The 144,179-nt window shown below is 35.0% G+C and overlaps 5 protein-coding genes across 6 annotated transcripts; 2 read left to right on the forward strand and 3 right to left on the reverse strand.

Moving 5' to 3' along the window:
* Positions 1-11,556: 11,556 nt before the first annotated feature.
* On the reverse strand, positions 11,557-13,742 carry MESR3 (misexpression suppressor of ras 3; the record flags this gene model as incomplete). Its single annotated transcript, XM_018537560.1, has 3 exons — positions 11,557-12,766; positions 13,270-13,482; positions 13,653-13,742. Coding segments are annotated over 3 exons (642 nt in total), but the record flags the coding sequence as incomplete, so codon positions are not given.
* Positions 13,743-66,273: 52,531 nt separating this feature from the next.
* LOC108772166 (mucin-2) lies at positions 66,274-68,830 on the reverse strand. Of its 2 annotated transcripts, XM_018537655.1 has the most exons (3): positions 68,763-68,830; positions 66,534-67,587; positions 66,274-66,488 (listed from the first exon to the last, which is right to left on the reverse strand). In XM_018537655.1, the coding sequence occupies exons 1-3, from the start codon at positions 68,827-68,829 to the stop codon at positions 66,383-66,385; spliced, it is 1,227 nt and encodes a 408-aa protein (XP_018393157.1). In that variant the 5' UTR covers position 68,830; the 3' UTR covers positions 66,274-66,382. The 2 variants fall into 2 exon arrangements, with proteins under 2 accessions (XP_018393157.1, XP_018393156.1); XM_018537654.1 differs by having other exon boundaries at positions 66,274-67,587.
* Positions 68,831-80,113: 11,283 nt separating this feature from the next.
* LOC108772193 (uncharacterized) lies at positions 80,114-82,044 on the forward strand. The gene is made up of 3 exons (XM_018537683.1): positions 80,114-80,343; positions 81,209-81,312; positions 81,953-82,044. Exons 1-3 carry the CDS (start codon positions 80,146-80,148, stop codon positions 81,972-81,974), a joined length of 324 nt encoding a protein of 107 aa, XP_018393185.1. The 5' UTR covers positions 80,114-80,145; the 3' UTR covers positions 81,975-82,044.
* Positions 82,045-84,234: 2,190 nt separating this feature from the next.
* On the reverse strand, positions 84,235-102,574 carry LOC108772151 (coiled-coil domain-containing protein 170). Its single transcript, XM_018537621.1, has 15 exons — positions 102,427-102,574; positions 91,946-92,041; positions 91,752-91,883; positions 91,385-91,573; positions 90,952-91,221; positions 90,624-90,768; positions 90,396-90,568; positions 89,977-90,177; positions 89,524-89,667; positions 89,321-89,398; positions 88,275-88,438; positions 87,552-87,660; positions 86,652-86,888; positions 84,803-84,972; positions 84,235-84,376 (listed from the first exon to the last, which is right to left on the reverse strand). Exons 1-15 carry the CDS (start codon positions 102,529-102,531, stop codon positions 84,235-84,237), a joined length of 2,355 nt encoding a protein of 784 aa, XP_018393123.1. The 5' UTR covers positions 102,532-102,574.
* A 1,411-nt stretch (positions 102,575-103,985) lies between these two features.
* Dbp21E2 (putative ATP-dependent RNA helicase Dbp21E2) lies at positions 103,986-106,315 on the forward strand. The gene is made up of 7 exons (XM_018537622.1): positions 103,986-104,237; positions 104,316-104,525; positions 104,615-104,977; positions 105,040-105,297; positions 105,369-105,482; positions 105,559-105,950; positions 106,093-106,315. The coding sequence occupies exons 1-7, from the start codon at positions 104,166-104,168 to the stop codon at positions 106,313-106,315; spliced, it is 1,632 nt and encodes a 543-aa protein (XP_018393124.1). The 5' UTR covers positions 103,986-104,165.
* The last annotated feature ends 37,864 nt before the right edge of the window (positions 106,316-144,179 follow it).

Raw genomic sequence — 144,179 nt, forward strand, 5'->3', positions numbered from 1 at the left:
TATATTTTTCTTTAACTGTGCTATTAAAAAAGTGTGGCAATATTAAAAAAATAAGTGACTAGCAAATATTTGAAAGTATTTAAAAATATATTGTTTCTAGTCTCTCGCGTCGCTTTTATCTCGAATCTGAATAATAACGTATTTTTCGCGAGGTAAATTATAATTTAACGAATGCGTCTTTTAACGAGAAATGTGTGCACGCATGCATGCATGCGTGCGTACGCAAGTAACGCATTACTGAATGCAGCTAACTGCCGGTCGACAACAGTCGGAACGCGAGTGGCCGGTCTTTCGCGGAGTGAAATTCTAGAGAGTGTCTGTATGTGTATATGCTGTTGCATGTATAATTAAGTCCAAGGAACGACCGTGAAAGCATCGAAATGTCCGTAAGAAAAGCGGACTATTATACTATAGTACGAGCAGATGACGTGCGGTAATGAATCCGATTAGACTATCTCTAGAATTTACCTTCGTCGACAACTTTCTTCTTCCTGTAATGCATTTGCCAACGAATTACATTTGTACATCCGGAATTCTCTGTTGATGGGAAATTCACGAAGAACGTTCTGGTAATCGCGCGCCTTTTACGAATTAAATTATTTAATTAAATTAATTAATTAAATATTGGTATATTAATATCTTTTGGTTATTCAACAATTAAAAAGGAATGCAGCGGACTGTCAAGCTTTATGAATTAATATACATATGTATCATATACCATATGTATATAATTTTATTATTAAATTGATTCAGAATTTTGTATTATAGGTACAAAGATGTAATAATAAATATTATTATTGTTAATAGAGCTATACTTTTGCTTTAAGTAATTTAATTTTTATAGAGATAAAACCGTTGTGTACGCGTAATATCACGATAAGGTGTCAGACCTAGTAAAGTGGTCTTCAGTGAAAATCTCTTAACGATGAACACTTACATCTATACACAGTTGTTTAAGCTCATCATCCAGACGATTAAACTAATTTCCCCGTCGCGCCAAAGCAAGCGGCAGTCAAGTAATGCGCTTAACTCGCGTTTAAATACACTACGGGATGCATTACGGGTGAGCGAGCACGTCCGATGCTTGCTTAGACCAGCGATCTCTCGACGATGGAAAGAAGAAACGAAGGCCGTGTCGCTGTCTGAATGGTACGTGAGTTCCAGAAACACACTGACAGCTTACCGATTCCTCATAGCGATATCGATGGCAAGCAGGTTGATTCTTGTGTCGTCTCCTTTGCGGCACTCGCTCGGGCTTGTGCCCGGCACGTCGGCTGCTTCCTGTCGTCGACGAATACCGCCGGATTCCTTCTTTTACCACGGCATCCCGTGAAAATGCCATTGACCCTATAAACCTGACGAGAAACTCGGCAACGACGTGAACACTTCGGGGAAAGAATATTTCCTCGAATTCCGTCTCTAAAAAGAGAAGAAAATAACGAGAAGAAATTTCGTTTCGTGTACATCTTGCAATTAAATAAAAGTGAAATAACGGTTTTAATAAATTGATCGTGATAAAGTATTAAGTCCGCGAAAGTTCATCTCGGCATGTATTTGCAGTTGTCAGATTTATGGTCAACTAAGTGAGATCTAGATGCGCTTGCTTTAGTCCGGTTAAGCCTGCCTGCAAATCCGTCGAGATTACGTACGTTTCGTAGACCCCTTGTGCTGTCAGTTTGTCCCGTGTGTAGGATACTTTAGACGGGTTATCCAATTATAACGCAACCCAGTTTTGCAACACGTTTCACAGTAAATTATGAAGTTATACAATCTAAACCATGACGTGTGTCACGAGGATACCGTGTACATTTACGTACATCGTTGCTTTCTCGTTACTTTCTCAGTCATGTGGATCACTTTCGAATTAAAATACGAGGATGTGTCAAATACAATGACGTCATCGATTTATCCATTTCGTTCAAAACTATCTAATAATGTGTCATGAAATATTTCCTCCAAAATATTATCTTAAATTGGTTGGTAATTATAAGATAAGGTATAGCTTGTCTGTAAATTAATTTTGAAAAATTAAATAATAAAATCATTTTTTAAAAATGAAAAAAGGGTTAAAAACTTAATTACTATAATAATTGTGAGACTCGTTTTTCTTTTTGAACATCACTGTGCCTCTTTCCTTATATTTGTACATAATATACTTTTCCTTGAAAAAGTACTTAAAAATATCAAAGATTTATTTCTTATAAGAACACATACACACACACACATCACTACTTTCTCTCTTAATACATGACATGCATACGATATTAATTGTATTGACGTTGTTCAAACGATGAATCATTCATTATTAATTAATTTATCCAATGAAACATATCGAGTATAATGCGTTATATTTTATGTGAATATATTGCAGTACAAAATTGTCAATGTTAAATAATTAATGTTGTGTAAAGACCGAAGTAAAGAATTTTATTCCTTATTGGACATGCTTACACTTTAAAATTTGATTTATTATATCGGATTCTCAGTTATCTTAGTAAGAGTAGAAATATGTAGACTAAAAAGGAGTCAGCGCGGTAAAAAGCGCAAATTTGTAGAAAAAAATTATTTAATAAAACTACTTATCTTGTGTTTTATTAAATAATTTTTTCAGCCAAAATAAATTTTCTTCATTTTTATTTAAATCACTTTACAAATCAAATTTTTATCGTTTTGTTTTTATCTATTTTTATTTGTTTATTTATTATTTAAAATGATTTAATTTCTTTGAAATTGAAAATGGGCTTCACAATTTTTCTTTGTATTTCTGTATACATTTCAACTCTGTCTGAGATATAACAAGGAGAATACGATGATATACTATTTATTCCCAGACGCCAGACAACATAATATTCATTGTTACAAGATATGAACTTGCGAGGAGTTATTAGCTCGACTGCCTACGAAATCGAATAAAAAGAAACAGGACAATCCGGTAGATATCAATATCCGAAGACTATACGATACAACCTATTGATTTGAAAAATGAATTCACGCTCTCAAGCAAAGAAAGAAAAAGAGAGATGAAGAAAAAAAACACGAACAATCATAGAGCGCGGTTAAATATCTGCCTCAAATTGAGGTTTCAATCATATCTCATGTTTATCGACGAAAAGAAAAGAAAAACTTTTTAACTCTTTTTTTTCTCTCTCTCTCTCTTATCCTCTTTTATTCTTTATATAATAAGATTATTAACTAGACTAAAATTCTATTTCCCACTCTTAACCCAATAAAGTTATTAATTAAGTTAAAATTCGTAGTCGATCTATCTCGCGTGCTAATACAGTTTTCCGACAATTATAATATGCAATTGATAGTTGATTTGTCACGTTAATTGATTAAACGCGTAGATTGTTCGTATCTAATCAAAATGAATGGATGAATAAATTCGCGCGCATTTGATGACATTTCTGAACGTTCTAGCAATCTGAATCTTTTAAAACCTTCCCTCTTTCTGCCGATTATTCATGAGCAGTCCGAAGAAACGAGATGTCGCGTTGCTATCTAAATATAGATAGTAACGAAACGGCTCTGTCGCATCATCAGTCTATATCTTTACATCTCTCCACATCTAATATATCAATTTTCATTAATCTCAAAATATAGGAGATGTTTCCGACTAATGAATTATTCCAGTCTGACGTGAAATATTTTAGCTATGTATCTTCCAATTTAGCGTTATGAGCAACTGACTTCGTTATATTACACGTTATATCAACGTAATTATAGGATTTAGACGTGATTACGCGCCGCTACAAGAATCTGCTTCACCGGAGGTGCTTAATATTAGGTTTGCTAAGAGTTAGTGATGCGCATTTGGTTTAGCAGGATTATAAGACCGCACTGCATTGATGTTGCATCGGTTTGCTCATTTGCAGTATTTAAGCTACACGATGAAAAGTTGATTTAGAAATAATCGCCGTTAGTCTCCAGAGAATGTCATATATTCGGAAAATGCTTCAAAACGTATGCATATTCCTCAAATGCAAAATTAATTAAGGTAGATGCTGTTTTTAATTATGTTTCTTTTTAATTTTGTATCCATTCTCTCTCTCTCTCTCTCTCTCTCTCTCTCAAAACTTTCAAATAAATTGGCATTTTTGGTTTTTGTAGATTTTTGTATTTTTTAGAGTTTCGTATTTTTACTGTTACATTTTAAATAAATTTAATTTTTAATAATAATATTGAACAAAAGCACAATTGTGTAGAAATATTGTTTAAATCGTTTTTTAAAAAAACTTTCAAACGTTTCGGGTCATCCTCGATGAAAAGTGCTACAATTTACAAATCAGATTATTTCTCGAGCTTCAAGTGTAAATTAAATTAATCTAAAAGAATGAGAATATATCGCTCATTATTTGTAACCACAGTGTAAGTGATATATTCATTTTTTAGAATTAATTTTAACTTACACTTATAGAAATATTTATAAAGAAATAAACTGATTTGTGGAGTGTGACATTTTTCATTGAGGATAGCTCGAAGAGAAGCTGAAACGTTTGCAAGTTGTATGATATTTCTAATACAATATAACTTCATTAATTATTATGCTTGATTCTTATAGTATTTGCCTTTTCATACGATTTAAAAAACTTGAATATAACATTGACTATCTAATTATATCATTCCATTTAATAATTTAAAAATGCAATACTTTTTTTAAATGCTAAAATGTTAAAATAAAAATTAATATAAATTATTGGACATTGCAATTCATGCTTAATTTATCATCCACTTTTCGGCGATGCGTCAGAGATGCGTGACGAGAATATGAAATATAAAAACGATCATCGCGTCATCATGTTTCCATGCGAGTTACATGACTCGCATGCATCGCCATACGTCATTTACACGCTCTCGTCATTCACGCTATTCGTCGAGTGGCACGCACGACACGACGAAGTTCACAAAATGCCGCGATCACACGAGAAACAGATCTTTTCTCGGTGGCGAAGAGATCGAGAAACGCGCGGATCGTAAATTCAAGTGAGATCTACGACGGAGCTTAGCGCGCAAGTCGATCGTGATCACCGGCGCGGATCGAGCCGCGAGATTAATCTTGCGAACGATTTACGACGGTCCCGCCGCGCGAGATCGATCTCGGCGGTCTCCTGACGAATTAGGAATCCAGGATTGATCTAGCGCTGTGAAACGCGGCTTTCAAGGCTGCCGTTGAAAATGACGAATGTTCCGCTTTGCAGCAGAAACCCCGTGTGTCGACACTACAATCTCGAATCTCGATATATTTTACTCACGTTATTCGCAGTGAACTCGAAACGTTTATCAAGAGTGTGTAAATAATTTGCAATAGTATAAAATGCACATAATAAACTGAAATAAGAATACTTTCAATTTTGCAAATATTGAATGGAAAATGAAGTTTCTCCTCTTTCGCCGGCTTACAATGTGTTTTAGGATTTGCATAAATTGCGTGTAATGCGCTCCTCAGTTTTTCTAACACTTTAGAACGAGAATATTCAATACTGCACTCGTCCTTACTTTCGCTGTACATTGCAGGATGATGACAACAAAGCTGGTTGTTGCATATACTATACGACGTAATAAGAATATTAATGTGGTTTCACGTGGTGCGATCTCGCTTAGGAATGTAGGTTTTGAGCTTCTCGGCAAAAGAATCGAACGACGCCAACCGAATATATGCGTCCGTTTGCAATTCCGGGTGCGACGACCCAGTCGGTTTTTGCATACAATCCGTACTTTGTCGACGAATAATTAGCCACTTGTTCATCAGCGAGGTACGAAGTGCTAATCGATCGCACCGCATGATCGGAACAACTCAAACTCATCTCGCGCCAATGAACCGTGATTGGAAACTTCGACGAGGTTGACGAAGCGTGAGCTTTAGAATTGCAAATTGCACGTAAACGAACCGCGTGATTTTTTTTTTTGCGGCCATATAAAACAAATATCTTATTTAGCGCGAGAAAATTGATTCACATTACTTAATTGCGAATTTATTTTCAGTGCACAATTACAATAAATTCTTCAACCTGAGGAAATATTCAATTTTCAGGTTTTTCACTTTTTCTCTTTCTTTTTATTTATATCTCGCATAAAATAATTAAAGATCAATTGCGATTCAATTTTAGAACACTAGTTAAAGAATTATTTATTTATTTATTAAAAAATAGTATATAAAAACAATCACTTCTATACTACAAGTGTTAGATAAACCATTAACCACGTATATAAGTTACTAGTTATATATATATGTATATACGCATGGATTATAATGCCTATGAAAGCATATCTCATCTAACGTTGATTGGAGCTTATATTAAGAATAATTTGCTGCAAAGCACGATTAACGTAAACATCATGTAAATGTCAGGCATGCATATGTAACGATTGTGCGCTTCGATGTAGAACCATACACATATTCTCAAAATTACCCGAGTTAATAACATTAAATATCCCAACGTTCATTTTACGGGCACTTAAAATCTAAATAAAGAATTAAGGGTTTCGAATTCCTTACTCAATCGTTTTTTTAACCGCGACATTGATTTGTTAGCTTGTGGAGGATGAGAACCAAAACATTGGTTGATCGTTAACTTTATGAGGATGCTGCTGATGGTATCCACCTTCTCAAATAATCGCTGTGGGATATCAGTATTCAGTTTTTGAACATGGCCGGAGACACTATCGCGTCTCCTGATGTTAACTAGCATACTAATTTTATAATACACAAAACAGTTTCTTTTTTAAAAATCTTTTTTTATAAAATAATATATAAATTATGTACACATCTGGTTAGTGTATTATACCGCTTTTTGAGATTACACGATATATAAAACCTAATGCGCTTGTCCATATAATGATAAGACATTCTTGAATGTGAATAATTAAAAAAACATGATAATTAATAAGCTCAGATGAATAAGTCCAAAAAGATCAATAATATGCCAATATGAGCCGACACAAGTTATTAGTGTGTAATTAGTTTTTCACATTCAAGAATGCCTTATCATTATATCTACTTGAGTAAATGGAAAAAAAACTTGAGTTTGTCACTTTTGTTTTATATCGCCTTTAAATACATATATAATTCCATTTATGTAGCGTTTGCCAAATGTTAACAAACATACCCCGAATAAATTTCCAAATTAAATTTCCAGAACAGTTAAATTTAATGTAACTACAACAAACCTAAAAAATTATATTAACGGATTTTTTTTTATAAATGAATTATTGTTTGTGAATATATATTGCTATATATGTTTTGAGGTTTTTATTTGATAAATTTAGCAAAATGAAATTTAGCGAAATGAAATTTTTATATTAACTGGAAAATACATTTCTATTTGTGTGGATCTATATAACTATACATTAATATCTTTTAAACATGTTACATCTGCTGGAAATCTTATTATGTGGATACTATATACTTTACTTATTTATTTTATACGAAGAACGATCTTAAATTTCTCTCTTTCAGTTTTTATTAATTTAATAATTTACAGTTTTTTGTAACTTAATAAGGGTAAACTTTACGTTTTTTTAAAGACCATTGTACTAAGAACTTTCCCATATATCTAACAGTCGAAAGCAAGTGTATTGTATCCACCCACTCTTTCGCGTTCGCTCCTTCGAGATCCACCCACATGATCACGATCGCTCTGATGTAAATCCGACGATTCTCATAAACAAGGGAGGACGAGATACATGGGAGGCGGCACTGGGTCTCTCATTACTCGGTTCAGGACCTGGCTCGACAACCGACCGATTTCATATCAGACGCATCTATCTGGAGCACCCAGATACATAGACGGCCTCTTCCTATACGTGATGAGCACAAAGTACAAGCGCGTCAAAACGTGAGATACATATCGCGATTTTGGCAGTGAGGTGGTGCGTGGTAATATATTTGCGGACCATTATGATTTATTCGTCGTAGATCGATACGGAGAAAATATCTTTAATATGTATTATCGTGATATTTATCGATTCTTTTTGCAACTACAGGCGTTCAATGATCAGTTTTCATAACGTATAACACAAATCATAATTATTAGTTTATAGAAATATTAGTCTTTTTCTCATTTCTGATTTTGAAACAAAAAAAAATTAAAAATTATTAATAAAATTTTACGATTAGTCAATAATACAATTTACAACCATAAATTTGAAAAGGACTTAGTAATGTTCCATTTTTGCTTTACGTTTAATTATATTAAAAGAGTGGAACGCGAAATACAGTAAAATTAGTCATTATTATAAACGATTTTGTAATATTTATTACTCAAAATATTAATTTTTTACTGATGATGTTTAAATTGTTAATCAACTGTATCATTATAGGTGGAATATTGGATAAGGAGAGAAATATTCGGATAAGAGATTTTCGTGGTGAACGCTAACGCCATTCGATAAAGTTGGTTTCTGTAAAATCTCTGGAACTGATTATTCAACGAACTGTGCTTTCCTCTTATAGCAAGTGTATGATACCGAATAATGGTACATTCACCGATGAAATAGGAAATGAAAGATCTTTTATGATTAAACATTAAATCCTTGAGAAAAAATGGAGAACAAAGATAGAAAACAAGATGCAACATAATTTCAAACTAACAAGAAAAATAAGAATGAGAACAAATTATACACATATGTAGATGAAGTAAAAGCGAAATTTAAAATTCAATATAAATTTAAGGAAAATCAGTTTTATGTTTTATTATTTATATTGATTTACATTATTTTATATTTATATAATAAATATATGTTCTCATTTTTTCCAATCTTCTTATGAATGTTCTTATATACATATATATAAACATTCACAAGAAGACTTGAAAAAAAAATATATATATGGAAGATTGTGAAAATTCGTGTAAATATAATGCGAAAAAATAAGAACATACATTTATCATATAAAAGAAAATATATCTTTTTTTAATTATAAAATGATAAGAGAAAATAAAGATTGTTTAAGTATACGTTAAATTTAAAAAGTACAGAAAAATTATATTTTTATTTAATTTATAAACTGTTATTATAGTAATGATAATTTCAGAGCTACATTTATACGAAAAAATTAAAAATTTTTAGTTAATAATTTAAAAAGTAGTAAGTAAACCTGGACAAACATTTTTTGTTTCATGAAGTTATTATTTATTAGCACAATAATTATCGTTACATAGAATATTCATAAACTTATGTTTCCAAGTGATTGATTAATGCGAATACATGTTACGAAACGTAACGATACAAATACATATATTTATATCACAGTCGTAGATAATGAAATTAGTATTAATTCGAAGTTACGATGTTTATTTAAATGCCTAGAATAATCGCCCAGATTTTCTCCTGAAAAGAACTTACGACTCACGTGACACAAATGTGCGTATAAATCCTGCAAAAAGCATTATGTAGATCTCGGATACAATATGATAAAAAATTCTTCCGGGCGAGCCTAACTTAAATGTAGTGACACGCTAATTAATCTTAGTCGCTAAAAGTTTGATTCGCAATGGATATAAAGCGAAACACGCATGCGCGTTTCTCCGCCCAGCGAAATGGAAGTTTTGAAGCGATAAATGAGAATGATGTTGAAGGGACGTTCACGTACATAATCCCAAGGATAAAATCAATTTTTAATGACCACTATTACTACTAGGTACCTATTATTAACTGTGCCTACATTCGCGGGATGGTAAAACCAGTCTTGTTGCGAATGTCGTAAAAACAACATTCTCGAACGCGACTTTCTCGGGAAGAATACTTATCTTTATTTTCATTTATGGACCAAGTACGTCTAAGTGAAATAATACGAAAGAAAGATTGAAAAGAGATTTTAATTAATATCTATGAAATTGAAAAGATATAACCGATTGTATTAAAAGAATATTTCTGAAGCACTATAAGTTCGAGATATAAAATTAAATTGTCTTTGCAAGGATAACATTTATATTAGGATATGAAACGTCCCAGTTTGATCCAAGAACGTTTAATTAAAAATCAGTTCTTTAATATTATTTCACTTGGATAGAATTGATGATTGTAGATCTTCATTGTTTAACATTTTATCGAGCGTACACGTTGTCGACATCAAGATCGAAAAATTCTACCGAAATCTACAGACACATTGCAACGACTCGAGGGGTAGGAAGTAGGATTTGCTATAAATGGACACGTTAATCCAACTAGTTCTACCTAATTAGTAATCTAATTAACATCGTAATGTGTTAAACGAGCGTTACAAGCCTGGAAACACGCTGGTCAATTTGTTGTAATTGCCTTAATTACGATATGGACTGGCTTTTTCAACTCTTGTGTTAAGTGGAAGCGCATGATACTCGAGTCTTCGAATATGAATTAATTAAAACCTGTTATTTTATTGATTCAATTACTGTTTTGGCACAATAATTGTTTCCAGTACTTGTCGCTTTTAATCTTAGTTTATTTTGCATTTCAATATTCGGCAGTATTTCGTTCTTTGATTTATCGACTCCTATGTCGCTTACTGAAATCGTGCATCAATCTTACGTACTTATAATTCACGAATCCACAACATACAGACGTTAATGACTTGGTTTATGTTAACATTCTACATCACGAAGATCTGGCTCTTTGTTTCGATTGTGTCGGTTTCTTTTTTGACGTCTTGTCTAACAGTATTACAATTATTATATCATAATATTTCGAAACGCCCCAACTCTTCGCTGATCTAAAGCCATGTTGTTGCAACATACAGTGAATGAGCGACAGGCCTTGTCTTTCTGCGATCAATAGTAAAGGAAATACATTTTTTCTGCAATTAATGAAGATAATTGCCATTTCATCTTTAAGTCTTTTTTTCTGAAGCTATTGGCATTTTACGGTGAATGCAATCGGGAAAGCATTAAACTTAATTTCGTAACGACATAATTATTCACATCTTGCTTTGAAAGTTCTTTAAATGTCGTTTTCACCACGACAGCGCGCGTCTTTAATTACAAACCGTACAATTCCTCCACTCCTCAACGAGAAAGTTTTCTTTTCTCAGTAAATAGCAACAACGTGTATACAACCGATACGATGCTCCCGGAAATATATTTTGCATATATTTGCATGATTCTTTCTAATCGCAATGCTTCGCTGTTTGGTTTTCGTGTCAAGGTTTCGCGTCTTTGACATTCCATTACGAAAGCGCTTGTTCTTCCCCTCGCATTACATCGCCGCATTCGAATTGCAGAGTGCGACAAGACGATCGGTCGTCCTGCTTTCATGAATCTCTAAAGATCCTTTAAAATAGGTACGTAGAACCATCGTACACGCGAAATAAAAATATAAACAAAAATTTCTCTACTTTACACGAAGTAAAAAGGCCGTAAATGTATATATAATACGTAATTAAAATGAATCTATTTCTATCATTTACATATTATTACCTTCAATTTTTATTTTGATTAATTTTCTTTTTCTATTTTACTGAAAAATTAAAAGTTTAACACCAGATAGTCATGTGGTGTATTAATAATAATAAAATAATCTATCAAAAGTGTGTGTTCTCCGAGATGCGAGAACGTTTATCACGAATAGATCATTTATCGCCGTAACGTTCGATAGAGAAGACTTTCTTTGAGTCTACAATAAATCTCACGACATCGATAGTTACAACTCGAAGGACTCTTCGAAGACAAAGAGAGTGGGATGAGATTGGAGAGTCTCTCACTAGAAAGCCTCGAGGATACTTTCTGTTTCGCTCGGGGCTGCAGTCAGGATTCGCAGTCGCGAACATCAATCGTAGTCACTTTCAAGAGTACTTAGAAGGATTGATGAATGTTCCGCCTCAGTCTGCGGACAATCTCGTAGTTTGCGCGCGTGACATTAACGGATTAGTCTATTTCGGAGAAGACACAAATCTCCTTCCTCCTGCCGCACTTTGTCTCTTCAAAGTTCTTCGAGTTTGGTTTTTTGAATCCTCATATCGGAAAATTGATCCGCCGAGAACAAGAGATAATGCGGAATCGAAATTCAGCGTCTTACTTAATTCTTACTAACTATAGTTGGCTGATTATATCGGGAGAGACACGAGAGAAGTTAAAGATGAATCCAAGTAAAACTACAAGAGCCGCGAGGGCTCTTCGAGAAAAGAGTATCCGCCTTCTCTTTTTGTCGTTAAAGCTTCGTCGATATATCTCCTCCCCGTCTTAGGTCTTAGACCTTCTACAACTAGTTCGGAGGAAGAGCAAGAAGATAAAAGAAATTCCAATGGAATCCGCGGTGTCGCCTTCCTTTATTCGACAGCTCTCAAAGTTCGCAATCCGAGACGCCTGTGCGCGAGTTTCTTGGATTTCATCGGTTCTCTCGCACGCGACATTAACCGGATCCTTCTTCCTCGGTGTGATCACTTCCGAAGAAGAAGGCGGGAGTCAGGCGTCGCGCTGCGTCGACCCTATGAGAGCTTGGAGGCTTCAGGCTTTTCTCAGAAGTTTGCCTCCAGCGAGCTCTCCAACTCGCTCAGCGCTGGTACCAGCGTCTGCAGCGAGAAGTAACGCGAACGATCGGCCGCGTCCACGCTGGTCACATGCTGGAACTGGCACGGTTGACTGATGTTGCTCTTGGCCGGTAGCACTACCTTCTTCTGCACTGGTTTCTTTTTCTTCTTACCCGGAGCCGATAGGCTGATATTTTCCGGGCAGGACACGAGGCGCTCTATGTGCTGCCATAGATCATTCGCCGCTTTTGAGTTGTCGAAGCTGAGTCCAGCTAGGCGAGTGTGATCTGACGAGAGACACATCGTGTGAAAAGCTGGTCCCGATACCTGAAAATATTTCGAATGCTTTTATCTCGTAGAACGCGAAAAATCGAAGGTGTACCTAATGTAATATATAAATAGTATTTTTCCACTATACGAGGAAAATTTCTTTGACGTCGCTTTAAAGATTTAAAAAATACTTGTGCGATTCATACTATGCCGTACCACTTGTGTTTTATTTCGTCTGGCAAGCACGTAAGAAATTTGAAACGGTATTAAATGTCCAATGCTGAAATTTAATCCGCTTTGTAATATAGCACTCCGTAATCTATCTGACGAGCATGAACACGTAAATAAATTATTTAGGTTGCAGTCTGTCATTAACATTGCATCTCGAGTATTACGTTGTAATCTGAGTATTGAATACTAATTACTTGTCACTACTAATTTATAAATTGGATATTACATATACTATATTTTATATATAATAATACACTTATGTAATAATCCAAGTTTTGAAAACATATATTGTTAGAGACAAGCATGTTATGAATGATCAACGATGGTACCTTGTACGATGAGAGGTTGTCGATAGTTTCACGCCAGAGAGTGAAGCAAGTACCGCGTTCTGCCAATAAAATTTGGATTCGTCTCTTGGATCTTGATCGTGTCTCCCCAAGATCAAGAACCACCACGGGAATTCCGGTGAAACGGAGCTCCCACCTCTCTGTTTGAGAGGCGCTCCCGAGATACAGATTCGCCAGTGACTCACAGACGAATACCTGCGTATCACAAAACACAAGATATTATCTTATTCAGGCTCGCTCGTAGCTACATTTCATAGCACTTACCCATACGATTTATATCATAAATTCGTTTAATTTATTATTTCTTTTATCAACGCATTCATTTGTGTACGTGTAGTTTATTACATATTTAATGCAAAGCTCACCTGTGATTTTAATCCTCGAAAAAAAGTCTCGAGCTGTTCTCGTTCCACTTGGCTAACTGGATCGAGACGAGACTCGTCGCTGTTCTCGGAGCTGTCACTACCCTCATAACTCGACGTTGCGGAAGTATCCGCCTCGCCCGTCGAGGATAGTCGTCTTCGCGTGGTGCCGCTATATTCGCTGTAATAGGATGAGCTGTGTAGCGACAGATTTGACTGCAATGCGGGACAAGATGACGCATAAACTGGTCCGTTCATTGTTTTCTGCAAAGAAACGAAAGAGAAAAACGACATAAATAAAAAGTTGACTGTATTGTGAGAGCGAATCTTATTAAAAGAGATTGACCTTGTTTTATTATATCAATTTTGTAATGACCATAAAGTACATATTATCTATAAAAAATAGTTTACACACGAAACTCGCCAACACATAGAACTGAAAAATTATGAGAGTAGTTTCCTCTTTTTTCTTATACACTTTTTTTATTACGCGATTTTCTTCTATAGGCGAAGATAAAACTTCTACGGAATTTATTGTGCAACTTAATATTCATTATGCAATATTGAAATACATTGGATACAGAGAGGGTTTATTATTTTGTGGAGGGAGGGAAACTGCTTGCCTTCTGCGAGCGCGCACGAATGCTCATCGATTTCTGGTACACCCTGGATTGTGCGAGCACCCTGGTACCATCCTATAAATATCCGCGACCTCTTTTATTAAGCACAACAATTTTGAAGTTGTCATTGAAAAATGGATTTGTTGAAACAAGGGTATCGAAACGAATCTACAATCAAGGCGTAATTTGATCCTTTTAATCGTTACTCTAAGAATCTAGGAGAGAGAGAGAGTCTACACAAAAATATATAATACACCACCATAACTATATTAATATAAACTCAATGAAGTTCCTAAAATCTTAAAATTCAATAAAATGTTCAAAATGTTTTGTCACGCTATTGAATAATATAAAATATAGCACTGCAAATTGTTTGTTATACGTGTCACTTTATATACAAAATTTGCAAAATAATAAAGTCCGGTCGGTAAAATTTTACGTGAAACGTGAGTACGATATAAACGGACGAAAGCATTCGCAGGGGTGGAGGACCCCTTTATGCTCCTCCGACTCCTGACCTCAGAGGTGAGAAAAACTAGGTCGTCGACTTCGATACTATGATGACGCAAGAGCGAAAGAGATGTATATATGTACAGATAGAGAGAGGGAGAGAGATGTCGGCAACCGGCTCTGTGAGAGAGCTAATCAGCCAGCAGCATCCAGGGTCGACCTACTTAATGCACGCGAGAAAAGCCCGGCCTTAATTCGATTGGCATAGCATTAATGAATCAGCCGGATGACTAATATCGCTATATATATGTCATTGGTTCGATTCTAGGAAGCAATTCTACTACAGGTTGACGATGACGACGACGACCTCGTATCCCTTCTCGTTCATTGATGGTGACGCTTTGATACACGATCGTGTCAACGATTCCCTGGCACTTGACGAGCGCATTCCTCTGTTACTCACGATCGTTACTGACACATTGCCACTGATCTAGTCAAATCTAGTCTTATTAACTCTTAAACGGACAAGTAGACAAATGCTAATAAAAATATATTTTTTTAATGAAACGTAAAACGATGCAATTATTTATGTGTGATGTGTGTTTTACAGAGAATAAAATTCTTTCTCTTTGTTCTTATTTATGTCATATACTGTTAGGATATACATATTTTAACAGCGCATGTTATAATACATTTATTTTACTAAATAACATAAAATTTGAAGAAGGACCTGTGAGTTTCAAAACGTACGACACTTTTTGTTAGTTTCCAAGTTATGTTTCTCTTTTATATCATAAAATTTAAGAACAATTATTATTATTAAATCCATTTAGCTCGATTTAAACCATTTACTTATTTAATTTGCATTGCACAAAACGAGCGAAATTTATTAATACAATTTTCAATTTTGATCAATAAGATAGAGAAAAAATGTCACATTGAACATTTACTATTATAAATTGTATATGATCAATAGAAACTTTTTTGAAAAATAATTGTAGGACATATAAATCAGTCAAATTGAATCTTCTCAATAATTAAATTAAATATTAATAAAAAAATTCGAGATGCTTTTATTTTTTTAAATGTATGTGATTGGAATAATATTTAAATAATGATAAATTGATAAGTAACAATAAAACATTTTCTAAAACTTGTTTTTTATATAAGCCAGAAATAAATATATATTTCTTTTAAATTAATCGATACGATGTCAACAAACCTATCACAACAAACCCGCATGTTTAACTAATTATTAATTGTAACTGTCAGTACAACGTATAATTTATCAGGTATTATCTTAATTATGTAAATCAAACAGGAAAGTTCCCGTTGAAATAATACATCTATGACATCGCGTTAGACAAAATTCCGTATTGCAGGTAGCAGATTAATACATTAATATTGATTTATGTAAATTTAATATGCTTGTATTATGTTCGTGGAAGGAACATACAAATACTGGGAATACCGGTAGAAGAGCGACTCTCCCTTTCACAATCGACCCGCATCTATTGGTCCCGCTACTAGGTATCGGTATCATGCGTGTGATGAGATATCACGGTAGCGCAACATAACGATACAAATTGAAATACGAACCGATTCATATCGTGCGTGTGAGGAATACACACCGGAAGTGCATTGTCCATGTTGCCATGGGGGATGTGCTATTGTGATAAGAGCCCAGCTTCGTTTCACGTCTAGATAAACTACAGATAATTACGATCGCACACCGTCGCTCTGTATTCTCACGAAGCAGGCACGCTCTCGCTTGGGAGGCAGAAAATAATTATCAGGTGGATTAATTGGATCGCAATGCAGCGGTAGACGTGGTTATCAGACTTCCCTTTTTCTTCGAATATAAAAGTATTTCAGAATTCCATAATTGTCCCATCATTTTTAATGGATTCCTTACATTAAATTCTTAATTGACATTAATAAGAAATTGCAAAAAATAAAATCGCGAATAATAATGTCATACAAATTATAATTAATTTAATGGAAAAAATATTGTATAATTATAATTTTTATTTATTTAAAATAATCTTAAACGACCTTGTCTATTAGTAACTAGATAAAAAGTATTTAAAATGTATAAAAAATTGTATATTCTTTAAATCATTTAAAAATACTAAATTTTGTATCACCGAGATTACGTGTTATAATGTGTTTAAATTTATTATAACTATTAATTTAATGAATTAATTAATTTTATAAATCTGGTATAAATTATAAATTCTTAGATTTTATTTATGAAAAGAAATCTTTTTCCTGAAATATAATTAACATTTATTAAATGGAATGTATAAATGTAAAAGCATATCCATTTTCACTTATGAAATTTAAACTGTATCAACGTATTATTTTTATTCTGATTTTTCAATGTGCTGACGCGGAAGAAATTCGCTCAATTTAACAAACATGTCCAAGCTTTTTGTTCCAGATATGGGAGATTACATAAACGTTCATAGTGCGATTGCGAAAAACATTAGAAAGTGGAACAACATATCTTATCACGCTGTGTCAATTAAGAAGTGATAAACAACGCGAAATGCACTTATGGGAAATTCGAGGATACGATGCGACGGGTGTCAGGTTAATTGCGAGTAAAATTTCACACATGTAGGATGCAACCAGACGACGAATCGTCATGGGCAATCCGGTGGAAATCGACGCAGTCGTAATTGTGCATCATTAGAGACACGAGACGAATTCACCCGTGAGTAAAAACCTGTTTATGCTAAATGAACCTTAAAATAGGGTGTGGTTTTAATATGGTTGAATTAGAACAACTTTTGTCTCTCAGACCATATTGTACTTTTTAATAATTTCATTCAACGTAATGTATATTGCAATTATATTCACATATAGAATTTATTAAAAAGAGCTATAGCTGAGTATTCTGAATAATCGTTTTACATATTTTACATTTTTCTCAATTTTATGTACTTTAATATATATTTCTACACTGAGAAAAAAAGTAGTTGATTTAAAAAAATATTAGTTGACTCAACTAAATATGGCAGTCACAGGCTGTCAAAGAAATATCTGTTAATTCAAAGATATGTCATGTCGAAATATAAGTGAAAGAAATGTGTATTTGACTCAAATACATTAATATTTCGACTAAATAAATCATATATAACCAACTAAACACATTTAATTTAGTTAACAACTATTTTTTTCAGTGTATATATTCCATATATATTTTAAAGATTAATTCTAAATTATATATATTGATGATATCGATCTCTCGAGAAAAATCAAATAGAACACACATGTGTAATACTCGATAACGAATGTGTTAAAGTCTTGTTTATATAGAGATTATATCACAGTAATTAAAATATTATTGATATCAGATGTTGTGCTCCGCCTAAGTGGTTCTTAAAAAACACAATATCGAGAAATAGAGTGTCAGGATTTTACAATATCTCGAGAAACTGTTCTAAGTAAATTCCGAGTGATCGTTTGGTCAAAGAGATACAAAATCGCGTGGCGATTGTTTCGTTCGTGAGACAATAGACAAGTGCGTCGTCTCTGATTGTGGATGAAAGATTAATTACTGCCGGACTAATTAGTTTTGTGGTTGCAGCGGGGATAAACGCTCGGGCTGGAAATTTATAGCTCGTCCGGTACCGCGCGCGCTCCGTCGAGCGTAAAACGTGCTCGCAATTAAAAGTAGGTAACCCAGAGGCCTTGTCTGCTCTATTGTCGGCTTGTCCGGGTTAGAGCGCCACTCTTCCGCGGGTCATTCGTTTTGATTAGCCGTACGTTTAATTGCTTTCTTTCGTAAGTCACGCGGAAATTCGGCGAACCTTTGTTTCGCCAAAACACCATAAATATTGGTTAACGCTAACCACAGTTTAACTGATTCTGGTTTTTCTTTTGTTTTTTTTTTTGGAGAAAGGTGAACATGACGTAGGATTATCAAGTCACTCGGTTGCGACTTTAAGTAAAATTTATGAAACCATAACTCTTATAAATGTAGAAGCGTATTGCAAGCAATCAAACCTTTTTATTTTCATAAAATTTATTTAATATTGTATGATTAAAATATGACTCGATGTAAAAATATTCTTCGATAATTTTCTCGTTCTTTAGTCGAAGTTTGATTTCGATACTGGAACTTTTTTAGACTGCTATTTTAGGTGAGACAGTGTATCTCGCAAAGCCGTCCCTACCATGACGAGAGATGTTCAGACGCCTCTCTCTGCTCGTGACACCCTTCTCGGATATTTCTCATGCCTGTTGCGTGAAATTCTCCTGTACTTTCGTCTCTTGGCAACAGCCTCTTCTTCACGCCGTCTCTCAGAACGGAGAGTCGTAACGGCACAATAAATGCGAGTACAAACGACAACGGGATCCATCGACACGACTTTAGCAGACACGTCTTTCGTCTATTTCTCACTCTCTTCGTATTTCAGCTTTATCAGCCATCTCGGCTGCTGTCTCCTTCCTTTTCTCTCTGCCTTGTCTCTCACTTTCTGTCATTCTGCGCTATCTATACCACATTGTCTTCTCCACCTCGATGCTCCATTGCATTCCCTGCATTATATCCCTCTGTTAGACACCGTAACGTACCCCTTAGCTACCGGTGCATGTGCACGCGGGATGCATTCGCGCCGCGGAAATGCGGTTGAGCGGTGCAACGACCGGCGAGAATTCCGCGCGTGACGCACCGGGAAACTTCGGAGTTCCCAATGGTTAACGTGTCTATGAACTCGTGAAAGTCCTTCATGTTACAGGGAAGCGTGTAATAAGGACAAAGGAAAGGAGAAAAAGAGGGAGACAGAGAGAGTGAGACAAATGCAGTAGACGAGTTAAGTTCGTTAATAGAACGCTGGAAGGTGGTGTTGTGCATTAATTTAATGTGCAAAATGCATCCTCACGATAACATCGCGTTGTCACAGTTGGATCACAAGCAGTTTGTTCGGATGATTAGATAATTAGATTATAATATTCCTTGTATCATTTTGTTTGTCCTCGTATCACGGCCGTTCTCTGTATTTGTCCTAAACTACCACTGTTGTGCATTATTTTAAGAATATTCAGTCGAGAAATGAAATGCATTTTATGTAAATTTATTAATTAAACCGCTGAAAAAAAATTAGAATGTATCTCGTAACATCAACCTTTTTACATTATCCTGCTTGCGCATACTCCCTATTTGTATCTCTGTGCTCTATTTTTTCAAACTTTAATTTAAAAGTATGCTGGAAAATCTAAGAGGAGCAGTGCTCTGTCTCACATTCCTTGTTATACGTAGCGTCGCGAGATATTCGAGATATTTCGCGTCTTAATATTTTACGTGACAAGAAGGTAATATCGGGAAGACGGGCGAATTAAGGCTAACATCATCCGAGTACGACAGCGACGTCGGCTTGAAAAGCATCGCTGGTACAGCAATTGCTACGCGGCTGACGCGACGTGATGCGTACCGAGATTAATGCAACTTTGTGACAATGTGAGTTCGCGTTAATTACACGCTACTTAATATACATTACTGAAACAACGCGTGAATACTCATCCTAGTCTTTATTTACATTTGTCATTTTCAGTTTCACGTTACAATCGTCAATCTGCATTGTTATATGATTTTCACGCATAATTCAACGAATTATTATGGATTAGTCGAATAATTATGGATTTAAAAAAATCGTACGGAACACCGGCAGTTTTATTACAATTAGTATGTAAATTCGTACGTTCACGCCACGTAATTTAAAGTTAATGAAAATTTTGTTTTAGTTATATCACTAAATATTTATTAATTATATATTGATGATTTGGGTTTAAGATTTTTCCATCAATTTATTGAATTCACACGAATGTATCTTACTCATTAAAAGAGACGAAGTATTAACGAATCATAATCTTTGAATAAATTAATTGATAAATTGCTTTAATTATGTCAGGGAGAGAGCTAATAGAAAAGGCAGGGGCTTGTTCTAACATGTCCGAAACTCACTCGGCAGTAATTATCTCTCCAATTAAGCGTGTGACGTTATCCACGAAAACAAGTGTCGGCCGGCTGCATGTGGGATACAGAAATGCCAGACGCGTGACTACTCACGTAGTAGCGTAATTATTACGAGGGACATGAATGGCTGTAATGAGAGATGGCGTCATTTCCATCAGCAAGCGGCCAGCACTTGTGGAGAAATCGAGAGGACGAACACTCACGAACGGATTCACTCACTTTCTCGCAGTCGTCTCTGTTTCGCGGATATTCAATCATTCATGAATCACAGCGCATGATTAATGGTGAGCGAACACGAGCGGATCGGATTTGACCCAACGCGATCTGTAAACTTGCTAGTCTGATTCCTCGGGTCGAATATCGGATTATTACATTTCTTGTTAAAGATTAATGTGTTATAAGTATTATACTTTAATAGCACATTTTAATATAAAATTGTAAAAAAAGTCTTTTTATTTTATGATAAAATCAAAAAATATATATAAATTATAATTTATTATTTTATAATTGTTTTTGTTTTTCACATTTTTACGTTTGTAAACTTTAATTGCAGAAAACTAAACGTAGGGGAAGGAAGGGCAAAATGGAAAGAGAAGGCAAAGCGGAAAATATCGTGTATCTATCTGAGGGACCTTACAAATCGCTATCTTACAAAATAAAATAGCGACACGTCCGCAAGTTCCGACCGCGGCACGTTCAGATATTGGAATAGGTATTTAAAAAATTTACTGCCATATATCTTCCGCTTTGCTTTCTCCTTCCGCTTTGCCCTCCCTTCCCCTATATGATCTTAATAAATTAAGGAAGAAAAAGTAGTACTTTCATGTACTAGTAATATTTTAATACGACTCTGTTGTCTTATGTTATAACATCTTAAAGTTGTACTTAAAAGATGATTTTAAATATAAAAACTTAGAATCTACAAACGCAAGCTCAATTTTTCTCAATTTATTAAACTTTATATAACTTTATTTCTTTCAAAATATTAAAGTATGTCAAAAATTTGACACAAGGTAATATAATTAATTTATATAATATAAGTATATATTTTCATTCCAAATAATGTAAAATTTATTCGTTATATAAATGTTAAATTTAATATGCCATAACAACTCATTCATTAAAATTAATTTAAAATATACTAAAATGTATAAATATAATATTCAGCGTAAATATATTGTATGAAGCAATTAAATTTCAAAAATGTTAATAAATCAATTGTTGGTGCTCAACATACGTTCTTTTTGAAATAATACTCATACGCTGTTGTGTGCACACACACACACACACACACACACACACACACACACACACACACACACACACACACAAACGCACGCACATACACACACACACACAAGATCGTTGCGCTATCATACAAATAGTGACATTCGTGACTGGACCAAACATAATGATGCGAACCTATTATTTCGCATTACCCTTTGAGATGTAATCACAAGTACGTGATACCGAATACGAGCGTTTTCTACGATTAATTAGCAATTGTGATTAAACGCGTTATTAACTATTTCCCGTGATTAATGATTTGACTGTATTGAGACGATGATTATTATTTATCAAAGCGAGTAAACTACGTAATATATAGTTAAAATATATAATTAAAAGAATCCGAATAAAAGTGATTTCTAAATTACTATTGTGATGTTTACGAACAATTATTTCTTAAATAATACTTGATTTTATATACATGAAATGTGATCCAGAGCGAGAGTATGAAATAATACGCGAGCCGCTCTAATTGAAGTAATAAAAAATAGCAGTGATAAATTGACAGTGTGCTCGGTATTCATTTTTTAAAGCTGCGGATAATTAAATTAAAATTCAATTAAAATTTAATTACACGGCATTTTGTGAGCAATAAATTTTCCAGTAGATATAATCTTGAAGGTATGTGGGAGTGCTAGGTATTCTGAAAAGCTCAATAATTCACTGGAAAACTAACATACTCGTCGTCAATTTCATTGAATAAATAAACCATAGATTTGTCGCGACGCGCTTTCTAGAGTACCGTTTAACAAGTAATCAGACTGAAAGACTTTCCTAAGTCCTATTCGATTAATTTGAGCTAATGAGATGGAATCTCATTGAAGCGTTTCTGGGCAACGTTCTTATATGTCAAATGCATCAAAGCACGAAAGTACTTAAGCCTTATACTCAAAATTACTACGTATTCCGATTTATTCAAAATGCGAATTTATTTGATAGAACTGAATATTATCGTGGACTATGTAAACGGAAATGCCGTAAATATCGAAGAAAAGGCTTCTACTGATAATTAGTTTGCTCTCAATTATGATTACTCGTGAATATTCTTCGCAATTGTTATGTAAGTGCAACGTGGTTTTGCAACAGCTAAACTAAGAGGAGGAAATCGAAAAGAAGCAAATTCTAGTGGAGTAACCTTGTCGTGAGCATTATTTTTTTGTGTATATTATATGTATATTGTTATGTATACTACTGTATTCTCTGCAATGTATGTTATTGAACAATGTACACTTTATCATATTATTCTTGATTATTAAAGAGTGTCTCACTCGATTGTTCATTAGTTAATATACCTTAAGTACGTATATTCAGATTAATGATTATTGCGTTGCAGAATTAAAACGGAATCTGCAATAGACATGAATCGCGGGAATTATTTGTAATGCAAATTACGACCGATTTTTATAGTAATTTTCAATACTCGAATAGGCATTCGTAACCAATTGTCGAACAACAAGCATCATCACTTTCTCGTGCTCGAAGTTCTCGAATATTCGCGATCACGCTATCATTAATAGAGAAAATTATTCGTGAATTAATCTCCGCTTACTGGCATCCGGCTTGGATATCATCTGTATATCTCGATATTCACGAATTATACGAACTGTCTCGTAATAGCTCGTGAGATTTTCGAATTTTCTACGATTGATGATCGGGCATTAGCAAATCGTTGAACATTCACATAGATTAATCGAGAAAAAGCACGTGAGTTACGATCAATGGATGTATTATATATTATAATAAAAAAAAGATTAAGAGAGAAATAATTTATTTAATTAATTATTTAATATATTAAAATGATTTAAATTTAATATTTATTTTGATTTTGAGACAAGATTTCATTACCGAGAACAATCATATGAGTATTTCGTCCCATTTAATGGAAATTCACAAAATCGTAGGCGAACGCAGAGGCAGATGGTAATGTCTGAATCGAATTAGAATACACTTTTTTTATAAACATTTTGTCGACATTCTTGATTATGAGCGGATGTTTATAACGATATTGTAACATACGTAGGATTATATTGTAAGCTAATGAATTTCTCGAGCTCAAATCTAGGTCAAGCATCGATGTCTGTTAAGCTAGCACCTCCCCACAAAAAATCAAAACGACATCTATACCAGAATTAAGTGCTATTTATGTGCTCTAATGCCAATTTTTGTGCTGGAACAGTTTAGTAGAAAATCGCGATTAAAGGTGGGGGTGCTGGCTTAATGTTAAGTTAACACCTCTTTTATTAAATCATATACAACATCAAAAAATTTTTCGATCTTTATAATCTTTTATTAGGTAATAATATTTATTTTTCAGAGATCGTGCTCAGCGAGCAAATTCTGATCCTTGATCTTTGACTATCTTGATCACGTTTGTTTCTTACGTGATTGATTTATGCAACAGCGGCTCGTAAGTCTCCTGAACATTCGTGACGCTGTTGTACATTTCTTATAAAGATAATAAATTGCATGACTGCCTTCTATCAAGGATATTAAGCCATGTTAAATAACTTCTGACTTAGAACCTTGATTTTCTTTATACTTTAATAAAAAGATTTGGGCTATTAGGTTTGTACTTTGATATTTAGATTTATTCTTTAAAAATGCAGCGTGAAAGTATTAATATATATTTCAATAAAAGTAAATCTTCATTGATTATCAATTAAATAATAATTAGAAGCACATATATTGTGTATACAATTTGCATTTTAACATATTGTATTACTTAGTTACGTAAAGATATGGTTATTATAATTCATATAATAATAACCAACGTCTACATTCTACAAATATCAGTTTAGGTTTTACATCATATATATCGTTTATATAATTCTCATTGTGTTGGTGTTAGTATTAACAATATCAACACTAACACAGTGAAAAATATATAGGTACCTGATAGTGTTAAGTCTCTACATAAATATTTTCTAAAGTATACGTTGTTTATGATGTCTCTACAATATTTCTATATAATATATATATATATATATATATATTATCGATTATAGTTTTTATAATATTTTATTCCTTCCCTATGAAAGACTGTCAGTCCATTATTGCGTTTGCAATATTCATTATAACTAACTCATGGATTTTGCAACAATAAAGTGGAGCATAGCCAACGTATATTTGCTGTACTATAATTGCAGAGGGGTTGTATACATGATCCTCAAATAAGCATATAGCGAGAAAGCAGACAATACTGCTTCGTGTTTTCACTGATTATCATGACGATCATCGGGTTCACTTCGAAACAGTCGAAGATTTCTCAACTGGTGCATTCTGTAGCTCTAATCGTGATCATACGCGTCATATAGCGTTTGGAAGGACTGCTCTATTTCGAAACGAAACGACGTCGTTAAGAAGTCACGCGTAACCTAGATCCTGAAGAGGATCTCTCTCCTTCGTTCAAATGTTGTTTTACTTATCCACTTCGATATCGAGTTATTCTTTGAAAACTCGTTTCACTCCGATAAACACATATCACGTACTCCCTCTGAAAAATTGGTTTCGCTCCGATAAATATCAATGTAAAATGAATTGCGAAACATGAATGGGGATACGCGGATGATCCCTTCAAAAATTCTTTTCGGGAGAGTTGTAAAAAAATTATTTTGTTGCGCATTTGTCGATGAAAACAAAATTAATAAAAAAGAAATTGGAAATAGAGTATAATAGAATAAAATAAAAAAAAATAAACTTCCTCTGTATACCATATATAGGAAGGTTAAAAGTATGAAGAAATCGCGAAATTTTTGCTACTTAACATTATTGTTCTGCTCTTTAAATTTATATTTAATAAATTAATTTTTATATAATAAAAATTAAGTTTTTATAACTCTATAGTATCATATCGTATAAAATTTCAATTTATTGGGGCAAGTTGCGAATAAGTTCTAAAAGGTCGAAGGTGATGCTCGTGAATACAATTCATGAATACAATCTGTGCTGTAGATAGACGGTTATGCAAATTTTATTTCACGATTATTATCAATTCAAAGATCCTTCTTGTACCATCCCGTGCAAACAGCATTCGTCGCAAATACGATCGTGTCGATAAACTCTGAGACACTTTTGCTCTCACGTTCTCTCTCTGGTACCCCATGATAGGGTATTCCGGTATTCTCATTTGCACGCGAATAAAACGAATAGAACCCTACCTTGAGCGTTACGCGAGTTCTCGATACGCGGCATCGACACGCAATCGCGTCGCATGCAATCTTAAGCCGTCCTCAAGGCGCCAAGATTCTCGCGGACGAGAATTATCCTTGGATGCGCCTTGGAACCTTACTTACAAGTAGTTTTCCGAGTCAAGCGGATGCACGCAATTGAGACGACACGATCGCGACGAGAAGCCGACGCGTCGTCACACGATGGGAAAACGGAGAGTAATTTCAAGTCGCTTTCTTCCAGACTCGCGTGGGACAACAATCCCGCAGTGATAGATGAGCGTACACGATCCTACGACGTTGGTCGTCGCGTTCCCATTCTGTCGTTCACGCACGCGATTCTACAAACAGGCAGATAAGTTCATCGAGATTGTCGCAGCCTGTTCTAGTATAGTACGAGCGGACTAAGCGTCCGGGATTAACGGCGAGGAGGGGGACATTCATTTGCCTTTCGCGCGCGGCACATCGCAGACAATAGCCGTAACCACTTACCTGCGAAGATCCCCTCACTCGATTCAGCTGCCTCCGTTAAATCATCGAGTCGATAGAAACGATCTTTACTCTGTCTAGCGAACAATACTCATCTTTGTAAATTTGGCGCGGTCGTAAAAATCTTGAATAGAACTTTGTCCGATTGTTCCTTTTTATTGAATTTTGCAACTGCGCAACTTGTTATGTGATCAATCGTTTCGTACGTGATATATAGATAAAGATAAAACTTGTTATCTTTTTTGTTTAAAGTTTATCTTTCAAAGTGACACACGCGCCGTATCAAAAATAAATATGACAGCTCTATTTTTGTTATCATTATCTATAAAGCGATAACATATCACGATTAATCTCATTATGTCGTAAATCGCGTTTACATCTGTAAAGTATGTAATTCTTATTATTATAATTACTAAGAATTCAGTGATACTTTTAACAATGATTCAGAATATTCTGAAGAATCAGATGAGAGAGATGAAAGAAAAAGTGTCCGGTACGTAATCTGTCCACTTTCTCCACTGTGTTAGAAATCACGCGAGATCGTATTGCCATGTAGAAATGTCAGATCGAAGCACGTGCTATATACGTGCTGTGCTCGATGAACGAGAGATTTCATCAGGACGCCGCGCGAACGTCTTGGCGTGTGCGTCTCATTCATGCTGAAAGGCGATCACGTAATCTGTCGTAATTTCACTGCCGTTTACATGCGGCATTTCCGATGGAAGAGAGTGATGCGGAAATGTTGTGCTAATCCACGATCAGTAGATAGCGCCAGTTGTTACGCAAATATCCGTTTTATGTATTGTAATATTATACGAAAGTTTACATCGCACTGAGAATGTTTACGTATGCATTTTCGTCGAGTGATTTTAGCTTCTATCCTAAGAAAGATCATCTCGCCAATACGGTCAAAGGTTAAAAAAAGCCACCGTTACATTACGCTTTTTACTCAATAGACACGGTGTGCGTACGATATTGTTGAAGTTTCGAGTATTATAATGATAAATTATTCTTTTTAATCTTCATTCTTTCAATTAATAATAATTCTTTGATTCATTTTAGAAGCCAATTGGATGAAGTTGAAGAACAAAGTATCTTCGTTTATTTGCAAGAAACAGTGTGAATTGGGATCGCGAAGGATTAAGGCAAGTATATACCTATAAGATGTACGAAACTTGTTTCGCCGTTTAAAGGCGTCTCATGCGAGGTGCATAAATTCAAAAGATGCTGCTACACGAAGGCGCGCACGCCGCTGCGCTGGTCGTGATATGCCATGGATCCAATCGGTTGCGGCTGGACTCTCTTCTCTCTCGACCGCATCCCGCGATCGAGTCTAGATTCGTATGCGCGTAAAAGGCGAACGATAAATAAGGGGATTTATGGGTCTCCCTGAGCCGTGAAATTCCACAAGATGAAACTGTAATATCGCTCCACGGTTTTCGAACCTTCTCTCGTCGTATTTGCTCTCCTTGCAGGATGGAATGTGTAGCGATCGATTTGGCGTAGCCAGTATTTTGAACGTAATCGACCGCGTTATCTGGATTAAATCGGTCGTCAATACATAACTCACTCGTGTGTAACTGAGATGAGTAGGGGCGATATGTAAAGAGTATAGATTTACGAAGAATATTTTTTTATATATTTTTTTTAATTTGCCGCAAATGGAAGAAAATAAATTAGATCTTTCCAATAGTTTACTTGCCTAAATTGCTCATTGATGTCTACAATAAAATACGGTATTAATGCGAATTATTGTAGTACTTATTATCATTGAAATGAGTATAGCAACTACTGTGAGTAACAGATAATTACTACTGAATAATAGAAAAACAAAAAATTCCCTGAGAAACGAGATTCTATTTTGCATATGTTACGCTTCGATCGCGTAAAACGATATCGCGGCAAATCGATGAGATAGTTACACGTCCTCCGGTGTAAGCCGGAGCGCCGTGTGGAATGCAGATCGAGTCGAGTAATTCCTCGTTTACGATCGGCGTAATCGGGTCGTCGAGTTTCTCGATGTCGCCGGATGCTGAGCGCAGAGACGTTGTCTCCCTCCCCGCTGTACGTACGAGTGCGATCTGCATATTCAGCCTCCGCTGCGATTATTACCTTTACGGAACGCATACTTCGGTGGAGCTCTATAGCGAGGCGTATTGTGCAGGCGTGCAATAACTCACATGGAGTTACGTATGTACGTGTTCTGCGTCACGGTGACAGACATCGAAAAGATCCGTGCGGGCTGCGCGACAGCCTATTTCTCGTCTTCCAATACTGCGCACACGCGTGTGCACGCGTGCACGGCAAAAGTTAACGTTTATTTGCATGATATGTGCTCGATATCGACGTGCGTCGAAAGCCTGTCCCTCGATCGTGTCGTCCCTCGAGACATTAACAATGTATGCGCGCGAGAGGAAAAATCGATGAAAAATCAGATTAACATTTATAGAACACGTTTCCCTGGGGAGGAAGGTAGCGTAGTAGTACTACATTTGAATAATGTCGCGTTGCGAAATCAATGCTCTTATTGGATTCCGGGAAATATGGTGGAACATCAATCCGTGAATTATTTAATTAATCGCTGGATATTAATCATTTACATATAAATTAATCATGAAATAATTATCATAAAATAATAATTATAGTGACCTGATATATTAGATTACAAATGTAGCTGTATCGATTTTGACCCAACTCCACTTTCCGCATGCATATGAATACGCATACATTTCTGCCCTTTGCATTTAACCCTGGGTTACAATGTAACCAATCGCGAGATTTCCAATAAATGTTCACAATGTTGGTAGTTGGATGCTTGAATTTATTTGAAATTGTACGAACACAAAATTTTACATAAAACAGCCATTAAACGACGCTAATATCTTTGGCCAATAGAGCGTATCACAATTAATGCATCAATGAAACATTATTAAACGCGTCATTTTCATCGTGTTGACACGACTAAATTAGAACTCGGGAGATAATCAAATGTACATAAAGTGGAATCGCGTTTGTATTTCACGTGTATAAGTACATTCATGATTTGTGACGTAAAAGAAGAAAAATAAATACAGAGACCGAGTTATATAACGGAAAGATTTTGTTAAAGTATTTAAAAATAGTTACAGATTTACAAATTAATTTTATTGGATTATTAAGATAATTTGAAATCTTAAGCATACAATGAAATACTGCAAAACAATTTTAACATTTCAGCAACCAGCTTGGAACGTCCTACGTAATTATTTTAATGGTCCAACAAAATTTATTTTTTATCTGTGTATCTACAATAAGAAAAAATTATTAAAAAATTTATTTGTAAGATATAATGTTTTGTTTACTTCAATGAAGGAAATTTATATAGGTACATATTTAAATACGGCAAAATAAAATTTTATTCTTAACAACAAATCCATTTTATTTTTCTATAATTAACGAGATATAATCCAAAAATTTATATTTTGTTATTACAAATTTTTTTATAACTAATAAATATCGGAAAAATACCTCATGCAATATTTGCTTGCAAATATTTCGACTTTTTATCAGAATAACTAAATTTTTGGATACTCCAGCTTTTAGATACGTTAAAACCGTTTTTTCCATGTTCTAATGTAACTGCACACTTTCGAAAATTCAAAATTTGTGTGCTATTCATTTTGATTAATGAATATTTTTAATAATCGCTCGAACGTACGATTCTACTATATAAATCGCACTTCACAGATTCTGAGGTGCCAACGAAGAATTTTCTGTGGGCGCACTCACGTGCACACGTGCGTGCATGCATCGCGAACGTATGTATTAGCTACGGATACACGCATCTACGTTTCGTCCATTCATTTATACGAACAGGCAAAAAGCGGCGGCTGGGATTAATATCGGATTATATTACATCCAGAATAAAATTCGCAAGGGATTAAATTCATGAGAGAATAACGCGACCGCATGTTTCGAGAGTTTCGCGCATACGGGAAAGAAGTTGCGGATGATGTAGTGGATTTTCATTAACTGCGGGATACAGTCGGTGTCTGAAAGTAAAGCAACTCTGTCAGACCATCGTTTTTCCGTAATAGGTCTCTTCCGCGAGTATATAGTAAAGTTTCTTTCCCAAATGATTGTGTATGAGCCGCAGATAAGGGCAACTAATTCACCTCGGGAGATGCACACACGCCGTGGTAATGCAAAAGCCAATTGCGTAATTCATAATAGCGTACGATTCATGTGACAGCGTAATGGAACGGCGCAACGAACCGGCAACGTAATGAGATTAATTCCTCGCCGCTTGGTTTCGGTCCGGCGAATTGATTTCTGGTTGGTCTTAACGCCGAGTTGTGTTAGTCGAATAAAGAAATTCGACACGATTCATTATAGGATGGTTACGCTCTCATTGTAATCAGCTTTGATTCACGTCACGCACAGTGCATCGGGATATTTTACAAGAATTTGAAGGGGATTGATGAGGAAATCCTTACACAATCTCGTTGGACGGTAAGAGAGAATTTATTTCTGTATTAAATTCTCTCTTTCTCTCTTCTTTTTCTTCTTCTTTCTATTTCTCTTTCTCTTTTTCTCTTTCTCTTTTCGTGGGCGTTGAGTTTCTGCCAGCGGTATTAATATCGCGGATATTCGTATAGTGCTCGGCAACCGAGATAGCGGGAACAAAGAGATGCCTTCTCACGCATTCCAGATTTTGATGTATGAATATGTGCCCTTTATGTACTTCAAGTGTGGCTTTATATCTTGCTTTCACTCAATTTTCAAGTCTACCATTGCACACACGGATGATTCGAGAAAATGATTGTATGAAGAACGACGTATTAAACATGTTTTTGTGTAATAATCGTTTATAAATCTCTTTAATAAATTTAATATTGAAAAATAAAAATTCGTAATAAATAACTTCGCAGAAAATTTTCGTTAGAGAAAAATAAAAACCGCACAAACTGACTTCGAATCTATAGACTTTGACAGAAATATCCTATTATAAGTGCATAATAATGTCATTAAAACTTTTTATAATTAATATCTTCACTGATGCAACTTCTAACGATGTCAATTAGCGTTCGTGTTTTATTAAATGCATTAAACGTGATTAAACTTACTTAAAAATTATCTGAAAGCAACCTAGAAATGTTTTGCCATATTAGTAAATACCATAAAGCGATCTGGTAGATACTATATCGCGATTCTAATTGGAGTTTATATCGAGAGTAAGCGATGAATGACGATAGATATCGATAGTTTGCTAATTATATAAGTGGTAGTCAATTTCGTAGTAAAGCTCTTGAATACACGAGACTTGATTGCTGATTGTCGTATGCGAAACGATCGACCTACTCGACTCGATTTATTTTCGACAATACCAGCCGACAGCGGTGACTCGATTCGCGACACAAAAGAGATGGGAGGAACTCGTTAGACAGCATTTGTTAAGCGAGAGCGTTCAACTTGGCGAATGAGAGAACTCGAAAGACTGTCTATATAAGCTCGATAGAACTTCCCGTGCAAAAACTTCGCCGAGAGAAGATGAAAGAGACGCAAATTCGAGACGCGTCTTATGAAGCTTTATTCACACTCTCGTAACTTACGTGAATTTTTTCTATCGAGAAAATTTTCCCACAGCGCTATTTGCCCTATACAACTCTTGTAATTAGCAATCATTCTTTTTTAGCTTTCTCCTTCAAGTTTAATTATACTTCTAGCAAATTAAATAGATAGTTGTAGCCTTCGTTCTAATTTAATTAAATGATTGCAAAATTCCTTCCTAAAAGAGAAGAACTAATTCTGGTAGCGCGAAGTCTGTGAAAACATACAATAGATAAGCGATTCTCAAAGATTGCGAATTGGAAATCGCTCTCATCGCGTAACTCTAAACGTCGCGAGAGCGCAGTTCGCATACGAAGAAGGGATGTAGGTAGATAGATAGATAGGTAGTTTCTATCACGAGAGGAATGTACGCGCTATCAATTCAGGGCTGATGATTCGCATCCGCCCACGCAGTCTCTTAGTCATTCGACACAGCTGCCGAATAACAAACAGATGCCTCTCCGCAAAAATTCACTTCCGCCATCTTGTCGCATGCATACGCCGTCGTGTGCATATTGAGAGTCGTTGCGTGCTTCACGCATGGTCGCGTGATATTCTTCATGTTGTTTTATGACAAAAAAAAAAACAAAACCACGTCGCAAACGAAGTTTCTACCTGCGCCCGCGGCATGAAAACCGAACAGATTTTATTTTATGATTCTTACTTCTCTATATCAAAATTTTCAATAATCCAAACATTGACGTACGTACGTTACAGTTAAAATTCGAAATCTGTTAAAATCATATTTTAATTAAAATTAATTCTAACAAAACCCTTTCGTCTCAATATTAGTTTTAACTAATTCAATCTAGAAATTAAATTCTAGCTTTAACTATAGTTATAGTTAATATTTGTGAAGGAGCTTTATTAAAAGTAATATTAACTAGTTATATCGAGTTTTAACAAATTTTCAGTTTTATAATTGTAACACGTATATAAAAATTTCATTTAATGGAATTGATATGTTTAAGATAACTCGCTACTGTCGCCGTACGACGATAAATTCGTCATTCTTAACGAATGCGGAGGGTCGTTAAATTCCTCCCACGTGTCTTCAACTCACTCACATCGTTAGTCATCTTTATTGGTGCACGTCAGTTACCAGCCATTAGTAGACATTAATCGTTAGGAGCGTTTCAAAACGCATTCGAATAAATGCATAACTATCTGTAACACGTGTCGCAATTTCAAGATCACTCTGCGATACGCGAACATTCTAAATCCAAATACGTTGAGAAATTGCGACAGCAGATGTTTTATTTATAGTGATGGTAAATCTGCGATTAAATCAGGTTCACTGTGCGAATATCGATGCGATTTGGAAGTAAGTATATACATTGTTGACGTAAACAATTTCCTTTACTTGTGAAATACTTCGCTTGAGTTCATTCGTCTGATTTTTTTGCACGAGGCGACTTCTTCAAAGGAAATTTACCAGTGCCTCAATGAATGATAAATACATGTAATAAATGATAATTATCGCAAAACGACGCAGCCCGCACTGAATAATTAATTATCGACTAACGTCAGTAGGTTATATAACTGGGAGTGTCATAACATATGTATGTTGTCACGACTTTAGCAATAAATTCGCATACATTTTAAAGTATGAGTAATCTTCGGAGCATTAAAGTTACATTAATATTTACAGAATAAAGAGAATAGTGAAAAATTTTGTGAAATTTTCAGATTTTAAGTTGGTATGTATATTTATAATTTTTTAAGTAATATTATATCTTAAGATGGTAATACAGCTCTGTGAGTGGCTTTTGTAACATTTTAAAAAACAGTACTTAAGATAGTTTTAAATATAAGAATCAACTACAAGTATCGATTATAGATTTTGGCAAGTCACTTCTGCAGAAAGCAGAAAATAGAACAATAATTTATGGATAGATAACATTGCGCTGTGCTGTGTAAATAACAAGGTCTCACAAAGTTTTTTCAGTCTGTAGAAACTACGTCGATTAGAGAAAACGTTTTTAGTTTTTTCGTGTCAGAAGTGTTATGCAAAACGCTTCGTGCCGCGGGACTCAAGGAAGAAATCTTTTGAGTAACCTTCCGAATGTAGTAAGTGGCAGCGAGGTCCTTAGCGATATTTGCAAGTCTCGTCTGGGCACTTTACGGCGACAATTATGGAAGATTCTCGCGTCACTATAGCAAAGTCTTTTTCCGTGCGAAAAAAACCACCGACGCCTTAAAGACTGGCTCTCATTTTAGCTCTCTTACAAAGATCGGAGAACAACGATTACTTGTGACAATGACACGTGTTGCAATCATGCAACAATGAGTCGCGATTATTGTCGCCTTAATTCAGATAATGATATCCATCTGAACTAATGTCGTACTAATGTTATACGGAATTTATTTTAGTTTCTGTAGATTTATAAATAGAAATTAAAGTCATAAATATTCATATGTTTTATACATATATATTATAAATATGTCTAATATGTATTTATGACTTTAATTAACTAAAAACTTAACTAACACTTACTTGATAAGTTATAAATGTTTTTCTAAAGTTTTATCGTCGTAAGCGCGAGCACTCGTTGAGCATGCTAGAACCAGATTTGCTTCGATGAAAAAAGAGTATTCGATAATGTAGACTGGCCCTAGAGGCTTTCCAAGACGTGTCCGTTCATATATTTTTACGATGCACCTCGTCGAGCCGTGCGAACGGGAAACAAGGAGTAGTCTGTTCCCAGAAACTTCTCTGATGTCATGTCTCACCTTCCGCCGGTTCCGAGCTGAAGTCAATTCTAAACTGCGCAAGAATACCTGCACGGATGATGACATAATGACGCCGCGTCAGCCAGTGCAATTTATTTCCCGCTGGAATACGCAGACTCGGTCGTCGCAAACGCGATAGCGACTCGATGAAAACAATCAGAGAGGAGGAATTTAATTGACGTAACGCGGACGATAGCATCGCTGCATCAGCGAGTTTTTCGAATGCGTGTCCTACGTTACATTGTATACATTCCAATTAGCAGGCACGCAAAGCGTCACTAATTTTTATATGCGAAAGATAACAAGCCACGAGAGAGTCGTATAGGTATAGTTGCAAGTAATTACGCGCTAATCAAACGTTTTTTTTTTTTTTTTTTTCATTTATTACATTTGCGCACAACGTTGATATTGCGCTGTGTCCGAACTTATCGAACACGCTTTCTTATCAGAAATAAAAATTTCAATTGAATTTATCTCTTCTATGTCTATATTATTTTTTACTATTGGAATTTAATCCAAAGAAAGATAACGAGTGTTTGATTCGAGATATTAACATAATTTATTTTCGAGTGATAATCACAATTATTTATCTTTGTTTCATACACTGAGAAAAAAAATTTTAATACAAAGAAAATTTTACTTAACACAAGTAAACTTTTTTTTGTATTTAAGTAAATTTTCTTTGCATTAAGATATTTTTTCCTCAGTGTAATAATGTTTTCAATTGATTTATTTGAAGAAGTATCAGAATTAAGTGGACGATCGATGAGCAGTGCTTCTAGGGAACAGTTTCGTTGTAAAAACTCACGTTCGTGACCGGGCACATGGGAGACCTTTAAAGCGAGACAGTATCGGACGACCCCGAGAACTTGCCGATTAGTTCCAACGCTAAAACAGGTTATCGTTGGCGAAGAGAGACCGAGGATGCTGGACCTTGCTTGTCGGAGGTTGCCGTCGCATGACGTCATCCTCTCGTATACGACCAGATTCTTGCTCACGGTCGTCCATGGGGCCTCACCTTACGTTAATAACTCCGAAGATACCAAGAATTTGAGAAATAGACTATCTAATCGTTATTTCAATATTCTTAACAATATACGAAATGCCAAAGCCATCTTTTTATTCTTTTAACTTTACAGGTCAGCTTCTCGCGCGTCAAATTAATGATTGACTTTACTTATAAGTTATACGATTAAAGAATTCGCGATTAACAAATTTTTAAGAATTACACTGTAACAATTATTTACGTTATTAACAAGATACATTGAATTCTCGATGGCGAAATTTCTGATTTCGTATTCGTTAAGATAGCGATTTATGCGCTCATTCAAATCTCGATGACTAATAGTTGCGGGAAAAGACGCTAGCATAAGGTATAATAATCAATTCGTTTTTACGATTCAACGAAGATGAATAATCACAACCAGACGTTGCAGCAAATGCATCGCGCACACGCGTTTATGCGATGCAAGTCAGGCGTAGTTTAACCACCCTGGAAACACGAGCTGTTGGACAGGACGATCACGTTCAACGAACGTGGCTTATCATCCTCTGAGAAAGGATAAATAACACGTGCGTACGCCGAAGTTTGCGATACGCAGCTGACTGACTGCTTGTGATCGTGCAGAGCCAGATTTGCGAAATAGAAATTTTGATGCTTGTAGGTGATATTAGCGTTAAAATTATAGTGTTAATTCTAAAAACCATTTCTATTCAAATTTTAATATCTACTAGTAAATGTAGTGTGACATTTAAATAGCAAAATAGCTTCAATCGAGAAAAACTATGTTACAATTGTATGCCCTTTAACAATTTCTTCATTAAGATAGCAATCACAAACTCCTTTATTGTTTTCCTTCTTTCAACTTTCAATCAAGTTTATTCTCACAAATAATAACGTACTTTTAACGTACGTAATTTTTGAGAAGCACGACGGCTTATATACCTAATCTAAAAGGAGAGTGAACATTCGCCGCTATGCTAGTCGATCTTATTAAATAGTGACTCAGAATCGTGCGAAAGTCGAGGTTACAGGCCGAATAACCCGTAGATTTTCATTTAGTCCTTGACAGAGATGAATATTAGAGTCACGCGCGGCCCGTCGTTTAATAAGAGCCAAAGTTGACGTGACCGCCGCGCGAACTTTATCTGTGCACGTTCAGGACGAATCATTGTCGAGCCGCATCCACTCCGGCATTGTATTGACGCAGTTATTATTTCCACTAGGTCTCGGTTTGCTTCGAGAATGATTCCGTCGACTTCCGCGAGCTCTCGAGAGACGGTCGCATAATTGGATAGTAGGACTGCGCGAATTCCCACGTCGACCGTTTTTCAGTGTGTGTATCCATTACGCGCGAGTAATCCTTGAGAAAAAGCGCGGGTAATGTGTCTGTGTCCCGCGAGAGAAAGACGAGAATCAGATGCATCAGCAATAAATCGCACGAAGATGAACTCGATTACGAGAAACTTTATGACCGCGTTATATTCTGGTTGTTTTCAGTAACGAGACAGTACGAGAAATTCGTCGCGGGGTGCCTGCGCGCAGCACGGAACGTTCCCGGGAGATAAGAATCGTGCGTATCTGACTGGATCTCGGTAATGGGCCGCGATAAAACAAAAAAATATAAGGAACAGTTATTATAAACTTTACGAGCGAGCTTAAGTGAGCAAGATAGCTTCCTTAATTCGCCAACGAACAAAACGGACTCACGTAATTGTACGGTCTTGTACATGTACATATACCATATCTTGGAAATTTTTGTCAAGGGCGAACATCTTCGTATAGGAGCTTCAGCAAGAACTTGACTCAGCCCCGTCGTTTAACGTACGGGATTTGCGTAATTACTTCATTTTTTTTACGTCTAGTGTTTAACTGATAAAGTAGAGTGAGTTAAGTAGACGTTCTAGTTTAAATTAAGATATTCGTTACTTTTAAGAATAAATTTAAGTAACAGTTAAGAAAAACTAAGATAAAGAAGTTTATGACTATTACATTATATTATTATTCGCTTGTAAAGTTTAAGACAACTATACCTAAATTTTTTTTTATCGTAAGTCATTTTTTTCATGATAGTAAATTAAGTAATATTTTTTAGTACAAAATTTAAAATGAATACGAAACTGTATGTACAAGTTCTTTGTAATTACGAGTCTAAATTAATAGTAAATTGCAAGTCATGTAATAAAGAGAAAATGTAGCAGAAAAAAGCAGTTACGACGATAATAAAAAGGTTGCGAAAAAAAATGCAAAAGTGCCATGTAGCCAGTTGGCGTACATACACGAGTCCGATGCACGATGCAGTCGTGTCTGTGACGTAAGTGCATCCAGTATCATCTGCTCCCATGCGCGGTTAGCCCAACCGGATATAGCACAGACCTCTAGAGGTTAAGAGGCATTAATGGGCTAATAGGGACGCTAATGATTCATTAGCCGGTACGTTAATATCAACTAACTTTCCGCGACAGAGAGTCGTCCACGTTCGCCGCAGTGTCAACATCCGATACAACCGAGAGGTCGAAGACCCTGCCTTCTATTTTCGGGCGCGCGATATCGGATAAAGGATCGTTAGTCAAGCGTGGAAAGCAGTCAATTCAGTGAGATTCCAATTTCTTCTTGTAATTACTGCGCGCATTTCTACGAATTGCTCAGACGGTTTCGGCTCGTTAATCTAACTATTCATTCGTAGGGTCCCTATGTTTCGATATATCGCGTGATTTTTCATTTGCGGACGACGCTCGTGCCGCGCGGAAAAGGTTTTAATGTCCGTGTCGTGCCTGTACATATTAACGACATGATATTTATCAAGAAGCGCACTTCTTGCACGCTTGCAACCGGTCGGGCCACAAATTACAGTTCCAACCTTGTCTGAGTCTTCTCACTCGATCTTCCTGTTTCGCGAAGGAGGTTTCAGGGTCTTGACACCTGACATGTTACCTAAAAGGAAAACGGGGATCTCGGCGGCAGAAGACAGAGAGAGACCGCTGTGCTGTTGCGTTTTTTTCCGTGACCGCGCATAGAATTTTTATCAATACGTAAATGCTTTGACAAATACATTCTTGTACACGACTCTACCGCATGTACGATTATCTATACCTCGTAAAAGCTTAGAAACGTCTCCTAATGTTTCCTGGGTATGCGTCACGTTTAACCTTCGTCTGCTTTTATTTCCGATCATAACAGATGTTACTGGGTAGAAACGCAATGTAGCGATCGAGAAAGATCACTCGTTAACATTAACTTAATCCTTGGCATTTACCAAGAATTATATTCGTCGCTCTCGAGGAGTGCTTCAACTAGGATCACCGGCAAATGCAATTATCCTAACACGATCCTGCGATTTATAATTATCCGTTACTAGTAATTTAATAAAAATCAACAGCTTTAAATTGCATCTTTTAAATAAAAACCAGAATGCATTAAAACGTAATAGTTTAGATAGTCGCTTATTTTCTCAGCAAGTGTTATAATAGTTTTTAAGAGTCCTTTACTATTTATTATTTGATTGTTATATTATAATAGTGATGTAATAATACACAAGATAAATAAATAAATGCTGACATTTTTTATCATTAGAAGGGATCTAATAATTTGTTTATTTATTTTAATTTTTACACAATAATTATTAAGATTATGATTCTAGTTACTTTTTAGAATATTACAATTCTATCCAGTGAGATTTAAAGTTCGCTTTGTCGGTTTATCACCTGTGTTATATCGCTCTTTGCCTCACCGACACACTTCGAATTTCGACACTCTATCGACACGCTTCGAATTCTCATCGCACCATTATCTTTTGTTCACCATATACGGCGCATACTTCGCGCGCCACAGCATGAACGTTTGATACATCGAGCACCATGAATGTATAACTTTGCGATGTCTGATCGAAAAATGGCAGTGCTGATATTCGCAAAATCGTCGACGCGGAGCATAGATACGTTGGAAACACACGGAGAGACGCGTGATCCGCTCGTAAAATATTCCATTACAGCGCATAGTATAGGCTTCCAGATATGTTCCAATTTGTTTGTAGAACAGGGAAAGAAAATACCTCTTATTTTTCATACACGCCCATCGGTAGAGCGCGCGGTACGATTTATTTTACGTTTCCCTAGCTGCCTAAAAATTGCGTGCGAAACAAAAATCAACGGAACACGGCTGTATATTGAGTCTTATCTAAATAAAGTGTCCACGTTACAAATGTTACGTTACAAAAAATAACAAAAAATTTTACCAAAATAATTACATGCAAAGCTTTATGTATTGGGTGGCTATATTGGAATTGTGTTGAAAGTAAATCGTTATCTTGTATTTTTTTCTCTTCCATTACGACGATCATTTTTCTGATTAGAGTTGGGTATTAGACTCGTTAATTTCATTTATACAAGCTCATTTTTATACTTTATATTACCTAAAAGTATTTACTTTTAAATTATAATAAATTAAGTAATTTTATACATATAGTAATGTATATAATTACTTAATATAATTTAAAAATAGAAATATAAAATTATGTTTTATATTTTCATGCTAAACCAAAAAGTCACGATAAAATCAATATTTATCGGTCAGTTCATTAATTTCTGACCCTTAAATTTTCATTTCTATCTGATCGGAAATTCGCCACGTGAATCGAACTTTGTTACGAGAGTGCAGCGCGCTTATACCCAATTCAAATGACAGCGACTTAATTATTCTGTCACTACGTGGCAATTTTTTTTCCTCTTTTCTCTCTCGAGTTTTATGGATATGCTTCGACCACCCGCGTGACTTTCGAAGAACGAGAACAGAGTGCCATCATCTCTTTCTCGTGTCTGAGAAAAAGTCGTCTCTTTGAAGTTCCATAGAAAGTAGAACTCGGTAGATCTTCTGCCATGGAAGGGAAGCACGACATGCTTTCTCTGCTGCCGAGGACAGTACGACTGACTATACCTGCCATTGTACGAAATGAGACGCGAAACAAGTTGAAAGCTTTTAGCGAATCCGACTGGCGAGGGCAGTCCGAGTTTGGGGGGATTACTGAAAATTTAAGAAACTATCAGTAAACTCACGTTAATCGTCCAGTTTCTCTTCTGCTACGAAGAATGGTTAGAGAAAACGGGAGCACAGATTAGATATCTGATTTACAACTGCAATGTTTATTAATATTTCATCTCATAAATTTACATTTATTTAATTAGTCTGAAATATTTAGCACTCGTAAATAGGAATCAAGAGAGCGGCCGGAACTCGCGCGCTACATTCACTACAAATTAACAGTATCATTTGCAACTTGCGTGCACGTAATTGTCACTGTCACGAATCATGCATACCGGAACATTACATCGTCAAGTGAGCTCTTCGGACAGATCGGGTATCCCGAATTTCACCTGCCGAGATAAGAATGTGGAGCAACGCGCCGGTGTAGCGAGTGGGAGTAAACCTGTTTTCGTGCGTCTGACCGCGTCGGGAAAGAATGTCTCTCCATGGTAACGTAAGGTACAAAGGGAAGAAGAAAGATATGGAAGATAGCTGTGAATCGTGGATCCACCCTGTCACGACTGAAAAATGCGAAGAACGCTGAGAATTACGCGACGGTATCCCACGGCGATGATCTAAACTGGGACACGGAGAGCGCTTCCATTCGTCTAATCCTTCATGGTTGATAACCGCCGAGAGGCGGTAACCGTCGGACTTTTCAATTTTACCGTACCGTTAGGCGGTCGTCCCGATTTAACGATACATCAATACGTACGTACTAAGACGGGTATCCCACTTCGCTTAATTTATTTCATTAAAAGAGACATTAGAACTGGCGTCCATCGAAGAATCACCAATTTCTAACGTAATGTCTATAGATTTATTTACATCTTGTACTAAAAATCCAGATTATTTAACTTCGGAGATTTACTCTCCGTTCTTGCTTGCAGTATAAACGGACAGTGAGCAAACTTAGTTAACTAAGTTGAAGCTCTTACCTATCTTGGTGTAACAGGCTCTAGTTTAGCTCCACCTGCACTTGCATGTAAACATGAATTAGTGCAGCAATGTTACTGGGCGTCCCAAATAAATATAACGCACAATGTTGCGTAGGTACGTAACGTTAAGACGAGAGTTAATCTTCTGAGCGTTTTTCCTTTCAATAATAACTATATATCGCGATTCTTCCATGTTATTCATGAATTTTTTTTTACAATTGTGTGAAAGAAGCGGTCATTCTCGTTCGAGCCGAAATCGATATTCATTAATTTCGTTTATCGGATCGTACGAATCTACTGCGAAGCATCGAAAACCGGTTCAATTTCGCGCTGGTTAATCACGCATGCGGTGCGTATAACGCGTCCCGACTTTACTCGTACAATTATTCTTCGGCGGTCTCGTATCCATGAGTATATCTGAGAGTCTGAGAGAAGAAGAGAAAGAGGAATCATGTGGTCGTGCTTGAGGAGGTAGAAGTTTGTGAAAAATTCAAGGCGAGAAATGCATTCACACGCCGAGCATTTCTACACGTATCGACCTCTTTCGTATCTCTTTAAAAAGCGAGGATAAAAATGAGCGCGTATAATAGACATCGTGCTCGTAGATACGGGAATTCTGCTGGCAGCGCACGATTTTTAATGTGCACTTGGGTGTAAAGTGCACGATGTACAATATATATACGTGTAAAAATGGAATTTTTTTTCATGCATCAATTTAAAGAATTAACATTCGAAGGAGTAACTTTCCGTCGTTAATCTGTTGAATTTTATGCGTTTCGTATTTTTTTCGTCATAATCGAAACATAAACTTGATTAATTGTTACGATATTGATTAATGAACGTTAATTGTTTTTTTAAATAATAGAATAGTATTTGCGAAACATACGAGAAAGAGAAGCATTCTGATTAATTAAAAGCTGTAGCCCAACGTTGTACGGAATAATTGAATTCGATTCAGCATTAAAAATAATAAAAGTAGATATATGGTACATCGAGAAGGAATCAAAAGCGACAGTTTACTGTTGAGGTTAAAACGACAGTTAAAAACAATTGCGAATACAATTTTTTGACCTCGTGCTATTGCGTGTGCGACGCTATTTCCAATAATTGCAAATAATTGTTACTCGAAAGGGAACATTCAATAACTATACCCCATCGAGTCGTGCAAAATAAAGATCGCGCTTTGTTGCAAGAATTCAAAAAATGACGAATACACGTATTTGATGTTGTGTGTGAGTCAAAATATAATAAAATGATTATTTCCCGAACGTAAATACTATCAAACGGATAATTTAATATTCGAATACATAAATATAGTTTTTTATACAAAATAATTTAATAATTATATCATAAAGAAATTAAGAGTATAAAGATAAACATTTTTATGGATTATAGTTATTGTAAAATAATTTTAGCTAATCACATTCAAATTATTCCTTTCCCCACGTTATGCTTTCGGTCATAACTTCATAAACGACGAAAGTTGTAATAGCGTCGATTTGATTGATATACGCATCGAAGTAGCGCTTTCAATTGGTTCAACGGTTGATAACTTTCACACTTAATTACGAATCCCCACTTAATTACGATCGAAGACGCTAGCAGCGTTGACCCGTCCCGGGACTTGTGCGCACATCGTTGCCACATCTATCGATTTCTCGAGGGAACCAACAGACCGGAAGTGGACTCTTCCGTGCGCACTGAAGGAGATGCACATGGTAATTAATGAAATTGCTTTTGGTGGCGATTCATTTTCGTTTCGCAGATTCGCTTCTTACACTTTCTCACCTTTTGCTTTTACGAGAATTAATAAAACAATGAGAGATTCTCTGATTTTCCCGAGCTACCTTATATACTTGCACCCCTAAATCGACGACACGATAATTAGACGAGACGGTTCTAAAAGCTCATTTCACAAGCCATTGGAGCATAAATAATTTCGTCGTCAATCGTTTCTTCTCGAGGGTACAACGAACCCCGTATAAAGAGAATTTCCTTGATCTAACGCACAATTCAATAGGCCATTTCCTGGAAGAAAAAAAAAAAAAAAAAAAAAAATTTAGCTAAATTAATAAAACAATGAGAGATTCTCTGATTTTCCCGAGCTACCTTATATACTTGCACCCCTAAATCGACGACACGATAATTAGACGAGACGGTTCTAAAAGCTCATTTCACAAGCCATTGGAGCATAAATAATTTCGTCGTCAATCGTTTCTTCTCGAGGGTACAACGAACCCCGTATAAAGAGAATTTCCTTGATCTAACGCACAATTCAATAGGCCATTTCCTGGAAGAAAAAAAAAAAAAAAAAAGAAAATTTAGCCAAGCGTCTTCAACTGATGATCGGGAGAAAGGCGAATTTCTCCGCCTGTCACACATAAATCTTTATTTCGGCGATCAAGAAAGTCGAACTCGAACGTCGTAACCCTGTGTCTGCGCAGTCGCGATTTTCGAAATCTCAACGCGATCGCCGCACATGCTCGAAGGCGCGATCCTTCTTCGTTCCCTTTCGATCCCGTTCTCTTTCGTGCGCTGGAAGGCAAAAGGACCGCGACGACGCGTGAGACGGGCGAGAGAGAATCGCGGTGCAAAGGGTGAGGAGGACGAAGAAGAGGAGAAAAGATCGGTCAACGAACCAACTGACCATACGCCGGGCCCCTGGTTATACCTCACTTTGCGCGCTCCCTCCGCTTTCCTCGTATTACTTCTCGATGAATTTTTGCATACCGGTCACGGCACCTGAATTTAAACGTCGGTCGGGTCTTTCGCTCCTCTCCTGCCTCTTTCTCGTTTCTCTCGCCGAATACGGGTGAAGAAAGTAGCCGATACACGATCAGGTGCGCGCGCCTGGTCGTTCTCGTATTCCTTAAGAGAATAATATAGTAATCGTGTACGCGCGCTACTATAAGCAACTCAACATCAATCATTTACGTGTCTTGAGGAAAAATTCAAGTTCGCGCTCAGCTCGCTTATTCACGAGGATACTTCCACCGCGGTCAGTGATGACTGCGCTTGTTCTTGCAGTCGTATAATCATTGCAACGGAACGAAATAAGCGAGGGAGGTTATAATTTCACTGGCGTTTAACGTCGTACTGCTATAATTAATCGATTAATCGATGCCATGCCGCTCACCGCCGAGAAAGTCGGCGTCTTAGCAACTCAACAGCCTTCATCGCTAGAATTTATCGTCGTCATGGTTAAACTGGATTGAGTAATTTACTACGCAATTAATTATTAATAGCGATAAATACGTACAAATCTATGATTAACCTATCTCGCTCATTACTACGTAAAATCTTGCTGTCTTCATTTCTTATTTATCTTCTTTTCGCTGTTTTCTTGCATATTCCTTTCTCCTGCTCTGTCTTTTCTTATTTTTTAAATTCATATGTAATATACGAGTAGTTTCTCTACTTCTAATCACAATTGCGCTGTAGATGTAATCTATATTACAGATCGACAGCAATTAACCAGGCAATTTAGAAAGTTTATAAAGAAAACTACCGTTTTCTATGACAATTAGATAATACACAAATAATTTAGGAAAGTTGCAATACGAAATCATTATTGAAAGAAAAAATGCTTACAAGATTAATTTCCAATTTGACTTGTGTACGTATCTGCACACTACTATATATTTATAACAATATATTTATCTGCTTCTTTCTAATAATATTATAATATGGCTTCTAATCACCTATTTGTACGAACAAACGTTACGAAAAGCACGATTGATAAAATGCTCTAAATTATATTATTTTCTATCGCATCTACCAGAAAAATTATATGAGATCCAACATTCAGAGTCAGCTGTTGGAGAAGTTCGCTGGAACTCGGGAAGTTGAATTGTTTAAATCAGTTTACTCGCCGCGTAGACTACGGGCCAACCGGGCCTGTATCGCGCAACAAAATCGAATTGAACGCCACAATTCCCCATCGATTAACTTCTCAGAGCTATTTTAGGTATGTATCTTGCGAGTTTCGGCCGCGGCTCGAGAGGAAATCCGGATTACGGAGCGGACGGTTGTCCCGTTCCTAACCGTCGTGAACGAAGTTCCAAATCCGATCATAGAGACTACTATAGAGACACAGTACCCGCGCACCATCGCGCACAAAAGATAATCGCAGTTCGTACGGCGCGGCGACACGAACTTTCGAAGGCGCGGTTTCACGAACGGCGCGGCGGCGAGCGACCCTTGACATAGTTTTCCGCGTGGCGTGATTTCTTCTTTATCTCTTCGACTTAATCACACGGCGAGATCTCGAGCTCCCGCAGTTACCAATTTTCCTACAGCGCGACTTTTATCCATCTGCGTAGCAGCAGGAAGCGGAAAAAATCGCGATTAGCAATTTCTATGCGCACCTATAAGACTTTCTACATGATTCCGACCGTCACGGTCGAATCATGCCTATAGTCACGTTAGCGACTGCGTTTAATTGGCTCCTAACGAGACGATTCTTCGATATTTCTCTCTACGCGTGCTTCGTGCGCGTATGGTGAACTCGGGTAAGAACAGAATGAAAGATGGTAATGATGCGTGCGGCTAAAGTACGCACCTAAGTCGCCGCGAATTGCAGCTCGCTGCAATGCTGGTTCAAAGATCGTCGAATCGAGCGTTAATGGAACTCTCATCTCGCAATCTAACGCAATCTTCCGCGGTTGCTCACCGTACATCGGTGAATTTCTTCCTCTTCGTTTCTTCGTGTCGATCGTGCCGCCATTCAATCACCGACTAATCTCTCCCGATGGACACCGAGCATTTTTTCCTACAACTCGGTATAATGGCCTCTCCGATCGCGCACGTGCGTTACCGCGTGCGAACGCGCATACACATACTCGTCGATGGAACTAATTCCATCAGTGCACAATGGACGATCACCTGACCATTATACGGGAACTCGATTATCTCGCCGTTAGAACTCAGCAATGCATTCATTGATTTTTAATCAACCGGCGAATGACGCAGACGATCGATCGACGACGGTGGAATCATTTAACCTTTAAGCACGTGCGCGTAACCAAGATTTCTATTTCCTACTTAAATGTTATCTGATCACCTGTGCGCGGCTTTGCATCTAACAATGTGAATGCACTGTTCGTCGTGAAAGAAGAAGCGCAAGCGTGCGCACTGAGTTGGATAACGATCGAGAGTCACCAAGTCAGTTTCATCCTCACGCTGATTTACTGTACATCAAATGTTATATACAATCGAATTTTGTAGCGTACGTTATTAGGATTAATGGGAGTTCAATACGTTTTTTATGATCTATTGTGAATGCGAAAGAGTCAATATATAATGAAAAAGAATTGAAGTAGAGGCTTTGAAATGAAAGTTATTTCAGAGAGAGAGAGAGAGAGAGAAGTGAGCTTGAAACCCAACCGATAGTGTCGATAGACGTATGATAGAAGAGAACCGTTTACTTTATGTCACAGCTCGAACGTTATCTCGCAGCTTCGTGATATTCGAGGCTCTATAGCGATATCGCTTTCCGTCAATGAAATATACGTCGGACATCGACGTACCAGTCACCAGTGCAGCCAGGCTTACCTTTCTCATTGATATGTCAAATTTACGACAAAAAATGACATGTCGCAATGCGGAGAAGAAAATACGTTCTTATACCGATAAAACTCAACGAACTGAGTTATTTTATCTCATTGGCACCGTTTGGATTTTCTGTCTTTCTTCTTCCCTTTTCATTAATTTTCTTTTCTTTGACATTACTGATAGCGTAATGTTTGAAGAAAAATTAAATGAGCGATTTACCTTGATTCCGATAGGAAAAAATCATCATACGCAAAAAGTTTTACTAAGAGTATCTAAACATTTAACTAGATACATCCAGATCTAATTGGAAGAATAATTTTGATGGATTATTAAAATAATTAATAATACAGAAGAATATAAATATAAAATAATTATTAATGTGTTTAGAAATTTCTCTGTATTTTGTGTTCTTGATCGACTATTTGTAACATAGATTTTATTGTCTTGATGATAAATATAAAATTCTTAATTGAAAAGGAAATTATATAATTTAGTATAAAATTTTTTGTTCGTTATCGCAGCAATATTTTATTATCTTGTCAAACTTTCAAAGTAAAAGTACGAATTTTTAATTAAAGATGATAGACAATAATTTACAATCAAATCCAAAATAAGTTTGACCATTGTTGAAGCAAAAATGAAAGAGAGAGAGAGAGAATATGGTATGCGTTCTATATCAAGAGACTTTATGAAAAATTAAATTAAAATAATTATATAGGTCGCTCATACGAGTTAGTTGCTAGAATGTGAAAACTTTTTACAGCATTGCTCGTCATACTTGAGTTTCCTGCATAATTATTTCGGTCCAGCAAAATTAATTTTAGATCTAAAAGTACTAGCTAAATTTTGAAATATTTCAGTAAAATCGTTATACATGAAACACAAGATATAAATAAATTGTTATTTCCGTCATATGTTTTGCAGTAATCGAAATTGCAAACGACCGTAATGGTGCTTTGCCGTAATTACGGTCGGAGTTATGAGACAATATTTTTTGTTAGATACGAGAGAGAGAGAGGGCGCGCTCATTTTCTTGCGCCGTACGTCAAGTGGCAATTGCCTCCGCAGAGATGACTGATCCGTACCGTCATTTGGACTTAGCGAACCCACAGACCCGAGCTATACTAGTGAAACTCAACATATTATTTACACATAATGTACATTTTTGTAAACGATAATTCAATAAACAAACAAAAATAACGCGAAATGCAATCTAGTTTAAGAAAATTGAGCATAAAAATAAGAATAGAATCAAGATTCATGTATATGTTTGATGTAGGTAGAGCAGGATAATCTAAAGCTCGTTTTTACGATTTATTTTCCTGAAAAAGTGGCAATTACACCTTAAATGTTATCGTACCAAAGAGATTCTTGAAAGAGCACTTAGAAAATATAAAACGCGTAACGTGCAATTACACATGCTGACTTTGCTCAAATTTTTTTGGATTAGAGAACCAGAAAAGAGAAGAATATAAAAGGATCTTCTTTTTCTATCTTTGCACCTTTACTCGCACATCTGAGTTCTTCTAGCTAGCTGCTAATTTTAGATTACACAAAATGCAAATGTACCACTGGCGTGTATTACGTCAAGACGTTTTAGTTGTCTTAATGCACCTGATAGGAGTGAGAAAAAGTTGTGGCAACCGAAACACTGAGCTGTAATTGGTCACGACAACGTCTGTTCCTCTTTCGTTCTTCGTTCGTCTCTTTTTTTTCTCTCGCCGGAAGTAATCCTCTAATTTCGTGACGCATTCCGGAGCCTGAAATTGCCACATTCGAGTTATCTTATCAACGTTAGGCTATATTGTGGCAGCCATTGCTCAACACGCAACATTAGATGTCGCAGGTATAATAAACTACGCCAATGTTAGCTCAGGACGCTATGTATCGTTGGAAATATCCCCCTTCCTCCTTCGTTTGTTCATCGCATCAAGGGTATGACATCACGATTTGTTAATGTCTCGATAAACGTACGCGACCGCGCCCATGTTTGATATCCTGCGCTGCACCGTATCCCGATCGCGCACAATGTATGCATTAGCAATATTAAACGAGAATTTCTGCGGTACACACTCGGGGAACAAATGTAATTTTCTGTGGTCGTGCGTGGCGCAAAATCAAGCTAGAGCCATGAAATTATTCCGTTTCGGTGCCGCGGCGCGAAAGCATCGATTATTCTATAAAGTTATTTATTTCACCTCACTATACCAATATTTTATTCGATCCTGCGTATAAAGCGGATAAATTAAGTAGAAAAAGATCGAGCCCGCGGTACGCTTGTGTGCTGTTACTTCCACCTTTATAGACAGCAAATCTGCTATGATTAATGAACAAAGTTACCGTTAATTAATATTACTACAATAACGTATTAATGAACAAAGTTACCGCTATACTTAGTGATGGAAGTCGGTGCACAATTCCGCTTTCCGCGTATACGCGCGTCATGGGAAAAGCGCCGCAATGCTCTAAAGAGACATCAAAGGTATACCCATCATAACGATAGCTCAATCATCCTGCGATTACTTCTCGATTCGTCTAGTCATCACGACAAGAAACTGTTACGTTACAGAGTTTATTCGATGTCATCCATATTTCATGGAGCAATTCAGACGTAATCGTCGGCGAAGACAGCAAACACTGATGACGATAATACGTCGACAGATAAACAGCAATCCCCGTTTACAAAGATATTAATTTTCACAATCGAAATTTGATTACATAAATATTTTTTAAATGGATAGATATTATATTGAAGAAATAACATTATTTTCTTGCATTTCTTTCACGGAACAAAAGAGAGATTAGTTAAAATGTTAAATTAACTAAAAACTTTACTGATTTTCAGCAAATCTGCAGTAAATGCACAGATAACCAATTTTCTATGTTAAAGTAGCAAAGTTATACAGTCGAATAAAATTAACGATTATAGGTAATTGTATATGTTTTAATACAAAGTACAGTTTTGTACTTTTGCGCGTACTTTTGCTGCTGTAACGAAGAAAACTTGTTACATTAGCAATATTCATTGTAGCAAAGAATCAGCTGAATTAGCATAATGGTAATTGCTTATAATACAGACAATTTCTTTGTTGAACCATCAATTCTTCTCAGATATTGAACTTGTCTAGCAAATTATACCTTTGCTGAACCATCCAATCTAATTTTTTCGAATTGTAAATTATTTTTGACGTTTATGCGCTATTTCGTGTCAACCGTGCTCTTGATTTTTCTCTCTTTCGCAATTCGCGTCTCAATAGCAATCATAAAATAACGTCTCGATACGTGATCATTCCTGATTCAGCGAGACTCAAAATTGCAGATCCTGGATGTGTATACGTATTCGTGACACGGTGATCTAATTTCCATGTACGTCGGAGGCAAATACATGGCGACTTATCAGCGATGCAACGCGATTTCGCGCTTCCACGCGTATCACTCTCTCGCTTTGCTCACTTTTCGCCTGCCTTTTGCTTCCTTTTCGCAATCGTGCAGATTTTTCACGCCTCTACGGGCGTATCGAGATCGATCCACGCTCGGCTGACCGGTTGTCATGACTTACGCTTCAGCTCTCTCGCAGGATCGCTAACGCAAATATGCGAAAGCCACAACGGAGACCGGCGGCGATTCGGTTACGTACGATCGAGTGCAATAAATTCGACGGGGTAAACGTCGTCGACTCTCGCGATCGTTATCGGCGCCGATAATGGACGCGTCCATGCCGAAGCGAGGAGAAATCCTAGTAAAAGGTGGTAAATCCCCAATGTGTTCTATGAGTTTTTGTTTACCAGAGTGAAATGTGTGGTGGAGAATTCGCGCGGCAATTTCGGCGCTTTTCCTATTTTTTTCCAGCGACATAGTCCTGTCAATGTCCGGTGTTCTTGTTAACACAATGCGACTAAAAAAATAAACAAAATGGCATAAATAACGAAAACGAATGCAAGCGCGTACAAGCACGCGGACTTTATCTTTCCTTGTTCTATCCTGAAAGAGAGAGAATCAAGGTACGTTTAAAAAAACATTCTCAATCTCGTCATATCCGACGCGGAAGATCTAGAAGCGTGTCCTCGGATGCGTTTCGCAAAAGCAGGCACATCGACACGAAATTGCGAATAATAATGTGCGATTTCGTCCCCGATTTGCTGTGGGAATCGCGAACGAATTAATTATAAATCGCGATGAATCGCACGGACACGTTCCGATTACGCGAGCCGTGTTAATGCCGATCGGCCGTGATAAGGATATCAAGATACCGAGATACATACGCACGGGTTTGTAGGCTGGGAATAATTATTGCCACACTGCTCCTTTTTTCGCCCCTGCCGCCCGCTACCATCCGGCGATTTCTCGCGTGCGCGTTACGGACCAACAGCGGGAAACGCGGACTCGCGGTTTCTCCCATACCGTCGTAATTGCAATGGATTGGCCCAACAAATTCAGGATACGCCGCGCGATCGATCTCTCTTTATCCTACCTAGCTTCCTGTTTTTTTCTCTTAATATTTTTCTAGCCGCACTCGGTGCGACCGATTCAGCGGTATCTGTTCGCAGATAGCGTTTTCTTTCGGTACGATTTAATTGTAGTGCAAGTTGCGAAATTCGTACTCGCTCGCTCATTCGTTTATGCGGCGAAACAACCGTGGTTAAGATTTACGAGCGAAAAACGACGGCTTGTGCAAAGAGCGCGCGCTCGTTCGATTCCAGCCTCTCGCCGCGACGCGGAATTGAAACGGAGAGGTGCAATTAATGGACTTCTGCGGCAGCACGCGATCGCCGTGTTTGTTACGCTCACTCGAAACACACGCGTCATTTTTAATCGAATTAAGCGTAGAATATTTGTCAAGCGCCATGAAAACCGTGTCATAGCGAAATTTTATGAGCAAACGTGCGCATAAAAAGAAATTAAGTACAACAGGGAAATTAGAGATAATCAAATTTAAAAGTCAACTATCGAATCACACAAATAGTTTTTTTATCGTATCATGAAGATGTATGTATATTTCTCTACGTGATAATTTATTTTAATAATTTATATATTACGAAGAAATTCTTTTCGTTGGAGATGACGAGCTTGAAAAATGCTTTTCTCGCCACGTTCACGCTTACGTAAAAATGGAGAAGCGCATCGCGTCACGTAGCCTTGCCCGCAAAAAAAAAAAGAAGAAATAAATCCGATCTGCATTGCAATCGTGCGGAAGTACTTTTCCATGGGAAACTTTTCTCCTACAGTATTTGCGATATTTCACACGCGTCTCTGGACCGTCCGCAGGATATCCGTTTTCTCAGACGTGCTGTGAGAGGTGCGGTCGACAACGAAGAAACAACGAAGGAAAGAAAGCACGACGAACCGATCGCGAAAGTCTAACAACACCAAATCCGGTTTCGTCTTTTCCGCACGTAGAGAGCGCGTTATTCGCACGTAGACATGTCCACATTTGTTCTCAGTTGCCTGTGTAACGCAAAAGAATTGCTTCCTATAGTCTTTGACGTATAACAATATTGACTCGCGAGAGTTCAACATTTCATGTGAAACCACTGGCTTTAACGTGCGCCCTTTGGTATAATGCACATTCGCGTTAATAATGACAACTCGAGTAAGTAATTATGCTTTAAAGTTTGAGAGAACTTTCGAGCGTGTTTAAAGTTAAGAAACTGTGTTACTCACAAGATAAAATATAGAAACGAATGCGATCTACGGGAAGTGCGCACACCATTTAGATTTCCAACGCATAAAATTCATTCGCTTGGTCTAGTGATTTATATAATTTAAAATCCCTTTTATCTTGAAACATTAGTGGAAAAGTTACGTAAAAGTTACGTTTGAAGTTTCCAAGATAAGAACGTATCGAGAAGAGCAGTCACTTCATGAAGTAATTTCCCTCGTTTTAGAGTGCAGGCTGATCCTCCATCCCGCGAGAAGTTACTTCGTAATGACGGTTTCGCGACGCGGCGGATAAAAGAAACGCGTATCTTCGTCGATGCACCTGTGCACAATCATCTTCGCGGGCGCCGCGCCGGCGCGGCGCAATGGCGATCGTTAAGTTCCCCGTTAACGCACGCTTCGTTATCCTCATTAGCGGAAAGTACGCGCTCACAAATGCAGATTTCGCGTCTCTAACGAGCTCGACGATCCAGATAACTTCGATTCCGTGATGCTCCGGTACTCTCATACGCGAGTAGGTGGAAGTAATTCGGTGGAAAGCACGATGCCGCCAGATGCTCGTAAGCACCGTCGAAATCTTCACGTCGATAAAACATCAATGAGCTCGCTGGATCGGTGCGAGTGCACTGAATTCAGGAAAGGAGAAAGAATGAAATCCGTCGCTTCCTGAGAAAAAGAATCGGCTGCACTCGAATAGTCGCGTTATCTTTGAAGCAATATCGTTATTCAAAACTTTAATTCGGCGCAAGGACAATGAAAAACGGGCGGAATAAATTAAATCGGGGTATTTTAGATAGGTTAACAAAGTTTTCAAATTGTATAAAAAATTGTAATCGCATAGTACATTCAGTCAAATTATATATGTACATACTACCTGTATTAATGCAATAGTGTATGTTTGATTGAATACACTATGACTATGAAATCATATAGCTTTATACAATTTGAAAATTTTTCCAGCTTGATTGTTAAAGTTTTATTTTTTATTAAAAATTTATGTCAACTACACTGCCTACACTGTTAAAAATTAAAGGAACAATAGTGATCCAATCTCTTGAATTAAATAGCATTTTGTCATTTTTAATTTCCATCATGTGTCAAAATGTAAATTATCCATTTCTATATGGTTTTAAGGTAAATATCGTTGATATCAACTTACGAATTTATATGCACTTAGTGAATAATAAATAAAGATAATAATACATAAATAATAATAATACATATTTATTAATAATAATTATACTTATTAATAATAATTATATTTCTTAAATTAAATTGTTTAACTCCATTGCTTTAGTTTAATTAACAACATTAAGTAGAACGATCTATAAAAATAATTAAAAATAACTAAAATTTGGTAGATACAATTTTACATTATAAATTTAACAGTGCATATCTTTGAAGATTCGATAGAATCTATTAATGTGCGAAGACACAAAAATTGGAACATCTGCTTACTTATATGCAAGCACGGGAAAGATATGGAGGCTGAGAGATAAGAATTTGAACGCTACATAAAATATCATAGTTGAAATGCTTTGTGCGAATTGCTTTTGTACTCGTCCTGTGAATAGGGAGATCGGGGTCGGTGTCATTGGATTTCCTTTCCTACGTGAACGGATGTTCTACGTAATCCATACACAGCACATGCAGGTTTTCCTCCTTAAGGTCTAAGACACTTGGAATTTAACCACGGCTGAGTGTCTCGCGGAAACGATTGCGTGCTCTCATTTTCGAAACTCGTTTCTTCCGTTTGCGGCGACACGCGACGTGCCGTTTTCTTTGTGCTCTCATCCCGATTCGATCCAGACAATTAACGTATATATAATGCATGTGATTACGAAAACACGGATTCGCGCGTAAAATTTGGTGTTCTTGAGAATTTTCATGTAATGAAATATGTGAAGATTTTGACGCGTATCACTAAGTTATTTTTCATTATCGAAAAATAGATCGATAATTTATAATAAGTATTAATTATCAATATGCTGTATATTTTCATATATGAAACATAGTTATGGCTTTTGTATACGATATTGCAATATTCGTGGTACTTATTAATATATGAATTATGTGTCGATTAAAGCATTCATTAATTGCCGCTATAAATCATAATATTTATTATATTTTACTATACGTGTGTTTATATTCTGTTATATGTTATAATTAAACCGTTCTAATTAGTCTAATTATTACATGCAGTAATTCTTCGACAAATTCATTTTAAATCACTTCATATTATATGTTAATGAACTGCGTTAATGAGGAAACATCAAAATAATAATAATAGCAAATCAAAAATAATCCGTCGAAAATGTAAATCTTTAATTGAAATTGCAGTTTTTAACAAATAAACCATAACATTGCTGCAAAAATATAAATAATTACTTAACGTGTAACAATGTATATATCATAACTATATAGCTTTTAATGTTTTCTATAGTATTTTTTTCGCTGAATCCAGATTAAAAAATGTACAGTGAAAATTTACAAATTTCTCTTGCTTTTTTTGTATAGCAGAGCAGTATAACAGTAACAATAAAAAATATTTAACAACATTTATATTACACAATGCAATATCAAAATCTTTAATTTTTCTATTTTATTTTTGAAAATTATTATTTGTCTAAGAGAACGCTGTATTTTTGCTGTCGAAAAAAATTAAATTACAAAGTTGGTACCAATATTCGATAAAGCATGTTCGGTATTAAAAAAACGCTGTTAGGCGGTTGCTACAATTAAAGTATGATGGAAAATAAAAATAGTTTTGTTAATACTCACGACTGGAAATTGCTAATCGCGAGATGCTTAAATTCTGCCTCTGGAGTACCTGGAGATTCCTCAAACTCAATAGTGATACATAATATTATAACTCGCACTCGTAGAAACGGAGGGAGAGAGAAGCAGCGAAACGAGCAATCCGAATGCACTGCTACGCAGGTAAGCACGCACCCCCGCTCGGATCACCCTCCACAATTTGCAACTCGGCACGTAACGAGATGCGCGCACCTCGAAATCTCGCTCAATGGGACGTGTATCTCGGAGCTGATGCTCGTGCGCGGGGTAGAGGATAAACACTCCGACACAGGTGGACTCCCCTCCTTGTCTCCGACGAGATGGAGAACGGCAACGAACCGTCAGTCTCGAAGGGTGGCGGTCGACTGAGGCGCCTCGTCGTGCATTTGCTCGGTGCACCTCCCGCGCTCGCTGCTGCGACCGATCGCCGTGCGAGCCGTGGACACACGCGTGCCTGCGTGACCGCGTGCGTGCATACATACGACGAGAGAGTACAGACCTCGGCGGAGAACAGCGAACGCACAATTACTATTCCGCTGTAGTATTCGACGTTAACGAATCTCTCAGCGACTCCTTACGCGCCAAGACAATCCGCTTGTGTTTCTGAGCATCCCGAGCTCAGAACCAATATTCGGAAAACTTTTGCTTTATGCGGTTCTTGCGGTTCAGTCGCGATTAAACGCGTTACTATATAGTTACAACTCTCATCCTCTGTTCTCTCTGGCGACAAGTCGAATTCAAGACGAATCCGTTGCGCGATCCAGCTGCTTTGTCTAAGCGAGCTTTGTTACTTAGTCCGGAGGAATTTGTCTTCTATATTGTTCATGTATTGTGACATAATGCGATAAAAGGATATTTTTAGACTACTTTGATATTTCATCACTATCTATGCGTGGCATTTATATCTTGAGTAGTCAGTACATGCATTTGAAATTGGGGTCAATGTATCCGCATTATGACTGTGTAAAATGCAAAGTGTTGGCAAAATACACGTTGCAATTTACAGAAAACATGATGTATCACGAGATATTTGTTTTATAACTTGTTCTTTATCACTGATTTGTATATAATGTATTCCTTCATGTAAGTGAATAACAGTACCTTTTAAAGAAAGAAACTCTTTATATAAAGAAGCATTTTTAGCACGATTTGACTTCCCGGGTAAGTTTCGTCGCATTCGAGCTCTGAAAACATCTTTTCTCTTCTTTCTTTTATACCGCACACAGTGAAACGCACAATAAAAAGCAATGAATAGAGCTAATAAAAGCCATTTTCGCGCTGATCCTTGTTATTAAATGAAATAATTATTGGACAAAAAGAGAGAACGGAAGACATTAACAACAAAATCGTGTGACAGTACTTATGTATATAAGGTGATCTAGAAATCGTTTTTGTAAACAAATTGCTAAAGTCAATAGTCAAATAAATAGAAGTCGTTTTTATACATTAAGTTCTTTTTTAAATTTCAATCATATAATTAAACTTTAAACAAAATAATAAGATTTGTACATTTTTAAAAATTACATTTATTTTATATTTGGACCATCTTTTATACACATGAAATTAGAAAAAGTTCTGCCAACATCAAACAATTTATCTTGTAATTTAGAACGCAGAGATCTCGAATTTCTATTTTACAGTCGGTGTCGAAAGTGATGGAAAAATTTCAACTTTGCAAGACATCACTTTTGGTGGTATGCGCCGCTGCCTTTACATTGCAAATGCGAAACTATAAAATTTAACGGTTTGTTGTTGCTTTTTTTATTAGAAGACGTATCTGGAAGGTTTGCAGTTTTATACAAAATTGCACGTGAAACATGTGCATAAGAGTTATGTGCTTATAATTATGAATAAGAGAAAAGCGAGTTGGAAAATTAAAATAAATAGAATTCGACTCCATTCTATTTTATGAGATTAATGTTTTAATTAATAAAATGGTACAAGGGAATCTCGCATAATTTAAGCGACAAGTTCTCCGTCCCTTCTGGAAGATTTCGCTTTCGATCGTAAATCTATTCGAAAATTTACGATACCGTGCACATCCGTCGAATTGCATCGTTTGATTCTCTCCCATCGGTAAATCACAGTTATCCGTGTGTATTGCGGATTCGATGCACTGTTAAGCGGTCTCGTATTTTAGGCATTAAGCGATTCAAGATTTGTAGAATACGAAGCGAAGGGATTTGCAAGGTAGAGGATTCATTCTCGCGATGGAAGGCGAGACAAACTGTAATTGCGAATGTACTATTAAATAAGCTACCGTCATATATTTTATTAATCCATCGCGAATTAAAAAACATAATAAATGACCGATTTTAAAAGTATTCAATTTATATATCTCTTATTTTATTATAATTTTTATACTCTTTATTATAACATTGAAAATTTAAGTATGCAACAAAGATAATGTTTATATCTCGCTAGGCCACGTATATACAAAAATAGAATTGTTAAGCAATATTTCTCTTAACCGATTATTCATTGATCGCGATATTGGTTGCCAATCATGACATAGTAAAATGTAATCACGAATCATTTGTCAACGTCACAGCAATCATAAAACACATGCCTCCACGTCGCGAATGGTAAATAATTTGTAAATATCCGTTTCTTTCAACCCTTTTATCGATGCAAGTTTTTATATATTTCCGATTGTACGAGCCGGATGTTTGGCAACAATAATGTCTTTAATTATTGCACGCAATTATAATAAAATAGTTTCTGCGTGCTTACACGCAGTATGGTGTCGAATGTTGTACGTTACCAAAGAGCAATAAAAAAATATGAGACCTAAATTCAAATCGCCTAATTATTCTATAATCTATATCATTAGGAACAAAAATTGTCTCTCAGATTTTCTTTAAATTGCAAGAAACATGCAATAATTTAAATATGTTGAAATTTTCAAAATTATTATTTAAATTTCTCCTCCTGTATACTGCTATGTTAACTGTTCTCTTATGCATGGAAAAATGTACGGCTACAGCATTCTCCAACGGATGCGAAATGACAGAATTAGCAAGTATAATGAATGAAATTTTCTAATTGCAGATAGAAAGAGCACAAGCAAGAAATTGTGGCGAAAAAGTAATAAAAGCTAGGGCAAGAAAGACGTAAATGTAACCAATGTGCAACACACTAGCAAAAATACACGAAGAAAATGTAATATTTCTTTAGAACCGGTTTTGCACAAAGATATTAGATTCCCAATGTTAGTATAGCCGAACCTTTGTGACATCTTTGTGCTCAACGCAGTAGATTAACATATCATATCAACATATTTAAATACAAAAGTATATAGTTTAAATTAGATTTATATATACAGCATTGTTAACAATTTTAAGATCTACAATTATTTGGATCTGAAACAAACACAAAATTTACGAGAAAAGAGAAAAAAAGGAATTTCTTCATAAAAGCAAAATGTAAAAGATATAAATTAAATCATTTGTCATAAAAAAAATTAATTTTTTTAAATTATGAATTTTTTTCTAGAAAAAAGGTGAATTAGTTATTTTTATGCTAAAATGTATTCTGAAAATATTGGTAAGAGGATTATATTTTGTTATTACCATAGACATAGTATAGATAGACCGAGCATTTTGCCATGTGCCATACAAGAATATCGATGTAGCATGTAACAGAGTAGTTGCCGAAATTATCCCCACTCTTTCTATTTTTTCCGACTTCTGCGACGTATATCCTCGCGCGGCGTATTTGCGGGAGTTACCCTAATTTCTCGGCTGGTTCCGTAATCATTGTGCGAACAGATAGAGATAATCGCTCGTTGTTTCTATACCATTGATGCACATCGAGGAAAATTCGCTTCTTAGCATTACGAACGTTTCCTTTTAACATACGTACGCGTCATAATTTTTTATATTTCGCGGTTAATCTGGCGTAATCGCAATATATACGCTGCATAACTGAAAGATTATATACTATCAGGAGACGCAGTAGTGTCTCCGGCCACGTTCAAAAACTAAAAGACACTACAAGTCTCCCGAGCCACCAAAGTCCATTTTTCGGGGGTGCATAATTACCAAAATATAAAAAATTTTGAATCGAACGTTATATGTCCTGAAAGGCGACATCGCCACGAGTAATTTGAGCTAAAAAATTTTTAATCGGTCAAGCCGTTCTGGACATACAAGCGATCGAAAAGTGATGATTTTCATAATATATTTTATCGTGCAAGTCCAAGATATACGGTCGTAATAACACCGTAAACGTTTTAAAAATTTCGCGCAACAACTCAATATGTTTCCATCAAGTTCATCTTCTGTACTCTTCTCCTATCGCTCTCATGTGAAACTATCGTGGTGCTATCAAGAGTTTAAATTTGTTCAAGCCTTTTTATCGGTTTTCACAATTCATATATCGTTGTATCGCTATACATCTACTTCGTGTAGCTAGTTAAACGATTCACGAAGGACAAAGTTACGTTCGCCTACCTATAAGTAATGGTTTGCAGCCGCGTCAGTATTAATTGCGTTTAGGATTTGCGTATAAGCGATTCGGTGGGTAAATCCCTCGAGGTTTTACTAATTGGAGTCAAACCATGCATGAGCATTAGCGGCCAGCGTTTCTCAACTACGATACTCGAAGGAAATCAATCAAGCGACATGCATCTAAATTAGCCTGTGACCTTGTCGTAATTAATATTGCGTTAAGATTATACGAGAATTTCTCTATTTTCATACAACTTTCGCTTTAACGTCTTAACGAGATAATGTGGTAATAAACTTCAGAAAGGAACATTATCTTGAGAGCTCCAGAAGATGTTCTTAATCGAAAATGACATTGTTTTGCCGTATCCGTATGTAATAATCCCATAGGGATGATTTATATAGACTTCCAAATGCAATATTACTTGCATATATTACGTACACTCATATGCTTCTGTGAACGTTAGTGTAATAACATTTAAGGAAAAGCAAGATACAACCCGGTAAGTATAACGAGAAGCATAACCATAGCGAAAATTTTTAGTGAGACATTGTGTTTATATCTGTTTAGATAGCGTTTTATCGATGGCTTTATTGTTTATGAAGAGTCTTATCAATCATGGTTACGTTGTTTAAGATTGTCTATGAAGAGTTTTATTCATATTTTGAAGCACTGTTTTCAAAGCGTGATTTTTCAAAACATAATCATGAACATCTCTTAAGCAATTCCATGTTTAAATGTCCATTTCATAAACAACTCATAAATACATTAAAACTCAAATGAAATATTTACTCAACATTTAAATAAGTTTTTTATAAACTTTTAATAAACATATTATTTTCGCCAGGGAAGAATATAAAAATAAAAACAAAATTTATAATCAAAATTCAAGTTTAATGAAGTAGGATAATGTATACTATAAAAAAAATTTTATTTTCTTATTTATATATCCTTTTTAATTAGATAAAATTTATCATAATAAGAATCGATCTGCATTCATTTCTGCGCTGTGAAGATGCTTTTATGAAGATTAAAGATACCAGAATGAATGACAAAAAAAGCAGCTTTGGAGACGCTTTCTTTTATAGATGACGAGAAGCAAGGAAACTCAGAGCAGGTGAGTGATCGAGGATGTAAGTGGGGAAATTTGCTTCCCAACGGGCACTGCGAGTACTGCTTTCTCAGCCGTAATATTGGAAGTTTACGAGGTTTGCCGTAATCGAATCTCGTTGTACAGCCACAGAAAGCCTTTGGCAATCTGCTGGAGGGCCGATACGACGTCGACATGTCACGGAAATGTGAGCCTTACTAGAAATGACGCGCGATATGGTTTGCCGGCATTTTAAACAGACGAGGTTTCGCACTTTCAGCAGAAGAAAATTAATTCGAGACAAGAAAAAGTTTATCTGCTACATTATAATCATGATTTTTAAAATTTAAGGAAAAAAGGAAGAAAATATTTCTTTTATTTTAATTGTGATTTTAATCATGATTAAATTACGATTATCTGAATGGCAAGAAACTGAAAAATGCTAAAATTTACCGTTTTAATCATATCATAATCATAATTTATTTGCTACAGTTGCACAGTTAAAATCAAAACTGATACTTAAGTCATCGCAATTTAACCAAGTGTTTGTATCTGTAGTTACGTTTCGAAGTATAAGATAATGAGCGGAACACACGATGGTTACATTACTCTTGCCTTGTGTCAGTTAATTAATTTATATGCACATCAAGGAACTAATTAACCATTCTGAATAAACTTTCGTTTACGATCAATTTCCTCCGAGAAGTGCAATGACCGACCGAAATATAATACATACTAACAATATCTTATACTTTTATTAGAGTTACAATTAAGGAAAAATTTCATTGATTTATTTAAAATTGAAATCATCGAAAAGATAATTTCAAACTTTACTGAATTTTTTATGTGCACTAAAGCAATTAATTTAATAAAAGTAATTATAAGGCTCAATATGTATAAAACGGTATAAATATTTTATAATTTTATTTAATTTACTATAATTTTTTTTAAATACAAAACATATACATTTTTCTTCAGTCACTAGGAACGTCTAACAAAACACAAGACAAGATTAAGACAACATCGCAAAACAATCTTTATGCAATTTTGTTGTGTAGCCAGCGATCTAAGACTTTACAGTTAGATCTACACTTTATTATAATGTGAAGAAGTGCTACGAACGACGAGAGGGACATGGAAAACCTTGAGAATTTCCTTGCTCATTGTGATTCACGAAAGAAATAAGGTCTCGTGCTCTTCCTGGCATATCAGAACAGAATTTCCCACACTGCTGCGACCCAGTTTTGCATAACGTACCTTCTGAAGAAAAGTTCTTAGATATCTTGCATTAAATCACAGAAACGAAAAAATGTTCACTTGATTCTTCAGGAAATTCAAGTTAATTATGGGGATGTTAATTATATTTCGTATACATCATTACACGATTGCTGTATTAAATTTGAATTTTAGATTAAAATTTTTTAACTATAAATTTTTATTACATATTTCTATGAAACAATCACTTTATAAATATCAGTATAAATACATATTGATTAGTTTATAACAAAATATTTATATAAAAAAGGTCAAATTAAATAACACGTTTAAAAATCCTTTTAATTTTTTTGTAGCATTTAATGTAATAATTAATACAGATTATAAAATAATGTTTAACTGAAAAACATAGCTTACTAGCTGTAAAAACATAAATGTATGTTTTAAAATAACTATGTTAACAGATTTTTAAGAATATTATAATTATGCACCTCCCAAAAATTTGGTGGCTCGGGATAAGAAACTTGTAGTGTCTCTCAGTTTTTTAACATGGCCGGAGACACTATCGCGTCTCCTGATATAACAAAATGCAAAATTAAATAATCATAAATATAATCTGTAAGAACATTTTCTGTAATAACGTAATAAATCATGAAGATATTATTGGTTGCGTTCAGCAGAGAAAGCAGCTTTGTAAAATTCTTTAATATAATTGATCTTGCCCTTATTTCCTCATTCTAAATGTATAAGCTAACAATCATATTTAAGAATTTGACAACAGTTGCAAAGCTGCTTTTTCTGTTGAACGCAGCCATTATGATACTTGATACCACATTTATAGCGGAAGTATTATACAAATCTCTATTCATCATAAGATTCAAATTTGAAAACTGTATCAAAAATTTGACAGAAGTCGGAAATAGCGTATCCACGTCTGACAGCTTCATTAATTGTTTCTGAAAAAAAAATGTTTTATTTTTAATTTACAATCCAAAACGCGAAACTCGAGCTGGTCGCGAAATTAGTCGTTGTTAACTCTATAATATTATCCATGTAAGCATAACACAATTCCGTTTAGTACATCCGGTAACGTCGTTGTAAACATACCGCGGGCATCTTGAAATGCAAATAGAGAACTGTAGAGAGAATTCAGCAGCAGAACTGTCTAACCAAGTGTTAATTAATTGGATCTCTCCGTTAAGAATGATTAAATATCACACATTGATACCAATCTGTAAAAGTACTATGATTACCGACATGGTTTTATCATGTTTACATCACCAATTAAGGATGAACGATTAAATGATGCTCTTGAAACTTGTTAAGCACTATAATTTTCAAATAAAATAAAATTGTATTATATATAGAGGAAATTAAAGAAAATGTAATCGTGTTCTTTATATGTTAATAAAAAAGAATAAGACTCTTTGATTTCATTAACATTAATAGGAATAATTATGATATAAAGTATGTTATAAAATCGAAAAATTTTGTATAAATAATTTCATAATCCTTGTGAAATAATCGAAATAATATCTAATTATATCGTTAAAAAGTATTATGGTATTATAGTTTTTTTATTGTCGTAATCGTCTGGATTATATTTATAATTAAAATTTCTTGTGAATACATAATATTAAAAATAATTACAAGAATTTTTGAAGAAGAATTTTATAATGTATTTTTAGCAATATACACAGTTGGAAAATTTGTGTGTTTTTGTGAAAAAATCTGCTGATTAAAGTTTTTGTGTTAAGTAATGTACACATTTAGATGTAAATTTAACATATGTCTCTTATGTTAAAAGAATGTAATGAATATAAAGTTTAAAGTTATTGAAATGATTTAAAAAATATGTTAAAATAACACAATTTGCACGTATTTAGTAAATATGTTAAAATTTACAGAAAAAGAGTGTTGATTTTACCCTTGTGGCGACCCGCCACTAGAGATCCAACGAGACTTGCGCAAATTCTCACAAGTATTCGAGACACGCGAAATCTCTTCATATAGAACCTCGATCCTAAAAACTCCCCCAGGCGTCTAAGGTAGGCTCCCATTACAATGCCTTACTGACGAGTCCAGTAGTGAGAGCCGGGACAAAACACCGCAGTAGATCACATCTCTCATTGGCCCACAAGGGGCCAAATTCTATAACAGGAATGGGCAGTGTTGTTACGCGAATCATCTTTTTAGAGAACATTTGTTATATGTTAATTTTGTCATAATAATTCATAATTCTTAATTATGTTGATTATACATATACATATAACTCTCTTCAAGTTTTATTCAAGATTACATTCCATTTTTGATGAAATATAAACATAGTATTCGTGTTATTATTTAACATAATCATAATGTTAAATTAACACAAAAATTTGAATGGACCGTTTGGGATTTATATTAAATTATGAATTATATTAAAATGAATTTAATATATTTTTTCCAATTGTGCACGTTTGATGTTTATCTTTACTTGATTTATAACATTTAACTTGATAAAATTTATTAGGTAAGTATGTTTACATTAGCTCCTAAACATAGACTCTTGTGTGCTTGAAGATTTTCAATTTTAAAATATTTCACGATACAGTGGCTCCATAACGCTTCAAGTTGAAATATTAATAGGAACAAGTAAGGATGAGCATAATCACCCATGATCGTAGCATAAGCCATGTCAAAGTTACCGTATTAATTAATATCACATTAGCATTATTACACGCATTTGTATTACATTTTTTCTCAATTTCACATTTTTCACCATAATTGCATGTATAACTGGGAAGAATGCAAGTACGTTCAATGATTTCAGTGTCGTTACTGTAATCTAGAAAAAAACATCATTTATTAGTAGGCATTATTCTGTTGCTATGCCGAAGAAATACTCGTAACGTATAAAATATCGAAATATAGAATACTTACAATGTTTAATTGTTGCACAACTCCATTTTTCTTCTGCATATGTATTTTGTTGAATGTAAGAAAAAATGCTTCTTCGTAGTCTGTTATGACGTACCATAACTAAAAAAGTAAGAACTTAGTGAATATTGTAAACAATGTTTCCTAAAATTTGTGACAAATGAATTTGAAACAAAATATAAAAAAGACAATAATTATACTACAATATAGAAATACATATATTATATAATTTAAAGGAATAGAAATTATAATAAGGAATAAATTAAATTTATTAATTAAATTTTTACAAATATTAATTACATTTAATTACATTGTATTATTATATTGTACTATCATTGAAACTAACGAAGTGTTCAAAATTATTGCTGTTCAAAGTCCTATCTTTTGAAATACAATGTAATTGAAATTTAATAAGACACATACATATATATTAAACTTTGAAAATATTTCTTGTATTCTAAATATTTTCTTCTAATTTTTAATATTAGTGAATAATTATATTTTTCCTATATAAGTATATTTAAATGTTTTAAAATTAACAATGCGAATATATTTAATCCCCAATTCCACACTGGTGCGAATTAGCACTAGCAAAAATACCCACAAAATTTTTTCATAGAAAAGATATTTTTAACTTATTATTATGTATGCGTTATGCAAAAGTGTGTGTTGCGGCTTTTACGTTCAAAGACATAAAAGCCAAATTTGCGCCAATGTGAAAGTTACAATTGTGTGGTCGGGGTGTAAAATTTAAGAATTAATTTAAAAAAATATTAATTTTATAAGACAGACAGAGAAAGAAAGAGAAAGAGTAAAAGAAAAAACGCATTTATTTTCAACATAATAATCGATGTACCGGCCGACGGAGTCTGGGTGGTTATCGATGTATTGGTCGATGGAGTCGTAGTAGTTGTCGATGTACTGGTCGATGTATTGGTCGATGGAGTCGTAGTAGTTGTCGATGTACTGGTCGATGTATTGGTCGATGGAGTCGTAGTAGTTGTCGATGTACTGGTCGATGTACTGGTCGACGGGGTTGGAGTAGTCGTCGATGTACTGGTCGACGGAGTCGGAGTAGTTGTCGATGTACTGGTCGATGGAGTCGGAGTAGTCGTCGATGTACTGGTCGATGGAGTCGAAGTAGTCGTCGATGTGCTGGTTGACGGAGTCGGAGTAGTCGTCGATGTGCTGGTTGACGGGGTCGAAGTAGTCGTCGATGTGCTGGTCGACGGGGTTGAAGTAGTCGTCGATGTACTGGTCGATGGAGTCGGAGTAATCGTCGATGTGCTGGTCGACGGGGTTGGAGTAGTTGTCGATGTACTGCTCGATGAAGTCGAAGTAGTCGTCGATGTACTGGTCGACGGGGTTGGAGTAGTCGTCGATGTGCTGGTCGACGGAGTCAGAGTAGTCGTCGATGTACTGGTCGACGGGGTTGAAGTAGTCGTCGATGTGCTGGTTGACGTAGTCGGAGTAGTCGTCGATGTGCTGGTCGACGGGGTTGTAGTAGTCGTCGATGTACTGGTCGATGGAGTCGGAGTAGTCGTCGATGTGCTGGTCGACGGGGTTGGAGTAGTCGATGTGCTGGTCGACGGGGTTGAAATAGTCGTCGATGTACTGGTCGATGGAGTAGGAGTAGTCGTCGATGTGCTGGTCGACGAGGTTGAAGTAATCGTCGATGCACTGGTCAACGGAGTCGGAGTAGTACTCGATGTACTGGTCGATGGAGTCGGAGTAGTCGTCGATGCACTGGTCGACGGAGTTGAAGTAGTCGTTGATGTACTAATTGATGGAATTGGAGTAATTGTCGATGTACTGGTCGACAGAGTAGTGGTCGATGTCATGATGGTCGTCGTTGGGATAATCGTCGTTGTAGTGGGTTGCGATGGTGGTGATTCGCATTCTATAATTATTGCATCTGACAGTGGTCCTTCTGTACAGTCCTTGTTTTCTTGCGAATTGCATTGATAACATTTCAATGCATTTCCTTTAAGAAGAATGAATAAATTAATGAAAATACTTTTATATCAATTTTACAGTTTTTATTGACTCTTTAACTATTATCTTTAAATACTTAAGTACAAATATTCAATACAATAAAATATGTAATAATTGATAGCGTTTATTGTCAAAGGAGGGAGTGTAAAAATGGCCAAAATTGGCCCTGAATAGACATCTTTAAAACCTATGCAGTTGTCATTTATAAAGTCCGTAGATTCATTGAAAAATACTTATTTATCCAAGAAAACTTGGGAAACCTTCCAAGAATAATAAAATAGGTCGTTTAAATTAATGCTCTGCAAAGAAACTCATTTTGTTTCTAATAAACGATGATAGATTTCAAAGTTAATGGTTTATTTACATCTAATACATGTTGGATCATGAAATACTATAAGAATACACTACCAGGTAAATCTACACACACACATATATATATATATATATGTACATATATAAGTGATAAATATATGATATCTACATATATACGCCCAGCTTATCTTTTATGATAAAAATATAAGCATAATTGATCTTTTGCATATTATTATGCAAATATTGGACTGTTGATGTCAAATCTTTTATACAAATGATACGTGTCATTAGAATTAAGAAAATAATAAGGATAATATCACATAGGGTTTTATCCAAATTACGCCATTGTCGGTTATACCCTCTCTATGGCAGAGATATTTTACGAACACGCGTAAATTTTTCTAATTAATTTTTCTACCTTTGGGAAAAGAACCGAAAAAATCCGCGAAAAAATTCGGTTTCTTCCGGTCCATTAAATCTATATACATATACCATGTATATAGGGATAAATATGATGTAGAGGAAGGTTGTCTCTATCACATTACATTTTAATTATAATCATTAGTTGTTCAAACGTCTAATGACGAAATTTTATAAAACTGACAACAAGCTGCGATCTCCTGTAATTTGTATTCATTAAAACAAGTTGTTTCTTTGATCTTATTCACGCTCACTTGCTTTGTCTAGATCCGACTTCACATGACGCAAGAGAAATCCAATTACGCTTACTGGCATTTTTAATTTAAAACTAGAAAAGCGCACATTTTTTTATTTAAGTATTTAAAATTTTTTGTTAATTATAACATAATATGTTAATAGAATTAAATAAATTATCGAAAATTTATTTCATACCTGAGTATAGAATAGTGAATGCAACTATTAGAGTGGTGATTGCAAAAGGGCGACCTTGCTTTGCCATTTTTGATGTGTTGTCAGATACGTCAAACCAATAACTGTCGTGATACTTCGAGAAATCCGGATATACCTTCCAACGTTATCATCGATTTTCACTACACTGACACTGACTGTGATAAACTTGGATTATCGTAAGCATCAACCTCCCTCAATGCTATCATTTCCGTCTCAATTAAGATGTAAAAAGATGAATTATCTATAAATTTTAACAAAGATAGTTAATAAAAATAATTTTCTTGTAGACATATAGTATTAGCTTTGCAGTAATATATAAAATATATTAATGATTATGTAATTGATTTTTTATTATGAATAATTGTTATAAGTAATTATAAGTTAAGTCAGATTTGATTTATTTTGACCATATCACAATTTAATGTTGATATTTTTTAAACAAACGTGATTTTAAATTTCTTTAATCATATATTATATACATATCAGAATTTTTTAAAAATTACAAACCTATTTTGTTGTAGCTTTAAAAGATTTCTGTTAATAGAATTGATTGATATAAAAAAATGAAAATACTATATTAGTAGAAATTTGTATGACGTAATTATTCATATTTCTTTTTAATATCTATATTTAATGATCAATCACTACTTTTAACAAATTTATCAGGATTATTAGAATTTTCAGAATTAGTATTGAAAACTATATTATATCTTTTAGCATTAAAGATATAATTATTCTTATAAAATGTATTTAAAATAAAAATTATCATATACTTTTACTTATCTACTTTGACAATTCTTTGTCAATAATTAAAGAATATTTAATAAATTTTATCATTGCACTTATAAATAAATATTGTGATGTTAAATTCGTAGATACATTCTTAGCAACCGTTTTCATGGACGGCTAAGCGTGACGTCGCTCGACTAGCGCAGAGGAACATTTTAAGTTCAGTTACGAATTATAGTTAACATTGCAAAGAGTACACTTTACCGTAACATCCATATTTTTTGTTTATTCAAGCGAAAATACTACAAGACCGTTAGGTCAGCTCAAGTAATGCTATATGTTATTTTCATCGCCTTTTGATACCGTAATTATAATAGAAATCATACAATATACTAATCAAACAACTAGCAAGATATAATTGATATATCATTGGTCGTAAGGTATGCAATTTTAAATTTGCTGTATCTTGATATAAACATAATAAAAAATAACAAATTAAATTTCTGATTTTTAATTAAATAAATTTCTATACGAAGAGAGAAAACGATGGAATTTTCTTTCAATTTCCACTCCAATTTTCTCTCACGTACTGTATAAGCTTTTCAAAAATAAAACTCAAAGAAAAATCATTTAAAAGTATTATTACGCGAGCTATGAACGCTTGATTTATCTCTTTGTCCTCCACGGATATTTCTTTACGCTATTGTGGAATCTTTTCCATTTAAGATCTTTCAATTTCAGTTATATGTCTATGTCTATTAATCCATTAAAAGTATGTACATTCAATTTTTCTTAACGGAAGGATTGATTTTTGTGATAGTCCAAATAATTTTTGAGAAAATTCTTTTAAGTATAAATCTATCATTATTTTTATTAGTCATTAATTTATAAATAGTTGAATAAATAGAATATAAGAGGAAATGTAAATAAGATTTATCGAATTTGAAGTGACTGACAGAAAACTGATTTATACAAATTATCGTTTATCGTTTATCGTTGAGACGGAGACGTTGATATCAATTGATGTCGCCAATAATTATTTATATAATGTTGCAACGTGACCGATACTATATTTTCTTTGGAAATATTAGTCTTTTGCACAAGTATAAGACTGTGATATTAAATTTACGTATTTTTTAATTTTAACGATGTAATTACAACGTTTAAACATTTTATTTTAGATTTTGTTGTATAATTTTGTAAATGTGCGCACCTATTACGGTACTATGACTATTATGTATATTAATTTTGATTGTTCGAAGCTTCGAAATTTGTAGTTGCTTAAATATTTACTAATATTATAAATTGCACATGACAGCTTGACCAACATCAAACACCGAAGTATCAACGCTTCGAAGATTCGAAGCTCCGAATTTCCGAATATTCGAAGCTTTTAAGTTCAAAGATTTTAATGTCAAAGCTTCGAAGTTTGAATGTCGAAGACTTCGAAGCAAATCACCAGCCCTATATTGTAGCTACATCAACTGATATTTTGGAGATTTTGGATTTTTGTATAAATTCTAGCACCAAATATCAGAATTAATAAAATTTCCAAATTATCTCAAACGCGAGGAACGATAAAACCAGAGAACTATTATGTCGTGAAAAGGAAGAACCCTGTGAGTGTTCGTTAGAGCATAAAGGTATTTGCTTCTCACTCTTAAGTAGTGGAATAACAATGATACTCACGGATGCTTGCGCAGCCTTGTCACATCCAATTACTCGGCATCAACGTGTTTCGCTTCAAGTTTTTTCAAATTTTGCATCCCCTCCTTCCTTATAAAATCGGCTGTTTTTGATCAAACACTAGAGAGAGAATGTGGAATAGTAATTTCTTTTCCTCTCCTTTTTGCCCTTCTTTTTCTTCTTCCGCTGCATATGATCGTTGTTTCCTTGAAACATAAACGAATATCGTTTACAAGTTTCATATATTATGAAATTTTTTAGTTATTCAAAATTGATTCTTTTGTAGAAAAAGTATGAAATTAAAGATGCAATGTGTATCGTGAACTGTATAACTTTTTACATATTAAACTTAAAACTACAAATTTTGTTAGTAATCCTAGGTAGTAATATGATGTAAATTTTTTATTCTTACTTTTTTTTATTGTTCCACAAGTTTTCACGGAAGTAAAAACTTGTGGAACAATATCAATCGATAAGTAACATTATGTACGGACGACAATATGTAACATTTAAACCATATAAAATTGTATCAGCAAGATAAGAATATATCTGATTGGTATTAACGGTGGATTTATACAACTATCAGTTTCATCCCTATGTTGCAATGATACGAAATACAGTTGATACGTCGAACAAATTTATAACATTGACGCGTCAAGAAAATGTTCCATGCACACGAGAAGTCCCGGCATTTCTGTGTTTCACTAATTATACTTTCTTCGATAGATCAAAGTCGTTTAGATTTATTAGACACGGTGAAAGCGTGGGGCATTGTCAATACATTAAAATTAATCGACGTTCCCAAGCTATTTTCTTTTTTCATTATACGTTGCATTCTGTCTGATCTCTTTATCATTGTTAGCATGAAAATCCGGTTCCAATATCGCGGAGCGATTTACTGAAAGTTAAGACAAGATATAGCTCTTGAAGCAAATGCAAACTTTCTTATCAATTCCTTGAAAATGAAATTCTTTTAGTACTCATGTGATAATCACCTAAAGCTTTATATCGACTTTACCATTTCAATTGAGAAGTTCTTTGTGTGCACGAAGAGTTCAATGAAAGACGGTTAGAAACATATGTAAGCAAAAGAAGGTAATTGACGAATATTAAAATCTTTCTAGAACCAACATACAAATGAATAAACACAAACAATAAGAAGGGAGCCTATAACGGTCAAAGCTAAGTCACATTGCTTATTATAATTATGTGTGAATTTTATATACTGCGTATGTAGTCTCCCCCAAAATTATCTTTTTAACCCAATTTGAAATGTAGGATATTTTTTATTCAAATAAATTGTTTTTTTTTTTTGTTAAGTTTACATTTTACTTGTAATATAACTTAGCTAAGGTTTACTCTTTTATAATATTTCTAAATTATTTAATAGTTATAAAAAAATATTGTATTTTCGTGCACATTATGTAGTGAATAATAAGCGATTCATAAAAATTTAATATTTTGATTGATATTTTGAAAACAAAAATTTTTCTTACTTTTCTATTTTTATTATAATTACATATAATAAATAGCCTTATATATGCTACAAAATTTTTTAATGTATACACGCCAAGATTTTACGGGCAATTCATATGATTTATTATTTATTTGCAAAATCAAAATCAAATAAATTTATTTTTATAATAATTTATCAACTATGTTAAAGAATTATAAAAAATTTGTTTGTCGCGTATAAAATACTATATTAAATAAGGTGACATCTACAATAATTTACTCTATAATATCAAAAAGAATTAAACATAATTCTTATTATTAGTTATTTATTTTTCTGCCAAAGCAAAATTGATCGAACATTGATTGGTCTAATAAAGTTTATTAAAAATGAATAAGAATTGTAACTTTATTATCGAGGAAATTGAAGATAAGAGTTTATTGTACTAGATTAACGTTGTCTCTCTTCCATGATATTTTCTATAAAAATTTCCGTGTATAAAACATTTATAATATAAAATACACACTATAAACATTTCATTTTTTTACATGAATATATTAATATGGCTTATAAATTAGTATACTGATGGTTTATAGTACTTATCTTGCAACGCAATAACAAAATAAAATGTTTGTAATATATGTATACATGTATATGTATATTCAACATTATATATACTCGTATGCACACTATATATCTTCACACTATTATGTTTTTCCAAATTCCATTGTTCAATTTCAATAATATTTATTAATAAATCTAATATTGGGATTGGTGTCACTTAAGACGATTTGTAAACACATATACAACTAGATGAAATTGGTAATGCTCTCTAAAATCATTTATAGTTGCGGCATACGTGGGCCGCGGCGAAGAACCATTCTAATATCAGAATCACTACAAAGGTATAATTATCATTTATCACTAATGCATAACGGACATGCCACGATTTATGGTTTGACGATGATAGTATGGTACCAGACGTGATCTTATGACGCATAAATGAAAATATTTTTTTAAACCACCGCAAAACTGCACGTTGGTTTATTGAATAAGACAGGAGGATTCGAGCGATCGGTGTTATTTCTATCGCTAAAGGATAATGCCATTAACGTTGAAAAATTTCAACGTTACATCTGTCTAAACGACGCGTTGTACATCTGCAATATTAATTCTCTCTCAATAAGTAAAATGCAACATACATCGTGATATTGCATGGGTTCGCAGAAATGTGAATTTGCAATAAGTTTACGTACAACGAATACGAGGAAAAATACATATAATGTGAATAAATAGAGAATCAAATATTTCGAATGTCTTTTCTCTTTTTACTAAAATCTGTAAAGAAACGCTTCATGCTAATTTAAATTTCACGAGGAGAATCAAAGAAGAGTTACTACTTGTCTGTAACCAAATGCGCTCTGTTCGATCTTATACATATTAAAAATCCACTTAGCATGCTATATTTGTATCGTAAAGAATTTTACAGTGTCTACAGATAAATGTGATATATTAGGTGCTTGAATTAATTCTGGCTGTTTTTTTGCTAAAAAAAACTTGTGCTTATTTTATCAAAAAAGTACCTGATATTTTATTCACAATATTATCCATCGATAAGCTTTTCCCACTTTCCCAAAATTTTTTTTAGACTTACAACGCAAACCAACGAACTACTGCAGCACTATTATGAGGTAAATTAACAATTTTTTGATGCTCATTGCATCTTGAATCTATCCTGGATTTAATATTTAACTAATATATACGTAGTCCCCCCAAATTGCGCGCCGAACGATCATCGGTCTTGAAACGCAACTCTAATAATCTGAAAAAACTAAATCTAGAAATAATTATTCTTATTACGAAAAATATTACCTCGGCCGGGAGTCAAACCTTTTGTTTTACGCGCAAGTGTTCCATCAATTAGAGTTAGATTATCGAGGCTATACAGGGTGGACCACTTAAATCGATCATCTTGAAAATTTCGTTTATTTTTGATAATACGAAAAAATGTTTCAAATGAAAATGGAACAGTGTCGAGAGGAACACGTCTTAGTCACGTTGCTTTTTTCTAAGTGGAGGCTCTAAAAAGATATGAAGGTCACCTCCACTTTTTTAAATGGAATTATGTAATTTTTTTTAGATAACATAATTCCTCTAATTATTTTGTATATAAAAGTATTAAGGTAGAGATACCAAAAAACCAATAGTTTACGAGATATTTTATACTTTATTCTGCCAAAACATTTATTTAAGGAAATGCTCAAAATGATGCCCTCGGACTTCAATACATTTTTGGAGACGATATTTAATTGATTCTCTTGCCCTCTCTGTCATTTCTGAATTTATACTTGCACATGCAGCCAAAATACACAGTTTTATGTTCTCCTGCGTAGTTGGTACATTGTTGTAAACAATGTTTTCTAATGTTCCTTATACAAAAAAGTCCAGAGGATTTAAATCAGGAGAACGTGCAGGACCAATTGATGTGTCCTCTACCTATCCAGCCTAAAAATAGATGAATAAGGTTTCAGTATTAATTTTAAATGAAAAAAGCGATTGTATATACAGCTTTCGTTCAGTTCGTAGTTTTCTATGTGTAAAAATCATTAAACTCACAGAAACTAAAAAAAAAAAATAGTAACCTTCCGAAAGTATAGAGATTGCAGGCTTTAAAACTCTTTTTTTAAATTCAGTTTCGTTTATTTTTACACATTAGAAAATTACGAACTGAATGATCTGAAAAATCTTTATCTCACTTTGTGTGTGTGTGTGTGTGTGTGTGTGTGAGGTTGTTACGTGCCTAAAAAAAATTTTCAACTTTTTCATGTAAAAGCTTGAAGTTTTCCGTACAAAACCGCTTTTTAAAAATGTTTCTACAATTTTTTATTACTAAACTATCGTGGATTAAGTAAAGCGTAAGCATTTTGACTTTAATTGCTCATAACTCCGTTAAAAATCATACCGTAATTTTAAAACAAGATTCTTAAAGCTAAAACTTTGCTTTATTTGATAGTGTCGTTGACAAAATTTTTTAAGAAACATGTAAACATGATGCAAGTGATTTAAAATATCATATTCTTTATTTCTTAGATAAATGTCTAATATCTGTTTGGCCAAGGCTGTATATTGTTTTTTATAATAAACAAATGAAGAAAGCTATATTCGATCAAGACAGATTTTTTTTTAGTATTTAATAATATTTTTGTACGAATTTTACAATTTCCAGTTTAAACAAACTGCGTGTTATTTGTTGGTTTCGAAATACAGTTCTAAACTGAAAAGAGCTACGTAATATCACAAATTAAATGAGCAAGCAATCAATGTTTTTACACAATATGTTTTTTAATATCAATATCAAATATAAAATTGCTTTTTAACTTAATTTGTGATATTACGCACTCTAGCTTCAATTTAGGACTGTGTTTCAAGATCGACAAATATAATGTTAAATGAGGAAGAGAGAAGTGCAACAAAAGGAAAACTGAATTTTTATTTTTATAAAATTGATTAACATATTGTTATTATATAATATGTTACAGGTACTAATGTAATATTAATAACTTACGATCTGGGAGGATCTGGATCTTTTAGATCTTATTCCAGATTCTGCAGCCGTCAAAGCCATAGTTACAGCAACCATTACAACAAAAAATAATAAGTTAAGCTTCATTTTTCAGTTTTACAAAACTTTTGTATTTTGCGTGTTTTGTTTACTATTTTAATAAATAAAATCAAAAATTCTGTATTTATACATATTCTGAAAACTGATAATGTGAGATTGCAATAAAAACTGATATACGTGCTGCACGAATTTAACGCATATAACATTTTGAATACTATTCGTATGACATAATAACAGAATAAATACTTAAAAATTACATGTGCGTGCGTGCGTGTGTAAATATAACTTTTAAACTCTTGGGTTATACGTGACTTATTTTATTACTATAAATATCACAGCTTGTAATGTAAAATTGCATGATAAAGCAAGTTTGAGATTAATAAAATGTCAAAAAAATTAATTTTACTTCTACTCTATTACTCTCTATCAAATGTTTAAGGTGGTTATGCCCCAACTATGCGAGTCAACTACAGACTCAAACATAACTATAAATTTAAATCAATATAAGTAAGAATGTGGACAATGCTGTAAAAGATATTAAGAGTATTCTCATAGTTTCATTAATTATAAGTAATGTTTTTTGTGGTGTTTTATTTTTTTTTATAAAGTTACGATTTCTATATCACTACAGATTGCAACGAAGTAACGGTATTGAGTCATACAAGATAATGCACGTGCCACACGACACAAACATATTAAATTTTTAAAACATTTTTTACTGATATGGGCAACAAAGTTAGAATAGTTGTAAAGTTCTCTTGCATATTTTAATATTAATAGACATCATACGTAAAAATTTATATGCACGTGCCACACGACGAGCATATTAAATTTTTAAAACATTTTTTACTGATATGGGCAACAAAGTTAGAATAGTTGTAAAGTTCTCTTGCATATTTTAATATTAACAGATATCATACGTAAAAATTTATATGCACGTGCCACACGACGAGCATATTAAATTTTGAAAACATTTTCTACTGATATGGGCAACAAAGTTAGAATAGTTGTAAAGTTCTCTTGCATATTTTAATATTAACAGATATCATACGTAAAAATCCATATAATAATATTTAACAGTAAAATTAAATGTTGACTTATTTTCTGTACATACTTGTTAAATATTAATTATTATTCTGATTTTTTTATAATATCTTTTGTTAAGTCATATTAAATTTTTATGTACAGAAATACTAATTATTTGTTTAAATTATATTATATCTTTGATTTTAAATACAAATTTTTCTACAGAAATTACTGTTTAATAACATTGGCGACATGAAGGCATTACAAAGCGCAATTTTTAACAAAAATGCAATTTCTTTATGCCATTGAAGCACATTAAATCATTTTTTATATTTCTGATATACTTTATTATGTCGATAGTAAGGTATAACTTTTTCTATAAATTGCTTGTCAACTAAGGAAAGACAATTCAGAAGCTACATAACACGTAACAGTTTCAAGCAAAAAAATCCAGGATGAAGACTGTAATTTTCTTATTCGGGCTTGCGCTCGTTGTCGCAATTATCATCCCGACTAATGGAGGACCTATTGCTGTTGCCGAAGCAAATGCCAAGGCTAATCCCGAAGCAACTGCCGAGGCTAATCCTGAAGCAGCTGCCGAGGCTAATCCTGAAGCATTCGCCAACGCTAATCCCGAAGCATTCGCCAACGCTAATCCCGAAGCATTCGCCAACGCTAATCCCGAAGCATTCGCCAACGCTGATCCCGAAGCACTTGCTAAGGCTATTGGTTTGGCTGATCCCAACGCACTTGCTAAGGCTATTGGTTTCGCTGATGCCAACGCACTCGCCGAAGCTATAGCCGAAGCAGGACATCATTTATGATCATGATAATAATGATGAATGATAGCATCTAAGGTATAGTAATAAAATCTTGTTTACTAATTTTAAATAATTTGGCTATATTTGTCAAATATGTACCTTTTTGTTGTTTATGTGTTATTGTAAAAATAAGCAAAGAATTTTTTTGTATTTTGTAAGTTTAAGACTTAGTAAGCAGAGAAAACATTCCAGCAATATCGTAACCTATATTACAACATACACACATTCCAATGTTTTTTGCTTACTAAAGACTAATTGTAACTAATATTTCGTAAATCATTCACAAAATATTGGTTACAATTAGAAAATTCAGTTACAATATTGTTGTAGTATTGTTGGAATATTCTAAAATGTTTCTTGTTTACTGAATAAATTAATTATTATTAGCAAAAAAAAAATTAGTAACACTGCCCAACATGGAATTTAGAATTGGACAAAGTAATATTTATAGATTTTTAAGAAAATTGAACTTAAAAAAGCTGTAAATGGTATTTTAAAGTATCTATGAGCTAAAAGAGCTCAAGACTATGACGTAGATAGAGCTATTTCAATAACGAATGCGTTTTTAGTGATTAAAAACTATATAAAAATCATCTTTTCCAATTCGTGATAAGTTTTTTAATGTTGGATAGTATAATTAAAGTAATTAAAAAATTTAATTTGCAATTAAAATGATTTGTCTATATCTTTACGCAAAAATATTTAAAATATATATTTTTATACAGTTTTACCATTCGGTAACGTTTAATTTTGCAAACTTTTTTTACATACATTTATAAAATTATACAAAATAACAAGAAATAAAAATGAAAATCGAAAACATAACATAACGTTTTGAAACTTTTCTCTTATTTTGTATTAATTTTGTATTATTTTGTTTATTTTGTACTAATTTTGTATTAATTTAAAATTTATGTTATCAATAAATCAAGTAATAGCTTTATTAATAAATATTTGTATTGTAGGAAGACGACAAACAAACAGCGAGAAAGTCAATTTTAATAGAAGAATATACGTGAATATCTAAATAACCGCAAAGCTGATGACTTGATATTGAAAAAGCTATACGTATTGCACGAATTTAACACATACTATTTTTAGATATTATTTGTATAACATTATAACACAAAATAGAAATACTTAACAATTTTGTCGAAATTATAATGCCTAAATTTTTAGGTCTTAATTTGTGATTCTTTTTATTATTACCAATACCACAATTTAAAATATAAAATTGTATCATAAAAAATAAATATAAAATAAATAAAGTATTAAAAAATAAATAAGTTATTTTTTATATTTTTCTTCCTACGATATTACTTTATTAAGGATAGGTACTAATTGTAAGTAAAGATATTAAGTTTAGGTATAAGAGAAAAAATATTTTTCAATAAATGAATATTTACATTTGATGGAGATTATTTGTAAAATATACAAAAACTATTCTTTTATTTCAAAATAGAATTAAATAATATTTAGATTAATTCGATACCTGTCATATAGTTTGTGTTATTTTTTAGTTAGTTGAATTTTTAATTTAAAATGTATGATTATTTATTAATTACTGAAGAAAAAGGGACTTTTTAGATTACAGATTCTATTGATATTACAAATGTTATTTTGTAAAGAAAACATTTCAATTTTTATAATTTGCAAGAATTTTTTGCAAGTATTTTTCTCGTTCTTAATGACCTAATTCAAAACGCTTGTAATAGTAGCTAGGACTCTTAAATCACGATTTTTACATTGCTACAGATTGTTAATGAAATAATAACATTAAGATATAATTAATTAAAAAATAAAAATTAAAAAATATTGTATTATGAAAATGTTACGAAACGTAATTTTAACAAAAATGCGACTTTTTTATGTCATTAAAGCACATTAAATTATTTTTTTATATTTTTGATATGCTTTATTATATTGATAGTGAAGTATAACTTTTCCTATAAATAGTTTGTCAACTATGTGAAGACAATTTAGAAACGTAACGTAACACTTTGCAATTTCACAAGAGAAAAAAGCAGTATGAAGACTAAAATTTTCTTATTTGGACTTGCGCTTGTTATCGCAATTATCATTCCGACTAATGGAGGACCTATTGCTGTTGCCGAAGCAAATGCCGAGGCTAATCCTGGAGCAGCTGCTGAAGCTAATCCCGAAGCAACTGCCGAGGCTAATCCCAAACCAATTGCTAAGGCTTTTGCCGAAGCTAGTAAGTACAAGGTATGTTACCAGTAAAATATAACATCTATAATAAATATAAAAAATAAATAATCTTATTTTTAATTTAAAATAATTTGATTGCATATTTAAAAAATATTTTTTATCATTTATTTAGTACTTACAATTAATCATCTATATTTAAAAGTAAACCTATCCTGGTAGCAAAGCCTGCGGAAACAGATTTGGGGCAGAGCCTGCTGACAATTTTTGATTGCAGACTGGCAACAAATTGTAGACAAAGTCTGTATTATCAGATATTGTTAGCAAACTGCTGACAACGTCTGCTGACATGTTTTACCAATAGATTGGTAGCAAAAACCGAGCAGAGTCTGCTGCCAATCTGTCGTCAAGTTCTGTCGGCAGCCTCTGTTCACAATCTGTTGTCAGTTCATGTCAGCAGACTTGTTGTTAGCAGGTTAGCAGCAATTTACTGACAATATCTGATAATACAGACTCTGTCTACAATTTGTTACCAATATGCAATCAAAAATTGTCAGCTCCAAATCTGTTTCTGCAAGCTTTGCTATTAGGATCATAATATGCCCATTATTTGTTATTTATTATAAGCAGTAAATGATTAAAATAATTGACAATTAAAAAGGTTCGTTTATATATTATATTTGCACAAAAATATAATACTTATTAATGTTTTTACGTTCTTTCTTACTATCGAATCGTTTAATCTAGTAAATTTTTTATGTTGTGATGTACATATTTAAAAAATACAAGGTGCCAAATTAAAAATAATCACATTTGCACATAACATTTTAAAACTCTTTACGTAACATGATTTTTATTAATATATAATTTGTATGTCATCAATGAATCAATTAATTTATTAAGAAATGTGTATTTTTGTATATAGGAAGAGCTTAAAGATGCATGCACAAATGTGTTAGTAAAAGTAGGGGAATATATTTTGCACAGATGTAGAGATCATGACTTTCCACATGTTTTGAAAGGTCCAAGGTAATAATAAATAAAAAATTAATATATAATAACTGAACATTTTTTAATTTTTTTAACATGATCATTATTTTAATACATTAAAAAAATTTATTTTAAAGATATATATCTCTAAAATTAAGATATTTTTTTCTCAGTATATTAATTTTAATTCTTTTTGTTATCAATAAATTAATTAATAGACGGAAATAATTAGTTACTTATAATACCGTTATTTTCCTTATTGTTGCTTTGTCGTAATAATTATTTGGCAATGACAATTACTTTTATGATTACGGCAGTAACATCAGGGTGGAAAGTCAATCGATTACTTCATAAAATGAAAGTCATTTCTAAAAAAATTAACTCGCATTTGGAACTCGTTACTTTTCAGTTGTTTACTTGTAACGACTAATGAATAACATTACTCGTTACTCGTTACAAATTACTTTATTCAGTAAGTAAACGCGTAACGTAAGTTATTTTTTAAAGTAAATTTTCGAATCTTAGCGCAATCTTAGTCTTTAGTTAGTTATTATTATAAAAAATTGTAATGTTATTATCAAATTGTTATTACAAGAATTAAGGAAAATAGTAATTCGAGAGTAACTCTTTCATCCCCTGTATCAAGAGGTTTATTAAGAAATACACATTTTTATTGCAGCAAGAAGGGAAAGAAATCTTAGCAATATGGAATTATACTAATCAGTAATCATGGAGTTTAAAAATATTGCTACACACACACACACACACACACACACATAAAAATAAAGAATAATGAAATTTCATTAATGTCTAATATATTGTCAACTTTATGTTTATAAAAATAAACACCTGTTAATTTCAAATAAACACAATAAGAAAATTAATTTATTTATTATTAAGTTGATTAATTATTCTTCGCATAAAAAGTCGTAAACCGTTAAGTTTACGAACATCATGCATAGAAACTTTTTTGAAGAGAGTTTAAAGGGCTTAATTTTTTGTTTGAAACTTCTTTTTATCAAATCAATATTTTCTGACCTTGTTCCCAGCTAATTATGCAGTCATAGGGTTCATCGGTCAACGGTCAGATAATTGCGATATCGTAGACTCGAGACCGTCAATCGAATGTTACCGAAGATATACCGTTACTGCCCGTCACTTTCGGGCGTCCATTGACGAGCATGGAAATTGAAACCGTGTCACCGGAAGTGGGGCTTTCAGTAGTGGCGAGCGTATAACGATTAACGTGTTGGAACTCTCTGTGGACATCGCAAACAGGAAACCTCTCGTTCATCAATTCGGCGCCCGATATAATTATCATGAAACCAATTAATAACACGGTATGGAATACGAATACTTAATCCGATCTCGAATCGGGTGCGGAATTGCACTCCTTAATCAACGAGAGATCATTGATATCGGAGCCTACGCTATGTAATCGTAACTGTGAAATAATTCTAACGTAGTAGTATTTAAATGAGGATTGCCTAGAACTTTGCTCATCGGACCGTGAAATGTTTCACACGATTCGTGCGAGCGCCGTTTCTACATCCTTCGCATTGTTTCGAATTGATTAAAAGAGAACGTTAAACGATTTGTGGTATCGAGGTCAAAGGATCATTAAAATGTATAGGAGTGGCTATCGGATTATTTTAAAACTTTATTATCTCATATGAGGATTCAAATTCAACTTAAAATTATTTTAATAACTGTTAGATCAGGTATTTTAATAAGAATATACTAAGAAACTTTGTTCAAATAATATTTATATAAAGAATAAATCATATGAGTTAATAAAAAAATCAAATAAATTTCGATTAATTAAAATTAATTTCTTCTACATATTTATCTATTGCAAAAGATTAAAAACTGCTGCAAGCAATACAATCGTATAATTACACGATATTTTTAACTTTTATAGAAAATTTTACGAACACGTGTGTGTACTTTTCTTAGAATCGGCACATATTAATTTTTATACATATAATCACGTAATGATACAAGATTATTCAACTATTTCTATTCGGCAGGATAAAGTCAAAGAAAAAAAAAAATGAAACACTGTAATGAGACACTATAATTTTTTTTTTTCACAAAAGAAGATTCTATTAATCAGTCTTTAATTATTCCAAGTATTGTTTCCACAACTCCTCGCAAACTGGTTTCTTTACAAATTGAAATTCTTCATTGTTTTATGTAACATCATTTGCACATGATTCGAACACTGGACTTATTCGGTACGGTTCCATTCTTGATATATATTAATGACTGTTTGCTTCAAGTGGCACATCCAGACGATTTTTTCGGGAGCGACGTATGTAATAGCTATTTTATTCACGTGTATAAATCAAAGTCTGCGCCATACGGCCAGCTCGTAAATATTTCCAAATAAATTATCTTAAGCTATAGCTACGCGACTGTCAAGTCGTGCGATTTTTACTGAACACTTTTGACGATTCTCATTCACGACAGTCAATGTTCTGCATGTTTGGTTTATCGCACTTTCACACGATCCGTTGTAAATTTCTCACACTTGCCGGTTAATAATTAGTGCGAGATTGCGATTTCATGTGAACGCGTCGAGTCGATTTCCTCTTCTATTCCCTTTTGTAATAACACGGATCGATGGTTATATTTCTCAATGCTTATTCCATCGGAATCGATGCTGGGGCGAGCCATCGAGAACGCTCGATCGACATGCGAGCGACCTCATGGCGTGCCTGTTGTCTAACTCACAAAGCGCCGATGGTCGATAAGCAAATGGTCCTTTTCGTACAAGACGCTCGTTTACGCGAAATAAACGCAACGCTTTACGACACATGTGCGAGGAATAGTTTTCCCACTCTCGCCGTTATTCACCTATGTGAGATCGGAAACTTGAGATTACCATTTAGCAGGTGAATTGAACGCAGGGATCGTAAATCCTCCGGGAATTGTTTAAAACTTGAACTTAGGCCGGTGTCACGGAAGAAGACTGCTTCTCACTGGCCTTTTGTTGTAATCGTCATCGATGTCATGAAGATCAGGTGGATCCGCGAAACCGCTGTCCTCGTAACGAGTACAACGTGAACCGGGCGATCTCGGCGGATGGACCGGATGAATGCTGCAATAAGAAAAAATAAGAATGACACAAGTATTTGAATCCGGGATGTAGAAAAACATAAAGACTGATACGAAACTGACTCGTATAATGTAGAGGAGAATGTCCTAAATTGGACCGTGTTCTAAATAAAATCTTTTTAATTTAAATAAATACGGTTAAACAGATTTGCGTGCTATTTATAATGTAAAGTCCTTATAAGACATGGAACATGTGACAGCAGTTTGGTAATACTCTGTCATAACGTTCATAAAATAGACGCAAATATGTATTTTCGGCTAACATGTAAAAATTAAAAAAAAAATCTTTGTAAGAGTGAAATAAAGTCATGTGATATCATTCAATCAGTATGTAAATATAAATTAGGCAAGAGAGAGTGCTATTGTAGAAAATATTATACAATGGCACTTGCTCCTATCTGATTATCACCTGGTGCATCTCGAAGGACTCGTTTCCAAAGGTTCGTCGTATCTACGAGAGAGCATCGTAAAGTCTCGATGAGCTGCGACCATTTTCTGTAGCCGCGAAATGATCTCGTAATCGGGCGTGCAGATTGGCTCCGACAATAACTTCGCCACGGAGACGCGAAAGCTCTGAAGCTGAAACAGGAAATGACCAATTTGCTTGAATTGAATCATGCTTGTAACTTATAGATACTCGGACTATCGCGCGATTCGTTCGAGTATCAATCCTTCTATCACAAATTTCGCGCATTTATAAGACAATTGTTTCTGAGCAGACAGACAAAACGTAAGCATTTCAATTGTTATAAGAATATTTTTGTTATACAAATATTTAGAACAAAATATTATTTTATTTCACACAGTTTACAAAATTGGATAGGTATATAAAATTCACATAAAAAAATTCAAATACTAAGATTCAGCTTATATTGTAGATTTTCGTTACTTACCATAGTTGTGTATTTATGTATCACGATTTTATAATATTTTGTTTATATTGTTTTATGTTATACATGAAATCCAATTATTTTTGTAGATTTATTAATATTATTAATTAAAGTTAATTAAAGTTTACGATTTTATGTTAGAGTACCGACAAAACTTTTTCCATTTGAATAATGATATTTCTCTTTCCATTTTTCTTCTTTTATTTACATTTTTCTGAAGTTTTAAATGTTGTTTTAATAGTTTAATGTGATAAATACGAAGATATTAAGACTCAAGTGCCTTAAGTATAATTTATTATAATTAATGTTCGCTTATTCGAACTAAATCAAAGTTTCGCGACTCTTCGAAAAGCGAAGTTACGGCAACGACGGGATAAAGCCTCGCGAAATCGCATGCAAGATTTACAGTCCTTTCACGGAGTATGCCGCAACACGGGTTTAAGTCCAAGGAGCTATCTGCTTTACAGCGCGGCGACGCGCGAACGTGTCTCGAATTACTATGATGTAGAGTCAACTCCAAATCGTTCTAAACGAGCGTTATGGACCCAACGAGACAGAGAGAGATCACGCAATTACGCAAATGATTGTCGCGTCGTCGCGAATTATTGGAATTGCTACAATGAATTAACGAGCCGCTTTTGATCTTTGCCTTTGTGGAATAATAGAAATAAGCTTTGTTAAAAGCGCTTGTCCCTTTAATAAGAGATCAAAATGTTTTGAACTCGCAACAGAGAATCTGTTGGGTTACGGAGAAACAATTAACGAATTAAACGATATATTTCTGGAACATAACATGAATTTATATCATAGCTTTCTTTAGCTATTTGCGAAAAATTGAAACAACTTTATATACACATTTCTCTTTCTCGGAAGAAAATGTATATATTATTTCAATGTATCGAGGAAGATTTACATAGCTTTGAAAAATGGAAATTCAAAAAATGCATGTGTATGTGTAATGCATCAAAGCAGTTTGTCTACGATGCAACGAACGTCCGTGATCGTTTCGACAACAACTTCTTTTACGTAATTTAAACGTTCACAACGTTCCGTATTCGTACACGATCATAAATCAGAATTACGTGAGTACCAATACGCGTGCCGAATATACAATCTGACATTGAGACGCGGCTTTCGCCTTTTACGTTTTTCAACCGATAAAGTAAACGTCACACAAGGTAATTTCTTGATAATTAATTTCAGCATTTGTTCCGACTAACAAATTTATTTGACTTTACATAATAATAATATATCTCATTTTTTATTTAGTTTCATTAATGGAACGTCAACGTGGATTTATATAGAGAGACAGAAGATGGAATAGCACGTGCGATATCTGACACGTACAAAAGTAATAATGTATCTCACCTGGGATTCTCGTCTTGTGACCTCGGAAAGATTTTGCTTGACCTGAGCCATCTCGTCGCGGAGGAGCTGTAGGGAATGGTCGTTTATCGATCTCTCCTGATCGGCTGTCTCCGCGGTCGTCCTCATCTGCTCCTTCGCCATCGTCAACTTTCTGTTGTAACGTGTCCTCAACATCTCGCTCTCAACGAGACGTTTTTGAAGCTCCTCTATCTTCCGACTGCGTTCCAGCGCAGCTATCTGCTCGCAGAAAATATCATAAAATATCTGATCGATAGCTGCAAATTATGAAGACTTTCTTGCACGATTTCTTGTAAAAAGAATTTATTCAGGAATTTTGTTTTCCCGGCGTACGTCACTTCGCAACATTCGCGAGCATAAAATCGATTTAATGAGGCTTTCTATAAAAAAGCACAGAACAGAAATGTTAAATTATTTAAAAAAATTGAATGAAATATTTCGTTAACCGGAAGAAAATAAAATCTCACGGAATAATGAAGTTTACGAATGCATTAAAAATTAATGCAGCTAATTTCATTGATCAACAATAAATCACTTTTCTCAAAGTGCCATAGTCGGTATATATATAGGTATATCTTAAAGATTTTTTCACGCTAAATTCGATGTCAGTAGCAGAATTTGCGTAGTATGTCACAATTTTTTTAGTAAATTGAATGTAATAGTAATAATTAATGTAATTTTTTTGCTCATTAAATTTTGATAAAGGCATCATGGCTACGGCATTTCAGAGAAAATTAAGATGTTTTTCGAACAGTTGTTATTAACTATGATCCAGAAACATTACCTGGGACCACAGTATTGTATATGTTCCATATGTACTTCTCGAAGTACTTGGATTTATCTGATTGTGAAAAAAGTATGGACGCTTTTAAAATTACATACTTTATAATCCGCGGCTTCCGTCAATTGTGCGCTTAACTCCCGATTCCGCGATTTTTCCTCCGACAATTGGATCTGAAGTCGGTCGACCTGTTTCACTAGCTTCTTTGCGCTGAAGAAGAGGAAAAGAAAGAAATTCATTATCTTCTCTCGTTTTTTCGATCCGAATCTTATCGAGCATTAAGAGAAGCAATGTCTAATATACAACAATGAATGTAGAGGGATATATTCAACGTATTTGAAATAAACCACGGATTACTGAAAACAGAAATTACAGATAACCACCTGCAGTGATTACTGCGTGCAAAAATGATATCACATCTCGGATGCATAAAGCCACACTCTTGGACAGTAAAATTTTCCAATAAACCGCGATTCTCCCATCGAACAGTCAACAGGCATTGTTTTCATGCAATAACATTGCATGTTCAATAGATGGTAAATATTGAAGTCGATTGTAACACGAATTAATTATCGCAACATTGGCGATAGTCAGTTGCTGTTCAGGATACAGTCTTCGCAAACATCAAAATTTCTCGTGGTAATTATCCACTTTCCCGTGATGTACGAGAGCAGAAAAAGAAAAAAAAGAGAAGAAGAAAAATATAACTCTGTCCAAATATTATTGTAGTTTTTATAAATTATTCAATATATTTGTGAAGAGCAAGTTCAAAGTTTGTTTAAAGTTTTGTTTCAAACAAACCTCCGAGCTATTCTAAAACAAACCGTATATTCGCCTCGTCCCGCTCACTCTGCAATAGTGACTTCACTCTCACACTGTCCTCTTGTAGAGATAGTTTTCTACGTAGAAGGTCCAAATGCAGGTCTCTGCGCTGCAATTGCTCCCGTAAGGTTCGGACGCGACGTTGCAGCTGATAAACAACGGATGTCTGCGAAACAAAGAAAAAGAAAACCACATTTGTCGAAATCTTCTTAGTGGCAAAGACGATAATTTTCCCAAATGTATAGTAATGTGCAAATATCCATCACTACACAACGTAAAAATATCGAAATCAACTAGTTCCTCGTGCAATTATCAATTTAAATTTGGCAACACATAAGTCTTGAAAAATGACGAATGAAATAAAATAATAGTGAACAACATTAATAAGTGAAAATCGATCAAAAAATTTTTAAACGGTCAAAGAGGATCTTGATGCCTAATAATATTGTAAAAATAATTGTAAAAGTTTACACAAAGAAATATTATTAAACAAGCTCTACTTTGACCAAATATGGTCTTCTTCGCTTATTTGTGTTGAAAATAATAGTAACTTCTTCATGCGTAGCATGATTTTTCTATTGCACATGTCAAGTTAAATAAGCAATGAATAAAATACGAATTCAGTTTTCACGAAATGAGGGAACGTTCTGTTGAAGGAAAAGTCTGTTTTTGCTGACACGTTATTGGAGATTATTTAATTAAAAGTTAGTACACCGACCAATTTTATGTTGGATAGAGCGACCGCAATATCGACGCGCCACTGACAGCATCATAGAAGCTATATTAAATGGAACTTCATTACGCGATATTTCCGATAAACTGTCAATTTGAAACAACAATTACGTCGCAAGCAAAGCTCGACCAGCGTCCGATTCAGCCGCAAAGTATATCGGAAAATTTAAGAGGAATGGAGGAATGAAAAGCGTCTTTCTCTCTCTACGTTAAGGATGCTCCACGATGAAGGAATGAAATGAATGTCTACGAAGAGGATGCCTGAAAATTCTATGAAGTTTCTCTCTAAGGCGCTTTGCTTGCGCCAAGGGCTTACTTCTTTGAGACAGGGAAGCTCGTGGAACGATCGCTCGCGCCGAATCCTCGGTAAGGTCGTGTAGCTGGAGTACAAATACTGCGACGTGTGGTAAGCACACACGATTTGCACGACAAAGAAACACAAAACAAAGGAGTAAACGTTAGCAACGTGGGCAATGTGACAGCGGAATAGACAAAAATGTAATATCGATCGCCTTTCACCTTGTCGACTAGTTTGTCGGTCTCCAATCTGGCTAGTTGCTCGGCCCGCACCAACAATGTCTCAGTTTGAAGGTCGAGTCCGATTTCCTGAGATATCTCGTCCATTTGCATCGCTTTACTCAATCGATCCAGGAAGGTCATGAACTGAATAAATTTACAATAACATCAGCTACAATCAAATGCTTCATAGACTAAACAATGTATGTAGACGTTAGCTTAGAAATAAATAAAATTTTTTAGAAATTAGAAATTTATAACATTAAAAAGTCAAATTAGAAATTTCTGAAATATTGTTTCAATTTTTATAAAGCTACATCTTAAATAAAGGTTTATTGTATATTATTTTATTCAAAAAGACGAGAATAGTTAATTATATAATGTCTTTAAACCCTCATTCTTTATACTACGTGTCAAGATTGTTTTAACGTTTCCAAAAGAAGCGTTTGAAATTACCGTCTGCTTGTCTCTGCGTAAAGACTCTCTGGAGAGATCACTGCTCGTGAGTTCGGATTCGAGTTTGTGTATTTTAGCTTCTAGAGCTGCGCGTTCCTCCTCTAAACTGCGTACTTTCATCATTGTAGATTCGATCAGTTCACTTTGCCGATTCGTTGACTCCGTCGTCGTGTTCACTTTTTCTCGAAGACTTTGTATTTTCTAAAAAGAGAAAAGAACACAGTGAATTTCATATATTAATATTGTACATTACATACAACCGAAAATTTCAATACAAAATTCCTCAGAATTCCAATAAAATTCTCGATAATTAAAAAACTTATGACATCCGTAAATGGCATAAATAAAAAAGTTATATTTTTACAAATTTTAATTTTTTGCAAGCAATAGTTATACGCGTTCGGTTTTTAAATAGCTACCAGTGATTGATCCTTATTGTCAGCTAGAATTTCTCGAATGCGATCTTTGATAGCGTTTTCGTGGGACTCGACGAATCGGCTTGGTGTACTAATAAGAATCGCAACCGACTCTAAGAGGTGACGGAATTCATTTTGAACACGTTGCGTCTTCTCCTCGCGGACTTTCAGATCCTCTGCAAGAACGATACGGGTTATCGGAAAATACGAGAGCGAACCGATGTGATTTACCTCGTAATTGGCAGATCAACGCCTCTTGATTGGATATGTTCCCCGTTGCGTTAGTTAAACTCCTATTCGCATTCACGAGCTTATCTCTTAGATCGTTCATATCTTTCTCAGCAACCCTATATTGCATTTCCAGACATTCCTTTTCCTGGAATAACGAAAAATAATTAATAATACGGTATTTGATAATTTAATGGATTTTAATTGCTTAAAATAATTAAAATGATAGCCGCATTTACAATTTCTGGTAGTAGCGTTTATACATATAATTAAATGTACGAATAAGAGGTTCTTTCAAAATTAATCGTAAGTCGAATCTTAACCATCGTACCTGACGCAAACGATCTATGTCGACTAACTGAACTGACACTTGTCTCTGTAATTGCTCCTTTTCCGCAGTGGAGCGATCAAGAGCATCCCTACAGGTTCTGAAATCCACTTCGACGCCCGTCAATTGCGTCTCGACGTTTGTGCTCTTTGTTCGCAAACGATTCACTTCTTGCACGAGTTCTTCAGCTTTATGAATTACCATCTCCGGACTGTGATGCGCCGTCTCGCAGTACTCGACGTTCAATGCATGTGCCAACCTTCGTACGAAATCCTAAGATAGTAGAAATCTTATGAAAAGAGATATAAGAGATACCAAAAAAACAGTTTGAATACAGAGAGGCAAAATTGATACGATTTTTCTGCGAGGAATAAATGGAGATGTCGACAGCTTTTGTCGAGAGGCGCGATCGAATTTATGTTGAAACATACGGCACCTGCAGATTCAGACGTGCCCGTTCCTTCAATTGAATTTCCTCGGATATATTGTGCTCCAATTGTCGAACTTTTTTGTCATACTCTCGAACCTTTTCCTCGTAGTACTTTACATCACGTTGCAGACCCTGTATCGTGATTTCATTTCTGCCCTGGGACGCATAGAGATTTCTTTCTCTCTCTTCCAATTCCTGAAATCATTATTGAATTCTACAAGATATACTATATGATCCATCGACTAGAAATTTCGCGAATTTCGTTATCTTTTTTTAACGAAAGACAGCTGTGATGGAAGAAACGAATTATTATCTCAGAGCTGATTAACGCAAGACCTCATTAATCGTTTGCTTGTTAGGGAAACAAATTAACCTGAATGCGCTTCTTGAGACTGGAGATGACGGCATTCTGCCTGGCTGCTTGCTCACGAAGCTGATCCGCTTCTACCTGTAGCTCCACGACCCGCTGGTCCCGCGATCTCACGTTGCTTTTCATTTCCTGTAACTAAATGAGGACCGAATTGATTACTAACAATTATCGAAGCGGTGAAACGATAATCGGTTTACCTCAGACATAAGCCTGTCCCGTTTGTATTCAAGAGCCGCCAGCTCGCTCCTCAAGGTGGTCGTTAAATCGTGAGTCATAGCGTCGTCTGGGTCCATCTAAAACCAGATATTCGAATGTCGATTATCAAAGATATCAATACGAATGTTCATGCATGTTTCATATTTTATACATATTTCATCGAACTTTTTAGCATACCATGAATGATTTTTACAGATAGAAATCGAATGCTAATTTGAATTATCAGATGAAATTGAAAATATTATGATAGTCATTAAATCATCTACATTTGTGTCTAAATCTACATTAAACAATTAATAATCTTGCAAAAATGTGAGTTAGCCAGTGGTAGACATATTTATTTATTTACTGTATTTATTGCGATTTCATTACTTTTATGAATTTCCTCGTACGATTAAATTTTATACAACCTAAAGTAATAATTGTTAAATTATCGTATGCTGTACGACGTATACTGTAATCTCGTTGAGTTTTATTACAGGTGAGATTTTATCGTAAAGAATCATTTTATTTCTCGAAGCTTCCTGCGGGATGGAAGGCTTTAAAGCCAAAACGCTCGTTTAAACCGAAAATACATTAACAGCGGCCTCCGCGGTGCGGCTTCTGAAGTTCTGACCTTTCTCTCGTTTGAAGAGAATGTAGGATTCGCAAGTACCGCAGGTACTGACGACGTCTCTACCAGCGCGGCTCGTAATAATATCCATTTGAGCTTCCACGTGTATACGACGGAAACTTTACAAGACAGCTGAACATGTTCCTCGGCCATTATATACGTCTACCTGCTTGGAAAATTGCCGAAGAATATCGGCCGCGATATGGATAAGTTAGCTTGTTGGCAGCTATTTTTAGAAAGGTATTTCGAATTATCTCTTTCACAGTCCTTGGCTCAAATTAGAGAACTCACACTAGTTACTTCAAGATGTATGATATTCTAAAAACAAATTTTACTGTCGATATGATATTAAGCAATATCTCTGATTGAAAATAGTTCTGACATTTGATTTTTTTAATATAAAAACCGATCATTATCCATACTGCCCTGAAAAGTTATGCTTTAATCTTATATCAAACTTCTAACTAAGACAGATACAAATTAATTATCTTACAAAACAGCGGTTTTACTAAATTATTTTATACATTGATTACGAATTAGCCAACTATATAGTGCAATGAAATCCGATTCGATGCAGAATGATTAAATGGTCATTAGGCTAAATTGGGAGGATGTACATGTCATACGAAATGAGACGGATAAATCATATTATAATTATTACACAGTTAAATTTGTAGTGTCAAATTTAACCTAATGTGATTCGCCATTGCTCCTACTTAATTACATGATTATTTGTTATACTAAAACAGTGGTTATATTTAACATTATACAGTATCAATTGATACGATATAGTGTCAAATTTAATTATCATTTTAGTATAAAATAACGACATATTTAGTAGGAGCAGTAACGACTTATATTAGATGAAAAATTTGACACTGTAGATTTAACTCGACCATTTTGGCACCAATTATTACCGTCCTAATTAAATATTTACCAATGGTAACTCATCTCTACTCACGTGGAGTCGTTCGCTTTTATTTCCTTTTGATGCCGATTTACATTCGACGCGATTAATTATAATTTTTAACAAATCCGGCTCATTGCGGGATCTACAACGGAATTAAATATATCCCGCCGAATCACTCTTGCGATCTAAAATTAAATCCAAGTATACTCGTAAAGTCTAAACTCGTTTTGCTGTTAATTACAATCATAAGCGGATTTAAGACTTAACGTGCAAAAAGTATAGGTCTTTTTGTGTTTGTTGTTTTTCTACCCATTTCTCTCGATCTTATCTGCAAATTTGCAATCGCGAGGGTACTGTAATATAACTTCGATTATAATTATCTCACCCCGTCCGAATGCAAACGAAAAGCAGAAATAGAATCATCATAGAATATACACCGTGCGAAGTTTTGTAAATGGAAGCATCTTTATGCATACGAAATTTACTAATTACGTATTCACTCTATTACCGGTACATCTATAATACATCTTGAGCTGATTGAATTGTATGTACATTGAAAAGCAGATTGTACGATAATCCAAATCTTATATTCTCTTTACGCAATAAATTAAAAGAAATTTAAAAGCAAATGAATCTAATAATCTTATAATTTTATGATATTGTTTGATATAATAATAATAGTACAATAGTATTGTAAACATATTAGTATTTTCAATAACTTAATAAAATTATTCCTACACACACATAAAGCATGTCTCGTCAATTATTCTCGCCATCGGAATCGATCTCGTCGACGCAACTCGCTCGACGTAACAAGGCTCGTTCAAAAACATGATCAACTCTACCTCGTGTTGCCCGCCGGATCCATATCGTAGGTTCCCGCAGGAATTTCCGCTATACGATCGTACGCGACAGCGTTTCGTATTCCCCAAAGCACCCCGTGCTCTTGATCCAGATAGTACTCAACGGAGTTCGCACTCGAAGTCCGAATCGCGGATAACGTTGCCAGCTGCGCGAAGAGAAGAGAGAGAAGGAGGGCGCGCGTCGAAGATAAACCTCTACCATCGCCAATTTCCAGGGCAATCGAATGCGCACGGCACAGACAGTTACGATGGCAAAGTTTCGTCTGCCTACGACAGTGGATTACGTGACCCGAATCCACCGACGCCGCCGCTACCATCCTGAAACGAGCGACCTCACGACCCTCGTCGCCTTTCGCGACCTCGTCCAGGTATTTGTATCTGCACGCGAAAATCTATGCTCGCGAAATCTACGTCAGCTACCAGGGCAAGAATGTTATCCTGGAACTCGGCACAATGGAATACGCTTCCCGAAGTTAGCGTTTCCACAATGATATTTCTCGATGGTATCGCCATTGATTCCACACTGTAAACCTGAATGCTTATTTGCCGTATATACGTAATACGGGAAAGGGATGTGGGGGGTTATAAAGATACGAAGATATTCTCTGGAACTTTAAAGTGACAGCTTACTTTGAAATCTCGCTCTTAAAGATTGAGCCATTCTTTTTCAAAATTGATCTAATGTTCACTCCTTAAAGTGAAATTCTACTTTAAAAAATTTAGAGAGCATAGTTAAATTCGTAATTTTAAATTAGACCCAATTTAAATTATTTTTAATCATTTCTAGATTTCCACTTCTCCTATCTAATATTTCGTTATAATTTAACTAAAACGGTGGAGTTAAATAATTTAACTCGAGAAAATGAATTAAGTTAGATTCAAATTTAGTTTATTATTTATTTACTAAGTGCACACACACACACACACACATACACACACACATACATTAATATAAACGATGTTTACTTTTAAAACTAACCACAGAAATTGATCGATTTACATTTTGATATAAACGGAAGTTAAAAATAACAAAATACTATTTAACTAAAGATATCAAGCAATTATCATTGCTTTTTTGATATCTAAGTGTAAGTAAAACGAACGAAGTACTCCTAAGTACTTTATTTTTGACGACCCCTTGCTAATTAAAAAAGCTTTTAGTTGCTTTCATTTGCATATCAGTGCGGTCATTTCAAAAGGAAAATCTCTCACACAGACGTTGCATTCGCTTAGAGGATGAATTATAACGTCTATCACGTGTTTAGACGAGGGGGATATTTAATTCAATGTGCTTTATTTTCCTGGGAATCGGATTGAAATCGAGATCCTACATGCGCCACGATCAATTATCTCGCAATTCAATTACGCGACAGGTCATCGATCGGGAAATACGCGAATGGGATCGTTATCGTTATCTCTCCATAACCCGAAAATAGTTTCGATGCGCGCGGGTGGGAAGTGTGGTACGGTTTTGACGGGGGCGCATATTCCCGTATATCCCGCGGCATACCGTGAATTTCCATGGTGTGGTTAAGTCCAACGATATTGAATACCCATTATTCTACCGTTCATAAATCCCAACGGTCTCGGGACAGTCGCGGGATCCGGACGGGAAAACGATCGCGCGTGCGAACCCGACCTATTTACCACCGGTATTTACCTCAAAACACGCATGGGATTACAGCGGATCCCGCTCGCTGATAGATACACCGTGCACGTACTGGTATAAAAAAAAATTTGTAAATTTGCCACCAGGGAGACGGTTTTCTGCAGTATCATTTCACGGGTAACGCGCGAACTCGTGATTTTGCGCAACCGTAATAACACCGTAGTAAAATCGCAATGAGAGTACGTGAGCGTGTTGAGAAATACAATATTGTTAAAATAATTTAGATCTCGCTAAAAACTGACGTTATTCTGTGTGTGCCTTATAATCTCGCAGTCTATTAACAGCAAAAGGATCGATTAAAATAAAACATGTACGTACGTGTTTGCAATATTTTTTATAATGTTCACCTAAGTGGATATATAAATTGCATTAAAAAAAGAGTCCAATAGCAGCTTTCAAATATTGAGTGAAATAATTTCAATCAAATGTTCGATGAATATGCATACCTATATAAAAAAATAATTTCTTTTTTCTCTAGATATACTTAGTAAAACTAAAATAATGTTATTTTTACTAATTTAAATTGGAGGATTTTTTTAATGGTTAAAATGCGATATGGCATACAATATTTTAAAAAATTGTAGTCGGATGGTATCTATTTTTGGCGCAATAACGTGTTCGATCAGCATGATATTGCAATAGCGATGATATATTAATATACATATACGTCCGACGGTTCAAATTTTGCTCTATGTCGTGCACACGCAAGCAGAAGTTGTGGCATAAACGCGCGCAATGCATGATTATGCATACCCGGTTTTTGCATTTCGCCGATAAAGGTTTAGCAGCATTTTTCTTTTTATACTGAAATAAATTAGTGAATTCCCCCTTCGCTGAGAAGTTTCGTACGAAATTATTCCATATTGCGCACATTATATAAACGGATAAAATCCTCCAGATAGTACAGCATTACATTTACCGTTACAAAATGCAAAAACATAGTATTTTTAATTACACTAGCCTTTTCCTGCGCGCGCTACGCGCGCGATTCAGAATTATTGGAGATACACAAACAAATCTGGAAAAGACCAAACTGGTTTGTTAATCCTCCTAAAATTACAACGTAGGTTCTTTCTTTACTTAATTTTTTAAAAAATTTAAGCATTTGTACATCCTTAAAATTTTTTTCTGGATTTGTCTAATTTATGAGATTATTTGTTTTTTCCTTTTTTTCCGTTAGTTTTAATTAACTGTCTTCATTTTAAATTATTGATTTTCGTATTTTTTTTATTTTTTTATTTTTTCCCGCTTCTTGAAATAGTCATGAAGATGATGATTTTCGTCTTCTTTTAATCTTATTCAGTTGTTCTTCGTTTTTTTTGATATTTTTCATTCGTATTTTTTCGAAAAAATCATTAATTTAGTAAAATGAATTCTCAAGCAATCGATACGAACTCGAAAAATAATCACTTTGGGAATGTTACAATCTTTTTTTGTGTATAACTTTTTTTTGGAGGGTGGACAAATGAAAATAACGGGTGGACAAACGTGGACAAACAGTGGACAAACGAATGCAATAATGATTTTACCAATATTCGCATTTAGGGGTGCCAACTTCATAAAGCAGCTCTGTAAAGTTGGAATCTGTAAATGCGAATATTGGTAAAATCATTATTGCATTCGTTTGTCCACTGTTTGTCCACGTTTGTCCACCCATTATTTTCGTTTGTCCACCCTATGTTTATTATATTTTTCGTAATAGTGTAAAATAACCACTTGGGGGTGTTACAATTTTTTTTTTGTATAACTTTTTTTAGGAGGGTGGACAAATGAAAATAACGGGTGGACAAACGTGGACAAACAGTGGACAAACGAATGCAATAATGATATTACCAATATTCGCATTTAGGGGTGCCAACTTCACAGAGCGCTACGCGCGCGATTCTTTTTTTTTTGAACGACCATATAATTTTCTCTTACAAAATTTACACCAAAGCATAATCGATTAAGTATTAAATTATAATTACATTTCTTTACGTCTTATTAAATTCGTCATATTCGAAAAATCTTATTGATTTCCGCAACATTTCCGTCTGCCATATTGAATTTAAAAATTTGGAACACGGAATCAAAATCAGCGTTCGCGGTAACCCCCATTTACCTAATTTCGCTGAAATTTTTAAATTTTTATGTATTTCGCAACACTTTCGTCCGCCATTTTGGATTAACCATTTGGAATTTCCTAATTTTGATCACGGATTCGAAATCAGCGTCCGCGTAAGCCCCCTTAATCCAAATTTCGCCGAAATCGGAAAACCTTTAAGATTTTCGCATCTTTTCCGTCCGCCATATTGGATAAGTCTTTTTTAATTATCATAATTTTTACCATGTTTTTAAAAGAGCGTCCCCGAAAATTTCTTGTTACCAAAATTCACCATTTTCGGATTACTTTAACTGCCTCAACGAATAGAGGCTTCAAAGAAGCGTGACACGCCAATTTTAAGATATGATGATGATTACGCAAAAAAATGTATAATTTTGTTATTTAATTATTTAGATGTTTTCTCCATTTTTTCTTTTGTGCAACTGCATAATTTAAACATTATGGCATACATTGCATCAAACATTTGAGAGAAGCAGCAACAGGAGAGGATTTATCACTGATGCTCGTATAAGCCGGAATATCTACATAATTAAAGTTACAATAATGTTGGTACGTAAATGTGACAGCAAATAGAATGTTGCATTAATCCATTCTTTCACGTGATTGTAGAAAAAAAATTCATCAGAAAAAACCAGTTATTAATAAATGTATATCTGTATCTAGTTATACAGAATAATGGAGATAAATATAATTTTTATGTGCATATCACTACATCTACAGGTGATTTAGGAAGAGTGATGTGTTATGTGCGCAATTAAGATAAGGAAAGTATCGGAATATTAATAGTTCAAGAAGAAATAAGAATAATTTATATTCATATTTTTATATGTCTAATTGTTAAATTAATTATTTAGCAAATTATATTTCATTATTAACACCTTGTTAAATTAAACTACATACATCCAAGTCATTTTGGTATAAATAAATTATATCGAAGTGGAATAACATTACTAATAATAATAGATATATGCAGAAAAGATGTTTGCAGTTGTTATTGAAAAAGAAACTAAGTCGAGTAAAATGCTTTTAATTTTTCAATCATGTCATCATAAATAAAATAGAGCAAGCTAGAATAAATTTCCAAAATCCACGAGATCGAAAATGTTCTCAAAAGGAAAGCATGCACGCGTATTCTCGAAAATTAAAATGTTAGATCGGCCTAGAAAAAAATTTGAGACGAATTAAATATCGGGACATCGATAAAACTGGATTTGGTGAATCCTGTGGAGCCCGTCCTCCAATTGCGCGCCGGAATAAGACATGTCAGTCCCTTCTTTCAGCTTTACCTGATAACTTAGGATCGACTTCGAAAGCACGCGACAGCGCGAGTGGTCGACAGCTGGGGCAACAGCGACAGGTGAAATCGATTCGATGCAACGCTATGGCAACGCGACCCTTATATACACGCGCGAGTCGATACACGTTTGTAATTCGCGCGTGTTGAGCAAGGGACTGAAAGGGAATAAAAGGGAGTACTAATGACGAACATGATGGAATCCCGCGTACAGTTCTATGCGCGAGTTGTGTAATTAAATAGCGGCGGAATTGATGGGGGGGAATACATTCTCGAACGAACGAGGAATATCCAGAATCCACGATTTTCAATTAGAAATATTAATAATTTTAATGCGAAATTCGACCGATAAGAATAAATCTACCCAGTGAGAAATGACAATGGAATCGACGTCAATTCGATGTCGATTCCATTGTCATTTCTCACTTAGTAACTAAATAAGAGAAATTTCCGATCAAAACGGATTTTACAATTAGTGCTCAAATATTTAATATTACTCTAGAGTTCTATTTCAAATTGCGTTTTAAGAATAAAAATATTTCATCGCGCGCAATGTTTGCAAAACTGGATATGTATATCTATAAGTTTATAATTAATTCATTTCGAAATGTTTAAGATTCACTAAGATTCACTTTAACTGAAGATGGAATTTCTCTTGCAATATGCGTGATTTGCATGTCTCATTACGATAATAACGTAACAGAAAATTTGTGACGCGTCAAATAAATATATAAAAAATATTAGCAGTATCAAATCTTATTTGGACCGTGAGAGTTTCAAACTAAATACCGATGAGAATAAGTCATTTATGGTGAAGCTGGATCTTGGATACTTCCGCAATATAATTTCGTGTGAATTTATTGTATATACTACGTATGTAGATCGCCTTAAAAAATATTAGACATTATTCTATGCATTTTTTAATTTTAATTTGCTAATATAATTTAATGAATAATCAGTGATTATTGCACAATCCTTTGTGGGATGCTTTGCACTTATATTTTTTGTGGTTTCTACACTTGCACTGGCACTACACTGAAGTAATTCTAAAAGCTGCATTAGAAAGAGGATGCATTAGAGAGAATGAAGGAAGCACATTTAGCCAAGGGGGCAGATTTGCATAATCTGAATCCTGTACTTTTTACTCAGCATTAGAACAACAGGAAACTTTCATTTCCTAAATTTTTCGAGAATATAGAAATGTCACGAGATAAAACCTCTGAGATGAGCGAGAAATGCTGCGAGCTTTTCGTCGTCAGACACCACACGTTTATATTGCTCAAATCTGTCTCCTCAAATTTACTACGTAACTCTCTGACTATGAATGGCTTTGTCTAAAGTTCCTCAAGTAAAAGTTTAAATCTCATTCAGCATTTTTAAGTTAACTATATAATATGCTTTTCAAAAATGTTCAAATTAATTTATTAATTAATATAAATTAGTATCTATGTGACTTTTTAATTAAAAAAACCGGATTTAATTCAATAATTTTTACGCTCACATGAATATTATTATTACCGTAATAAGTAAATCTTCAAAAGATAAACAACATTTAAATATTAAATCTTATAGGACCGTACATGTGAGAAACACAACCAATAAGAAAATGCCTTTAACGATCGAGCTGGATCTTAGGTGCTAATTATAATTCCGTGTGAATTTATATATATTACGTATGTAGTCTTTAAGATAAATAATAATAAAAATCTAAATTTTTCTTTATATAGCCCGAAACATGGCCAATTAATGAAAAAAATTTTTAAATGGTCTTTATTTGAAGAACCCTGACTTCGTCGAAAACTGAGCGGATCGAACTCAAAGTGGCGAATCAATCAAATAATTATAATTGATTGTATAATGATCAATATTGCACGTTTCCGCTATTGATCTGTTGCCCTTCGATGGACGCGCCGTGTACATACTGGCATGTATACAATGAGAGGCTTTACAACGGGTGATACGGGATGTGCACGTGACCGCACGTGCGATTAGCATGTGAATGCATGTGGTGCATGTACGTGTGCGTACGTGATGCAATGGCAGGGGGACGATAAGCCATTGATGCCGTTCACGGTATATAGCGCATCTACAAACTCGCTCGAGCTTGCGACATTCTGTGTACCTACGAGGTATATTTCGCAATAAGAGATAGCAACTTATTACACATATTGAAGTACGTGCGCGAGTACTGTACACGTAAAAGGATATCAACGTGATCTCAATCACGATGGCCTTAATTATATAAGCTTTAACGTAATAAGCCTAATTGTATATATAAGTGTATAGGTCTTAATTATACATTATTACTCACATTGTACGTCTACCATTGGTGCAACATTCACGTGATTACAAAGATTGTTATGGCGGCACAAGGAATGTGAGAATTCTATTCTATCCTTTGATATATAATATTTCGGAGATTTCAGGTTTAGGCACAATGAAGGGAATATAAGGAACAGAAATATACATATAGGCAACAAATTTCGACCTATCAGAAATTGCCGTGCATCGGATACACGATCTCTGATAGGTAAAAATTTATTGCCTGTTCCTATTCCTTATTCCTTTTCATTTCTATATAGGTGCAGATACACAATACAAAGAATAAGGAATAAAGAATTTCAACCTATCAGAAATCGGATAGACCGGAATACGGTTTCTGATGGATTAAAATTGTTATTTCTTATGCTTTATTTTTTTCTATTGCCTAAAAAACACACAAAAGTCGAAGAAAAATCAAAATGACTTTTGACTGTTAACGTCAATAAACAGTGAAATTTTTTATTTGACTTTCTGTTGACTTTTGGTGTGTTCCTTGGGACGTGTTTACACTCTAATTTCGCAATTTCCAGCGAACATTGCTGGTTCTCCACGTGCGCAGAGAGCCTTTATTATAATACTGTCGCACGCGTGAGACTGTGTGCGTGCGTGTGCTTTCGCGATAGTATGCGTGCAACGTGACTATCGAATCACGGTGTGAGAAGGGGCGGTGAAATGCCATCGATTGACCTTCCGAGGCGAGGAGATACGGAGTGTCTCGAAGATCCTCAGGTCCTCCTCGGCCGTCTCCTCCGTCTCTCGCGCTTCCTGCGTTTCGGTGTCGTCGGATGCCATCCCGCTTCCGTTCTAGAACGTCTGGCGAACGGTGTGGCTCCGCGCGTGAATTCTGCAAACGGAGAAAAAACGAGAGAGACGCACACGGCACGGTCTCACCGCGAAAACGACATCCCCAGCGTACAGTAACGAATAACCCTGCGTATAACGGCGACACCGACGATGAGGCGCCTCCGCGCCAAGCAGTGTCGTTAAACACCGACGTGCGTCGCGATGGCGGCCAGCCGATCGAAATCGTCCATCGATCCGAAGAAAACGGCCGCGTGCCGCGCTCTTTGCGCACGCTTCCTTCAGCGAGGGCCGAAGTTTCGTCCTTTTGGCAGAGCCAAGCGCGGAGAACGTGGATAGCCTCTTTCTAAAAAGAGAAAGAGAGAGAGCAGAACGAGTCAAAATGACATTCAAATGAATGAACAAAATGACGTAAATAATTGAAAGATGACTTATTTACTTTAGTGATTATTTTAGAATTATTTTGATATCTTGAGGTTTGTTCAGGTTTGAAATCTCTCGTCCCTTTTCCACTTAAAACAATATATAAATATATGTGTATTCGGACGTTGAAAAAAAAGAAAACGAAAAAAATCATTTTAGTATTGTATTCAAATATTTTATTATGTAGACAACATGAAGCAAGGGAACCTCATTGGCCGATATAATTATGCTTCCTGGCGGATATACGTGGCGATTCCGATTGAATATGTGCTGAAGATGGCTAAAAACAATAGCCGAAATGTACTCTATGTAATTGTATATTATATACGTCATAGTAAACGATTATTTATTTTGCGCTCTTATTATCGCGCTGGACCAGTCCATATTTTAATCCATGTAAATTTTAGCCGATGTAAATTTTCTTTTGTATTTAATTATTTTATTTCATATTATCGATATAAATGTATTTGAATTAACATACTATTAACTATTTTCTTAAAGACTATAATTGTTTTCTTTTTTTTAAAGATAAAATTACATGTATATCTTTTACGTTAAAAATATAAATTTATCAAATTAAAGTAATTATCTATTTTTCTATTAATAATATATATTTATTAAAATTTCTATTTTTTATTTTACCTGTAGGATAGGAAGATAAGATGAGGGATGAAAAGCAAAAGAAGATTAAATCAAAATTGTGCAATTGTGTATCGAGGAAAACTGATCAGAAATGAGCAGGATGAGCCATCTGTACATACACACTGACAATTCTGTAGCTATCTAGCTGCATTATCAACATGGGAAAATGTTGAAATCGTTGAAATTATATTGACTTATCAGATGAGCTGATTACTGTAGGATCTCTGTAATAAAAGTCTCACTAGACATGCTGCATTATCGATAATCTTATAGTTAAAATAAGTCACCGGGTGAGACTAACCTCACTAACCTCTCTCTCTCTCACAAAAGCAAAAATAAAACTATCATTTTTAAAAGAATAAAAATATTTTATGCATAATACTTTAGAAAGTATTTTTTTTATGTGTTTGTGAATTAATCCTTTGCTAATACATTATTCACGATTTAAAGGAATTTTTATCACCGGTACTCAAGATAATAATGATATACCGTGTGCTTGCACGCGTGTTTTTGGCAATGTTTATTGTGTAAAACGTGAAGTACAAGTTAATTGTAGAAAAATGTTTTCCAGATTTTATAATTTGTCTCACAGAACTGCATGTATTCAGTTTACTCAACTGCAAAGGTGCTACGTAAGTGTGTGACACTGTTCACTTATTATTTATTTTATTATACAAGCAAATATGTACATTATATTATTTTGCATATAGAGAAGTTCTAAAAAGAAAAGTAATGTCAAGCGTTTCGAGGCACCAAAAGATATAAAAGGAGAGATACCGATAATTGTTTGCAAACGAAAAGAATTCAATTTTTATAAGGAGCAAGAATATTCCAAATATGAACCGATACCATTGGCTAGTAAAGGATGGCATCATTATAAATCCAAAGGAGATTTTTTCTATATATATCCTCTCACAAATGTTCATATTATAATTTATTAAGTTTCATTATTATTTTCCAATGCCGTTTTTATTTTATAATTTTAATATGTGAACTTTGAAATGTTTAGGTAACAAAAGAAGCATATAGTGAATCGCTTAATACGTATAATGAAGCGTTTAATGAAAAAAAAGAAAAAGAAGAAGAAGCATATGATTCATTTGAACGTTTTGGCTTAAATCCACAACTAACAGATATCTTAAAAAGATACAATATAACGAAACCTCTAAAGATACAGAAAATTGGAATACCCAAAATACTAAATGGAGCTAATACTGTTATAGCGGCAGAAACTGGTTGTGGAAAAACATTAACCTATCTTCTACCTATGATAGAAGAAATTTTGGGATGGAAAAAATTAACAGGTCGTCGTTACAATGCTCCATTAGGATTAATTGTGACACCTTCTCGAGAATTGGCGTTTCAAATAGGGGTTTGTATCACGTAGAAAGTTAATTTTGTATATCTTTATCAATTACATATTTTTCTTCACAGTTGGAAGCAAAGAAAATATGTCAGTATCTTGGTATTCATACAAAAACTATTACTGGTGGAAAAACAAAGAAAATGATGTTAAATCCACCTGTAGGAGAAGTTGATATCATTGTAGCTAGTTTTGGAGTCATCAGCAAATTAACTACAACCAAGATTTATAAATTAAATATGGTTAGGCATCTTGTATTGGATGAAGCAGATGCTTTATTTCACGAGACGTTTGAAGATCAACTGCGAGTATTCTTGAGAAGAGTGCCAGTATGTTTACATATGTTAATGTTAAAGAAGTTTAATATATGTATGTGCAAACGCAATAATATTATTTCTAGCTCGGCTTCACGCAAAATCCAGAGAATACTGAATTACCAATCAGTGCTCAATTCACATTAGCATCTGCAACAATGCCTTCAAGAATGTCAAACGTTCTAGAGGATATCGTAAACGTAAGATAGCGTTAAAATATTCTTGGAATAAAGATAGTATTAAGATTGAATGCGTTATTTATTAATATTTTTATAGGTGGAATCATTGCAACATATAAAATCGGACAAATTGCATCACATTCTCGTGCCTCAAAAATTTATAAGGGTAGGTCCAAGTGACAAACCGACTGCACTTTTGAAATATATTAAACCAAAAATAGCTAATAAAGAGCAAGTAATTATTTTTAACAATAATAATAGCACTTGCAATTGGGTCAGTATGTTCCTGAACAATAGCAACATACAAACAGTTTCTTTAAATGGCGATATGCAGTTATATGATAGGCAAAAGAAGTATGCCGATTTCAAAAGCGGTAGATGTAACGTATTGTGCACTACAAACGCTGGATCTAGAGGTTTGGATACAGTGACTGTACGTCACGTGTTGAATTATGAATTTCCATATGCAACGGCTGATTACATTCACAGGTATACAATTAATATCTATAAATATGTCGTGTCTCTACAAATCTCCATATATGTTTGAGATAACAATATAAAGTTGCGATAGATTTTTTATGTACATATATACATTTTTAAATATTAATTTATAATATGTGTATATTTTCAGATGTGGTAGAACGGGAAGAGTCGGTAATGTTAAGGACTGCAGAGTGGACAGTTTTATAAGCACTATGAATGAAATCGTTGTAGTGCAAAAAATAGAGAGAGCGATACGAAAGTCGAAACCGATACCGATATTCGATATCTACAAGCCGAAGGAAGAGGATGATGTTTACGAGCCATTTGGTTCACCAATTGAAACGGAAAAAGAATTTAGCATACCTTACTGAATTATATTACGCGATTGTGTAAATAAAGATTATTCTGCTATTCAATAATTTCCACGTAATTGAATATATGAGAGTTATGGAAATATTCGATCATTCTATAGGTGCAACTTGCGTCAATAACACTTTTTTCGCGAAACTTATGTAATTAAGTTGCTCGAAGATAGCTGCACTAGTGCTTTATGAGGAAACCTTCCGAGTGCCGTCCAATAAGATTAAGTAATTAGCGAAATGTTGTTGCCCTGTTTGATCTCTTCAAGAGACTACCCCGAATAACTTCTTCACTCGGACTTATCGGATTAATTAACATAGTCTGCGTCAACCATTACCCGCTGAAACTTCTATACGTCTCTTCCCGATCTTCCATAGTTTATTTTCATCCATTTGCTCTTCAAGAAACACACTCAAGAGAAAATTTCGTCGCTTCTACGACAAGCTTATCAGCATCGTGGCGCATTTACTAGATGAGGAATCGAGCCGCGCGTCCTACGCCCGAATTACTTTCCTCGCCCTTCTCGTCGCTGTTCCTTTTATCGCGCCGATTTCTGAATTCTGAGTTCCAGTTCCAGGGAGGAAATCACCACCCACACATACGAATGTGGCACGCTAGTTCATCCGTTCGGCCGATGTCTCCCTCCGTTGCGTCCGGCGGTACTCCCACACAGCGGATGCCCACACCCGGCAAATAGCAATGCTCTTCCTCGAACAATCGTGGTAAACCTTACGTTCAGGCTGCCGCCGTCGTTGCCGACAAGTTTATTATTCGCGCCGGGTTTTAGCGAAATTAAATGTGCCTGGCACGCGTCAATGGTTCATGCCTGCGCCGCGTGATGATAATGATGGGTGTGCCATGTCACCACGACTCACGGAAGGACCCTCGCTGTCCCATGAGACCGGGAAACGATGCCTGGAAACGATAAAGTGAAAACAGGGCGAATTAGCACTCTTATTGAACATGCGCGCTCTCATTATTTGCGACTTTCGTGAATCCATCATAACAACGTGTGAATAGAATGAATCCGTTTGCCATTCTTATTGCAGATAAGATTGACACAAGGGAACACAAGGGAAGAATATTTTTTAGATTGAAATTTTATTATAGTTTTATTATGATGTTTTACTGTAATATCTTTTTCAATTCTCTTCTCATTATATAGTCTTGTTGCAAGTAGAGTTTCTTTTAAATGAACTTCTAGGAATGGTATTCATAGTTCTTATATTTAAGATCGTCTTAAGTACAGTTTTAACTGGCCTTAAGATGTCATGAATTAATCAAAGGGCCGTATTATCATTTTAAGGTATTAAGACAATTTTGAAACAAAAGTGAACTATGAATACCGGCCTCTAGAAGGTGAAAATTAAGACAAGACGTATTAGGGGGTTGCATTAAAAACCGTTGTTTTTTCATCATTAATGTTATATTTCGGCAATAAAAATAAAAATTGTTTTAGAATAAATAAATATTATGATCTTTATATGCAAAACATTAAAATAATATATACGATAAAAAATTCCTTACATTTAATTAATTATACGATTAATAAAATAAAATTAATTCAAAATAAATATATAAAACATAAATTTTTTCTGTTCATATAATTAATTGCATAAATTTTTGTATTGTATAACATAAATATTTTGTCGAATATTAATCCATATATTCAAAATCTGATTCTTTATTAAAAGAGGATTTTTTATACTTTAAAAAATCAAACATTTCATTTAATATTCCAGGTTTAAGTTTGAAGTTTTCCAATTTTCTCTCGTGATAATGTTCTTAAACTAGTGAATGGCTATCATGAGCGACAATCGTGCGTGAGCACGTCCAGAGAAATTAAGTTAAGTTTGAAGAAGAAAAGGGATAGATGTACATCATTCTCTCTCGTGGGATTTTGCCCACTCACCTTATGGCTATACTCTATTAGAGGGTCTCTGTAGTACACTATTTAATGAATATCCGCGTACTTTGAAAAGATATGACACGGTCACGCCTTTGGTATACTACTGTTGTTAAAGTTTACGTCTACCGTCACTGTCTACCGCTACTGAGAAACGGTAAACATGACTGACAAGTTGACATTAGTGATGACCGCAATGATAATGGACTAATCAGCGTGGGTGGCCGCGTGACATGAGGAACAGAAGCAGTTCGCAAGCAGACGACACAACATCTATCCAGGGGATCCTGTCTCTGACCTTACAATTAGCCAAAAGCCAAACCTGCTTTGCGCCACACGCAGTTTCTGTGACAGGTGCTATAAACTCTGACCCCGAGTTCTGTTTAATTTTACACACTAATTTTTAAATCGTGTTTCCTTGATATACTATATATAATAATGCTTTTAAACTTTACGATTATTTGAAATTTAGTTTTTTACATACAAGGTAAGGACGGTTTTGCTGAAGTATCTAAAAATTCAGTTAGATACGAACCTAAACATAATTTTGTTAGATCATCAAAATAATTATGTTCTCAAAACGCTTAAACTGATTGCTAAAATATTAAAATTTTTTACAGCATTGTTCGTCATGCTTAATCCATTATTAATTTTCCCATGATTGAATCTTTCTTCATATTTTTTTCTACTACAAAAATGTTAGCGAAGTGTACGGTACACACATAACGACAAGGAAATCATTATATGTAACATTTAATTGTTTTGATGAGAAGCTGTAATTAGAAACAAGCGTTATGCTCGCACAGATTGCGCTTAGGAAGACAGCTTACAAAGTCTTTACGTCGACGTGGATTGTTATTATTTACGCGGAGATACCCAACAGTGGTTTCACACATACCATCGCACACACGTAACACGTATCATATACGTAACAGAAAAACAGGCTTGGTTCTTGGAAACGTTCGATAGAAATAATATTGATGAAGGAAATAAATCACTTGGCAAAATAATTTATAAATATGTACGAGCTTATTACAATATTAATATATAACAATTTCATTAATATAAATTATGAAATAATATACTGGAAATTACAGAAAATTTATGAAAAGCAAAATTTATTAATTTGGCATGATAAACAGTTATTTGTAATAATAATTATTTAAATCAGTACATTTAATAAATTATATACTCTTATGTTTGCATATCGGATTAAAACGTAAAGTATGGAAAAAATAAGAAAATAAGCAAGAAAATAAATTTAATTTTTTTATTGCTACATTGCACACTAACTTTAATATTTTTATTCTTCATAATGCTTAATTTTTAAATTGTTATATAATTTAGAATTTTAAAATTAAGAGAGAAAGAGAGATTTTTTAGAAAAATTGATTCTGCATTAATACTTAATAAAAGGCTTTTCCTTTTTTTATTCTTCATTATAGGTATTAGTATTCTACGTATAAATAATTTTAATTTAACGTATAAATATTCTAATTTTAAGATTCTATTAATTACATCGAAATTTTTAAATATTAAGACATTATTAATTTATTTCTTAATCGCAATTCTGAAATTCTTATAGATAAGACAGAATTCCATTAATTATACACTGTTCTAATAACAAGCTGCTGACTTAACAGAATCGCAATTACGAGTGTATGTAGCGAAAACACGACTTAAGTATACCGCGGTTATAAATCTACTGTCTAATAAGTTATACAGCCGTTCGTATAATCGCTAGTCTTGCATCGATGACTAATTTTTCTTTTCGACAAGCTTAATCGTCATTGAAATTCTTCTAACATTCACCGCTCTCGATAATGCGTATATCCATTTAACGTTTCACGCAAGCGGTTTGGAGTGCGTGTACATCGGGAAAATTGATTTTGATCGTTGTTAGTTGATTTTTTGCCAGATTGCACTCTAATTCGCTTTTAATAACTTCCCGCGCGCATCTGATCTTAATGGACAAGCGTTTCGTTGAGTCACGCTTGCCAGGAATCAGATCAAGAATCCCGGAATCTCATTTCGATTGCGTGAAAATCATGATTAGTCAGAAATAACAGGCTAACAAGCTACGCGAATGCGATTACGAATTAATGCATTTGAAATAATTACGTTTTACGTTTACAAGAGAACCAGAAACTGTACTTATACCGTCTACTAAGGTCTTATTAAGGAAAAAACATATTACAAGGGACAAGAAAATTCAAACAGTGGTCATATTATGTGCAGACAATAATATCATATGATTACATCGTAAACGTATGCGACAAATTCGTCAAGTGAATCCCGAACGATCGTAGATGCAAATTTTCACATAGATTTGTTACGTGAATCCTCGTCCTTTCTTCCATTTTTTTCCCTTCTTTCTTTATACCAGTCATAAATGTGAAAAAAGAAGTCTCGACTAGAAAACAGCAAACTCATTGTGTATTAACCATCACTCGCATTCTCGCATATTCTAAGAAGATTCGGAGCGCTGAGCGCTCGAGCAGCGGAGCACCATGGGGCGGACACGCGACATGGTGGGAGTAGACACTGTGGGGGGGGGGGGGGGGGGGAGGGGAGAAGACACGGAGAGTGGGGGACACGCAGCGGAGCGGTGACGACCGGTCCGCCGGAAGCGAGCGCAGCAGTCATCCCGCGGAGCGCAACGTGTCGTGTTGAGTATTGTCGCTCGCGCAACACGCAAAAGATCTTTCCAGTGATTGTCATCAGCTGTATTCAACACGCGGCAGTTAACATTGCGGAAAATTCAGCGTTAACAGAAAAAGCGAGAGAGGAAACGAGGGTGAACGTTGGTCACGTTCGATTCGACTTGAACGCGCGGCTGACTTCAGATCAGTGCGACACCACGAGCTCGCCGGGGCCCCAGCGGCGGCGATAAACAAAGAAATCCGCCGCGCCGGGATGGGAATGATGGGATGCGATCGCGACGTGAGTGAGACCGAATCACGAGTCCTGAAGTCGGAGCGGTAAGAAAAGATTACTTATCCACGTGCTTCTCACGAAGTAAATATCCTTGGAGCGTACGTGTACGTTACTGGCGTAGCAGCCACGTTTGTTTATGTTCGCGCGACTAGAGAGTGGCCGTGAATCGAAACGATTGATTGAGAGGAATTGAACAAACGAGAGAGAAAGGTGACTCGTGACGCGCGCGGTGAATCGAGCGTGGAAATAGAGAAAAGTGCTCGAAGACGTGAGTGATCGCTGGGTGCGCGCTGCTCGCTGTTGGTGATTTGTGCGAGAGAGAAGGAGAGAACGTGGTGAAGTAAGGCAGAGAAGAAGAAGACGGTGGAGTCACGCGGTCGAGGTTACGTTTTGGTGCTCCAAAAGGAAACCGGAAGCCGCTATATTGGAGAGGAAGCGGGAAAGCGGCGTGCCGCTCTTCTGTGTGCCGCGGCAGAGGCGTTCGTCCGAGCCTGAAAACGTAAGTCCTACACAGAGGAAAATTATACACTAAATTTTAATAAATAATTATTTAAATAGAACTACACTGTCGAATTTATAATGTCAAATTACATCCAATTTACCTTCGAATTTGAATTAAATAATTTCTATAGATCGCCACTGCTCTTAATTTAACCAGTTAATTTGACTGAAACAATGGAGTTAAACAATTTAACTTAAGAAAATGTATTAAATCTTACTCAAATAGTTTATTATTTATTAAAAACGTTAATATGGACGATGTTCACTTTAAAAGTAATTACAGAAATGGATTGATTATTTATCTTTCCATCTGTGGAAACAACAAGTAACAAAACTTGTTTCACTCAAGGAATTAAGCTGGAAACACAATAGGCACAGGCATAGGCAACTAGAAATAATGATTCGTCCAATCAGAGCTCTGGGATATAATATCGAACTTATATCTCAGAGCTCTGATTGGACGGATCATTGATATTTAACGGTGTATCTAATGTAATATTTATTAATATTACATTAGGAAAATAAATATTTGCTAAATAAGAAGTAATAATGGTTCTTGTATAAAATAAATATATGTTTACATTTAATAAATATTCAACTAGCTCTATTTAAACAAATATTTATTAAAATTAAGTACATTTTTGTTTTAGTGTATATACAAGTATTATTTCTCGGATGTTCGAAAAACAATGGTCCGTATTGAGAACGCCCTTTTATCGGGTATGTTAAGTTAGCACCCAAACTATAGTACTCAGGAGTTCTGATTAGAGTTCCTACTTTCTTTTGACGAGACGAAGAATTCCCTATAGTTAATAACAAGAGTTCTGCTCAATAAACATTTTTTTTACATTTTTTAAAAATGGAGTGCTAACTTTTTATCGAATTTCGAGGTGGAATAGTTCTGAGCGGCTTAATAGCTTCAATTTGCGATTGCCTAGAGTTCCTGATATGTAAAAAAAATTTTCGAATAATAAAAAAAAATTAAAAATTTTTGAAAAATTAATTTTTAGATACAATAGTTCTGATGATAATTCCTGCTTCTTTTTGACGATACGAAGAGTTCTCTATGATTTTTAATGACATATGCGCTTAATAATCATTTTTTAATAATTTTTTAAAAATGGGGTGCTAACTTTTTAACGAAATTCAAGGTCGCATAGTTCTGATTAGCTTAACAGAACTATTTTGTGAATACCTAGAGTTCTTGATACATAAAAAACATTTTTGAAATATAATAAAGTTTAAAAAAAATAGTAGAAATCTTTGAAAATTTTTTTGAGAGTACCGAGTTGTTCCGAGTTGCGTTTCTTATAGTACTCGACGAGTTCCATCGAAAATTATAAGGTGAAAAAGCGATTGGACCAACGGTTTACAAGATACAGCGACATTTGTCGGAAGATCAACAATTTTTAGAGTGAGTATATCTCGGAAACCGTTGGTCCAATCGCTTTGAGCCCTGATACTTTTCGACAGAACTCGCCGAGAACTGTCCAGAACTCCGATCAGAACTACTCGGTACTCCCAAAAAATTTTGACTTCAAATTTTTTCCAAGTCCCACGTCGGAAAATTTTTTGAGAGTACCGAGTAGTTCTGAGTAGCGTTTCTTATAGTTCTCGACGAGTTCTACCGAAAACTGTAAGGTGAAAAAGCGATTAGACCAACGATTTGCAAGATACAGCGACATTTGTCGAAAGATCAACAATTTTTACAGTATATCTCGGAAACCATTGGTCCAATCGCTTTGAGCCCTGATACTTTTCGATAGAACTCACCGAGAACTGTCCAGAACTCCGAACAGAACTACTCGGTACTCTCAAAAAAATTTTCAAAAATTTCCACTATTTTTTTTAAACTTTATTATATTTCAAAGATGTTTTTTATGTATCAAGAACTCTAGGTATTCACAAAATAGTTCTGTTAAGCTAATCAGAACTATGCGACCTTGATTTTCGTTAAAAAGTTAGCACCCTATTTTTAAAAAATTATTAAAGAATGATTTAAGCGCATATGTCATTAAAAATCATAGAGAACTCTTCGTATCGTCAAAAAGAAGCAGGAATTATCATCAGAACTATTGTATCTAAAAATTAATTTTTCAAAAATTTTTAATTTTTTTTTTATTATTCGAAAATTTTTTTTACATATCAGGAACTCTAGGCAATCGCAAATTGAAGCTATTAAGCCGCTCAGAACTATTCCACCTCGAAATTCGATAAAAAGTTAGCACCCCATTTTTAAAAAATGTAAAAAAAATGTTTATTGAGAGGAACTCTTGTTATTAACTATAGGGAACTCTTCATCTCGTCAAAAGGAAGTGGGAACTCTAATCAGAACTCCTGAGTACTATAGTTGGAGTGCTAACTTAACATACCCCCTTTTATCGATAAATACGCGTTTTTATTTCTGATATTTTATAGCATATGTGACGTATACTGCTAAATGCACGCTACATTGTTATAAGTGCTTTCCGCGCGAATACAGGTGTTTATTTTTCAAGTTTGAAAAAAGAAACTAATGTCCGTTTCTACCACTGTCTCATTAATTTTCACATCTTGATTCAAGTTGATCTTCATCTTTTAGGTCCGTATTTATAGTCGTGTTTCAGCTAAGAAACCTAACTGAAACTAATTTTGAGTCGTGGAATAGTTTAATAGACGAATCTTAGGAGTTGATTTACTTCACATTTGTAATTATGATTCAAATGAGGAATTTAAATGAAGTTTGTCTCGAGATATAACTTGAATACTCTTTTTCACGATTCAATAGTCGAAACAAGTTTTGAAACAAGATCTCGTAACACATATTAATAAACCTTCAAAAAAGTAGTTAAAAGTAGTGAAATTCTTCTTTTTTGTGTAAATATATTAACTGTTCCATTTTTATATTATTTACATGTATCATATTGACGTGTCAGTAACTTGATTTTTCAAAAAGGTTACTTTTAAACAGGTGAAAAACATAGCTTTAATCGACATCTTCGATATCGATTCTGTTCTGAGTATCTCGCCTGACACGCTCTTGAGATGAGATTTGAGAAATGACTATAAATACGGGCCTTGGAATTCTCAGCACGAGAGTTAGTTGAAAACCAAAAAATTAAAATTAAACTATACTGAGAAACGGACATAAGCTTATTAAAGATGAGTTTTTTGTCTCGAGTATACTTATACTACTACTTGTCGATCGACGTCGGAATATCGGATGAGACAACATGCCGATAAGAGATAGCACTGATAAAAGTAAATTGATAACGATAATCGTTAGCTACATCAAATTACTTTAACTCATCAACGAAACCGGAAACGTCGTATCAAAACTTTTAATTTTTAAACATTACTTTTACCTAGTCTGTGAGAATAAGTCTGGAACAAAGTGTTCCAACTGTTCCTGACGCCGCGTGCCGATTATGTTTAATGCATGTACCTACTTAATTATATCCTTTACGTGGCAAACAGGCTAAATGATAGTTCTTTCTTAAAAACCAGACATCACGATTAGAAAATATTATGATGAGAAAGAGAGAGAGAGAGAGAAGGAGAGAAATAGAGTACTGCAAGTGTATTGAAATTACTAAGTAGAGATGAGTTTCCTAAGTAATCATCGCGCGAAACAATTTGAAAATATCTTTTTTTACATTTGTATGTCTCTTGGAAAAAAAATCATGAAAAAGATGAGGCACGCGTCATTTATCCTCTGTGAATGTAAACAATGGAATTTATTCAAATTGTAAACATAATAAGAATGAAACTGCGCATTCTATGAAGTTGTTGTTATTAGTTTCGAAAGAATAAAATAGCTTAAATCATATTGCTCTCTCTCTCGCTCCCTCTCTCTCTTTCTCTTTCTGTATAAAATATCAAGTTGAAGAGATGCTCAAATGATAAAATTCTTTCTAACGAAGAACAAATACTAAAATAAAAGAATGCGCAGTTTGAATTTATTACGTCTGCGAATATAAACAACGGAATTTATTTAAACTCGTATTGAAAATATATATCACGTGGCAGGGCGAAGAGAAAACCGCAGAAAATACAAGATCGAGATCCAGGTCGATATTGGTCGGAAGTAGAGTAGCTGCAATTAAACGCGCGATGCGACGTAATTGGGTCGTACGGGCATAATTAAAACGAGCGAAACAAGCATGCGGTCCTCGCGCGCAACATGATTCGCGATAATGATTCGCGATCGTTAACGGTGCGCGAGACGTAATCGACAAGGTCGGTGTATGAGGACGACAGAGATATTTCCCTTCTCTTTCTCTCTGCCACTCCCGTATAATTAATCTCTGCAATTGATAATCAGGAAGGTGGAGAGTTTCCTCACGTACGATTATATAGGGTGGAATTACGTGCTCGGCAACAGAATCATCGCGTGCTGCTTTTCACGCAACTCCGCCACGTACGTAACGATTGTAACGTCATGCGTTAATTTTCTAATCGCGCACCGTTTCGGCGCGGCGGCGTTCTGAGCCGAAAGGAATCTCCCGTCTGCGCGCAAAAAGCCATTGCACGTGAAAATAAAATTCTAAGTACGTCTGGCATTAATCGTTACCGATTCATACGAGGCGCGCGCGCGCGCAGTGTGGTTTAAATTCAATTAGATTAAATTAAATTGAAACGAGAGGAGAAGGGAAGAAAGCAGCTGTATACTTGAAGATCAGATTTTTTTATATATATTTTATTCAAAGGCTAATTATAGAAAGAATTCACACGAGATATAGGGAATATGTTATTATGTGAAACATATAATTATACGATATTAGGATGCAGAATCATGTACGCGGACCGTGATAAAATCTCATGCATCTCATTCGTTCGAACGCTTCACGATAAACCTGTATCACAACTTTATCGTTACAATCGCTCTTAAATTAAATATCTTGAACCGGAAAAATTAATGATATTATTAATCTAGGAGTAATCACCTGGGGTATTTTTATACCCAGTAGTGAAAAAAAATAAATTATAAAATATTCTTTTATATGGAGAGATATTGTTTAACATATTTTTTCTCTAAATAACTACTACTCTTTTACGAATCTTTAAATATTTAATTATATCAAAAATGTGCGATAAAATGTTATATTAATTAAAATCTTTATTTCTTTAAAGATTTTAATTAATATAACATTTTATTGCGATATAATATAAGCTACTTAATGTGTTTTTTTCCGTTTGTTATTGGTTTTTACTTATTATTTTCTGAAAATTGTGATTAAATCTATATCTATAATATTCTCAAATACTAATGAATTGGGAAACAATACATAATATGTTTTAATTATGGTATACAAATAAATTAAATGATCGTTTTTGTAAAAAAAAATTAGATGATAATTCTCGAATTAATTGAAAAAGACGAAGATTCCAAAATTCTTTCTGAATATCTGTTGTATATGTACTCGTTTCGTTATTTTTATTTCTATTCAGGGTATAACACCGATTATTTTCATTCTAATGTATCGATATCGTGTTTATGTCGCCTACGTCATTATTAGCGGATCATCATCGAGGACTTAAGCGCCTCATGACGCATTGATGGGACGCATGGGATGCATGTGGGACGCTGTGTTGCGTGGTCAAAAACCTCTTCCATTGCTCAACCATGTAACGGCGAGATCATGGACGATCGTAAACGATTTCCTGCCACTCGACATCTCATTAAGGTCCCTCACACCTGAGTTTTTCAATATCGCGTCGTTATGATATTTTCTTCATGATTTAGGAACTTTTTTGTTGGACCGTTTCAAATGGACTACGTTTCGACTTTATTCCGAACGATCTTTGTTCTGAACACTCCAATAAAAAATAAAAACAATTTCTGTTTAAATAATTCGAGAAATGACAAGAACTTATAGAATAAAAATTAGAAAACAACAATTTTTATTTTTAACGACCAAACTCGAGCAATGATCTTAATTCAGGTGTTATTAAAATTAGAAAAACTTTAAAAATAATTTCTATATTGCAAACCATTGCATGTGTGATGTAATGATATGAAGTAAAAACGCTGGAAATATTATTGAGAATAAAAAATTGAAGAAATTAACTTATCATATAAATATACAAAAAAAATAAGGTTTGAATACCATTATATTTGAAAGTAAAATTTAATATTTAATTTTATTTATTAATCAAGCATTATTCACTAATGCTATATATAAAGTCTCACTCAAACAGTTAATAAAAAAAAATAAAATTATCTAATAAAAAAATTATTACAATTTTTTTTTAAGATAAAATAAGCTTATGTTTTTTTTTTATATATGTATATTATATACGAGAAACATATTGAGAAATCTATCGATCACGTGCGAATATTTTAATAAAAGTATTATTACATTTTTTAAATATTTGCATTTTTCTAGTATGTATATATTTTCTTAATTCTTAGTAACGAATACGTTCTTTCAGCGCAACTGTCGATTAATATACATTTAATTACAAAGGGAGTGGTTGGCATACCGCTTAAGATAATTCTTAGGGATATATTGGCTCTTCGCATAATTATGTTTCAGACCGAGAGAACGATATACATACAAATGTATGGTAATCCAGCGATCAGCTGTAATCTTATCGTTCGTTTATAAGAATGTCGCGGGTTAAACACCGGAATGGATGACCTTATCGTTTTCTTTCCGATCTGATTAACCTCACTGGTCTTATTCGCCGCTATTCCTACGCAACGTAGCGAATGACCTCAATCTCATATTGTCACGTTGTTCGTGGGAAAAAAATTTCTAGGTGATCTCGTTGCGGTGAGTTTCCAAGTTGGACTATTCGTAGGCGAATTACAGTTGCTTATTAATAAATTTTTTATTCCTACCGTAATCATTTCCCGACGTAAAATAAATGTAAAATGTTGACATACTTTTGTCGTAATGATGTTTTTGAAGTTAATCAAATTAATATTATATATTAAATTCCACGCGCACGTGTGGAAAATCAATCTTTCGAGAAGGACGGCTCGAGATTGATCCACGATCGTACAGCCGGTTCTCACATGATTTTCCTGCCGGACCAAGGTCAGCCTCTCAATCCGTAATTGCTCATCGATACCTTGGACGATAGATATCGTGTGGGCAGGCCTTATACGGGCAGCGTGGGTCGACGATGTACGCATTGAGGGGCCCGATCGTAGCCCTCTATGTTCTTCGTGAATTTATTCACGAGATCGTGCTTTAATGAGGGTGTCGTGACGCGATCTCGACGTGTCAACGAACGAACGTGGTCTCTTTTGCGATATTCTGAATACCGATCTCCGACGATTTTTCCGCGTAAATTGGACGAGATTGAAAGAGAAATCGCGCCTTTAATCTTGCATCTTTTTGAGGAGCTGTAAATTATTATTTCAAAGCCAATTAGAGCTATACACCCGAGCTAAAATATACATATGCAGTTGCTCGCAGAAAAGCTATAGTTGAAAAAATAGGTCTTATGAAGGATATAATTTTGTACTTTTTACGCGCGCGTCGGTCAGCACAGTGACGGTTTTGCAATTACACTGTATGTGAACATGTGCGAAACACATGGTACTTTTGCGGTTGATACTTTTAAGATAGTATCCATTAACTCCCACGATACCTACGTGTCACGCGAAATGTGGAAAATGTCGTCTGTGTGGTTACTTCCTTTCCAAATGTATCAAATTCAACGGAAAAGATTCTTACAAATTATATTGTTACTTGGTTTTCGGTTTTAAATTGTCGAGTCGAAATTTTGGAAAGAAATAATCAATATTTATCAAACGAGAGATAGTACTTTTTTGTTGCAAAATTAAGAGAAAAAAATATAAATTTTAACAAATATATACAACAAATATGTATATCACAATAATATGATAATAACAAAATAGAGAAATATACGATTAAAAAATAAAGAAGATAAAGAAACGTAAAAAGAAAACCTATAGTATGCATATAGATACACATATATTTATATTCCAGATTTTTATTCTTTTTATATTATGTAACATATTTGCAATCAAACTTGTTACAATTGTGAAACAAACATCATTATCCTGCCGGAAACGCGCACAATTTGCCAACTTTTAACGAGCAGTCGCAGTCACTCTTAAATGTCCTGGTATGTGCTGCTTGATGGAAATCTCAAAAAAGGTCTGTACCCTTATCCCGTTTGGATGAAGCGCTCTTGGAATTCGTGCGTGTTGTCGTTCCCTAGAGAGAACGGCCTTTGTGTCTCACGCACACAAGTTATTGTATTCCCGACGTGTATGGTCGATGGGAGTTCATTATTACGCCTACTTCCGGTCGCCGCACGGATGACTTTCGCATAGCAGAAACGCGCATTCTGCACAATTTAAAGACGCTAAATTGTAACAGAATCTCGGAAACATCAGCACTTATTCGTATACAGTTATATCGATACAGTGTTAACAAAGGCCTCTGTAAGAATTTATCGCATTGAGAAAAATGTCTTGTTGGATTAATTGGAATTCTAATTGTGAAAATAAACGAATTTTTTTTTTAAATCAGCTAGAATTTTAGTTGAGATAACCGGAATTAACTTAAAAATAATAATTAACTTAACAATACAATCAGAATCTTCTAAGTTTGTCCATTTTCAACTAGATATTTTTCTCAGTGCAGTGGAAATTAGAATTACAGTCAAACAGAAAAAAAAAATATATATATATATACAGCCAATAATAATAAAAATATATACACAGAATATTGTAAAATCTGTGCAATACAGCCAATAATAATAAAAATATATACACAGAATATTGTAAAATCTGTGCGACACATTACTATATATTGTTTTTCGAGATGTTTGTTTCTAAGCTCCATTTTTTCGTAAGCTTCAATTTCTCGATCTATATCGCAAATAGCACGTTAGTCTGAACCTCATGGTTGAACCTTAGCAACAAATTAAGAAGGTTAGTAAATGCGCAGTACGTTGCATCAAATCTATTAAAAGGCTCGGCTTGTAGCTGCATTTCCTGATCAGTATAGATGCGCTTTTTATGCAGCGCACGATGCATCGTCACTTCTTCAGAATTCGAAGTCTGATCGTTTCCTTCGCTTGGCAACGACGGTGCAGGCACAATCAGGTTTCGGAGACGCGCTTATTTCTTCCTAGAATGCCGAAAGGTGTATTTCGTGTGGAATTTTTCGAAGCAGCTGCGTGTCTAATCGATTTCGACGCCCCGCCTGTATACAGATCCGATGTATTCAATAGAAAGAATTTATACTTTCATGTTTACAGAAACGTAAGCTGCCATTTATCATGCGCCCTGTGATGCATTCAGTGATTTATACATATCCCGTTTTTAATCGGTCCAGGCAATCGAATAATAAACTGTTTGATAGAGTTGATTTAAATATGAGAGTAATTTTTTATATTCTTAATGATTTGTCTTCCGAAAGAAAATGATTGAATAAAATTTGATATGTTCTGGGTGGATTTGGATTTTTAACGTAGAGGGCAAATTCTTTATTTTACGCCATTATCATTATATTTTTAACGTATATCTATAATCTGTTTATATCATAAAATTTTATATCATGAAATAATCTATTAGACATAAATAATAAATTATCATGTAATAAAGGACCGATTTATACTTCTGTGGTCGAAGGCAGTCAATCGGCACGTTCCGTGACCATCGCAAATCTTGTAAACATATCGAATAGATGGAGAATACATACTCGGCTTGCGATCTTTCTCTCTGTACAACTGGGCGAGATCGCCTCGCAGCGACATGCATGAGGCACGCACAACTCGCGCGGCCACGCGTAAATTCCGACCGATTCTCCAATTAATGCGTATCTTACGGTGCATCCCGTGGCAACACATCGGGAACATATACTTGGACGAGAGTTATCCAATGTTCTGCGGCGACTTAAGCCGGTTTCACGCGTATCATATTTTCAAAAATATGGGAAACTGTAAATTGGATATCTCGGACATAAACAATATTTTTTTTTTATAGAAATTTGTACAGGGGGAAGGAAACATTTTTTCGATCATATTCTTCCTGTTTTAAAATTCATACAAGATTCGTGCGACATATAAAGAATATATTCGATATAACAAATGTATTGGCAAGGCAGTATTCGTTATTAAGAATGGAAATACATTTTTATACTAATATTTAATAAGATATTTAATTTCTTTCGCAGTTTAAAATTTTTTAATTGAATGATAACTCTTTCCTTTACACAAAGATTTTATTAAAGTCCATCCGAAATTGTTTAAAATATGATTTGTATCAATCTAATCCGTTCCTATAAAACAAAAAAAAAATTTGTTAAGATAAGTTATTTTGTTTTTCAATAAAAATTTTTACCTGCATCTATACCGAACATTCTTTCATGACGAATCGACCAAGGAATCTGTCATCATTGTTGTACAATGCAAAAGTGGGGCATGTCCCGTGTAAGTATGATACGGGCTTTCGGCCGCACACAACCGCACTACGTGGGGGAGTGCATTGACTTCTCGACTTGATAAACGTTGGCGAATGAGGTGGAGTCGAGTCAAGTCGAGCCGAGTCGCCATAGTGCTGGGACATCGTTTCCTCTCCACGAGTTCGTAGATGAGAGCCCCCCTCCCCTCTCTCTACGCGCAAGGTTCGAGCACGGGAAAAGGGCTATGGAAAGGTCGTTGTCTTGAGATGAATTCGCTGTATGCGGGCCCTCTCGATTCCCTTTCCTTTCGCGATGAAGGACTACATTTGACCGGCGCATTAAAAAAAATCGACTTGTCACTGGCTGAAGTGATAGACGCAAAAAACAGAAGAACCTTCTCAAGTATTCAAAGAAAATTTGAAGAGAATCTCTTCTGGCGAGTTTTTAACGATTTTCGAAGGACTTTAATGAGATCGAAAAAATTGCGGAAAAATAAAAAATTTCGGACGGCCATTGTGTTACTCGGAGTTACCTCCGTCGATAGCATTAACCTTTGTGCGCGTATGAGAATTTAGCTCGGAGCATTTACGGTGAATTACAGTAATTTATCATGATTCAATAGAGTGGTTCATTCAACGAGATTTTTACCAGAATCGCTCAACGTTTTACCAGAATTCTATTGACGAATCTGAACACAATTGAAGACTGTCTTGTTATTACAGAAAGGATATTTTCAAATATAAAATTATAAAAAATTATATATATTTAAAATATGTTAGTCACGAGAACTACGATATACAGGAAAATGGGGGGAAATTGCGAATAACGGAAAAATAATTTAAATAAAATCGCCAATTATTTATCAGATACAGAAATCTTTATTAAAATTCATATATTATTAATATAAAATATAATTTTAAACAAAAAATAAAACTGACCCAGCATTGCCCTGACGCGAGTAATTTCGAATGGCAAGAATTTGATTTTCTATTTATAAATAAATAAAGTATTTATATTGATTATATATAAATATTAATGATATTATACAATAGTTTAATAAAGCTAAACAACTGGAATATCCTTTGAATGAAGACTTCTATTAATTGATAAATAATCGCCTGCTTTATTTAATGTTTTCCTTGATATTTGTAGGTCTTCCACTTTGCCCTACTGTTGCAATTATTATAGATTTAAATCAGAGCAGTTATAACGGTTTAATCGGCTTTCCTTCATGTCGCTGCATCGCGTTGCTACAATTTCACAACGCTCTAATTGCCATAGTACACCTTTGCTCGACGTATCGCTTTTACAATTACGCCGTTAATTACGCATTTAACTTGTTTGGCACAGTAACACCGTTCGCTTCGACGATGTATTATGCATCGACGACGATATAACGTTTATTTAATACTCGATGCAGATTTCTACTTTCTGAGAACCCTTAATCTCGGGGGAAGGAAATTCCCTATTGTGTCTATCTTCATGGCCGTCACCACCACTAATAGCAACGAGAGCGACTGGACCGTTTCCTGCGTCGATAAAACCTCCCCTCTCTCAACGCTATCTGAATTATTAGTAGGAGCCATCGTGCATTCCGGACCGGCGTGGCGCGGTGGGACGGGATACAAGTTCTTTAAAACCGACCAATCGTAATTAATTAGAGCCGGAAGCGCCGATTGGCCTCCTGGTATAGTTCACGAGTGGCCGTTGTTCGCAGGCTCCCCCATTCAAGCTCTTCAATTCTCATCGCGACTTAATGAACTCGCGTTCCGCGCTTGATATTAATGTTTTTTAGAAAATGTGCTTACAAAAATGTCGAAATTTAGATTGCTCTCTATGCAATTTTATTATAATTTTATTTTTAACATATATGATATATTTTTCATGTAATAATTATATATTATTCCGTACGAGAATAAGAATTTCACTTATTTCGAAAAGAATTCGAATTTTGAGATAAATATTTTATTTGTAAACAACTACGGAAATCAACTTAGTTTAATCAAATTTTCAATCATGTCGTATCATTATCGACAATATTCTTCGTAATATGGATGCCGTTTTTTAGCATTCGTGCATGCCTCGAAATCACGACGAAAGCTTCTCTCTACCGTGATCGTATCAATTGATGGTGATGCCGGCTTTCTTTGAGAAATTCAATAAAAGGTCGTGGAATCCCCTGTAGGAATGCACGCGATAGAGATTTCTGAGGGATCGTTCCATGAAGGGCGGATGTCTCCCTTCTTTTCTTCTTCGGGGACGTTCGCGTCGCTGCTGGATGAGATCCCGCATTCTTTCGCCTAGCGGCTGCATTGTTTACAGCGTGAACGGCCGTGGATGGCGTGGGCTGTAACAAAAGACGCAATACGCGCCTGACCACCCCCTTCGTAGAAATGTAACATCGTGTATCACGCCGCCCGCCCGGCTGCGTGAAAAACGCTGCAGGGTGCATATTTTAATTCGTGCGACGGAATGTTAGATATAGGGGGAGAACGTGGAAAGGCATTGAACCCCAACCTCGCGTTCTGCGCAATAATGCTGACCGAGTGTTACAATACGGCATCGGAACGCAGTTAACGTCGCAAGCATTACGATTAATTATTACAGGGGACTAATATCAAGCGAATTTGTTATGTGTTTCATCGTATTTTTATTCTAACAACGGCATTAATATAATACGTCTTATATAACGCTTCCGCTCCTCGTCCTAATGCTTTTTATTTCATTTATCTGTGTTTGATAGATTTATAATTTTATTTATAGTCGAACTGTCAAGATATTATTTCGAAAAGTCATTATAAGCTGTTATTAATAAAGATACTGAAATCTCCAAATTAATGAATGACGATTATTTGAGAAAATATGAATAATTTGTAAATGTCTGTTACATATATACCCTGCGAACGCAACCAATAGCTGGGATAAAAATAAATTTACGTCGTTGATTCATATATCAGATGCCATCGATTGGTATTGATTATTATTGGATGACTATTTGAAGCTGCCAGGTCAGAACAAAATCTTTTTGAAACATACAACACATTCAAAGTGTAATTTTCAATAAAATTAAATTATTAATTAAATTTATAATTGATTTATAATTAAATTTATAGTATAATTTATAATAATTTTCAATAAAATAGGAAATATTAATTTTATTTATATACAAAATAATTTTCTAAAAAATATGTAAAGAAGTGATATAAAATGGGTTTTATTATATAATGAATTCTTATACATTCAAAGTCTTTTATCAAAAAAACGCAGACAAAAACCTTTCACGAAAAACATGGAAAATGTTCTCACGTTCTTTTCCATCGTGTCGATTGAATGATTATACTTGTTGGCACGATGACCGATCAGCTATATTTACGATGTATGTATCTTCTCCGTAAGGCGAAGTGTAAATTTACTGTTACAACGCAGCGTGCGGTTAACTGTATAATGTTTTATAGTTTAAAACTCGCTTCATATTATAATTATGTTTTCATTCACGCTCCAGTTGCAAGTCAGTCAAACGACGGATCTAAAAACAGAGAAACGACAAACCTCTTCTTCATTTCAGTCGAAGATAAGATATGTACGACAATATGTATATATTAGGCAGCTTAACATATGCTTGCGAAATAGTATGCAAGATTAATTCTGTAAACTCATATGTTTTCATGGCATTACAACTGTCTTTAAAAACTAAAGATTAAAAACTATCTTATCGTAATAATATTCGCAGCTACTTTTCATTAGAAGGTAGTTATTATTATCTTTTTTGTTAGAATCGTTTTTTCACAGGTACTTATCAAGTAATCTACATTTTTTAACATCTTAAATCAGTTTTCAAAGAACACGTTAAAACGTTTCTGGAGTTTATTATCTCTCGTTTATCATGAATTTAAGCTAAACGTAAAATTGTACATACAGAAAAACACGTACTTTTTACGCACTATAATAATTACTTATTTTAAATATTGTATCGTGAAAGTTCATATATTTGCAAATCTCTATTACAAGTTCAAATCTTCAGAAGTATCAAATTTATATAAAATATTTTGAATCCTAATAAGAGTTTAATACTTCGATCAGGTTTATTAAATTAAAACGATTTGCTTATTATATGTAAAGTTACTTCTCTTTGATCAATTCTATAACATTCTTCAAAAGAAAATAAATTCTTGTTTTGAGTACGTAATAAGTTTTTCTAAAAGTTGTATAATAAATATATTTTAAGATTATTATATCAAGAAAATATGCTTTGTTAAAGATAACCGTTACTTAAAAGGAAGAAAATAAATTTGGTACGTAATCACTTTTCTTCGCATTAGAATGATACTTTTCTGTGTGTAGGTATATCGTTACATCAATTCGGCCGCTTCTCAACGCGGTGACTCGTATTCGCGAGCAAGAATCGACGAATATACTGTTACGACACAGCGTGCGGCTAACTGTAAAGCATCCGCCACCGTAATGCGCGCGAGTCAAATCATGAACGGCAACGACAACGTCACCTGGCACACGAGACCCCTCGCTGCGCGCTCATTCGCCCGATCCCTTGCGGATTCGCGTCGAGCCGAGCACGCACGTGGCCGCGTGCGTGTGCCTGACGATCCTGCGCGGATTATTCCCGCGTTCACGTAACTTTATATTCTCCCTCGCGTTCGGAACTGACGTTAAGCCGAAAACACACTACAGATTACACTCGTTACGGTTGTCGGCTGACGGTACCATTTTAGCCGATCACGATGTAGCGAGTACGGTGGATTCAACGTGATTGACTAAAATAAAACCGGGAATCTGTAATTAATATAATTCTCTATAATTAATATAATCGTAACTGGCAACCCGTGGTATGATTAAGGCTTTTACTCGGGACGTGACTCGAATCACTAATCTATACGAATTGTCGGCCTTTATGCTCGGTTCCCGTTTTCCATGTAGATTTACTTTAATTTCAGTTCAACTTAACGATCATCTTTTCCTAGTTGTAAGAAAAAGATGAAGAGTAATTAATTGAACCGAGATTAAAGTTAATCTATATATACACATTGGAGGAATGCAATTCGAAGAACACGTGTGATCAGTAGATATACAATTCAACAGTAATAATATTGTTTATCATTTTACATAAATGAAGTTCTTTTACTCTTATCTATTAATTGTTTCTCTATTATTTAGCTTGTACCTTGAAACTCAAAGCGATGTTTATCTCGGAACGCGAACTATAGATTCACAGTATATACCAGCTGATATCTAAGATGGCTGGATAATTGGATCATTCATATACGTCATATACCAGAATCATTGTCGGTCGGTTACTGCTTTCTCATCATTTTAACGCTTCGTCGCCTCTTCCCGTCCGACTAGCGGCAGCGCGCATTCATCTATTCAGCGCTGTTTTTCTCTTTTTGCGTCTATCATTCGTAGGTAGCTCAGAACCTGACGTGAAAGATCGGCGGCCACTTTGATTCCTATTACCGATAACGTCATGCGTTGGGCGGCACGTCCTGGATGTGCAGCAATTGTAAACAGGTCCTATTGCAGATTTATGTGCGTATTTACGTATGTACGATGCATATTCATTCTATCCGGTATCCGTAATATCTGTGCATCTCTGCATCGATAGCGGTATCCCTATTGGGGGCGCACATTCAGAAATGTATAAGTTTAAAATTTTAATCTTTTATAAGCACTAATCGAGCAATTACATTATCTATAATATTTAAGAAAATAGCATAAAACAACACTATTACGCTATCAATCATACATCGACATTCACTTTAATTAACTCAGTTGTTAGACGCCATATTATTGCACTCAATTATCAGTAAGTAGCGACATATTAGAATGTCTATCAATGACGATAGACCCTTGTGTCAATAATCTTGCTGTAATATTCTCATAATCGTGCGCAGTAATTAAAAGTTGTATTAGTAACGATTATTTTACGGTAAATTGAACGACTCGCGATAAAAGCATGAATCGCGCTGATAATCAACTGGTGCAAGCCTTTGCGTCATTTGCGTATCATCGAAGGAGTATTCGACAACGAAGTCTCGTGGATGTCGGCGCTGGATCATCGTGCTCGGAGAAGACGGGGATTACGGGAGCGGTAAGGGGGCGGGGGCGGGGGCGAGAGGGGATCCGAGATGCCGTTACACAGTCCGGAGAATCACTCGGGGCACACGAGCCTAACCCATCTACGAGAGGACGCGAGAAGAAAGATCGGAGATACGCGTGTTCGCCTCTTGTTTTTATCTGAATCAGTATCGAATTTAAAAGGAACCGCGGTGGTTGAATAAAAAAGCTATCCGCAGTAAAAAAAAAAATTCATATTTCTTTGTATCCCCAACTTTTACGAAAGATGTCTAATCGAATTATAATTTACGTGAACTTTCGTATGTTCTTTCGAAGATACTAAATAGGTTTGTTTATAGTTTTGACATGTGGGCATTTAAAAAAATATATATAAATATAATAAGTCATTTGCTACTCTTTTTTTTTATTAAAAAAAATGATCACACAAGGATTCAGCTATATTTGAGTATCTTTTACCTATTAAAGAATTTTTTTGATTCACTGTTTGCTGATTGTTCATTTAAATTCGCAATAGGCAATGAGTGTAAAAGTAACCCAAGCCGATGCAAACATCATTTTAACATTATCATATTTCCCACATTTTCTTGGAAACTACTTGTTTTCAGCTCGCAAAGCGTGCCCATAGTTGTCTAGGCGCGTCCTCGTTTCACAAAGGAGAATTGCAAAATGATTCTCTCCGACTCGCGGTCGCGTTTGTAAGTGCCGCTAGCTAACACGATGGGCGTTGTTTGCAGAACTTGGAAAACCACTTTTCCATCGTCACCGTCGGCGAGGTCGACACGATGGCCTGAATAATGTTTCACGTGAACGATAACAGTTTGAATATAAGCATTCACGTGGCGTCTACGATTCATCGCGAATCGATCGATGCTTCTCTAATTAATTGAGTTAGATGAACTTATCGTATTAAGAGCGGCTTTTATCGAAACGTTTAGAAAGCGTTTAGGAAAAAAAGACGTTTTTTCAAAAGAATCGTTTAGCAGAAAAAACTAATTAGTGAGTACTTAGTGATTCTTTAATATGATTGATTTCTACATTTAAATTCAACAAAGAATTTAATCAGGTTAAAGAACTAATCATATTAAAGAATCACTGAGCGTTCGTAAGTCAGTATCCTCTACTGAACGTAGCCATTGCATTTAAAAATCATAACATTAATATTATAATTACTCCAATGAATTGATATTGATATAATTTCATGCAATAAGATTTTATAATTCAAATACCTATGGCAATATTTAACATATTGTTTTACACAAATATGAATTTTCCTTCCTACAAATATGAGATCTTTCCTCCCCCTCTTTTAGTTCTTTCTCTTTCTGTTTAAATTATTGCAATTGTTATCTAAATATTGTATAATATTTTATATCTATGGCTCGAGTAAGGTAAATTCTAAAATTGTTTGTGATTACATCGCGACAATCGTAATCCCTGAATCACACTCGTGGCGACGGCAATGGCTGCGAAGTCGTACGATCGCTGACCGATCCTCTCGTTTCCTATAACGCGTCTCGCTTGGATTTTCTGGGTCACGCAGTTCCGCGGTCTCCGCCTTTCTATTTCAGTGCGTGCTTACTGTGCGTTCGTGGGTCATGCGTTGTCCAACCGGCTCACATGAATAATCAGAAACGAACTCGCAAACATACTCAATAATCAAGTGTACTATTTAATACGTGCAACACCATAGCTATCTATTATAATATTGAAAAAAGAATGTGACAATTAACTGTGAAATGTTCAGTAAAATAATTTCAATTAAAATTGTTCAGTTAATGTAACTAAAAGTAATTTTAATTTCTTAAATATTTATTAGTAATAAATATTTATTAGTTAATTAATTAGTTAATTATTAATTTAATTTAATTCGTGATAATATCGCGGTAATTTATATGTAAGCGATTAAAAGATCCAAGCTAGACTGATATAGGCTTCGTATTTGTATTAATTATGTTCTTACATTAACGGTCTTTGGTACTGAATATTGTTTATATTATAGTATTTTTTATCAAACATAATGATATAATAACTACCAACTTTTTGGTATAAATTATTAAATATTTAGAAAAGTAAAATTATTTGCGATCATATTAACCAAATATTTGATTAAAATTATTTCATTTGGTAACTATCGCGTATTGAATATTTTTCTAAATTTTTATTCAGCAATTTCGTATATGAAGTTTTAATATAATTAATATAATAAATAATATAATTAATTATAACTCACACACACATGTTTACAGTTATATAATTAAATACGATCATTTTCTATAAATCATTTCTTTCGAATCCTTTATTATGTAAGTCCTTTCAAGATTATATTTACTTATTGTAGTCGATTATTCTTATCGGAGAAGGGATACCGGAGGAAGTAAAAACACGAATGCGTTTAGTAAACTCACGGAGCGAACAAAATGCGCGCGTTACGCTCGTGTTATTCGTACGAGTGACTCCGACCGACGCGACGCGTTCTTGCCTTTGTTACAATTCGACTACACTCCTTTCGCCCAGCATCTGCGTGCACTCGAGCCGAGTTCCATTATGCGCATGTGTTTTTCGGTGTCGCTCAGCTGCCGCTGTCGTATTTGGACGACTTGTGCGCGAGAATTCAACGAGTAATCGTGCGGTTCCTCAAATACATTACGTGCTCAATCGCTACTTGCGACGTCGTGCTTAAGATCCTTCTACAGGGTATTACATTATATATTGCTACTTTGAACAATGAATGTCAATCTGCGGTTTTAAAAATAGACTTTTTTGTTTTGGCGAATATATGTACAATATGTAGTTCAATTTCTTCTTCTTACACTTCTAGGCATTGTATTTACTATACATTAAAATAATTATAGTATACAATAATAAAACGCGAGAGTATTCGATATGATATATTTCATTAAATGAATGTAGCATCTGATTGCACATGTTCGATCATGAATATTACAGTAATGAGTAATCGTTTATGCTAAAGTCACATGCATGTTTATGAACGGGTATCAATTTCCGTGAAAATCTTTTTTGCTGATCGGGCAGATCACGCAGAGGGTTGAAATCACTGTCTGCGAAGGGCAGACTAATCCCTTAAATCGCTCGTAGAGTAGAAGCCTCCAGGTGCTTCGTCTCCTTCGTCGGCCTTCAACTCGGTCTTCAGCTGGCTTTCAAATCGTTATAATGATCGTGGATCGTGAGGACCATGTAGATAATTGCCACGCAGGTGCACGGTACAGGTCCTTCATTACGATACCAATGCTTCTTATAGAGTTGTAGATGCATTCGCATGCACAATTGCGAGAGTAGAGCGCAACGTATGATCTCGTGAATTGAACTTTCCCTTCAGCGATCCCAACATTCCGTGTTTTGCTAACACAAATATACGGAGGCTTTGGTAACCGCTAAATTTCATCTCTACTTAATACATATAATTTGCGCGCGAAATTAACTTGAAATAATTCCATCTATAATTTACAGTTTCAACTTTACGTGTATCGAATGTATCGTAACTATTTTTATACACATATTTAGTAATCACTTTTAACGTAAAAAAAAAAAAAAGAGAATGTGTATCTTGTATCGATCTTGTCTTAATTCTCAATTATACTCATTAAATTTTTCTTTACAAAATTATTTGATTTAACGTTAGTTTATACAGTAATGTGCCTGAAAATGTACTGTATAATTATTCGATAATAATAGTGACGGTAAAAATAGTTTAGAATAATAACTGCCTACAATAAGCAACGCGGTGCATAGACCGGTTTTTTTTGACATTTCTCTGTCAAATCAGAGATAGAATGACGTCATTATCTGCAATTTATTCCGTGACGCATGGTGAAAGCTAGCCAGTGACGCATATCTTTTTTATCGGTTAATGTTTCGCATCATCATCGTTATAGCTGGCTTTAAACAATAGAAAGAGTCGGTAGATTCTCATAGGGGAGTCTTTTCATGTTCGCTGGATGATACGGGATTTCTTTTCGGTCGCTTCTTGCCGAGCGCTTCCTGCGAGTAACTCTGTATGAGATAATGATCGGCCATTGTGGAGTACGAAACGTACTGACAGTACAAACAACGCGTCACGGTCGCTCGGCGCTAATCGCGAGAGATAAAAGGGTTAGATAAGGGCTAACGCAGCCTCGATCGGTGATACTGCGAAACACGTTCATTCATACCTCTCTTTAAGAACTAACTGCGTGTTAATTCATGCGAGAAAGCCGATGATGAAACCCGATATCTTCTTATCGGTTGTAATAATGAAGAGGTCGACGGGAAATAATTGCGCTATCAAAACAGAGTCACAGCTCAGATGTGAGAGATATCCAGGTGAAAAATCAGATTTTCAAGTCAGATTTTCAAATGTATAACTATAAAAAATACAGGTGTAGATTTATTATGAATTGAAACTATGTTAATCCACACCTACACTAAAAAAATAATAAAATTTTAATGAATGTAATATTTGTTTAAATAGTTCTAAGTAAACCGTTACTAAATATAAATATATATTTATTTGATACAAAAAAAACAATTAATTTCACTTAATTAGAATTTTTATATTGAATATATATTTACTTACTGTAAGTAAATGTTTATTTAGTATTATTCAAAGAAATATATATTAAGATTTAGTATTATAAATCTTTTTTAGTGTATCGCGTTAAATTTATGTTAATGTTTATATCAACACGGTGGAAAATTGAGAATTATAATATATAAACACCGCATAGTTAAATCCGCACCCATATTTTTTAGAGTGTAGAAAATCGCTCGTTTGCCAATGATGTAAATCTACGATTTTTCTTTGCGTTCAAACTGGAGAAATTCTCCGCGATTTCTCCGGCGACACGCAAATTCTTAAGACTGCTTCGTTCGAGCAGGGATAAATACCTTAATAACGGTCCATTACGCGTGACACGTGTGCTTACAAGTGTGTACACTTTCAAATACATGAGATACCAGCTGATTTATCTGAGTAGATCCTCATGTCATCCTGTCTATCACATGCAGTTGCACAATTGCATTATGCACTGTTGCTATCGAGGATTGACCGCGACTCAAGCGAACTTAATGTCTATACGAGATGTCCTCGGAGAAATCGGTCGAACTTTGAGAATGTATATTATTCAAGCGATTTCGAGCGAATAGATAACGAACAGAAATTTCTTATACAAAACTATTATAACTTTGCGCGCACAATATTTTCTATTCAAATCAATGTTGTAAAAGGCACCTCTCCAGAACTTAAGGACTGCCTTCTAGGACACTATACTATATATATCGTCGGTTTCATATGCACATATAGCAGCAGTGAAAGCCTCGCCGATCGCGACCGCATGTGCCTCGCTTAATACCACGAGGTTCTCATCCTAAATCTATATAGTTAATTCTCGCGAAAAAAACACGACGCTTTGACATTTTCTTAAGACCCCTGCAGGCGCGATTAATTTTAATTGTCGAGCTCACACTGAGAAAAACGTCTGGTTGAAAATGGACGAACTAGAAATGATGTCAATTAGAATATGTTACGGTTGTTAAAACTAGAATTTTAGTAAGTTTAATCCGAGAGGTCAACCTCATGTATTGCCATCATCTATTGCGCACAATATTGCCATTAAGTGTGGTCGACACTTCAATTTCATCTGAAAATTCTGAATCGGCCATTTTCAACCAAAATTCTAATTACCTAATCCAATTAGACGTTTTTCTCAGAGTATTTAAAGATTAAAAAGAAAAGGATTAAGTCAGAAATACGTATGTAAGAAAAACGCAAGTAAGCAGTAAACAAATTGGCCAATCGTAAAGAACGTAAGGCAATAACCTTACTGTCATTGGCCGATTTGCTTACTGCTTACTTACGTCTTACTTCCTTACGTTTTTTCTATACGTACGTCTGGCTTTAAACTTGCAACCTGGTGAGTGATTAATGTTGACGCGAAGGATCCGTGTTGCTCGTTAATATCCGTTCGATCCATAATCTTTAGTCCTCCATACTCATTCATTCCACACTCGCTCATTTGTCTACCTAGAGAAAAGGATCTTTTTACGAGCGCGGGTATACTGGATTCCGCCGGATGCGCGGATGCATTATGCGCGGAAAACGGCTTATTCACGCGCCTTCCGCCGGCGACTGCTCGCATGCTATCGGTCCGCGATCATCTTGCCGAGCAGCCCTGGAACGACGGAAGGCTCGCGATGTAACGATTCGTGTCGGGTATGGTATGGGCGCTGCAATATAAAGAGCGCATCGATGCACGCCGATGCGGCGGACGGCGCCAATTTGTATCGCCGCGGGCGATGCGCGGGCGCGCGCGTCCGCTTCGGGATCCGCTTCAGGTGACTTTCCGCTCTCGTTCGACTGGCCGAGAGAATTCCTTCTCCGTTTTCGAAGTCTGATCAGTGCGAGCCCGGAAGCGAGCACTCGTAAAAATAAAATATCAACTTTATTACGTATAATAAACTTTATTAGGTACGTTTATTATCGGAGCGCGGCTTTTTAATTGCGTAGATTGTAACAGAATTATGGAATTCATTCACATCGATTATTCCTTGCATCAGTTTCAGGCGCTTATTTATCATGCATGTGCTTTGATAAAATTATTTTAGATTGATTTATAGAATAGAATAATTTATTGCAGCGCTTATGTTGTCAAGAAAGAACTTGATTCACAATAACGCATACATCTATCTATATCTTATAAATTAATAACTAACTGCAAAAAACTAGTTCACTCAAAAAAATCTACCTTTAGATTGCTTTATATTTATATTAGAATACACACTATCTCAAAATATTGATTTATATTTATATCAGCACACAATCTAAAAATATGGAAAAGAGAAATGTATATAAAAAGGCTTATTTAACTTTATTTATGGAATAATAGAAGCGCAGCGTTAGGCATCGCAGCACTTTTTAAATCAGATATCGGATACATGAACGTAAACATTACACGTTCGACAGATCAGCCGTGGAAAGGCAAGCGGAGGGAGGAGGAGGAGGGAGAGGAATTACAGATCACTGGGTTGAGCGAGACGTGATCCACGGATCTTTATTCTTTCCACGGTTCTTCAGTTTTTGTTGGCATCGATGGGAGAGAGAAAATGAGGGCAGGACGCGAAGCCTTCGGGCTTCAATCTATTAACACGCCACGGCGATTACGCTGTCCTGATGACCCCGTGGGATTGCATCTCCGCCAGACATTTCTTTCTACGGTGGCTGACTAGAGAGTAGCTGTATTCTCCTTCTTCTCATGGCTTCTCTCTTACCGCTCTCATCATCCTGACCGGAGTTTACACCGGAACAATAAACGGCACGTTGCTTAGGCAACAATAGCTCACGTCTACACGTAATCTACATATGTAACCTATTCTCTTGCATTTCAAACAGTGTTCGTAATGACTATGCTTTCTCCTCTTTTCTCTCCTTTGTCAAGTAAAATAAACTGTAAGTCTAACAATCTTATTATCTTCCCCTTATATTATGAAAAAGAAAGGAAAATAATTATATAATTATTTAGTAATCTCATTGTTTTTTGTATTACATCGGTAACTTTTTGTATAAATTGCATCTGTGCATAAAGTGTGCTTGGGATTAACTGTAACAATTCCTAGTAAGTAATTGTAGAGAAATGCATCGATTATCCTGAAAATAAAGCGAATCGAGGGATATATTCCCGATTAAGCGACGGGAGAGAACGGCGAGGGGACGAATTTCCGGTGTACAGGATCGTAGCTAGCCCTCGGCTCTTCTTTCATATCCTTCTTTTATTGCGCACAAAAGGATCGAGGGGATGCCTTTTTTTATGGCCTGCAACACTGGAGGGTGGCTCATTTTCTCGCCAGCTGACACTTATCTTCGGAAAGGGAAAATCGTTTTGCGACAAATCTTGTTAAAATGCGGTAGCCTCTTTATACAGTGACTCATCATCAAACGATTCATTGATAGCTTGACAAATATAATACATTTTTTCTCGATGGAAACTTGATAAAGATCATTATTACATTTGACAATAATTACGAGTAATTATGGCATTTCATTTTAAAGCATAAAAAAGCGTTATTACTGAATTAAATTTTGTTGAGATATATTTGTTAAGGAATACAAGATAATATCGAATTTGATATCAAAATAACAACAAACAACGTCAGCTGCTATCTGGAGAATGATTAAATAAACACAAAACTTTATGGCCAAACTTGTTTATATAACATATAGCTATAATTATCGAATGCATAAATTGATATATTCCATAGAAATAGCTTAGGAAATAATTTCAGTAACAAAAACATTTTTAATAAACGACCACTCCGTTTTAGTTACGTAATTAACGCTATATCCGCCGCCTACCGTAATAAATTCGTGGAACAACGCGAGAAATTAAGGTATTAGTCAACTTAGAACCTGTCTCGACCACAAAATAAATGGAATGATTATGCTCGAGGAAAAAAGGAAGATAATCTTTTCCAGAAAATTTGTTCTATACGAATGAACGGGAAACTACGAAGTAGGACGATACGTGAGTGTACGATGAATTATGCAGTCGATGAGAAATGTTGCGTCGGTTACAATCGTTGGCGTTGCATTATCCCTAATTAGAGCTCGAGTGATGTTTAAGTATCGGAGCTTGGAGTGTTGCAACCTTGAGATTACGTGCTACTTGGCTTACACGAGTCCTGACGCATTCACATAATTTCCTTCGAAGACTGACAAACGTAGGTACTTGCTTCGAGTCTTAAAGAAGTTTGTATCTTTGCTTTTGATTCTGCGACAAGGTATCTTTATCGAGCAAATATATATTATCAGTTAATATTAAAATCTAAAATAAGACAATTATTTTTAAATTTGCGAATAAATAATTCCTCTTGAACGAGTTGAAAGTGATATATTTATTTTTATAATGTAATTTTATTTTGACAATTAACAAATAAAATCAGAAATTTATTCGTCTATCGGATCTCTTTAGAATTTACAGATGTTAGGGCGTTTCCACGTGGAATCTTCGTTGTCAAACCCTGTTTAGAACAGCTTTAACCTAGACCCTTTCTTCCTTCGTGTTACTGTGTGTTCGTCTTTCCCTGCCAGGAGTGAAGGTGGCAATCGCAACCACATTGTATTCAAATGATGTTTCAAGGTTCACAAGTTGTCTTAGACGTGACATGGAAAGGAATTTTTTCCATACAGCTTCCCGTTTCGCGTGAATTGCCACAACTTTCTGAATATGAAAATCATTATTAAAAATTGTAAATCCTGTATGAAGAATAAATATCTTTCTTCTTGTGGCTGCATTTTGTTGAAACAACTAAATAAGAACGTAATTGTGTTAAAATGAGATAGGAATTCTTAATAGAAACTCATAGTGTGTTGTTATTGTTTATTATTATATACGTTTATTTTTATTACGTAATAATTTCCCATATATAATCTCTACTTTGAACATTATACTGTTCGTGTAAAAATAAAGCCTTGGTATTTCCATCCATAGAGCATTACGCAAAATAACTTAAAGAATATATGAATCGTAACGCCTTGCGCGGCTACATAAACATTTGCTAGCGGAAAACACCGGCCGACATTCCCGGCTGAAAATGTATGTACATTTATTACAACCAACAGCCGTAATTGTATGTACACGCGACACGTAACATCGATTATGACTAGCAGTAACGTATGCGCATCGGCAAGAAGTTAATGAGAAGAAGCTTGTGCCATGCGTGACACGCACTTTACATGGATTACGTTTAAAAGGAGCAAGTAGTGCATACTCGTCCTTCAGTGAATTGAATGAATTAAAGTTACAAAGAAAGAATCGTGGCAATCTAAAGTATCGTCTTTTGTCAGGATCTCAGTGTATAAATAGTAATAATTTCTTCGAGTATAAGTATTTAAAAGCATTAAGGATGTACAGTGACATAGAAGTGCCCTGTATAAATAAGTAATGAAGCTCTCGGGGAAAGGGTTACGCTTAGGGCCCGAAGATTACGTAAATACATCACTGCGGGGCCCTCGATTTCCCAGCAGGGAGGCCCCTCTTAACACTCTCCGTCGAGAGAAGGAGAGAGCATGACGAGGAAAGCGCGCGATCGAGCGAGAACGAGCGATCGTTCGCCATTTATTTACTCCTGGATTTAATCGCATCCGCCGACCGCCGTTTCCTGTCGCTACGGGCAGCCCGTTTCTTATGTGAGAAGGGCATTAGAAAAATAGTAGACAGCCGGCTTGGTCGAGTTGCTCGCTAGCTCGCTCACGCGCGCGTCGGGTCGAGACGAGGTAATAACGTCGCTCCGACGATCCCACCACGATGAGAATCTGATATGATATTGACGATCGCGGTAGCGATTTCGTAATTTCCCTACGCGTTGCCTTTATTTAATACTCCGTTTGATTATAGACCTCGACGTCGTACGTGTATCCGCCAATGAGAAATAACTGGAGAGATTGCCACTTTTTATAATAATATAGAAAATAGATGTATGTTTGTACGAGGAGAAGCTATACGCGCAGATGCTGCAAATACTCATAGTCTATTACTGCAACACTTTCGCTTGAACGTTCGCCTCGAACATTCTCTTGCCAGAGATCCCAGAACTGCATCGCGAATTTCATATTCCTAAAAAGCGATCGCTTTGTTTCGAGCGTGACGCGGACGCTGTGTTGTAAACGTCATCCCATCCGTTCGTACTACTCCGAGGATTTATCGTTACGTAAAATTACAGCGGAGTTCTATGCCGATGATCGCGGATCGTCGTCGACGTTGCGCTGGAGATCGAAGTTATTTCAGGGAAGTATCAAGGAATTTTGCAAAATTTTCTGGAAAATTAAAATTCTTGACTCGCGTATATATATATACATTACATCTGTATACGCAATTTTTATTACAACTTAATAATTAAAAATGCAAGCAACATTAAAATAGTAATTTATGTTAAATTCATCTCAACACAATTTCTAAATCACAGAATGAAAATACAAAAAATTTTTAAATATTAAAAATCAAGAAATTTTAGAATGAGAAATCTGTGAAAAATATAATATTCTTCTAAAGAAAATAAATTCTTCTTTTGAGTAAATTTTTTTAAACGGTGTAATAAGTATAATATTTTAAGATTATTATGAAGAAAATATTCTTTGTTAAAGAATTATAACCGTTACTCAAAAGAAAGAAAGTAAATTGAGTAATCATTTTTCTTAGTAATAGAATGATATTGTTGCGTGTGAGTTCGTAAGCGAATTCAAAGAAATGGCCACGGGAAATTACTCTAGCTTTATTTCTTAAATAGTAATTGTCTCAGACTTCTTTCCGCGTAATGTTTTAAGGAGAAATTCTGTGGGAGATTTTAAACGTCAATTTCTTTACATAGGTCTAATCGAGACAAGTCTAATTATCATCTCAAATTCTTCTCAGGTAATCTTCTAAATTTTCCTTCCTGCCAATCCATGGTCGTCAACGTTATTCCGTGAGGATGTTATGGTCTTATAGCGTTTTCTCTTGGGATACACTGAGTGTAATCTTGCACTACACCAATTGCGTGTAAGTGCTGCACTATATACACTAGTGTACATACACCATGGCATACACTACTTCATGCTATCGTGTTTCATCCTACTGCCGGTTGACTTCCATTTTCAAATTTTAAATGTTACACTGACTCTACACCGTCCTTTTGAGATCGTGTAGCAAAATCCTCCACTTTGTGCATAAAATTTTCACTACACTATATAGTTATGGAAACACGTTACACTGAATGAATTTGCCTACCACCAGCCAAGGAAACCACTGGTGGTGGGCGATAGTGTAGCCTAGAGTCCTAGAGTCCACTATAAGGACTCTAGTGCAGCCAAGAGAAAACACAATAAGACTCGTTCCTGTTGGGGATCGACTTCTTCTGTTTTACTTTTTTTCTTACTGGCGAAGATCCGATCGGGAGGAGGAAACCGCGGCCCCGCGTGGTTCTGATGGATATCTACCTGTAAAAATTAACATACACACACCGGGGAGCGGGGGTAATGACCGACTAGCACGACGAGATTCCGGTGTGTAGATACGTGCGTCTTCGCGAGAGTGTGCGTATCGACGACACAGCGACAACGTGCGCCAAGCTCGCTTCGCGATTCTCGATTCACGTCGTCGTGCAGGGTCAACGATCGGATACATCGTATTTCTTTGCAACACGAAGGAATCGATCGGCGCTAAACGCGGCTAGTTTGTGCAGTCGATTCCTTGGCCAACGCTCGCCTGATAGTCGACACTTGAGCACGCACTTGAAAAAGCAGTCGAGTGGTCGACACGCACTCTAAAAGCGGGCAGATGGTATGGCCAATGTTACGCGCCCGGCTATCGAGAAAAAAATTAGGAATCTCTCAACGCAGATTTTAATAAAATCGCAGAACCAAAAAAATAGTTATTTGTCTTGAATTTTTGAAATCGAAATAAACAAATGTTTCCTTATAGATTTTTTTTCTAATAAATAGAACGTTAAAACACATTTTATTAATCTACACTTAGAGAGAAGGATGACAAAAAAAACTATGTGAGTTTTGTATGTAAAATTAATGTACATAGTAAATGAATTATTTTAGAATTATTGTAGCTATAAAATAGTTATAGCCATAAAAATTCATTCAACTATGAACATTAATTCTACGTATAAAACTTGTAAAGCTGCCATCTTTATGGTTGCTATCATTATGTTTTTCTCTGAGCATATAGAAATTAAGACATAATTTCTTTAAATACTTATACTTTATACTGCTTGAATTGACACTCTGAAGAGTGAAATTTCATTCTTGGTGATTGAAAATTGAGCTGACTCTTTTTCAAGATACACTGACTCAATTTTCACTTTAAAAATTCCACTTCAAAGAATTTAGAGAGTAATACGTTGCTTAAAAGTAATCTCCTTATTAATTTAATTTGTTATCAAAACCTATAAAATTATAACATCATGATCAATCTCGTGCCGAGTTGAGTTACGCCACATTTGCAGTCTTAGCACCCCGCGACGGAGATCCGCTTTTTCGACCCGATTCTTCGACACGATCCTGACATTACGGCAGCGTGACATTAAACGTCAGCGTCGCGATTTACGCGCTGAAAATGTCTCGGGCAACGATCAGCTGGAACCCGCGCCTTTGTCGGACGTATACTTGTGTCAGATCCAACGACAACACACGTGTGCCACGGCGAAAGAAAGTGTATGCGGCCAACCACTTCCGAGAAGCGTATAAACGCGTGATGCCCAAGCGGGAGTTACTCGTCGCATTGTTTCGACGATCGGATCCGTTAACGTTGAGGCATCGACCGACGCGTTTACCATACACAATGTTTTGACGCCCAATGATCGATGCATACATATGGCGATCACTTCCTGGTGACGTGCTCTTCGCCTCTTTGCTTTCCGCTACACTCGTAAATCATCTCCGGCGATTTTGTTCCGTTTTAATAATTTATGTATGCTTCGTTTAACTCGCTGCGTCGCGTCAATTGGATTGATTAGGTTCTTCATGGTATATTTAATATTTAACGTAACGTCGAAGAAATTGAAATAACTGTCCTTTGCTAAATATCGCGAAATATTTTGCTGAATGCAACTTAGCGAATCATTTAGCATCGAGAGAACGCTTATTAAATCTCGGGAAGTAAAACTGTAAGGGCAAAAAAAAATTACGCGAGAAGATCTCGAATGAAGTTTGTACTCGCAATGAAAAGGGATGAGTTAACTTAAAAATCCCCGTATGACCCTGAAGCAAGTCATTATGTAAACTGCATAAAAGAAAAGGAAGAAAAAAAGACGCGCGCGTATTCTCTGCATAATGTATATTTGCAGCGCGGCTTTAGTAGTCCCTTAGCCTTGCTTCGCGAGTCTCTTATATATATACCTCCGAGTTTATACGCCGCGGAATATACTACCGAGAAGAGAAATATGCTATTCATACACACCATTGGCTATATCTCGTCTAGCCGCGCAACACGGAGACGACTTGCGCGGTCGTACATTTGCGCGGTATCGCTCGCCCGGACTCAAATGGGTGTAGAATTACAAGACAAAGTGAGTGGACCGAGTGCATTATCACATGCGCTGACATCGTGAGACCCGCCGTTCAATTATGCAGCTGCAATGGGTGTCAGCTTTCTTCCCGTGTTCTTTTTTCGTTTTCCCTCCACTTTCGTTCGTGCACGCGCGGTATTTGCGTTATCACATCTGGACCGTCGATTCTAGAGACTGGCCGCGGAAAAATTATCTCAGATATAATATGAAGTACATGCGCTCTTTTTCATGGAGTACATTGGAATCAAAGTCGATGTTGAAACATATCGAAAAGTGCATATATCTTCTATCTCATATGCCAGAATTTTCTTCCGAAGATATATATTTCTACGATTTTATTATATTTTTCTAATATTTATGGTTTTCGTTTTAATTATGTTATATTTTTTTTATTTTTCGCTACTTATTATTCTTCTTTCTATTTGATTAATTTATAGATTTTTCGTTTTGGCCATCTAAAATTTTCCTAAAAATAAAATACTTGGAAAAAAACTAAACGGTACGGATGAATGGATAATACGGTCAAAGAGCAAAAAGTATAAGTTCACTTTAGACATCTATTGGATTTCTCGTGACGGTTCTTGCGACAGTTGTGAGAATTCTTCTTTATTTTCGTAATTTTTGACTCTGTGTCTCACTTTCTTAGATAATTTTCTTCTTCGGACGGATTCAGGCAAATATTTCAGGACTTTTCGCGGCGATCTTTTCGGCAAAGGCTCTTCTCGCGGCTGTCCGTGCATACGGGCCAGTATATTTATAGTTTGACCGTTAAAAACAACATATAGCCATGGCTGCAGCGGCCCGTTCAACGGGCCACGTAGAGTACGGGACCGGTCTCTTAATCTTCACTGGAAATAAACACGCACACGTGCGCTGCGCATCGTCGCCGTCAGCAGCAAAAACACGCCTTCGGCCTCCGACGCTTTCGAGACGTTACCGATCACCATTTTATGAACCTTCATTATTTCTACTCGATTATTTACTGTATAAGACTACTTTATTATGCTAATTCAACTAAATTCAACTAGAACAAAATCATACGATATGTGATGGCGGAGTTTGCAAGAAAAGGGGTCATTTCATCCATCGGAATCGATTAATGAGGCTATGTGAAGTTGGCCCCCCCACTATTGCAAATCTAAAAGAAATGTCAAATTAAAATAGGACAGAATAAATTCCCAATACAATTGTTAATAGTAATCGTCTAATACTGGAAGTTTTTACATTATCTGTTTTGTCAGTTTTATTTTTTCGAGTAGACTGCTATTACATTGTACTCGTGAAAGTTCACAGAATGAAGCACGCAGGGTACGCTACATACAACGAGGGTCGTTCACAAAGTCGTAAAATAATCGTGTCAGTTCCGCTTTTCGTCGGAATCCCTCTGAACAAAGAGCCATCCATTCAGAACGAAATCGAAAGGAGGATCCGACAAAAAGGGACAAGCGGCATATGTTGAAATATGCGAATACTCCCACATACTATGATCGACATATGCTCTCATTCTTTTTCGCCGCGCTCGGATGCGTTCGTTAATGAATATGCTAATATCACGTGACCGTTGTACCGGCATCTGTCACTTTCGATTTAATTGAAATCGCAAACAAAAATTGTGCATTATCTAATTTCATAAAGTACTCGCGTTCCTTCGTATAATCTCAAACTCACAAGATTGTTGTTGAAAATTAAAAATCGGAGAAATATCGGGGAAATGGTTATAGAAATCAGGGAATAGTCAGAGAATTTTGCAAAATTTTTAGAAAAATCGAATTCCTTTAAAAAAAAATTTAATATACGTACCTCAAATGTAAGCAGTGTCAGATTAAACATTAATAGCAATTTACGTTAATTTGTTAATCTCTCAACATTGACGGTTTCTAAATCAGGAAAAAATACAAAATATTAAAAAATATTAAAAATCAGAGAAAATCAGAAAATTCTGTTTAGAAATTAAAGAAGTGTTATTGAGGAATTTTAGGAAACGCGTGGTAACCTGAATTATACTATACCTTGTTTATCAGCCAG

This window comes from Cyphomyrmex costatus, unplaced genomic scaffold (genome assembly GCF_001594065.2).
Source record: "Cyphomyrmex costatus isolate MS0001 unplaced genomic scaffold, Ccosl1.0 scaffold18, whole genome shotgun sequence".
NCBI classification, from domain to species: Eukaryota; Metazoa; Arthropoda; class Insecta; order Hymenoptera; family Formicidae; genus Cyphomyrmex; species Cyphomyrmex costatus.

Excerpts from the sequence above, each read along its gene's own strand:
- LOC108772166 (XM_018537654.1), bottom strand. The coding sequence starts at position 68,829 with ATGGCAAAGCAAGGTCGCCCTTTTGCAATCACCACTCTAATAGTTGCA. Across the intron at positions 67,588-68,762 it reads ATTCACTATTCTATACTCAG|GAAATGCATTGAAATGTTAT; the intron begins GTATGAAATAAA and ends TTCTTCTTAAAG.
- LOC108772193 (XM_018537683.1), top strand. The coding sequence starts at position 80,146 with ATGAAGACTAAAATTTTCTTATTTGGACTTGCGCTTGTTATCGCAATT. Across the intron at positions 80,344-81,208 it reads CCGAAGCTAGTAAGTACAAG|GAAGAGCTTAAAGATGCATG; the intron begins GTATGTTACCAG and ends TTTTGTATATAG. Across the intron at positions 81,313-81,952 it reads CATGTTTTGAAAGGTCCAAG|CAAGAAGGGAAAGAAATCTT; the intron begins GTAATAATAAAT and ends TTTTTATTGCAG.
- LOC108772151 (XM_018537621.1), bottom strand. The coding sequence starts at position 102,531 with ATGGCATCCGACGACACCGAAACGCAGGAAGCGCGAGAGACGGAGGAG. Across the intron at positions 91,884-91,945 it reads GGGACAGGCTTATGTCTGAG|TTACAGGAAATGAAAAGCAA; the intron begins GTAAACCGATTA and ends GTCCTCATTTAG. Across the intron at positions 90,569-90,623 it reads GTTGATCTGCCAATTACGAG|AGGATCTGAAAGTCCGCGAG; the intron begins GTAAATCACATC and ends TCGTTCTTGCAG.
- Dbp21E2 (XM_018537622.1), top strand. The coding sequence starts at position 104,166 with ATGTTTTCCAGATTTTATAATTTGTCTCACAGAACTGCATGTATTCAG. Across the intron at positions 104,238-104,315 it reads CTCAACTGCAAAGGTGCTAC|AGAAGTTCTAAAAAGAAAAG; the intron begins GTAAGTGTGTGA and ends TTTTGCATATAG. Across the intron at positions 104,978-105,039 it reads AATTGGCGTTTCAAATAGGG|TTGGAAGCAAAGAAAATATG; the intron begins GTTTGTATCACG and ends TTTTCTTCACAG.